Below are 144179 nucleotides of genomic sequence, written 5' to 3'. Positions count from 1 at the left end.
ATTCAATTGTATGAATTTGACACTTTAAGGTTTATGGCCAATAAACCCTAGGAGGCAAGGTTTTCGAAATTAGGGTTCTTGAACCCTAGTTTCGAATTTTTTGATAAGGGTTTTCAAACCCTTTCCTTTTTGCCCAAGATTTCGAAATCTAGGGTTTGCAAACCCTAGGATTTTCGAAATATGCCTCCTCCCCAAGATAAGATCCTAAATTTTAGGGATTTGGATAATCTCATATATTGTAATTATCTTTTAATGGTTAAATATGGTAATTAAAAATTTTAAATTATCCCATCCCATGATTGTCGAGATCTAGAGGGATTTAAGGGATTAGAATAAAATTAATTGTTTAATTTAAGATAATCCTTTATGATTTAGTAATTCAAATTAATTATTTAATTTAGATAATTATTAAATCAAGAGTTTTAATATTTAAAATTTTAATTTAAAGGTTATAAATTTCGAAAATTTTAAATTGAAATTAAAACCCTAGTATTTTAAAATGTTTAAAATACACCCTATACTATTATATTATTACAAGATTAATAAATATATATATATATATATATATATATATATATATAACTAAAATGCTAGTCTTACCGTTAGTAGGCTTCATTCACAAAGTCAGTCTATAAGGGGGGTATAAGGTTATGGCCTATAAAATGGTCATTTAATGGGTATCCACTCTTACTCACTGCTTCCTTGATTGGTGGAGGGTCGTTAGCCGAACGGGTAGGATAGGGAAATCCTCTCTTCATTAATAAGTATAATTAATCTATATAAAGTAACTAAATGTTTTTATAAAATTCTCAATCCTAGTTACTTTAGGCAAAAGTGAATTGATGCAATCCCATGAAATTACACTTTGCACCCTTGCTAAGAAGTTAGTGGAGCGTGTGTGGTTAACCGGCACACTAATTGGTTCTAAGCAAAGGTGGAAAAGGGTGACTCATTTCTTGTCATAGTTTGATGGAGCGTGTGTGGTTAACCGGCATATCGAATAGGTGACTGTAACAATGAGGGCACCATGTACATTTGCATGGTTATTCACACCCACTTTGTGATCCTCAGCATCCCAGTCACAAACGAGAGGGGCATATCAAGATTTAAACATGTCATTGAAAATTTCAATGAATCTCAAAAGGAATCTAGGAATTCTCAATACATTTAAAACCTAACCCTTTTATGTTTTTCATGGTGAAGAATTAGTGAATCGTCATTCACTTACCTTCAAATTATTTGCATGTTGGATTACGTCATCCCTTTTCTAATATGTAAATAATGTTGTTGGATCCTAGCCCTAATTTCTCATTTTGGGTGTTTTATTAGGGATTAAGTTCTAATCAAACGTTGCTCCTTTCTATTTACAGATGTCTAACGCAAATACCAACAAAGTTGTTGCCGGTTCATTCTCGCTAATGAGCCTATGTCAAAAGGTGACATTTGACGGATCGAATTTCAATGAATGGATAAGATACATTCGCATGATTGCTCACTACGAGGACAAAGAATATGTCCTCGACGAGAAGCTTTAAAAGATCAATCTGGAAATCGCTACTCCCGAAGAAATGGTCGTCTTTGAGACCCATGAGCGTGATGCAACGAAAGTTCATTGCATTATGCTAGCCACAATGAACCTTGAACTCCAAAAGTTTTATGAGGACATGTATCCGTACGAATGCACCAAGATTTGCTGGAGAGGTACCACCAAAGCGCAAGGCAAGAGCGCTATGAGATTATCACCAACATGATCACCGCTAAGATGGGAAGTGGAGAATCCCTAACCTCGCATCTGCAAAAGATATAGAGGTATGTTGATCGTCTTCGCAAGTTAAATGTTAACTTTGGGGAAGATTTGGCAATCGACATCATTCTTCACTCCTTGCCCTCGTGCTACAACCAATTTAGGATGACCTACCACATGAACAAAGAAGAGGTCACCCTAAGCAAACTCCAAGGGCTCCTAAGGACTGCTGAGAGCAACCTCAAGGACAAGTCTGTTGCATTAACTCCCACTCCACCCGCTACTCCTGTTTTGGCCATTAGGCAAGGGAAGGGCAAGAAGAGGAAGGCTCCTTCAAAGAGTCACCACAAGGGAAAGCCCCAAGATGGTACCTCTTCTAGTGGAACCAAAGTTGGTTCTACCAAGCCCAACTCAAATCCAAAGGAGGCAGAGTGCCACCACTACCACAAAATAGGGCATTGGAAGAAAATCTACCCGGAATATCTACAAGCCATCAAGGATGGGAAGATCAAGTCATCCTTCACAGGTATTTACACAATTAAATCTAATGATTCATCACATGCTATTTCTTGGATTCTTGATACAGGATGTGGTTTTCACATATGTTCTGATTTGCAGGGACTAAAAAGAGATAGGGATGTGGAGCGTGGAAGAATAAATCTAATCATGGGGAACAGAAGATCGTCGCCTGTCACCAAGATTGGAGTGTATTCTCTAGCGCTTAGTAATGGATTAGGTTTAGATTTAAATAATTGTTTCTATTCGCCAGATATGGCAATAAACATCATTTCATTTCATGGTTTGTTTAGAAAAGGATTTAGATATTCGTTTGATAATGAGAAAGGTTCGATTTATGCTTATCTAAATGGTGTTTTATATTTTGAAGCATTGTCTTGTAATGGAATTTATGAAACTGTTATGGTTGTAGATAACCTAGGAAATGATGTATTGTGTGTGGATTCTTCCAATAGTATGGATAAAGCATGCTTGTAGCATTGTCGTCTTGGACATGTCAACAAGAAACGCATAGCCCAACTCCAAAAGGATGGAGTGTTGGAGTTGTTCGACCTTAGGGACGATGACGTGTGCGAGTCTTGTTTACTTGGAAAGATGACCAAATCACCCTTCACTGGCACTTGTGAGAGGGGTAAGGGTTTATTGGATCTCATACACACCGATGTGTGTGGGCCCTTTAGATCCACCACAAGGGACGTGAACCGCTTCTATGTGACTTTCACCGATGATTATAGTAGATATGGATATATTTACTTAATCAAGCACAAGTCAGAAACCTTTGAAAAATTCAAAGAGTTTAAACAAGAAGTGGAGAATCAATTGGGCAGGAAAATCAAGATGCTTCGATCCGATCGAGGAGGGGAGTACCTAAGTCTTGAATTCCACGACTATCTCAAGGAATGCGGAATAGTTTCGCAGTTGACGCCGCCTAGGAAACCACAGTTGAATGGTGTGGCTGAGAGGCGTAATCGAAACCTGTTGGACATGGTTCCTTCCATGATGATTCGTGCTTGACTACCTATCTCATTCTAGGGGTATGCCTTAGAGACTTCCGCCCATATCCTTAACTTAGTCCCTACAAAGAAGGTTGCCAAAACACCTCACGAGATGTGGACAGGGAAATCTCCCTCGTTGGCACATATCAAGGTTTGGGGTTGCGAGGCTTTCGTAAGACGAGAGACTCACGACAAGCTCGAACCTCGTAGTGAGCGGTGTATTTTCATCGGCTACCCGCAGAAATCCTTTGGATATCTCTTCTATAGACCGAGTGACAATGTTGTCTTCGTTACGAGGAGAGGGGTTTTACGAGAGCGAGAACTCATAAGCCAAGATGACTGTGGGAGGCAAATTGATCTTGAATAGATTCAAGAGTCGAGTGATGAAGGAACCTCTAACGCTGGCACTCAACCCGAGGAGGAAACTCCGGTTGAACTGATTGATGAGTCCTTACCTCTTAGACGTTCCGAAAGAGTTAGAGTTCAACCCCAGTTGTATGGTTTTCATATTACTACCGAAGGGGACACGTATATTAGTGATAGTACACTAGTAAATCTAGATGAACCTAACAACTATAAGGAAGCCATGGCAGGCCCAGAGTCTGCAAAATGGAAAGAGGCGATGGACAGCGAGATTCAGTCCATGTATGACAACCAAGTTTGGAATTTGGTTGACCATGTGCCCGGACGTAAGACGGTTGGGTGCAAGTGGATCTTCAAGAAGAAGACTGACATGGATGGGAAGGTACACACATATAAGGCGTGATTGGTTGCGAAGGGCTTTACTCAAACTCCCGGAGTTGACTATGATGAGACCTTTTCACCAGTTGCTAAAATAAAGTCTATGAGGGTGATGCTAGCCATTGCTGCATTTCATGATTATGAAATATGGCAAATGGATGTCGAAACCGCTTTCCTTAATGGGAAGTTGGCTGAGGATGTTTACATGGCTCAGCCAGAGGGTTTTGTCGATACGAAGCATCCCAATAGAATGTGCAAGCTTGAGAAGTCCATTTATGGACTTAAGCAAGCTTCTCGCAGATGGAATCTTTGCTTCGATGAGAAAGTTAAAGAGTTTGGATTTGTACAAAGCGACGATGAATCTTGTGTGTATGTCAAGGCCAGTGGGAGTATAGTTAGTTTTCTCGTTTTGTATGTCGATGACATACTACTCATAGGAAACGACATCCCGGCTCTGCAGGAGGTTAATTCCTGGCTCAGGAAGTATTTCGCTATGAAGGACCTCGGAGAGGCTTCCTATATTTTGGGAATAAGGATAGTGAGAGAGCGAAGTAAGAGGCTAATAGGACTTAGTCAGAATACTTACTTGGACAAGGTGCTAAAACGTTTTAGTATGGAAAACTCGAAGAAGGGAGAATTACCGATACAAAGTAATGCCAAGTTGAGTAAGACTCAAAGTCTGAGTACCGAAGCCGAGATAGCAGAGATGAGTCGAGTACCTTACGCTTCCGCAATTGGCTCAATCATGTATGTTATGACTTGTACTCGCCCTGATGTGGCCTTCGCTTTGAGCATGGTCAGTAGATATCAAGGGAACCCTGGCAGAGCACATTGGACCGCAGTCAAGAATATCCTTAAGTACCTTCGGAGGACCAAGGAATGGTTTCTAGTCCTCGAAGGGAGTGATGACTTAAAGGTGCGAGGGTATAGTGACGCCAGTTTCCAGACCGACATGGACAACTACCGTTCACAGTCGGGCTAGGTCTTTACCCTTAATGGAGGAGCAATGACTTGGAAAAGTTCCAAGAAAGAAACCGTAGCTGATTCAACGTGCGAATCAGAGTACATTGCAGCAAGCGAAGCGTCAAAGGAGGCAATATGGTTGAAGAACTTCATTGGAGACCTTGGAGTTGTACCTGCCATAAAGGAGCCTATGGAAATTTTCTGTGATAATGAAGGAGCGGTTGCCTTGACCAAGGAACCGAGGGATCATGGTAGATCTCGACATATCGACAAAAAATATCACTTTACTAGACATCAGGTAGAAGAAGGACTCTTCTTAGTTAAGAGGATATCGTCAGAGGATAACCCAACAGATCCGCTTACGAAGGGACTGAGTAGGGTTAAGCACTTGCAGCACGCTAGGAGCATTGGGCTGAAGGACGATGTTAGTTTGGATTAGATAGTTTAAAAACGTGTAATAGATAAATGTAATTGACATTTGATGATTAAATAAAGGAGTATTATTTATTAGTACAGTCACTGTCTTATGTTGATTGTTTAAATATTATTTTGATTTGCATGTTTTGACTTCCTGAATAATTGAGTTAATTAAGAATAATCGAATTATTCAAACGATCCACAGTCATTCATAAGTTGGAAGTAGGTATGAATGAAGACTGTCATGAATTGGTGTGTAGATTGTCTGAAAGGTATTAGACATAACAAAGGTTTGTTACAACGTTCATGAGTGCTTATAAATGAGTTTTGAGCATTGGAATAAACCCGCACTTGCTGGAATCACTTCATAGAATTTACCACGAGTGATCGCAAGACGATAATATCATATGGTCTTAAAACCAAAGATATATGGTTTATTGTTTGCTAACTGATTGTACATTGATAATGCGAAACCGCATCAATAAATTGATGTCATAAAACGCATTGTTGTGTATAATTTGATTAGTGAGTAGTAAATGCATATAAGTCGAAGTTTATCTGTTTCTTTTATCCTAAGAGGGTAAAAGTGATATCAGGGCCCCTCGATGATTTGATTTGACTTATGTGTCGGGCCCGGTCAGGACTGAATTGATGTGTTCAATTAAGTTCTATGTAAAATGAATCTGAGATCGACAAATAAACTGATGGACAATAGGTATGACTATGTTCCATGAGATTGTCTGCACGATATCTAAAACAGAGGACTGTACGATCCCTTATCTAAAGGATAGGTTACTGATAAGATCAGAGTTTGACAGCGTCTTTGAGAGCTACGATTGCTAATCGAGTTATACTTGTATTTGTGGTTACTAGACTTATCCAAGTGGGAGACTGTTGGATTAGTGTCTAAGCCCGTAACCATATTTGGTAAGTACTTGACCCGGTTGTGCATGGTCCTTTTAGGTTGCCTTCACCAAAGCAACTTGACTGGAGAAATAATTGAGAAAGAGGTTATTATGATTTATTAATATATTATAAGAATAATATATTAAAGGATAAATTATATTTGTTTAATTAATATTGGTCAATAATTAATTAAGAATTAATTTTGTGATCAAATGTAATTAATTAAACTAAAGGGACTAAATTGTAATTATGTGATAGTTGCAAATTAGGGCAATGGATGCCCTATGGATAGGGTGGACGAATTCAAGGTGATAGGGCCTTAGAATTCGTCCAAGGATAAGGCTTCTAGGCTTATCTTATGGGTTGCTTGGTGGGCAAGCAACCAGATGAGGATAAGGACTGAAACCCTAATCTATACCCTATATAAAGACCCCTTAGGCCTTAGGAAATCAGCCACTTGATCCCTAAAAGACTTAGAGCTGATTTCCTGTCTCTCCCCTCTCTCTCTCTCTCTCTCTCTTGCCTCTCCAATTGCTTGAGGTGTTTGTGAGCCATAAGAGGTACTACACTTGTGGTACTTACTTTCCAAGACAAGGAGATTGAAGATTTGTGTTGTTATTACAATATAACAACTAGAGGTATGTAATCCCTTCTACTAAATAGATTTCGAAATCCCTAGGTATATGCTAGGGTTCTTCTTGTGTTCATAAAGTTGTGTATCTATTAGAGAAAACATAGATCCAAATCTAGGGTTGCATGCACACATAGGATTGTTTGTATAAAACCCATCAATATGTTATTATCAATGTTGTAAAAAAAACGTTCGTCGTTAGCTAGCCGGTGGATTGGAATTAAGAGATTAATCGGTTAGGTGGAGATTAATCGGGGACCGTAAATTGCTAATTTGTTGATTTTTAAAAAATTAAATGTGACTAATATCATAACAAAGTTCGTAAATATCATTAATATTATAACAAAGTAGATTAATATAAAATTAAGAAATATGTCATCCCTTATGAGGAACTTAAAAAGTGTTTAATTAATATTATGCATGGATAATAAAGGATATAACAGTATGGGATGCTAGATTCGATACAATACTAAATTGTTATAATTCTTACAAATCTAGTATGTTGGATTTTAGATCTATAACCCTTTCGATTAGAAAACCCTAATTATGATTAAAATTTATTTAAACTCAACTGAATGTATGGTTCGCAATCCTAGTAATGGGTATTGATCCAAATACATTAGGTGAATATAAAAAATCAAGAAACCTCAATCTAAATTATAAATTTGAATTTCACCATTGATAGTTACGAAAACACATCAAGCACATCCAAACTTCCAAAACTCACAATTATTAGCTAATTGGAGCTTGGAGATGGACCTAGGAATGGAATCATAACTACAATATCATAAGAACACCACAATTCAAGTATGAAACTTGGATTTAAAATCCTATAAAGTCCTAATATGAATTTGGGAGAAAATGGGAAGAAAACTGCCTCTAAATGCAAGATGATGAGAGGATTTGAGCAAGGTTTCATCTAAGGACTTCAAGCTTCAAGTTTCCATGATATAGATGGGAAGATCAAATTTAAGTGGATAAAGAACTATGTAACTGATTGGGAAAGAAAAATGATGAAGAATGAGAATAAAGCTGGAAAAAATGTTGTTATATTATGCCTAGCGTCGAAGATGTGACACATCCCTACAAGTTTAGGAAAAATATATTTTTTGTCCTTCTTCTTATAATATTTTCATAAATGGTCCTTAGCTTTGTTGAAGACCAAGAATAACTTATTTTTAATCCTTCTACATCCCAACATATACAAAATTGGTCCTAGATTGTAACGTCCTAATTCTCATTAGTAATTTAGAAAATGAACATTAATTAATATGAATAACTTTATAATTAAGGATAAAAATATATCGGTGAATAGAACGAATAAAAGGCATTTGATAAATTATAAATGACTAAATAACAAATAAAGATAATAAAGAATAAAAATAAATAACAATAATAGTAACAATAATAAAAATAATAAAAGATATTATTTAGACAAGGGTTGGAAGTGGCAAAACTTAAAACTGCCATTTGGAAATAAATTTTATTTTTAGGGTGGAAAGTGTCAGTATGGAAAGTTGGGGGCTGAAAATGTAAAATCTAAAATTAAGGATCTTTGGATCGAGGTTAAAGCTTTGGCTCATTTTTATTTATTTACTTATTTATTTATTTATTTTTTGCAGCCTATCCCATCTAATGCATGCGTATTTGAATCAAGTCTAGCCCTAAACGACTCGTACCCCTTGTTTTTTTTTGGCGGCCAAAAGAAGGAATAAGAAAAGAAGAGGGAACGAAGGGGGCTGTGATCGGAAAAAGGAGTGCTCAGGTGGGAGGTCATTTGTGAGGGAGGGAGAAGTAATCATTGGTGTCGAATTGGTCCAACTGTCCAAGCAAGTCGTTTGATCCATCAATTTCTTCATTTGTTCTTCCTTTGGTCCGATTTTCATCATCACCACCATAAAACCACCATGGCCGCCGGCCATGGCTACCCTAGCCAACCACCATTGGCCACCGTGCTAGGGTGGCAGTGGGTGGTGTCTCATGGTGCTTCTTTTGATCATTGGTGTAACACAAACTTTTCTCGCTAGACATTAATAAAATGATATAATTTTAATGGTCAACAATTGTAACATTTTATCAAGTTAATAAAGATAATTACCTGAGTATTACGTGATTTACATAGTTATGTGTAGTATACGTGCTTAAAACAAGATAATAAAATAAGAATAAAATATACTTCTAAAATAAAATAATAATTAGGATGAATAGTCTTGATGAAAGAGGAAGTACTCATGATGAGGATTCCAAAGATATAAAGAACACTCCAACGATTTATAACTAAGAATTTATGATGCGTGGAAGTTTCACGTTCGAACTAATACGGCTACAAATATCGTAAATAGTGAAGCGGAGATAGATCGCTTGTTAGCATAATTAGTCTAAACGAAGGTCATAGTAATCGTAAAAATGACACTGTGCATGTAGATAACATCTAAATCTGAATTTATATGAGGAAGTTCTGATTTTTTGAAGTTTCAACGCAGTAGTGTAGACACATAAATCGAATTTTAGATCAGTTGATTTTTAGCCGAAACAGTCTAAATGAGAACTGAAGATCTCGTCAATACCTATATGTCGATATAAAGACAATCGGAAATGGACATCAGATGAGAGAGTTATGAATTTTTAACGGGTATTAATAGTCTAAGTCTATTAAAAATAAAACCTTGGAAATAAGTCAAAATTAGTCGATGGAGTCTAAATTAAAGTTGCAATCTCACCGATAGCTACGCGTGGATATAAAACCTGTTGAAAACGGAGCTTATCTAAAGAAGATATGGATTTTTGAAGAAAATACTATTTTTTGCATGTAGTCGCACGCATAGACAAGATGCGTGGTGTGTACCTGATAACGACCCAAAAGCTGACACGTGTCACCACTAGATGAACGCCATGTCACCCCCAACATAGTGTGTGACGTGCCTAGCTTTTTGCGCCTATAAATATCTGCCTCCGTATAAGCTTCACATATCTCACCCTACAAGCTTTCTCTATCGATATTCTTCGACTTATAGCCATTTTACCTTTGTACTTAGTATTCCGGCTAAGATCTGTGACCCTATAGTGCTCGGCAAGTAGTAGCCATCAAGTAGAAGCTTTTCCAGTATAATTTCCAGGCTATTGTTGTAACACTTAAATCCGATATGTTTCTTTATTGCCTTTGTTATTTCAAAAGTTGTATTTTGGTCCTTGGGCAGTACGCAGGTCATACGACATGGTACGCTTAGCGTATAAGCCGTAAAGCGAGTACACGGGGTGTACCACTTGGTACGATTAGTGTACTGATGCGAGGTTGATACGGGACTCTGGATACGTACGTTGGGCATACATTTATGTACGCGGGGCGTACGTGAGATATGTTGATACCCTAATTTTTGGTGTTGTGCCCTATATAAAGGCCTTAAGTCCTCATGGCTGACCTCTTTACCAACTTCCATTGCCATAAAACCATAAATCGACCCTTAAGCCTCTTTATGGTGTTCTTGAGCCATTAAAAAGACTTTGGTGCCCATTTTTGCCTTTGTGAAGGAAGTAGAGAAGCTTAAAGTTGCCTTGTTTGGTGAGAAGGTTTTGGATCCAGAATGATCATCTTTTATGCAAGCTTTCTCAGGTATCAAGTTTAAATCTTGGCTTGTAAATGTTTAGATCTCTTTATGGTTTGTTTTTCTATGCTTGTGGTCCCTTTTGGGGTTGATAGAAGAGTTTAGACGTTTTAAGGGTTTGTTGTTTTAGATCTGAGCTTATTATGGACTCCTTAAGCATATAAGTGCAAGCTTTATGGGATTTTTGGTCACATGCATGCATTAAGTCACTTGTTAAGTCCTTTCTAAGCGTAAGATCTTCATTTCGCCATGCATGCACGTAAAGTTAGCAACTTTACATGATATTCCAGCTCAAAGAAGTCATATCTATGTTTTGGGGCTATGTCTTAATGGATTAAGGACTGAAATGGAATTTTGGCTGAATGGGTGAGTATGTTGGGCATACAAGCAGGCAAGGTTGCAGAAACCGCTAGACAGGCGGTGGACTGGGGTTTAGGGATTAATCGGTTAGATGGGGATTAATCGGGGGATTAATCAGGGGCCATTAATTATTAAAAAATAATTCAATAATTTATAAATCTAACTTTAATACTAATAATATAAGTAAATAAGCATAAATTTTAATAATAACTTAATAAGTTTAACAAGCACAACCATTTATCATCTAAAATAAGCATAAAAGTTTAATAATAAGTTTAACAAGCACAAAAAATCATCATCCAACAAGTCCATAAAAGTTTAATAGTGAGTTTAACAAGCACAACAATTTTCTTCTAATATTCTCCACATACTTCCATTATTTGAACCCCATCTGACTCATATTCATCTTCTTCTAACACTTGCTCCTCACTCTCGGACTCAAAATCTTCATTGAAAAGTTCCCTTGTTTTTGGACTTTCTCGGGGTGCTTGACTAACATCGGTTGCAAGAGCTTCATCAATTGTTATAAAAAAAACTCACATTAACACATTAAAATTGCTCACTCAAATCAACATGCTCTGTATCATATCAGTTTATCATCACTTCATCTAATATATCATCACATTAACACCATATTCATATCAGTTTAACACAATAAAAAATCACATTAACACATTAAATATACTCACTCACATATCATTTTAACAGAAAAATTAAGTATATCATCACATTAACAACATATTCATATCAATTTATCATCACTTAATCTAATATCATCACAAATCAGCAGGCTCTGTATATACTTCATATTAATTTAACAGAAATTAGCAGAACCAAAAACAATCAAAAACTGTAAAATTCAAAGAAGCTTTCACACTTTAATAACAAGAATCATCAACGATGATAAAATTCAAATAAGCTTTCACTTTATTCATTTCTATAACCAAGAACAATAAAAAAGAAACTAATATATGAACAAATATTGACTATAAGAAGCAAAATTAGCATAACCCAAGTTAAAAGCGAAGCTTAATTCAAGATCTAATTAGGGAATTTCAACATTTGGATGATTACCTTCGAGGTTTCGGTATCATCGGGAACTTTTTATAGGTCGGCGGTATCATCAGGAACAGAGGAGCTGAAGGCATCAGAGGGATTTTGGAGGAGAAGAGGATGTCGGAGGGGAAGGAATGACGACAGAGGATGTCGAAGGATAACGAGCGACAACGCAATCTTGTAGATGACTGGAATGCGATGACGATCTTGGAAGGCAACAACGATCTTGGGAGGCAATGACGATCTTGGAACAGACGGAATGCTTAGAAGAAGAAGAAATCGCCGTTTTTGATGTGTGAGATAGAGATAGTAGTGAAACTGATAACGCGATTGAGATGGAATGAGTAAGAAGAAACGAACCCTAACAATGGCTTGGCAATTTTGCCCTTGAAAATTTTGAACTTTGTTGACTGTATTCTGACCGATCAGGGTGCCTAACTCCGCCTAGCTTCGATTAGGTCCGACTTTGACCCAAAACGATTACATAGGTCGATTAGGTATAAACGTAATCGGTTGGCGACCACCTAGCGCCTAGGCGCCGATTAATCGGCCGCCTAGGTCGATTTTTACAACGATGAAAGCAGGTACACTTAGCGTACAAGCCCTCAAGCGAGTACGTTGCACATACGTGCTGGGTACGCCCCACGTACTTAGTCTGGTGAACTTCGCAAATTTGGGCTTTGGGTTTAGGCTATCTTTTGGGCTTAGTTTCTTAGGGCATTGTTGGGCCACCTGAATGCAAGTATTTCGACTAGGAAAAATTGTTGGACCTTAGGGTAAGGCCCATGTATGGATTTGGGCCGAATTTGGAAAATTGGTCCATATGTAGGCCTTAGATGGATAATTGGTTTTTGGGCCTTTTAGATTGAAAGTTTGGGCTTTAGTCTTGGACGAAACTAGGTAAAGGATAAAATGGTCTTTTTACTCTTAGTATGGATTAAAGGATATAGATTTGATTCCTATTGTTAATTGGGTGTTATTTGACATTGATAGCTCGGGGATTTGTCGGACTAGCAGCCAAGGATTATCAGTGTGATTTAGCAATTCGAGGTGAGTTTCCTTATCATGTGTAGCGGGTTGAAGGCACCAATGCCGATCCATGATCTGTTATGTTAGAATACTCGTTGTTTATGTGATACTAGTATTTTGCATGTGCTTGTATGCTTACTGGGTGGGCCCGATGATTATTATGTATGCTATTATTTGTTATGTAGTATGATATGTATGTGGGCGGGGTCTGTTATGCAAGTTAGGACGGGGCCCTTTATACTCATTGGGCGGCCCGTTATGCGAGTTAGGGCGGGGCCCGTTATGTGTTATATCTTTTGGTATACGGTATCTTGGGGAACTCACTAAGCTTTGTGCTTACGGTTTTCATTTTATGTTTCAAGTACTTCCATTTCCAAAGGGAAGGGATCAGGATGATTGTAGTGCAAACACCACCTCATTTTACTTTTTATGATTCACTCTGATTGATATGTTGTATGACACGTTTATTTTATTTGGTTTGTGTCGATGATGTTTTGAAAATACTGATTTTACTAAATTAAAAATGAAATATTCGGGTCTTATATCTGGGAATTTTCAAGTTGTTATCAGAGCCTTAGTTTGAGGGATTCGGAGTTTATGATTTGGTAAGGTTTTTCTAAAAGAAAATATAGTTTTTAGAAAAGAGGTTTTCTAAGATAAGAAAGGGCGTGGTGCATGCAATCGGCCGAGCTCAAGTAGGTTTTCCCAAAATACCCTTACATGTTATCTAATATGATTTGATTTGTGAATATGTGAATCGCATGTTAGTTAGGGCTAACGATCTGCTCAGTTTTGCATGATAGAATTCTAGGAGATATGCCTTTGTATGCCTAATGTATGAGCTTGTAGACTTACATGTTAGTACTGTTCAATCAGTGATATGGTGGCCTGATTAGGTGATACTTAATTTTGGTTACTTGATGCCCGAATGTTGCTTGCTTTGTGCTTTATAGGAGTTCTAAATAGCTTTAGCTAACTAGTAATCGAATATACTAAGTTACATATTATGAGAACTAAATATTTTTATAAGGTTAGGTTTTAACTCTATTGTGCAACTCTTGTCTGAGTCCAACCATTGTAGTGTGAGACCTCTCATTCGAAGAATTATCTGGTTTTAGTGATATGTAGTTTTATTCGTGAGCTAGTTAGAGGAAGTTAGCGGGAATTCCTTCTGCAATTGATGGCAGAGAGTGGTTTGGATTTTGCCCTAGGAAAACCTAGGATGAGATCTGTGCTAGGAGCCTTATCTGAGAGGGGTAATTGTATGGATATGAGTGACTTGGTGGAGTCAAGGAAATCCTTGGGAAAAGTATGGATAGATGTGGAAGGTACTATAGGCCCGTAATACTAGAAGCAGAGGATCCGTACTTGATTCAAGGAGGGTTGCGATGAAACCAGGGAGCTTGAGGAGTTTGTCATTCCCGATATATGTAGATATTATGATGCATGTTCTGATGGTTTGTATGGTCTATTTTCAGTATGGTGACATTGTGAGGCATACCTGTTGGTAGTTTTGGTGCTGGAGAGGGCTCGAGCTCAGGATCTGGAGTCGGGCAGCTAGATGACCAGACGAGGGAGTTCATCTTGTCTGAGATTGTGTGCAGTATCCTTGATTAGACTCATGTGATCTTTAGCATGGTCAAGGAGGGGTATTCTGGAGATTTCAGGATGAGCAGTTGAGCGCCTTTCGCACAGAGAATGTAGCCTTGGGTGGGGCGCATTCTTTGACCTTTAGGGAGTTTTGGGCATGTAGAGCTCCAGATTATCATGGGGTGAAGAACGCGATAGCGAGCAGGAGGTGGTTAGCGGATGTTGCTAATACATTCTACACTAGCCGTTGCCCCGAGGGGGACAGGGTCAAACTAGCTTCCTACATTTGAATGATAGGGAATGAGACTGGTGGGTGGAGGTAGGATGTGCAGTGGGTGATGATGTTGTTGATGTGATGACATGGGATGATTTCTCGACCAGGTTTCGAGCTGAGTTTGCACCGGTGATTGAGGTGCAACAGTTGGCGCGAGAGTTTCAGGATCTCCGCTAGACTACGGAGACGGTGGTTGAGATCATTGCGATGTTGCGGGAGAGGGAACTTCTGGTTCCTTAGTATGTAGCGGACTAGGATATGAAGAAGGTCCGATATCATGGATATTGAGGAGTAACATTTGGCAGTTTGTGATCTGATCCAGCTGCAAAACGTTGGAGGATATGATAGCGAGAGCTAGAGAGAGGGAGATTGATATTGAGATGGAGAGGAAGAGGAAGTCGGATGAGGTTCAGGTATCAGGGGGTTCGGGAAAGAGGCCCAAGGTTGTTGATTCGAGAGGGAAGGGCCAGCAGGGCCGAGGCCGATGCGGCAAGTGCGGCAGGTCGCACGAGGGGACGTGCAGGGTTGGTGGTCTGGTTGCTTCAAGTGCAGCCAGACTGGTCATATTAGCAAGGATTCCATTGTTACCACCATCACCACCCCGGTATCCAATCTGATATGCTTTCATTGCAATCAGATGGGCCACAAGAAAGCCAATTGTCCGAGTTTAGCTGCAGCAGGACCGGTGCCAGCACCCGCTCCTGCAACTCTTCGGACTACTGATGACCGCTAGGGCAGGCAGACGCAACTGTGTTGAAGAGTAGGGCTTTCCAGTTGATGGCTGAGGAGGCGCGTGCAGCTCCCGGCGTGGTGACGGGTATGTATCTTCTCTTTATCTCTTTATTTTATTGAATTGCTTGCTTATGTTTAGGTGTTTTATTTTAGGATCGTTCCTTGTGAACGGTATTTATGTATTGGTTTTGTTTGATTCGAGGTCTACCCGATCATTTGTATCGCTTGCGCTGAGAAAGAGATTTGCTAGAGCTCTCGGGGAGCTAGATTGTCCTCTAGATGTCAAGATTATTGATGATAGGTATGTTCGGGTTGCGAGGGTTCATCGGGGTTGTACTCTCCAGTGATTCAGCGAGTAGTATCCGGTTGATTTGGTTACCATTCCTCTGCGTGGGAACAAGGTTATCGTGAGCATGGATTGGTTGAGCCCTAATGGGGCAGTGATTGATTGTGAGCAACAGTTGGTTCGGGTTTGGACCCCTAGTGAGGGAGAGATAGTAGTTCACGGGAGAGATCTCAGAGTGGTCCGATTTTGTGTTTAGTAGCGAGGGCCAGATGCTATCTCCAGCAGGGTTGTTCCCATTATGTCGCCTATGTTATGGATACCCGAGATAAGGGTAAGGCGACCGTGGAGGATGTGCCGACTGTGTGGGATTACCCGGATGTATTCTTGGAGGATTTGCCTAGTGTGCCTCCGGAGAGGCATGTTGAGTTTAGGATTGATCTGGTTCCAAGTGCGGCTCCAATAGCCAAAGTACCATATCGGTTGGCTCCTCCCGAGATGCAGGAGTTGTCTACACAGCTACAGGAGTTGTTAGACAAGAGGTTTATTTAACCGAGTAGTTCGCCTTGGGGAGCCCCGATCCTATTTGTGCAGAAAAATAATGGGTCGCACCGTATGTGTATCGACTATGGGGAGCTGAATAAGGTAACGGTGAAGAACCGTTATCCACTCCCGAGGATTGATGATCTTTTTTACCAGCTTCAGGGTGCATCTTGGTTCTCCAAGATTGATTTGCAATAGGGTTATCATCAGATGCGGTTCGGGGATGAGGATGTGCAGAAGACTTCTTTCCGGACTCATTATGGTCATTACGAGTTTAGGGTGATGCCTTATGGGCTTACCAATGGCCCAACCGCATTCATGGACCTCATGAACCGCGTCTGCAGAAGAATGTTGGATCGGTCTGCGATAGTGTTCATTGATGATATCTTGGTTTATTCCAAGACTCAGGAGCAGCACGAGGAGAACTTGAGGGAAGTGCTAGAGTCGTTAAGGAGGGAGACACTTTTCGCAAAGTTCTCCAACTATGAGGTCTAGTTGTGAGGTGCAGTTTATGGGGAACATTGTCAACCAGAATGGTATTTTGGTCGATCCGACCAAGGTCGAGGTCGTGATGCAGTGGGAGGTTCTGAGGTCTCCATATGAGATTTAGAGTTTTCTTGGTTTAGCGGGTTATTATCGGAGATTCATCTAGGATTTCTCCAAGATAGTTGTTCCTTTGACCCGACTGACAAAGAAAATGGTTACATTTCGTTGGGGGCCTGAGCAACAGACAACTTTTGAGATTCTTACATAGTGGTTATGTGAGGCGCTGATTCTGGCCCTGCCAGAGGGTGTTGATGACTTTGTGGTTTATTGTGATACTTCGATCACAAGTTTGGGGGCAATGCTGACGCCGAGGGGTCGTGTGATCTCTTACGCTTCAAGTGAGCTGAAGCCTCATGAGGCGAATTATCCGACACATGATTTGGAGTTGGGGGTCGTGGTTTTCACCCTCAGGATTTAGCGGCACTGCCTCTATGGGGTTTGTTGTACTATTTACACGGATCACAAGAGCCTAAGGTGTTTGATGGATCAGTCAAATCTGAATATGCGGCAACGCCGGTGGTTAGATGTGGTGAAGGATTATGATTGTGAAATCCTTTATCACCCGGGGAAGGCCAATCTGGTGGTCGTTGCTCTTATCCGCAAGGCCGTCGTGGATCCGATCAGAGACATATGTTTGAGGACAACCGTGATTACTCCATTGTTGGAGCAGATTTGTGAGGCACATGTTGAGGCTATGAAGGAAGATCACCGAAAGAGCGAGCGTATTTTGGGTCAGGTGGCTTCCTTCGATTATGATAGTCATGGATTGTTAACAAGGCATCGACGAGTTTAGGTTCCGTATTGGGGTGTTGTGCGTCAGATTCTAATGGAGGGGGCTCACAAGTTGAGGTTCTCCATTCATCCTAGGCCAACAAAGATGTATAGGGATCTCTGTCCTTATTATTGGTGGCCCTGCATGAATCGGGATGTGGCTTGGTACGTGGAGTGATGCTTGACTTGCAGGAAAGTCAAGGCCGGGCATCAGCGTTCTCCAGAAAGATGCACCCGTTGGAGATTCTCGTATGGAAATAAGAGGATATCACTATTGATTTTATCATGAAGCTTCCCAGGACTATGCACGGATTAGATTCGATTTGGGTTATCGTGGATCGTTTGAAAAAGAGCACATATTTCATTCCGATTCAGGAGAGTATTTCCGCTGAGAAGTTGGTTGAGAATTATATCCGGGAGGTTTTGGCACGTCATGGGGTTTCGGTATCAGTTGTTTCTGACAGAGATGTCCGGTTTACTTCCAGGTTTTGGAAGAGGTTCCATGACGAGTTGGGTACTTGTCTCCATTTCAGCACAATTTTTCATCCGTAGACCGTTGGTCAGAGTGAGAGGACTATTTAGACCCTCGAGGATATGTTGCGGGCGTGGGTTCTAGATTTTGGTGGGAGTTGTGATATGTATCTTTTGTTAGTGGAATTTTCGTATAATAACAGTTATCACACGAGTATCGATCGACCTCCTTTCGAGATGCTCTATGGGAGGAAGTGTAGGATCCCGATTAGTGGGGCCAAGTCAGTCAGGGGGTTACCGGGAGTACCGAGGTGGTACTCAAGACCACTAAGCTGATTCAGCAGGTTCGGAGCAGGCTCCTGACAACTCAGATTCGGCAGAAGAGTTATGCCGACAAACGTCGGTCAGATTTAGAGTTTCAGGTGGGAGATATGGTTCTCCTGAAGGTGCCACCAAGGAAAGGTGTCATCCGGTTCAGGAAGTGGGGCAAGATGGGCCCCAGGTATATTGGACCTTTCATGGTTTTGGCTCGGGTGGGCCGGGTCGCGTATCGTTTAGATCTTCCAGCCGAGCTCACTCAAATTCGTTGCACGTTCCACTTCTCTCAGCTGTGGAAATGCTTAGTGGATGATTCTGTAATGGTACCTTTGGAGGATATTCAGGTGGATGACCGCCTGAAATATTTTGAGAGACCGATGGGGATTCTGGATCAGAAGACGAAAAACTTGACAAACAAGTTTGTCGAGTTGGTGAAGGTGCAATTGCAGCACCGCAAGGGTTCAGAGTGGACTTAGGAGCCCGGGGAGAAGATGAGGGAGCATTATCCGGACTTATTTGCGGCAGCGGACTTCGAGGACGAAGTCTGATTCAAGTGGGGGAGAACTGTAACACTTAAATTCGATATGTTTCTTTATTGCCCTTGTTATTTCAAAAGTTGCATTTTGGTCCTTCGACAGTACGAGAGGAACACCACATGGTACGCTTAGCATACAAGTGTTGGATTAATGTCTAAGTCCATAACTATAATTGGTAAGACTTGACCCGACCCGACATGGTCTATTTGGGTTGCATGGCATCATGCATTTGGATAGACTATAATGAGAGAAATAACACTTAAGGTTTGTTAATATATTATAAGTTCTAATATATTAATAAGATTATTTAATTAGTATTGATCAAGAATTAATCTAGAATTAATTAAGTGATCAAAAGAAGACTAATTAAATATATGGGTTGATTGTGTAAATCATCCATACTTGTATAGTGGGCTAATGCTCTATGGATTGTTATGTGACATCCCCAAAATCTCGGCCAGAAAAGACCGATTTTCATTTATGCTTTTAAAATATTTTCAGAGTAAATCCTTTTGATTTGAAAGAGTTGCGGAATTTTTTCCCAAAAACAAAACATGATAAAACAATGTTTACCAAAACATTTCATAAAAGAAATGTATTTTTATATAATCAAAACTCGGGGTGTCATGTTCCGATACAGACCAATAAGCATAAACGATAACATTACAAGTCATTCAACAAATATATACATATACAGACTTGTAAACAAAAAAACTGATGGTTCATCCATCTCATGCCCTCGCGCCACTTCCTGTAATACAAATAAAACTGAGTGGGTCAGGCTTGGGAGCCTGGTGAGCATATAGGGTTTTCAACCCACAATAAATAATCATATTTAATTTCCACCAACCAACAATAACCCAATTACCCATTCCCGTTATTCTCACTTTATGTCCCTAAAACAACTAACATAAGGGACCTAGTCTAAGAATATTTCATCGGGGCGACAACACATGTTTCGGGGGTACCTCAGCAATATAAGTCAAATAAGGCAACCATGAGGGGGATGGAGTACAACGAATGAACACCCAAGTTCATTAACACCTACATGTGGCGAACCTGCTAATGTTTCCTCAAGACTGTCTAGAATAGCCCGTGGTCGTCATCTAAACTCCGCTAGATGACTAAATCAAACAACAACGAGGCCTCTCATTTGTTTATTACACACCAACTATCTACCCATGTTCTACCCAACATATTAGTAGATAAAATATACATTTTTATACATAGTTTTGAAAACCTGTATAGCATGCTTTAATCAACACATAATTCACATAACAGATGAGGCACACTCACACATAACACATATCTCATAGAGAATAAATCATATCTATGAGATAGAAGAGAGTGAATATACATTCACACATAGCACATATTTTATAGAAAATACTTAATATTTATGTGTTAGAAGAAGGTAACTACACACTCACACTTATAAACAACAATATACTTAATACACTCGAACCAAACTTGTATTATTATCGTGTTTATGAAAGGTAGTATACACTCACTTGATCAGAAGATGATCGGACAGCACTACGACTTGCAGAAGTAGTAATCCTCAGCAGATCTGAAAGATCTTCACAAAAATCGACTTCTCGCGGGCAGAGCTTCGGCTCGGGAACCGCACTTCTCGGGATCTTCGGGATCTCGGGACTTGCCTCGGGGCTTGAGTATGATACCGGGGCTTCGGGATATTTCTGGCACGCAAAACGATGCAAAACGGGAGAGAGAAGAGAGAAAATGAACAAAAGACTCGGCTGCCTTCGGATCCTATTTATAGGAGGCTGGAGCCTCAGAGTACGCGGGACGTACTGCTTCCGAAATCGTTATTGCATGCGTCATCCGAGCCACTTGCTGCGAGTGTCGACACCTTCGAAGTACGCGGGGCGTACCTCAGATCAGACCGGTGACTCCTTCGGATAATGCTTCCGAATTAAAGATTAAAAATAAATACAAATTATTTAATAAACTTCGGAAATTCATATCTTCTTCATACGAACTCCGTTTTCGACGTTCTTTATATCCACGCGAAGGTGAGACTACGCTCTACAACTTTCGTTTAGACTCCATCGGCTAATTTCGAATTTATTTTTATTATTTATTTTTAATAGGCCATGACAGAAAAACTTCGTTATAAATTCATAACTTCTTCGTTTGACGTCCGTTCTCGCCTAACTTTTTATCGCTTCGATACCAACAACGAGACCTTCGATCCTCGTTTAGATTTCTTCGGCTAAAAACCGCTCGATCTCAAATCTAGTATTTCGGGCTGCACACCGCTAAGTCGAAACTTCGATAAATCATAACTTCCTCATACGAAGTCAGATTTGGGCGTTCTATATATTCGGAAACCTTGTTTCAACTACTACAACATTAACCAAATATATCCAGTTTATTTTACACTTAAATTTTGACGCTTATTTTTATTCTTAATTAATCAAACCACATAATTAAGCAATTAAGCACAAAACACATAATACTCAAATAACACAATCTTATTATTTCAAAACGGGTTACAGAGGTTAACCTAAACTATTACATTGCTAAAAATGGCAAGCCCGGAAACACAGGCGTTACAATTCTCTCCACCTTAGAATGATTCCGTCCCCGGAATCACACATCAACAAACAAATGCGGATAGCAACTCAACATGTCACTCTCCGTCTCCCAGGTGAGATTCGGCCCATTCGTGTGTTTCCATCGGACAAGCACTAACCCAACCATTTTGCGTCGCAACTTCTTAGTCTTTCGGTCAACAATTGCCCCTGGTTCTTCAATCAACCTTTTGTTCTCATCAATTCTCAATTCAGAAATTGGAATTATGTCGGGAACTTCTCCCGTGAACTTCCTCAAATAACACACATGAAAAGTGTTGTGAATTCCATTCAGTTCCTCTGGTAGTTCAAGCTTGTAAGCTTGGTTCCCAATCCTCTGAAGAACTTTAAACGGTCCAATAAACCTTGGACTCAACTTTCCCCTTTTACCAAATCTTATAAGTCCCTTCCACGGCGAGACTTTAAGCAAAACCGAATCTCCAACCTCAAAAGTCATCGGTCTTCGCTTTTTGTCAGCATAGCTCTTTTGACGATCTTGAGCTGCTAACATTCTTTCCCTAATTATTTTCAACTTTTCAGCAGTTTGATGAACAATCTCTGGTCCTTTAAACTGCTTTTCCCCAGCCTCAAGCCAACAAGACGGCGTACGACACTTCTGTCCATACAAAGCTTGATAAGGTGCCATCTTAATGCTCGAGTGGAAACTATTATTATAGGAAAGTTCTACCAAAGGTAAATGTTCATCCCAATTACCTAGGAATTCCAAAGTACATGCTCTCAGCATATCTTCAAGTGTTTGTATCGTTCTTTCACTCTGACCATCAGTCTGCGGATGGTAAGCTGTGCTTAAACATAACTTGGTACCCAATTCCTCTTGTAGACTTTTCCAAAACCTTGAGGTGAAACGGCTATCACGATCCGATACAATCGTTAACGGAACACCGTGAAGCCTCACAATTTCCTTCACGTAAGAATTTGCAAGCTTCTCAATAGACCATTTCTCCTTGGCCGCTATGAAATGCGCACTCTTATCGATCAACGACCACCCAAATCATGTCGTGACCATTCTTTGTTCTGGGCAGTTTAGTGACAAAGTCCATAGCAATGTCTTCCCACTTACCCATAGGCACAGGCAATGGTTCTAAACTCCCGTAAGGTTTCTGATGTTGTGTCTTGACTCTCGCACAAGTCACACACTCAGCCACATACTTTGCAACATCAAGCTTCATCGTCGGCCACCAGTAGTAGGGTTTCAGGTCCCTATACATTTTAGTGCTACCAGGATGAATTGAGTACATGGTTTTGTGAGCTTCTTCCATCAAAAGATCCCTAATTCCTCCTGACTTAGGTACCCAAATACGATCTTGGAATACCTTCAGTCCATGACCGTTAGTACCAAACACCAACGTTTTACCCAAACGTTCCTCCTTTCGGTCATTTTTCTCAGAAGCTTCCTCTTGAGCTTTCTTTATACTTTCCACAATGGTCGAGACAACTTCAATTCTCAACGCTCTTGGCCTTCTCCTTTCAAGATTGACTTTCCGACAGAGAGCATCAGCAACAACATTAGCTTTACCGGGATGGTAAAGTATCTCGCAGTCGTAGTCTTTAAGTAATTATAGCCAGCGTTGTTGCCTCATATTCAATTCCTTCTGATTAAAGAGATATTGGAGACTCTTATGATCAGTGAAAAGTTTGCACTTCGTGCCATAGAGGTAATGCCTCCATATTTTCAGAGCGAAAACTACCGTTGCCAACTCCAAATCATGAGTCGGGTAATTCTTTTCATGCTCTTTTAGCTGTCGAGACGCATATGCTATCACCTTTTCTCTTTGGGTCAAAACACAACCCAATCCAACCCCAGGCGCATCGCTATAAACAACGAAGTCTTCAACTCCATCGGGTAGAGAAAGTATCGGTGCCTCGCATAGCTTCTTCTTTAACTTCTCGAATGCTTCTTTATGCTTATCATTCCAAGCATAAGTAGCTCCTTTGTAGGTCAAAGTTGTCAATGGAGTAGCAATTGAAGAAAAGCCTTGGATAAACCTTCGGTAATATCCGGCTAATCCTAAAAAGCTTCGAATCTCCGTGGGACTTTTCGGTTGTTCCCACTTCATCACAGCTTCGATCTTCGCTGGATCAACCATTATCCCTTCTTAGTTGACCACGTGACCCAAGAATTGCACTTCACGAATCCAAAAATTACATTTGGAGAACTTTGCATACAGTTTCTCCTGCTTCAAAACTTCTAACACTTCTCGCAAGTGTCTGCCATGCTCTTCCTGGCTTTTCAAGTAAATCAGAATGTCGTCTATGAATACTATCACGGATTTATGAAGGAACGGGTTACAAACCTTATTCATCAAATCCATGAACGCTGCCGGAGCATTGGTTAGTCCAAACGACATAACCAAGAACTTGTAGTGTCCATATCTAGTTCTGAATGCAGTCTTCTCGATATCTTGCTCTCTTACTTTCAGCTGATGATATCCTGACCTTAGATCGATCTTCGAGAAATAGCTCGAACCTTGCAATTGATCAAATAGGTCATCAATCCTTGGCAACGGATATCTATTTTTTATTGTTGCCTTGTTCAGCTCTCTGTAATCGATGCACATTCTCATACTTCCATCTTTCTTCTTCACAAATAACACCGGAGCTCCCCAGGGCGATGAACTAGGTCTAATGAAACCTTTGTCCAATAACTCCTGAAGTTGCATCATCAGCTCCTTCATCTCCGTCAGTGCTAATCGATAAGGTGCTTTTGCTATTGGCGTGGTCCCTGGTAACAAGTCTATTCTGAACTCTACTTGTCTATCAGGTGGCAATCCAGGAAGATCTTCGGGAAATACTTTCGGATAATCACACACCACTGTAATACTCTGCATCACCTTCTTTTCTTTCTTAGCATCAATCACGAATGCTAAATATGATATACATCCCTTGGTCAAACACTTTCTGGCTTTCATTAGAGAAATGATTCCAGAATTTACTCTGCGTTTGTCCCCATACACCATAAACAAATCTTTCCCAGGCGGGTTTACTTTAACTATCTTCTTCTTGCATAAAATTTCGGCATCATTGGCGCTAAGCCAATCCATTCCCAACACAATGTCGAAACCATTAAGTTCGATAGGCAATAATTCCTCGTGAAACTTATTCCCATTAAGGTCGATTAAGATGTTTTTCATACGATGGCTAACAGGTACAAACTTGCCACTAGCTACTTCGACTAATAAAGCATTATCTAGTCTATCAATAGGCAAAGCTAGCTTTCTACTAAACTCGTGCGAAATAAAGGAGTAGTTGGCTCCAGAATCAAACAAAATTTGAGCAGGTAAATCATTTACGAGAAAGGTACCTGAAGCGACATCAGCTTCATCTTTCGCAGCCTCAAGTGTCATCTGGAAGGCTCTCACCTTCGGCTTTGGTGGAATGTTGGGCCTAGCTGCCTCCTTCTTCTTCGGACAGTCTTTCAAAATATGCCCCTCTTCATTACAACCAAAACACATCCTTTTGTTGTTTGGACATTCATTGGCAAAATGTCCAACCTTTCCACACTTGTAGCAGGTTACATCCTCGCTACATTTCCCAAAGTGCTTTTTCTTACACTTATCACACCACTTCGCTTCGCGTCCTTTTCCTCCAAACATTTTCGAATCAGATTTCGAAAATTTGCTTTTCTTACCAGAACCAGATGTTCCCTCAAACTTCCTTTTCTCACCAACCTCAACCTTGCCGGTGGTTCTTCCCTTTATCATGTTCTCAACAGACTTGGCAGCCCAAATAGCTACCTCTAGAGTATGTGCCTGACGTACTGGCACCTCGTACTCCCATGGGAGTCCCTTCGCATACCGGTCCACCTTTGTCAACTCGTCTGGGACGATGCGCAAGGCAAACTCCATCTTATCGGTGAAGCTATTGGTGTATTCATCAACTGACATGCTGCCTTTCATCAATGTCAGGAACTTGTTCTCCAACTCCAACAAATTTTGAGCCGAGCAGAATCTGCGCTTGAACTGCACCAAGAACTCTGCCCATGACAATTGCAGTGGCTCATTAGGGCTCAACGTCTTCCCTAGAGTGTTCCACCAACGAACGGCTCCACCTCGGAACTGACGCACGGCATAGATAGTCTGCAACTTGCCTCTGCAGCCACAAGTCATAAAGGCCAATTCCATTTCGGAGATCCAATCCATAACCCCAATCGGATCCTCCTTTCCATTGAAGGTTGATGGTTTGCAAGTTAGAAAGTCCTTGTACTTGCATCCCATTCCATCATTCCTTCCATCATGGTTATCTTGCCTAACTATCGGTGGGTTGGCTTGACCAATAGACCCACTGAAGTTTCCCCCTTCCGAGTGCCCTTCATTTAATTCAGGCTCTTCCACACGAATTGACAGTTCTTCACGATTCTGTTGAAGCAACCGTCTAGTTTCATCCATCTGACGATCCAACATCGTCTGAATCATCATTTGCACACCAGCCATGGTTATTGGCTCAGGTGCTGCTGCTACGACAGGTACTTGTTCAATCACTGGTGGTTGATTCCTGTTTTCATCAGCATTTCCAACTCCACTTCTTGTTCTCACCATTTTGATCTACACACCGAATAAGGTGAAATTAGATCCTCAATCATGATAGATATTCAAATCTTCCTTACCACTCCGAAACGTTTACATGCTAGTTCTAATATCGTAGACGTACGCTTAGAATCCTACACACATAAGGTTTCTAGATCCGGTCGGCAACAGACCATAGATCCGAACAAATAATATCATATATGGCAACATATAACATTTAGCACATAAAGCATTTTAGGCAACTTTCCTAAAATAAGCCAGTGCTCATGTCTAAAACACAACAGACACACATCTCAAAATTCCACTTAGCATTCTAAGTTTAAGTCTAGAAATCCTACAAATTCCTAGTTCGCTTAAACTAATGCTCTGATACCAACTGTGACATCCCTAAAATCTCGGCCAGAAAAGACCGATTTTCATTTATGCTTTTAAAATATTTTCAGAGTAAATCCTTTTGATTTGAAAGAGTTGCGGAATTTGTTCCCAAAAACAAAACATGATAAAACAATGTTTACCAAAGCATTTCATAAAAGAAATGTATTTTTTATATAATCAAAACTCGGGGTGTCATGTTCCGATACAGACCAATAAGCATAAACGATAACATTACAAGTCATTCAACAAATATATACATATACAGACTTGTAAACAAAACAACTGATGGTTCATCCATCTCATGCCCTCGCGCCACTTCCTGTAATACAAATAAAACTGAGTGGGTCAGGCTTGGGAGCCTGGTGAGCATATAGGGTTTTCAACCCACAATAAATAATCATATTTAATTTCCACCAACCAACAATAACCCAATTACCCATTCCCGTTATTCTCACTTTATGTCCCTAAAACAACTAACATAAGGGACCTAGTCTAAGAATATTTCATCGGGGCGACAACACATGTTTCGGGGGTACCTCAGCATTATAAGTCAAATAAGGCAACCATGAGGGGGATGGAGTACAGCGAATGAACACCCAAGTTCATTAACACCTACAGGTGGCGAACCTGCTAATGTTTCCACAAGACTGTCTAGAATAGCCCGTGATCGTCATCTAAACTCCGCTAGATGACTAAATCAAACACCAACGAGGCCTCTCATCTGTTTATTACACACCAACTATCTACCCATGTTCTACCCAACATATTAGTAGATAAAATATACATTTTTATACATAGTTTTGAAAACATGTATAGCATGCTTTAATCAACACATAATTCACATAACATATGAGACACACTCACACATAACACATATCTCATAGAGAATAAATCATATCTATGAGATAGAAGAGAGTGAATATACATTCACACATATAACAACAAAATATATACACATAGCACGTATTTTATAGAAAATACTTAATATTTATGTGTTAGAAGAAGGTAACTACACACTCACACTTATAAACAACAATATACTTAATACACTCGAACCAAACTTGTATTATTATCGTGTTTATGAAAGGTAGTATACACTCACTTGATCAGAAGATGATCGGACAACACTACGACTTGCAGAAGTAGTAATCCTCAGCAGATCTGAAAGATCTTCACAAAAATCGACTTCTCGCGGGCAGAACTTCGGCTCGGGAACCGCACTTCTCGGGATCTTCGGGATCTCGGGACTTGCCTCGAGGCTTGAGTATGGTACCGGGGTTTCGGGATATTTCTGGCACGCAAAACGATGCAAAACGGGAGAGAGAAGAGAGAAAATGAACAAAAGACTCGGCTGCCTTCGGATCCTATTTATAGGAGGCTGGAGCCTCGGAGTACGCGGGGCGTACTGCAGTACGCGACGCGTACTGCTTCCGAAATCGTCATTGCATGCGTCATCCGAGCCACTTGTTGCGAGTGTCGACACCTTCGGAGTACGCGGGGCATACCTCGGATCAGACCGGTGACTCCTTCGGATAATGCTTCCGAATTAAAGATTAAAAATAAATACAAATTATTTAATAAACTTCGGAAATTCATATCTTCTTCATACGAACTCCGTTTTCGACGTTCTTTATATCCACGCGAAGGTGAGACTATGATCTACAACTTTCGTTTAGACTCTGTCGGCTAATTTCGACTTTATTTTTATTATTTATTTTTAATAGGCCGCGACAGAAAAACTTCGTTATAAATTCATAACTTCTTCGTTTGACGTCCGTTCTCGCCTAACTTTTTATCGTTTCGATACCAACAACGAGACCTTCGATCCTCATTTAGATTTCTTCGGCTAAAAACAGCTCGATCTCAAATCGAGTATTTCGGGCTGCACACCGCTAAGTCGAAACTTCGATAAATCATAACTTCCTCATACGAAGTCAGATTTGGGCGTTCTATATATATTCGGAAACCTCGTTTCAACTACTACAACATTAACCAAAGATATCAAGTTTATTTTACACTTAAATTTTGACGCTTATTTTTATTCTTAATTAATCAAACCACATAATTAAGCAATTAAGCACAAAACACATAATACTCAAATAACACAATCTTATTATTTCAAAACGGGTTACAGAGGTTAACCTAAACTATTACATTGCTAAAAATGGCAAGCCCGGAAACACAAGCGTTACATGTTAAGTTGGGCTAAAACCCATAAGATGCTCCATGGATGCTCCATGGTGTATTTGAACCCATGGATCCAAGGAAATGGAAAGCCATGACAATTAGGGTTTACCCTAATTGTGACATTATATAAAGATCTTATCGGTGACAAAATCGACACTAGAGTATATGTGAAAGGGCTAGCCGATTTTATGAAGTATGGATTTCTCTCTAATCTATTCCAAGTGTATTTGGTGTTGTGTGAACCATTTGAGGTGTCACACTTGGGGCACTAGGCACTCAAGCTTCAAGAAGACATTCTACTTCAAAGAGGTATGTAATTCTAACTTCATATATTCATATGAATCAATGTTATTATGCTAGTTAGGATGAATACCTTGGAAAGTTCATATTTTCATGTATAATAAAAAAACATAGATCCAAGGTATTTAGAGTTGCATGTACACTTAGGAGTGTTAGAATGCTAAAAACCCAACAGTGGTATCAGAGCCTAGGCTTGCTTTCTCGTATACTTGATGCAAATGTGTTTTTTCAAAGTTGAATCTGTCCAGACCATAAAACTCGACGAGTTCTGGTAGAAAACTCGACGAGTTCATGTATTAGAGCATGAAATCGACGAGTTCCATGAAGAACTCGATGAGTTTGGCCTCCAGACAACATATCTTCATGTTTCTTGGCTGGAATTGGACTACGAACATTACCCTAAGCTGTTTTTGAACTTGTAAACTTGTTTTTGATGTGGTAATGTTCATGCTAATCCAATTTCAAAGATAATTCTCAATAGATTCATGTTTTGTATTAGTTTAAAAGTTATGCTAATTACATGAAAAAGTTTGATGTGAATTATCTTTGTTCATATGAGTTGTGTTTTCAATCCATTTTAATCTAAGAGATGATTCTAAAATGTGTTTGTGTAACTTGTCCTCAAGTTACATGAAAGGTCACATTTAAGTTTCATAAAACTCATAAAAGTCTGCAATGGTTACAAAAAATGAAGAGTCTTGTCCTCAAGTTATGGAGGTTCAAGAGTCACTTCATTAAGTAATAAAATGTGTAACCTTAATTAATTCCATAAGTTAAAAAATAATGAAAGTTACACTCTTTTATTAGTTTAAAGTCTTCCATAACTTGTCCTCAAGTTATGGAACTTGAAGAGTTTTTGGATTAAAACTACTTTAAACACATAAGTTATGGAAATTGAATAGTTTTGAATAGTTTCAAAACTTTCCCTCAAGTTTTGGAATTTGAAAAGTTTTCACTTATGAATACTTTAATTCCAAGTTAGACCTTAGAATTTTAAAAGTAAAATTTCAACCCTTATACTTTATAATATTATAAGTTAATACTATTTATATATATGTATAAGAGTAAAGTCAGTCTTAGCGTTAGTAGGCCCCATTCACGAAGCCAGTCTATAAGGGGGGGGGGGTATAAGGTTACTGTTTATAAAATGGCAGTTTAATGGGTGTCCACTCTCACCCACCGCTTCCTTGACTGGTGGAGGGTCGTTAGCCGAACGGGTGGGACAAGGATTAGAATTCTCCCTTCATTAAAAGTATTAATGATAAATACTAAGTAACTAAACCTTTTATAAATACCCAATCTTAGTTACTTAGGAAAATATGAATAAGGTGCTAATCCATGAAATTACACTTTGCACTTTGTTTATGTCGGTTAGTGGAGCGTGTGTGGTTAACCGGCACACTAACCTGGACTTAACAAGGTAGGCAAAGGGTAACTTAATATTTATCATAGTATCAGTGGAGCGTGTGTGGTTAACCAACACATCGATTAAGGGGTAAATATTAAGGGTACCAAGTATATTTGCATGGTTACTTCACACCTTGTTTTGTGATCCTCGGCATCCCAGTCACAAAACCTGAAGGGCACACTCGAGATTGAAACATGCCATTGAAAAGTTCAATGAATCTCAAAAGATCTAGGAGTTTCAAATCCAATTAAAACCTAATAATACATTTCGTTTATCTTGGTGGAAATTGGTGAATCGCCATTCACCTACCTTCAAATATTTTATAACTTGGATTACGTCATCCCTCTTCCAAGTTATAAAAGCATTGTGTTGGGTCCTAGCCTTAATATTTCATATTGGGTGTTATATTAAGGACTTTAAATCAACTATCTTGAATATCTCCCAAAAGATGTTTGGTTTAGACATTGATGATCTTCCCAAATCTCTTGAAACAAGCTTTCCTAAATGAAGATGATGTCCCATGGAAATCATACTTCTTTCACCCCCTCCAATTATTCTCCCTAACCCACAAGTTCTTGAAAAGTTTAAGGTCACTCAAGCCCTATTGGCAAGCAAAGGTCTGTGTGTGGTCACATCTTGGAGATGTAGTCACATATTGACAAGCCGGGATAGTTGGGTGTCAAAGTCTTGAGAAAGTTGGTGGTTCAATCACTTTCTAAGTCACATAGTGAGTTACTTTGGGACTCCTATGAAACAGACTATGACAAGACCCTTAATGATCTTATCTATTTGCTAAGATCAACTTCCTAAAACTTGTGGACATTGACAATAATGACATTGGATATCCAGTAAAGATCTCTCTTCCCAATGGAAAGGGATCGGTCATAGTCAACTCGGTTGACCAAATGGTAAAGAGAAAGGCTAAGTCTGTGATAGTTCTATGTTCCATTACCAAAGCGTCCATATGTTAAATTGCCAAAGGAAGGGGCATTGGTTGCAAAGCTGCCAATTTACCGAAGGGCATTAAAGTCAATAAGTTTGACTCTACTTCAGGTAAAGTCCACTATCTAACTCTGCTAAGTTTATATTATGAGATTCTTGATACATGATGTGATTGGGTCACATGATGATGTTTTAAGAATCAAAGAAAAGTGAATGAACTGAAAGAAAGAATATGTTGAATCTGATCGCGTAGATGGATTTCTACCGCATAGTTTGAAGATCGGATTCTTGAGCTACTTCTTAGGAGTTATGAGATATTGCTTAGGAATATATAACAACAAGTTTTCATATGGATTGTAAGGATAAGTTTTTTCGCAAAGTTTTAAAATAAAAGGAAATTTTGATTTTATTTATTTTATGTATCCTTACAATGGCGTTTGTGGAAAATTATTGCTTATAAGATTCCACCGATAGCAATATTGGAAAGTAAATTTGATTCTCTCATTTGTGGTAATGTCTAAATTTACCAAATAAGGAAATATTCTCGTCATCCAAGTTTTAGTTGGATAGAAATTGGAATCATGCAAGTTGTGTAGCATGATGGATGAGAACTTTCAAGCATTGGAAAAAATTAAGACTAACTACTTGTTCACATGGATGTGTGAGTCAAGTAAAGGACTACGGGATCGAGTACACATTCTTGTGCACTGGCTAAGTCCACCACAAAAGATCGATAAGACTATTCGTCATAATTTACTATAGCTCAGTAAATATGGTTATACTTACACGTTTAAGTATAATTCTGAAACATTGGAAAAGTTTCAATGTAAGGCAGAACGAATAAGAAGAGTCAAATTAGATAGAAAGATAAAAGTTTCTCAAATCTGAAAAGATGGGAGAGTACTTTAGTATCATGTTTTGTGATCATCTTGATGATTAAGAAACCATATGACAATTGGTCTTCTAAGGAAATCTTAGTGCATTCTTATGGCTAAGAAGAGGAGTTATGAATTGTTGAATTGGTTAAATCAAGAAGATGATTCATACTTCGTTCCAAAAACAATTCTTAGAGTTATACTCTATGATTGTAACTTGAGTGACATGTCTTAAAGAAGGTTTAAAACACTTGTCAAATGTAAGAGTAAAATTTTTCTACTCTTGTACATTATTTGAAATTGGTAAGTTATGATGTTTTGGATAAAACAAAGACCAACTAAAGCCAATTATGTGAAGTGTTTGTCTTGATTAGAATCCAAACTATCTCTTGAATATCTGACAAGAAAGTCTTATATGTCAAGAGGACAGTGGGGGTCTTAAAGGTCTTGAAAGTCTCAAGAACTAATCAAGAATAAAACCTGAAGTTCTTCACTAGCACAAAACTTGAGGTTTATAACCTATCGTGTTGACATATTATGTGCCCATTCCAGTTAAAGTTGCCTCTGCATATGAGTTCTCAGAGTTCTCAATTGGTTGCATAACAACTTGGAAGCAATGGCAGACCCTTGAGCTGCCAGGTGGCAAGAAATTAAGATTGAGTTCAGTCCATATGAGTTTGGATTTGTCATTATCCTTGTCTTGTGACTATGGTTTTGACAATTCACATGGATAAGAACACATACACCATTAAATCTAAGTGTCATAAGGTTTCTCTCTGATTCATGAAAATGATGGAGAGGAAACACTTTCACTAAGTAGATTTTAGCTAGATAGCAATTGTGATATTTGCATTCTCAAAGTCGTTAGTGGAGCTTGTGTGGTTAACCGGCACACTAACATGGAATTGTGAGAAGTGGCAAAGGTCTAAACAATCGAGACTATGATTACGACATCCTTTTTCATAGTTCTTAAAAATTGTTTAGACACACCTATGAGCTATCTAAGATAAGGTGTATGATATTGATAAAGTTTTATCAAAGCAATCTAGTATCAGAAATCTAAATTTTGGTAAGAAAGTCAATAAAGTATTGATTTCTAGAAGTCCAACTAATTTCTGAGTACATGTCAAAGCTAGTAGGAGCATAAGTGTTATGCTAATAATCATCATGTTAGTGGGAGCATGATAATCATGATAAAAGTTGCAAGTTAGCAATGTTAATTATAGAAAACAAAAGTTTTAATTGGGAAAGAGTTGTTTTGCTATAATTAAGGGAGAGGAAATTATACTTCATCTCAAATCTATAAGCTTAGATCGTGAGATTTTAATCATTTTAGTCAAGTATATATATATGAATGTTATGTTGGAATAGCTCAACATAAGGAAATTCTATATATGGGTCCATTATTTGCATTCTAAATTTCGATTATGATTACGACATCCCTTTTCATAATCTGAATTATGAGAACTTGGCAAATAGAAATGGAAATATTATAGCAAAATACTGGTTTAGTCTTTATGTGAGACATCATGAATCGTGTCCCATATGCTTCGGATATAGGATCGATTACATGTGCTATATTCATCCTTTCTAAAATTTTCCAAATGCCTTGGGCATTAAGAAGGGAAAAGGTCTAGAATTGGATATGACTAAAAGGATTAAACAATTGTCGAGGACAATCTAAGGTTTACCAAAGATTGGTTGCTCAAGGACAGTTGGAAGTATAATGATAATTCTGGAAGGACCATATTGACATAATCTGTAAGGAGGCAACACTTGTTCAGAAGTGATAGTCAAAATGGAATATGGATAGAAATTATTCAATCTATGTAAGATTAGGAAACTTAATGCAAGAAGGATGTTTCCAAGGAGCTGATCTCCTTTGGAATGCCCTGTAATGGTTGTTGTCAAGTCTTTCTGACTTTGTGCATAATCATTACAAGAGGATCAATGCATATAAGTTTAGAATCTAACAAATTTCAGTAAATGGCATGAATTTGGAATTCTTGCATTTGGAGTAAGGATTTGGGACTGTGAAAAGAGGATCATTGGAGTTATGTTCAATTGATCTATTTCACAAAGTTAAGATCATAGACAAACATAGTATGCATACTTGGTGTGTGGCATGACTAGTGTTTAGAAAACATAGTGTACATGCTTGGAGCATGGGACAACTATTGTTTTAAATTCAAGAATAAAGTTGATATTTGAAACAGTATACAATGAATAATGTGTAATCATATTGTGATAAATAAAAGGTGTTTTATTTATGTTCACAGGTTTTGATACCATATTGGATTCAATTATTATTGTGTTTCACTTTGCATGTTTTAACTTCCAGAATAACTAGGTCATTGTTCTGGATGACTAAGTTATTCAAACCATCCACAGTCGGTCATATGTTGGAAGTAGATATGAATCAAGATTGTCATGGGTTGGCTTGTAGAGGTCTAAGATGTTGGACAAAGGGCTACAACACTCATGAGTGCTCATAAGTTCTGAGTATTGGATTCAACCCGCGCTCATTGGAATCACTTCATGGATTTTATCACGAGTGATCATGAGACGATAATATCTTATATTCTTCAAACCTATAGATATGAGTTGTTACTATGAGTTGGTTGTACATTGATTGCACGAAAACACATTCGGTAACTCGATGTTATAAAACGTGCCTTTGTCTATGATTCAACAAGTAGTAGAACAAGCCATATGAGTCGAAGTTTATCCATTCCTTTTACCTTCGGGATAAAAGCGATATCTGTGGGCCCCTTGATGATTTGGTGATGACAAATGTAAGTGCTCGGCCGGGCCAGGACTGATTTGATTTGTTCAATTAGTTAGTCGTCATAAATCGGAAATCGGGAAACAACAAATGGACAGAGAGAATGATTATAATCCATGTCTCAGTCCATATGATATCTAGAATGGAGGATATATGATCCCTTATCTAATGGACAAGTCATTGACAAAGGTCAGAGATCATCGGCAAGGTCAGAGTTCGACAGAAGCTTTTGAGAGCTACGATTGTCAGTCGGTTCTTGAAGTCATACTTGCAATAATAGTTTTAGACTTATCCAAGTGGGAGACTTTTGGATTAATGTTTAAGTCCATAACTATAATTGGTAAGACTTGACCCGACCCGACATGGTCCATTTGGGTTGCATGACATCATGCATTTGGATAGACTATAATGAGAGAAATAACACTTAAGGTTTGTTAATATATTATAAGTTCTAATATATTAATAAGATTATTTAATTAGTATTGATCAAGAATTAATCTAGAATTAATTAAGTGATCAAAAGAAGACTAATTAAATATATGGGTTGATTGTGTAAATCATCCATACTTGTATAGTGGGCTAATGCTCCATGGATTGTCAAGTTGGGCTAAAACCCATAAGATGCTCCATGGATGCTCCATGGTGTATTTGAAACCATGGATCCAAGGAAATGGAAATCCATGACAATTAGGGTTTACCCTAATTGTGACACTATATAAAGATCTTATTGGTGACAAAATCGGCACTAGAGTATATGTGAAAGGGCTAGCCGATTTTATGTAGTGTGGATTTCTCTCTAATCTATTCTAAGTGTATTTGGTGTTGTATGAACCATTTGAGGTGTCACACTTGGGCACTAGGCACTCAAGCTTCATGAAGACATTCTACATCAAAGAGGTATGTAATTCTAGTTAGGATGTTATTATGCTAGTTAGGATGAATACCTTGGAAAGTTCATATTTGCATGTATAATAGAGAAAACATAGATACAAGGTATTTAGAGTTTCATGTACACTTAGGAGTGTTAGAATGCTCAAAACCCAACAACAAGCCCTAAAGCGAGTACGTGGGGACTACCACTTCGCACACTTAGTGTACTGATGTGAGGTTGGGACGGGACTCCGGATACGTACGTTGGGCATACATTTATGTACGTAGGGTGTACGTGAGATATGTTGAAACCCTAATTTTGGGTGTTGTGCCCTATATAAAGGCCATAAGTCCACATTGATGACCTATTTACTAGCTTCCATTGCCATAAATACCATAAATCGGCCCTTAAGCCTCTTTGTGGTGTTCATGAGCTATTAAGAAGACTTTGGTGCCCATTTTTGGCTTTGTGAAGGAAGTAGAGAAGCTTAAAGTTGCCTTTTTTAGTGAGAAGGTTTTGGATTCATAATGATCATCTTTTGTGCAAGCTTTCTGAGGTATCAAGTCTAAATCTTGGCTTGTAAATGTTTAGATCTCTTTATTGTTTGTTTTGCTATGTTTGTGGTCCCTTTTAGGGTTGATAGAAGCGTTTAGACATTTTAAGGGTTTGTTGTTATAGATTTGAGCTTATTATGGACTCCTTAAGCATATAAGTGCAAGCTTTATGGGATTTTTGGTCACATGCATGCATTAAGTCACTTGTTAAGTTCTTTCTAAGCTTAAGAGCTTCATTTAGCCATGCATGAACATAAAGTTAGCAACTTTACATGATATTCCAGCTCAAGGAAGTCATATCTATGTTTTGGGGCTATGTCTTAATGGATTAAGGATTGAAATCGAATTTTGGCTGAATAGGTGAGTACGTTGGGCATACAAGCAGGTACGCTTGGTGTATAAGCTCTCAAGCGAGTACGTTGCACGTACGTGCTGGGTACGCCCCGTGTACTTAGTCTGGTGGACTTCACATATTTGGACTTCGGGTCTAGGCTATCTTTCGGGCTTAGTTTCTTGGGGCATTGTTGGGCCACCTGACTGTAAGTATTTGGACTAGGAAATTTTTTTGGACCTTAGGGTAAGGCCCATGTATGGATTTGGGCCTAATTTGGAAAATTGGGCCATATGTAGGCCTTGGATGGATAATTGGTTTTTGGGCCTTTTAGATTGAAAGTTTGGGCTTTAGTCTTGGACCAAACTAGGTAAGGGGTAAATGGTCTTTTTACCCTTAGTATGGATTGAAGGATATAGATTTGATTCTAATTGTTAATTGGGTGTTATTTGACATTGATAACTCGGGGATTTGTCGGACCAGCAACCAATGATTATCAGTCTGATTCAGTAGTCTGAGGTGAATTTCCTCACCATGTGTAGCGAGTTGAAGGCCCCAATGCCAACCCATGATCTGTTATGTTAGAATACTCGTTGTCTGTGTGATACTAGTATTGTGCATGTGCTTGTATGCTTACTAGGTAGGGCCCGATGATTATTCTGTATGTTATTACTTGTTATGTAATATGATTTCTACGTGGGCGGAGCCCGTTATGCGAGTTAGGGTGGGGCCCGCTATACTCATTGGGCAGGGCCCGTTATGCAAGTTAGGGCGGGGCCCATTATACTCTTTGGACGGGGCCCGTTATGTGTTATATGTTTTGATATGCGGTATCTTGGGGAACTCAATAAGGTTTGTGCTTACAGTTTTCAGTTTATGTTTCAGGTAGTTGCAATTCCAAGGGGAATGGCTCGGGATGATTGTAGAGCACACACCACCTCGTTCCGTTTTTTGTGATTCACTCTGATTGATATGTTGTTTGACACATTTATTTTATTTTGTTTGTACTGGTGATGTTTTAGAAATACCGATTTTTCTAAATTAAAAATGAAATTTTCGGGTCTTATTTTTGGGATGTTTCATTTGTCTAGGGAATCTCAGTAAGTTAAAGTAAACTATTTTGTTTTAGTGTAACTTATATTTAAATTCATATTCGTTGTTATGAATTTATAAATAAGATTTTTCAGTGATTCCAATGCCATATTACTGGTTGATCTACTTACGGGGATGATGTCTATAATAGATTTATGGAGGTGGTTAAAGTGGTATTTCCAAACAATATACTCTATACACCAAACAGACCCTACCTCCGATATGATCCTACCTGGTTATCCTTTATCTACTTACGAGGATGATGTCTATGATAAATTTATGGAGGTGTTTAAAGTAGTTTTTTAGTTACGTTCTCTCGGTGATTCAGAGTACACAAGTCGTCCAGACACCCTAGTAGTTTGAAGATCTATAACATGTTTTTTTCATCGATCAATCTTTAAAATCCTAGACTTTATGGAAAAAAACCTGCAATGTCAAGAAATCTTTTCACTTAAACACCCTATTACATGATTTTGGCATTGTTTATAATGAGCCTACACTTGTGTTTTGTGATATTACCTCGGCCATTCGGCACATCCAATCCTAAATTTCACAACAAGAAGGAGAAACATATTGAAATAGACTATTATTTTATTCGAGACAACATTTTGGATCGAACAATCAACTTGATACCAATACACACTCAACATTAATTAACAGATCTTTTCACTAAACCATTGCCAAAATAAAAGTGTTACCACGTATTTCCAAAATGGCTCTTCAAACTATTTTTCATAGTCTATTTGGTAGTTAGGCCTATGTTAGCTTCTTAATGATTAGGTTAACATGAAGTATATAGGGGTGGTTTGTGATTGAGTTTGGAAACAAAGTGTTTATTGGTAAATGTGTTTATTGGCTTATATAATAGCAAAATGATTTAAAAAATGTTTGGATTAGCTTATACGATGTCAAAATATAACCATTTTTTTGTATTTGACAAAACTATTTATATTTGTAAAACGACTAAAAAAGGGTTGGAAAAGATAGAAAGGAAAGAAAACACTTTGAGGTTGAGAGAGCTCGAGGTGGCCCATGGCATGTTTAGAGGGTACATCTGAACGGGGCCTAAAAAATCAGAGGGCCCATAATTTTGTAGCATTTTTTTAGCTTATGTTCAGTTTGTTCAAAACTTGCAAAACACATTAGGTCAATTCATCAAATTGCACGCATACCGTAGAGGAGCGGGAAAAAGATTAATTTTCGAGAAAATAGAACAAAAAACTCTTCGATTTCTTCTTACGCATGGGTCAGGAGCTAGAATTAAATCTGCAATGGTTCTTCACTTATTTCTTGAACCGTCCCAAAAATAAGACCCAAAAATTTTATTTTGATTTAATCAAAACATTAATCCAAAAGATTGTCATACAATCCCAAAAGATCAAAGTACGTCACTACATCAAAACATAACAAAGTAAATCTCAAAATGCAGAAAAGGATGGCGTGTGCTCTACAATCATCCCGGGCTCTTCCCTTTCGATCCTGAAGTACCTGAAATATAAACTGAAAACCATAAGCACAAAGCTTAGTGAGTTCCCCAAAATACCACATACCATACATAAATAAACACATATTGGGCCCTACCCACACTCGTATAACGGGCCCCGCCCAAACTCGTTTAACGAGCCCCGCCCATTGAGTATATCGTTCCCCGCCCAAACTCGCATAACAGGGCCCGCCCAACATACAAATCATGTAAGAATATACACATACAAGAGTGTCACAAGCATCTAGTATCCTAGCATAACTGATCATGGGCCAACATTGGTGCCTTAGACCCGCTAAACATGGTTAGGAAACTCACCTTGCACTTTTGAATCTCATAGATAAATCTTTGACTGCTTGCTCGCTCAAATATTTGCGCTATCAATCAGAAAATAACATCCAATTAATAATTGGATCCCGACTCACACTAAGAGTCCAAACTAGGGTAAAAGATCTTTTTACCCTTTCCCTAACTTGGCCAAAGGCCAAGGCCCAGTCCAATTGTCTAAAAGCCTAAATTCCAAAATAATCATCTAAGCCCAAATATGGCCCAATTTTCCAAATTGGGCCCAAACCCCTTTCATGGGCCTTCAACCAAAAGAGTCCAATAAAATATCAACAACCCAACAAGAGAATTCTGATGGCCCAACAAAGCCCAAGAAAACAAAAGTCCAATATGGACCAATACTGAGAAACCTACATATCCGAAGCCCACTACTGAGTACGCAGGGCGTACTCAGCTCGTACGCTTAGCATACTCGCTTTAGGGCTTATACGCGCAACATACTTGCTTGTACGTCTAGTGTACTCCACAACCTTGGCCAACTTTTTCATTCAGCTCTTAAACGGTTAAGACTTCACTCCAACACTTAGACTTGACTTCCTTAAGGTGATTTATCACGTAAAGTTGCCAACTTTACGTGCATGCATAGCTTGATGAGGCTCTTAGAGCTCAAGAGAGCTTAATATATGACTTAACACATCCATGAGACCATAAATACCATAAAGCTTGCATTTTTATGGACAAAGGGACCTAAAGGACCCTAGATCTACCATCAATCACTTCTGGAGTGAATTAAGAGGTTCAACAACCAAACCATGGACTCAAAAGCACAAAATGGTACCAAACTAGATATAGCATCATGGATTAGCAAGGTGGAAGCATTTTACTTCACAAGGAAAGAAAATGAAGAACAAATCTCAGATCTTCAAGCGCCAAGCACTACTCCAAATGGTTCACTTCTTCTTCTCCTTCACAAAGCACCAACAATCACACTTTAGGGCTCAATATCTCAAGATCTCACTTAGGGTTCGATTTTCTGGACAGGAGGGGATGGAGGCTGTCTAAACATGACCTAGTGAGGCTATCACAAGGTTTAAATATGGTGTAACACCCTAAAATTAGGGTTTCATCTTGGCTCACATATGCCCAACGTACTCCACGTATGCCCAACATACGTGGATGAGCTCTACGACCAAACATCAACTAGTACGCCAAGCGTACATTATGGTACGCCCCGCGTACTAACCAAAGGGACCAAAATGCCATGCTTTTTAATACGAAGGGCTAAACATGAAACTTACAAATCCAAGTGTTACATTTCTGCTTTCTCAAAATTCTGAAACAAAGTTACAAACATCCTTTAATCTTTCTCAAAAATCAGAAAACACGTTCTTCATTTCTTTCTTCTCGAAAATTAGATTTTAGAAGCTTCGGATTTCATGTTGTGGACTTATAATTTCAAAACCAGAAGAGGGAGGTAGTGATAAAAGTATTTTTGGAACAACCCAATTTTTAAGTCCAAAAATTTCATTTTTAATTAAACACTTTGCAAAACATTTGAAAATAAACAACATTCGATCATATCATTTCTTAAAACATATTACGTGTCTGAAAGCCAAAACATGAAATCAACCATAGTGTCAGAGTACAAATCCCAGAACAATCTCATACTGCGGAAATCAATATGTGTGTATGATGTGCCGCTACCGCACCAGCTCCTTCCCCTTCGCCGAAGAGGTACCTGAAACCAAAACTATAAACTGTAAGCACGAAGCTTAGTGAGTTCCCCCCAACGTACCACATACCATACAATCACATGACATACATACTGCCAGGCAATTCTGGGGTGTCAGACCTACCCGGTACGGCCATTCTGGGGCGCCGACATACCCATGCGACCATTCTGGGGTGCCGTCCTACCCGTGTCAAGCCATTATGGGGTGCTGACCTACCCATGTCAAGCCATTCTCGGGTGCTGACCTACCCGTCGGTCCTAACAACCGAACTTGGGGACTATTCCCCTCCTACTACCGCTATCTCATATATCACATCAAGCCAGCATATAAACATATAATCACGTACTGTCAGACAAATCTGGGGTGCCTGACCTACCCTTCGGTCCTAACAACCGATCTCTACTACTATCGCATATCATGCCAACATACAACATATCAGGTAGTAGCAAACCTAGATGATATCAGAAAGACAATCATCCAACATACAACTCCTACTGGTGGGCCGACATTGTGGCCGAAGACCCAACGCTACTGGAAGGTAACTCACCTCGAAAGAAGCTGCTGAAAGTCCGCTTGCTAGGTGTCTGAATGCTGCACCGGTAATCCTCCGGCTGAATGAAATCTTCTCACAATGTAGATTCCGGATCTACCTCCCCTCCTTGCACACTTCAACCTCTTCCTTCTTCTTCTAAGCTCCAAGCCTCCTTCACAAGGCCAAAAATCACTCACAAGAACAATATGGGGGCTAGGGTTTCGCTCTACAGCTCTCTGGAAGTGTTAGAGACAAAGGAGGCCAAGTTAGAGCGTTTAAATAGGGTGCAAACACCCGGATTAGTGTTTTTGCCCAAACAGGATCTACTCGCCGAGTCCAAAGCTCAGAACCAGCATCTTATCCCGCTCCTACTCGGCGAGTTGGTCCTTCAACTCGCCGAGTCCAAGGCAAAAATGCATTATTTTAAAATAATAATTACAAGGAGTACGTACCAGGAACCAGGCACTACAAATCTCCCCCACTTATTTTAGACTTCGTCCTTGAAGTTTGCTGCTCGATCCTGAAACAGCTTGGGGTAGTGCTCCATCATCTCTTCCACCGGCTCCCAAGTCCACTCTGATCCCTTCCGGTGCTGCCATTACACCTTCACGAGTTCCACTCTCTTGTTCCTCAAATCCTTCGACTTCTGGTCGAGGATTGCTACTGGCCTCTTAATGTAATTCAAGCTGTCGTCGACCTAAATATCCTCCAAAGGCACAACGGCCGAGTCATCCACCAGACACTTCCGCAACTGAGAGATGTGGAAAGTGTTGTGGATCTGGCTGAGTTCGGCTGGCAGATCCAACCTATACGCCACCTTGCCCACCCGGGCTACAACCCTGAATGGCCCAATGTACCTTGGGCCCAAATTGCCTCGCTTTCTGAATTGGATGACGCCTTTCCATGGCGACACCTTTAGAAGAACCATATCCCCGACTTGGAATTCCAAGTTTGAACGACGCTTGTCGGCATAACTTTTCTGCCGACTCTGAGCAATCTGAAGCCTGCTCTGAACCTGCTGAATTCTCTCGGTCGTGTTGAGAACCACTTCGGTGCTCCCCATGACCCTCTGGCCAACTTCACCCCAACATATTGGGGTCCTGCACCTCCACCCATACAACATCTCGAAGGGAGGACGGTCAATACTTGCGTGGTAGCTGTTGTTGTATGAGAACTCAGTTGGAGGAAGATAGGTATCCCAACAACCACTGAAGTCTAGCACGCATGCCCGCAACATATCCTCAAGAGTTTGGATGGTCCGCTCACTCTGACCATCTGTCTGCGGGTGAAAGGCGGTGTTAAAGTGCAGACGAGTGCCCAACTCATCATGAAACTTCTTCCAAAACCTGGAAGTAAAACGCACATCCCTATCTGAAATCACTGATACTGGCACCCCGTGCCGTGCCACTATCTCCCTGATATAGATTTCGTCCAACTTTTCGGCCAAGATGCTCTCCTGAATCGGAATAAAATGGGCGCTCTTGGTCAATCGATCCACGATGACCCATATCGAATCCACCCCTCGCGCGGTCCTGGGAAGCTTTGTGATAAAATCCATCGTAATATCTTTCCATTTCCATAACAGGATATCCAACGGCTGCATCTTACCGTGTGGCCTTTGGTGCTCAACCTTGACCTTCCTGCAGGTCAAGCAACGCTCCACGTACCAGGCTATATCCCGCTTCATGCAAAGCCACCAATAGTCTAGACGAAGATCCCTATACATCTTCGTTGCCCCAGGATGAATGTAGAATCGGGATTTGTGCGCCTCCTCCATCAAGACCTAGCACACACCTCTGTGATACGGCACCCACATCCTACGGTGTAGTGTCAATAATCCTCGGCTATCATAATCGATGTTCCTCCTTCATGGCCTCCTGCTGGGCCTCCTGAATCCGGTCTAAAAGCGGAGTCACCACTGTCATCTGCATGCAAATATCCCTGATCGCCGCCGCCTTGCGGCTAAGCACATCCGCCACCACATTGGCCTTCCCCGGGTGGTAAAGGATCTCACAATCATATCCTTCACCACATCAAGCCACCGACGCTGCCTCATGTTCAGATTTGGCTGGTCCATAAGGTACCTCAAGCTCTTGTGGTCCACGTAAATGGTACACCGAACCCCATAGAGGTAATGTCGCTAAATCTTGAGGGCGAAGACCACCGCCCCCAACTCTAAATCTTACGTCGGGTGGTTCGCCTCGTGAAGCTTCAGTTGCCTCGAAGCGTAGGCAATGACATGCCCCCTCTGCATTAGTACCGCACCCAACCCCGAAATGGACGCGTCACAATATACCACAAAATCCTCTACGCCCTCTGGCAGGGCTAAGATCGGCGCCTCGCACAATCTCTGTCTCAGAACCTCAAATGCTGCTTGCTGCTCAGGCCCCCATCGAAAAACCACGGCTTTCTTGGTCAACCGTGTCAGGGGTACGACTATCTTGGAGAAGTCCTGAATGAATCTCCGATAGTATTCCGCTAATCCCAAGAAACTCCGAATCTCGGATGGAGACTTCGGAACCTACCACCTCATCACGGCCTCCACCTTGGCCGGATCCACCGAAATCTCGTCCTGGTTGACAAGGTGCCCGAGAACCTGCACCTCGCGCAACCAGAACTCAGACGTCTGAATAACCAAGGCAGGGGCAGTACAATCCCTGCTAAAATGCCCCGCCTTGTCGCACTTATAGTAGCCGAAGATCCCAATCTGCATGCCCCCTCATGTGGCCTGCCGCATTTCCTGCAGCGGCCCGGTCCCGACTGGCCTTTCGGCCTACCATCTGATCCCGAAGTCTTATCCCGCTCCTACTCGGCGAGTTGGTCCTTCAACTCGCCGAGTCCAAGGAAAAAAATGCATTATTTTAAGATATTAATTACAAGGAGTACGTACCAAGAACCAGGTGCTATAATTTTAGATTTTTTTATTGTTGTTTCCTTGTTCCTTACTTCTTTTTCTTCTCCTTAATTGTTTATTTCTAAACCTGAAGGAACAAGATAACAAGAATTGAGTTTTGAAAATCATATTTAGAGGAACAAGAATTGAAGCACATAAGCATGCCGGTTTTGAAAATCAGAATACAAAAGGAACGGACAAGGCATTGAGGAAATCAATTTTGAGTTTGAAGGTACAAGCAAATCAAGTTCTATTTTTTTCGTTTCTGATAAGTTTTGATTTTGAACAAGCACGTCAGTTTCTTTTCTGTTTTTTATAATCAGTTTTTTTTTTCTTTCATTCTTTATGACTATGTGACTATAAGCCATTTTGATAAATTCTTGATTTGATTTCTGATAAGTTTCTGATTTTCCTCAACAACATCAAGTCGAATTCATTTTTGATTCTTCAACTTTCCAGGTTATTATCTTTTATTTTTACTCTTTTTTTCATCCCGATTTTGTTGCTAAATATTAGAGATTTTATATTTTTAAGTTTGCGTTCGACTGTTCCACTTATAGTGATGTTGGAGAGTTAAGTGTTGCTCAAGAGATGCCTTTGTGTTCATCGACAAATTTTTTTTGGTTGTTGCTCATAAATTTTTAAGAGGTAGATAAATAAATTTTATTTAACAAGTTGAACCTAAAGGGTTATATTTGTCAATTCTTTATTAAGGGTGCATTTGTCTTTTCACTCTTTTGTATTTATCAATTGCAAGATTATAAGAGTTAGATGGTTAGCTAGTTGTCTCGGTATATAATGCAACAACTTGTACTCTCTTTTTGGTTAATCAAAACAATTCATTTAAGATGCAAGATAAATTTTAGATTTTTATATTTGTCATTTATACATTTTTAATTTTGATTTACATTTCATTAATTTCAAATTTTTATATTTTTTTCTTTCTTATTTTGATTATGGTTTATAAAAAGTTTGACTTGGTTGATAAAGAGAAGTAAATATATTCCTTATGAAGAGTTCATTGAAAAGTTTGTCTAGGATGATATTTTTAAGAAGCAAAATTATTTTGTGTATATTTTTCTGAATGAAATTCTGGTTTTGAAGTATATTTAGAGTTCAAATGAAAAACTAAAATTTGACTCTTTATATTTTATTATTTATAAGTTTTAAATCATATTTTTACTAAATTGCAAAGGCTTCTGAAATCTTGGAGCGTCCCTAAGAGAGCTCATAAAGAGTATTATAGTCTTTTATATCAAAAAATCAGAGTTTCAAGAAAAGAGGAGTTGACTTCTTCAAAACTCTTATTTTTCTAGTGTGAAAAAGTCATTTTAAATTGTCAAATACATTTTTAGTTTATTAAATTTTTGAGAAACTAATAAACACCATCCCATATATTTTCATAGCATTCTTGTTTCTAACAACACTGAACGTGAAGAACACTTTACACATGTTCTGATCTTTCTTTCCAAATCACAATACAACTAACCACGAACTGGTATGTGATGTATGAATAATCAATTAAATGAGTTAAAAAAAACCTTTACTTCTTTTTGTTTCACAAAAAAAAAAAAAAAAAAAGTTACAAAGTTTTCAATCAAAAGGTATATGATAATTATGCAGTCTATAACATCAATAGTTCAGATTAATCTCCATGGTTCACACCCTAAAGTTTTAATGATTTTGATATATACTAACTTTGTCATCTACGGTATTTTGTTAATAAGAATAATATGATATTCACTCTATATTAAATTGTAAAATTACTTTACAAAATCCATTAAACTATTCTTAACTTTATCAATATAATCTAATCAAATTTCAAATCAACCTTTGGTACTTGTAATGTTTTAATGAATCTGATCATATATACGAAGATAAGTAAACGAGAAATTAAATATCCTCCTCCTATTTTTATCTTTCTATCAAATTAAATGATTATACGTGTCATTTTATTATATATAAATATCATTAAATGAACATTAAATATAACACATGTCGTAGGAAGATTTTTAGCAATAAAAAATAAAAGATATTTAATTTCTTTCATAAAGTTCTAATACAGTAATACGTGCGTTACATATTGTTTGATCTTCATTCCCAAACGTTTCCTTTTCCTTCTGCGTTGTAATATTTTCTTACCAAAAAAAGGAAACGCAAAAGATATTAGTTTGACTTTTTATAGTAGTAATAATAACTATACCACAAATATGATATCTTAAACTTGTTACCAAGTTAGTATTGGTATATATAATTAGTTTTTTGTATTTATGACATTACTCAAAAATTGATTTGTTTCATTTTTTGTTTTCTAGTGTACTGTAAATATTTTCTTGCCAAAAATATAATATCAAAAGATGGTCCTACTTTAATAGTCAAACTTATTATTAATATTATGATTTATTGTAAAGTTAATAGAAATTCAATACCAGCATATAATCATTAGCTGTTTATATTATTATATTCTCACATTATTTTTTTTTAAATTACTTAAAAGTCAATCTATTAATTACACCATGTTCAATATTTTACCTTTTTCTCAAATTATTATAGAGGTTCAAAACGTTATTATTGAGTCAAGGCCAAAACCATCGGTAAACCTGTTTAACCATGGAGTGAGCAATCAATGGCATCTTAAATGCAGACATCAAGAAATCAACCAACCACATATTTCATCTCCTTGCTTTAATTTACTATACTACCCATCCCTTCCTCTTTCTTTTTTCGCTATATATACGACTTGAATCATAACCCTTTCTCCACACCATGCTGAAGCTAAAGAAAATGGAGACAAACAAAACCCTAACAACATGGTTGCTGTTATGGGCATTTGCTGCTGGTTTGTCTGCTGCTTCTTCAAACTTTCAAGATGAAAAAAACTTCTACTTCTACTACACTCCATACCCAAATACAGTCTCCCCTCCACCCGCAGGTAATTAAAACCTTACAAGTTCAGAGTGATGAATCATATACATTCATTTCTGTGTGTTTAATTTATGGAATCTGATCTACCCTTTTGCTGATTCTTGATTTAATTTCTTGTGGTTTGTTTGCAGTTTCCTACCAAAATCCACCCCCTGCTCATGCAAGTGATCCTCCCGTAGGTAAAAGTTTACCACTTTTGAGCAATGGGCTTGTAAATTTTGTGCATATCGACGGAGAATCTGATGTATTTATGGTGTTCTTTTTGCAGTGTATTACCAAAATCCACCACCTGCTTATGTAGATAATCCACCCCCAGGTAAAAGTTTTGATCTTTTGAGCAATGGGTGATCTTGTTATTTGTGTATATTTGAGGTACCCATTTGCTGATTATTGATTTACGTTTTTTTTGGCAGTTTCGTTACCATCTCCACCGCCGGCTCATGCAAATGAACCACCTGCAGGTAAAAGTTTAGCAGTAAAATTTGTGTATATTTTGATGGAATCCGATGTACGTGTTGTTGATTCTTGATTTATGATGGTTTGTTTGCAGTTTCCTACCAAAATCCACCTCCTACTCCTCCGTCAGGCGGCAGCACACCGCCTGCTCATGCAGAGACCCCCCCATCATCAGGTAGCAACACACCGCCGGATCATCCTACGCCTTCTCATGGACACAGGCATGGTCACCATCATCACCATGGACAAAAACCACCTACGAACTGCGACATTCCACCAACTAGTGGCGTTCACAACCCCACTCCTCCACCTCCTACCGGATATTCTTACAACCCTCCAAGCAGCGGTGGCAGTGGCAGTACTGGGAGTTCTCCTAGTGTCACACCGACTACCCCTTCTCAGCCACCTGTAGTCAATCCTCCCTCTCCCACCCCGCATCACAACCCTTCTCCACCAAGTGGTTGCAGTTGCGGAGCTCCGTCAAGTTCCACTCCAACCGGACCCATCGTAGCTCCCTCCCCCACGGATTCTCACAGCCCTCCCCCCACACCGGCCTCCGGATACTACTACTCACCTCCAGCAACTCCTTACTCCAACCCGCCGTCGAAAACTCCCTCCACCACCCCACGATCAAAAACTCCGTCTACTACTCCACCTGTTACTGGTAACACGGTCCCTTCTCCTCCACTTTTCCCAAACATACCCTTCATTGGAGGCACATGCGAGTAAGTAACTACAAACTGACCGGATTTGAAAGAACAAAATTTTATTTTCTTGTACTATAAAATTTTGATCATGCATGTAGGTCCGCTTGTGCATATATGTTCGTTTTGGAAGATTTATTCTTTATAGGTTATATACCACTTTAAGAAGACAAAATCTTTTACAAAGGAATTGATTTCCATTTTTTCAATGCAGTTTCTGGAGAACACACCCACGGTTGCTCTCGGACCTATTCGGGTGGTGGCGTACGACAATAGGCCGAGTCATGGGACTTGACCACCTTCCTGGATTCGGGTCAATCATGAACTTACAGGAAGCACTTTCAAACACCAGAACCGATGGCATTGGTGAACTCTACCGGGAAGGAACAGCTTCTTTGCTCAACTCCATGGTCAACAAGAACTTCCCCTTCACAACCACCCACGTTCGAGACAGTTTCATGGCATCACTCGGTTCAAACAAGGCGGCAGAGGCTCAAGCGAAGGTTTTCAAGCTGGCGAACGAGGGTCATTTGATGCCGAGAGTTTAATTAATCGATAGTTGTATCTGTTTTTACTTTATCAAGCTTTCTTGTTGTTTGCATTTAGTGGGATTTCTTGCTAATTAACAGCTACTGTGATGTTCTATTCTATACCATGTTTACATGGATTATATATATATCGGAATTAGTTTGCTAGTTACTTCATGAATGAGATTACATTGTTGTTCGCCATGGTCAAAGCATTTATTTAAGAACATAATGGTAAGTAACAGACGTGTAGTTTAAAGGCATTGCAAAAGGGTTGGTGAAATTGCAGTTAAAAGGTGATGTACGAGTACTCGTGAAGTAGAGTGATGCCAGGAGGATACATACCAGTACTGTAGTAAACGACAAGGCTTTGGTCCTTGTTTTTGAAACAATGAATTGACTACCATACTCATCGATAATATGAAAATGAATGTGATTTATACACAATACAATATATTTAGTCATAATTTATATTTTAGATGATTACTATATAAAACAAAATTTATTATATATATGACTAAAATATTATATACGGATGATCACCCATATGAAAAGGATGGGGTATAGACTTAAGTAAGTTCTTTTAAAGTTTGAAAAAATGTGAATTCCATTATACATAAATTAAATAATTAAGTGGATTTTGTTTATATTTTTGTCATGTGTTAAATGATCAAATGTTCGCTTAAAAACGTCCCCAAAAATCATCTAAATTCTAAGACTATTGGGTATGTGTAATGTCCTACCTCGTTTTTCTGAGTTGGAACCTAAAAATGTCGGTATAATGGCTACAACACCCCTCCCCCCTCTGTCTTCGCTTTTGTGGACATTATGTTATCGCTTGTTATGTTGGCAATGGGAGGACACGGCTCCTTTTGCTCGCAATTGGTGACAATTTGACCGTTGTGGAACGGTCACAAAGTAAAAAAAAACAAAAGTTCTTTTTCTTTTTCATTTTAAATCACATATAAATACATAAAAACAACACTAGTTTTTACCACTTCATTTTATTTCTTTCTGTTTCATATAAACTTTCATTGTTTCAAAACAAAAAATGGATCTGCTTGATCCTTTTCAAATGTTCAACAATGATAAACACAACGATGATTTCTTTGTGACTATGATGTATTGGTATTCTACACACATGCTACTACAACTAGATACTGTTCAACTACTCACACGACATACGACGTTAAACAAAGATCGCGAAGAATGACATAGACGTCTGGTTAACGATTATTTTGCGGATAATTGTGTCTACCAACTTAGTGATTTCAAAAGAAGGTTTCGCTTGCGAAAAAAAATGTTTGGATGGATAGTCAACGCATTGGAAAGAAAGTATTGTTTCTTTCAAGTTTTGTAAATTATAATGTAGGTTTTAGATAAAATAAATACACATTTTTACCTATTAAATATATGTTTTTGTATGAATTTTTCAAAATGAGGTATGATGGTAAAGGTAAGCGAGGTTTCATAGGGTTACAGAAATATGTTGCGCCAATTAAGTTTATGGTTATGTGGGAGTCACCCGATTCTATTGACGATTATATAAGAATGTCCGAAAGAACTGCACGAGAAAATGCGTGTAGTAAACGACAAGGCTTTGGTCCTTGTTTTTGAAACAATGAATTGACTACCATACTCATCGATAACATGAAAATGAATGTGATTTATACACAATACAATATATTTAGTCATAATTTATATTTTAGATGATTACTATATAAAACAAAATTTATTATATATAAAGGATGGGGTATAGACTTAAGTAAGTTCTTTTAAAGTTTGAAAAAATTGAAATTCAATTCTATTATACATAAATTAAATAATTAAGTGGATTTCGTTTATATTTTTGTCATGTGTTAAATGATCAAATGTTCGCTTAAAAACGTCCCCAAAAATCATCTAAATTCTAAGACTATTGGGTATGTGTAATGTCCTACCTCGTTTTTCTGAGTTTGAACCTAAAAATGTCGGTATAACGGCTACAACACCCCTCCCCCCTCTGTCTTCGCTTTTGTGGACGTTATGTTATCGCTTGTTATGTTGGCAATGGGAGGACACGGCTCCTTTTGCTCGCAATTGGTGACAATTTGACCGTTGTGGAACGGTCACAAAGTAAAAAAAAAACAAAAGTTCTTTTTCTTTTTCATTTTAAATCACATATAAATACATAAAAACAACACTAGTTTTTACCACTTCATTTTATTTCTTTCTGTTTCATATAAACTTTCATTGTTTCAAAACAAAAAATGGATCTGCTTGATCCTTTTCAAACGTTCAACAATGATAAACACAACGATGATTTCTTTGTGACTATGATGTATTGGTATTCTACACACATGCTACTACAACTAGATACTGTTCAACTACTCACACGACATACGACGTTAAACAAAGATCACGAAGAATGACATAGACGTCTGGTTAACGATTATTTTGCGGATAATTATGTCTACCAACTTAGTGATTTCAAAAGAAGGTTTCGCTTGCGAAAAAAAATGTTTGGACGGATAGTCAACGCATTGGAAAGAAAGTATCGTTTCTTTCAAGTTTTGTAAATTATAATGTAGGTTTTAGATAAAATAAATACACATTTTTACCTATTAAATATATGTTTTTGTATGAATTTTTCAAAATGAGGTATGATGGTAAAGGTAAGCGAGGTTTCATAGGGTTACAGAAATATGTTGCGGCAATTAAGTTTATGGTTATGTGGGAGTCACCCGATTCTATTGACGATTATATAAGAATGTCCGAAAGAACTGCACGAGAAAGTGCGTATAGATTGTCAAGAGGTGTTGCCGAAACTTTCGATGATAAATACTTGCGTAAACCTTCATTGAATGATATGCAATAACTATATGTGGCGCATGAATAAAGACATGGTTTTCCACGTATGCTTAGTAGCATTGATTGCACAAAGTGGACATGGAGAAATTGTCTTGTGGCGTGGAAAGACCAATACACAAGTGATCATCATGGAGCGCCTTCGTTGGTATTAGAGGTTGTTGCTTCCCAAGACTTATGGATTTGGCATGCTTTTTTCGGGGTTGCGGGTTCCAACAACGACGTAAACATTCTTGATTAGTCATCAATATTCGAGATCTCTTATCAGGAAAGGCACCAAATGCTCATTTTACAATGAATAGACATTAGTATAAGTTTGGGTATTACCATATAGATAGAATATATCCACCATATTCCACGTTTGTGAAAGCGTTTCGACACCCGGTAGACCCAATAGACAATTTTTTAAGAGAAGACAAGGAGGAGCACGTAAGGATGTTGAACGTACTTTTGGAGTTCTAAAATCAAAATGACACATAGTTCAACATGCGACACGGCCATATGAGTTAGCAACTCTACGAGATATTATGTATGCATGTATCATAATGCATAACATGGTGATTGAAGATAAATGACGAAATATTGTAAAGTATTCGCCTACGGAACCTAGACATGTGCAATTTCAACCAGAGACAACTGAATATTTACATAGATTCGTTGATATTCAAGACCAACGAAAACACAAGCAACTTCGAGAAGACTTGACAGACTATATATATATATATATATATATATATATATATATATATATATATATATATATATATATATATATATATATATATATGATGTAAGTGAAGATGAATAATTTAGGGGAAATTTTGTAATTTTTTTTTGTCTTTTAATGTTTTTTTTTTAATTTTTAAATGTTTTTGTCCTTTGTTGTATTTTTTTAAAAAAATATTATGTGTAATTTAGGATTTATTAAAATATCATGTTTTATTAATTTATTTGTTTTTATAATTATTCACAAAAAACGAAAAAAAAAACAATAAAAATGATGACATGGAAATTAGATGGTGTTATAACATGTTACTTGGTTTTGCCCATTTCCATACATGGTGTTATAACACCATATATGATTAGGATGATGAGGTGACAAGTTTTGGATGTGATAACATGTTGCACACACCCACTAGTTTAACGCATGCAACTGTAATGTTTATAGAATTTAACGACTTATGCTGTTACACGCCATCCTCCTATTTTTATAGAGTTTAACAATTTATGTTGTTACACATAATCCTTCTATTTTTTTTGTTAAAATCTATAATTTTTTTTTTCTATTGAGTACTAAAATTTATTATAAAACATAATTCATGACATTTATTAAAGATAAATTTTTTTTCCAATGACCATTAAATTTTATGTCCATTGTGACATGTTATGAGGCTAATTAATCCGTTAAATATCAAACTAATATTCCATTAAATATCAAACTAATATTCCATATTGTTGAGCTATTCCATTAAACTATGTTTTCTAGATTCTCATAAGACGGTTTATTAAAAAAAATCACATGTATTATATTATGATAATAAGATAGTTTTATAATCGGCTTTAAAGACTAATTGTTTGTAGCAAATATTTGGATAAAAAATGTTTGGGACAAAACTAACCCGACCAAATTAATTTAATCACCATAGTCTTTTTGACCGATTATCGAATTCTTCTAAATGGTTTATGATTAGGACAACAATCATACGATCAGGAGGTTACTCGTTACTTCGAAGGAGGGGTTTGTTGTGTAACGCCTGTGTTTCCGGGCTTGCCATTTTTTTTTAGCAATGTAATAGTCTAGGTTAACCTTTGTAACCCGTTTTGAAATAATAAGAATGTATTATTTGAGTATTATGTGTTTTGTGCTTAATTGTTTAATTATGTGGTCTGATTAATTAAGAATAAAAATAAGCGTCAAAATTTAAGTGTAAAATAAACTTAATATCTTTGGTTAATGTTGTAGTAGTTGAAACGAGGTTTTCGAATATATATAGAACGCCCAAATCTGACTTCGTATGAGGAAGTTATGATTTATCGAAGTTTCGACTTAGCGGTATGCAGCCTGAAATACTCGATTTGAGATCGAGCGGTTTTTAGCCGAAGCAATCTAAACGAGGATCGAAGGTCTCGTTGTTGGTATCGAAGCGATAAAAACTTAGGCATAAGAAGAAGTATGGATGTGGAGCATGGGAAGATGAACTTGATCATGGCGAATAGGAAAGTGTCACATGTCACCAAGAATATTATTTCATTTCATGGTTTGTATAAACAAGGTTTTAGATTTTCATTTAATAATGAAATTGGTTCTATTAATGATTTTCATAATGGTACTTTATATTTTGAAGCATTGCCTTGTAATGGTATATATGAAACTGTGATGGTTGTAGACAACTTAGGAAATAATGTGTTGCATACTGATTCGTCCAATGGTTTGGACAAGGCATGCTTGTGGCATTGTTGTCTTGGACATGTCAACAAGAAGCATATAGCCCAACTCCAAAAGGATGGAGTGTTGGAGTCATTTGACCTAAAGTCGGATAACACGTGTGAATCTTGTCTGCTTGGAAAGATGACTAAGTCACCCTTCACTGGTACTTGTGAAAGAGATGAGGGATTCTTACATCTCATACACACCGATGTGTGTGGGCCCTTTAGATCCATCAAAAGGGATGCAAACCGCTTCTACGTGACTTTTACCGACAATTATAGCAGATATGGGTATATCTACTTAATCAAGCACAGTTCATAAACCTTTGAAAAGTTCAAATATGCTCCGATCCGATTGAGGTGGTGAGTATCCTAGTATCGAGCTCCACGACTATCTTAAGGAATGTGGAATTGTTTTATAATTAACGCCACCTAGGACACTGCAGCTCAATGATGTAGCTGAGAGGCGCAATCGAACCTTGTTGGACATGGTTCGTTCCATGATGAGTCGAGCTTCATTACCTATCTCGTTTTAGGGGCATGCTTTAGAGACTGTCGCCCATATCCTTAATCTAGTCCCAACTAAGAAGGTTGCCAAACAACTCACAAGATGTGGACAGGGAAGGTTCCCTCGTTGGTACATGTCAAGGTTTGCCTTCACCAGGTTGTCTTTTGAGAGCTACGATTGCTAATCGGATTTTAAAGTCATAGTTGCAGTTATAGTTATTAGACTTATCCAAGTGGGATACTGTTAGATTAGGTGTCTAAGCCCATAACTATAATTGGTAAGTACTTGACCCGATAGTGGCATGGTCCTTTTGAGTTGCCTTCACCATAACAACTTGACTGGATGAATTATGGAGAAAGAGGTTAATTGTGATTTATTAATATGTTATAATAATAATATATTAATTGAGAAATCATATTATTTAATTAGTATTGATCAGAAATTAATTTTGATTTAATTTGGTGATCAAAAGAGACTAATTGAATTAAGGGGATTGGTATTGCAATTATATGATAGTTGCAAAGTTGGGCTTATGGCTCCCTAAGAAGGGATGGACGAAATCTATGTGTAGTCCACATAGAATTTGTCCATAAGAGGCCTTCTAGAAGGATCTATTGGATTGCTTAAGCCCTAAGCAGAGAATCAGGGTTTCAGTCAAATACCTAATTGCTCAGCTATATAAGGAACCCCTAGGGCTCCCAAAATTGGCCACTTGCTTTCCAAGAGAATACCTTAGCCGATTTTGAGCCTCCAAACTCTCTCATATTCTTCCAACTTGCTATTTGGTGTTTTTGACTCACTAGATGTGCAACATTTGAGGCACTAAGCTCTTGAAGGTCAAGATCTACGAACTACAAGCTAAAAGGTATTCTTCTATCCCTGTTTATGTTATGATTTCCGAAAATTGCATGCTAGTTAGGTTTCATGCTTAGGAGAATTTGATTTACATGTATAACTTGAGAAAAACATAGATCCGAAGCATTAGGGTTGCATGTACACCATAGGAATGTTGTAGTGCTCAAAAGCCATAAGTCGTATCAAAGCTTAGAATGTTTTTCTGTTGTATTTGATGCAATGGTTGATTAATCAAAGATGAAAGAAATCGTTTTTCGACCCTGACAGATGAACTCGACGAGTCCAAAGCCTGATTCGACGAGTTGACTCGTCTGAATGCAGAATTTTTGGATTTTAAGCCTAAATTAGATTTGGATAATTACCACAAACTATTTTTTTTTTGTCAAAATCCGATTTTTCAATTATGGTAATGGATATCCTAATCTAAATGGAAGATAATGGTAAAAAATTTAAGATAATTATTAGATTATATGATAAACTAATTATTTGTAAATTTTGAATTGTAATTATCTTGCAAAATAAAATTGGATTATGTCAAATTCAGATAATGGTAAAAGCAATGTTGACTACATCGTATCTGAGAGTTTACATAAAACTAAATGTCAATAATCAAAATAATTGTTATAAATATGTAACTAATGAAATTTTCTATTTAATTACATGCTATCGTTTACATATCAAATTTAGCTTCATAAGCAAATAATTGATGCATCGGATGAAAGAAAATGAAGGTTCGTTATTTTTTCTGGTCTATTCATTTGACTTATTACTTTATATGAAGTAAACACAATATATATGAACACATCTCCATATTTTAATAAAAGAATAAGTTTGAACACAATATATATGAACACATCTCCATATTCTAATAAAAGAATAAAGTTGATATTCTTCTATCATGTGTCAAAGTATTACAACTCCATATTAATTTTATATGCTACGTGTCACTTTTGTGGTTCTCCCTTTTGAATTACATTTTCCCATATTAAATAAGTTTCCATAAAAAGTTATAATTCATTTCATTTTCCCTCCTATGACAGGCTATAGCTCATTATATATTTAAATTTAATTTAATTACTTAAATCAAAACATTACAATTAAAATATAAATTTAAAATTAAACAAATTACAAGGTGATATATTTACAAATTTTCCAAAACAAATATTTTTTCTAAAAAACATGACAATTAACATGTAAATTTAAAATTAAACAAACTACAATGTTATATATTTACATATTTTACAAAACAATTAAAATGTATGCTTAAGATTAAACAAATTACAAGATGATATATTTACAGATTTTACAACACAAATAGCCCATTACGTATAATAAATATCCGGTGTGTACATACTTCAATTTCAATAAAAAATGTAACATATAGCAAATTAAAAAACATCATTAACCAAATCCAAACAATATAACCGGGTAATTTATTTCATATCAGAAAATCGGAAAATATAAAGATAATACATTCAAATGGTTTTGACATATATATATATATATATATATATATATATATATATATATATATATATATATATATATTACGATTGATGATATAATTGATTATTAAAGACGTTATATTACAAAATATTAATTTTAATATGATTTGAATATGAATTGAATACCTTTCATATCAACATTACCTTATATTACGAATATTATATATATATATATATATATATATATATATATATATATATATATATATATATATATTAAATCGAATGAAAAATTGAAAGAATTCCATGTCACTAATGTTATATAAATTACAACACCCATAACCACATTGATATCTTTGGTTTTTTCTCTCTGCATTCTTTTTCTCTTCTAACAATTCATACTACAAGGTATTACAAATCCATGACTTTTCCTGTTTCACAACAGTTCATACTCATCAATAATGAATGTTTTCGTTTCCTGTATAAAAAAATAATTTCAATTTATGTTTTTCGTTTTATTTATATATTAACTATTTTTGTTTTCTGTATAATATGACCTCTAACCATCCACGTTGCGATTATTGAAAAACTCCATATACAAGTAATATAATTTTATACCACATTTTCAAACTAAATTTACCATGACAATATATCTTTTCTAAAGCCTTCAACAGTATCAATAATAGCTTTTTTGCTTTTCAGTATACAAATTTATTTTTTTGTTTGCCGTTTTTTTTTGCAATGACAATTAATACTGAAAAAAATCTCATTCAAATTCTGAAGAAGACAATTTCTATTAGCCGTTTGTTTTGCAATGACAATTAACAAGAGTCAATGACAATCCTTATCGAAAGTTGGTTTGTTTCTCAAATAACCTATTTTTAGACTTGATCAGTTGTATGTTGTTCTATCTATAGTTCAAATTAGAAAATGATTAAAATTATTAATTTTAGATAAGGATAATAGATTTACAAATAAAACTTTTAATATTGTTTATAAAGAAGTTTTTAAAAATTTGTAAATAGTTTGTAGATTATTATTTCGCATAACATATTTTATTATTATTGTTAATACCACTTTAAATTTTAATTTGTAATTTTTGATTTTTTTAATAAATGTTTATTTGATTAAATTAATTATCTGATTTATATAACAGTTTTGATTTACTTCACTAATTGTGGTTGTTTTATTTTTATAATAAATTTAACATTTCATTGTATTATATCATTATTTTTTTTTCTTTTATTCACAAACAAGAATAGTTGAATACACGTTGAAAATTAATTTCACATTTTTATTTTAATCAACGATTATAATTTTACATAATTAAATAAAATATTTCTTAATTAATAATTTATTTAAATTAATTAATTAATAATTATGAGTTTCTACTATGAAAGTGTAATTAATTTTGTTCTCATGGTTTTTATGGGTTATAAAATACTTAGAAATATAATTATAGGAGGTTTGAGTCAATCTAAATAAATATTTTTAAAAATATAATAATAATAATAATAATAATAATAATAATTGGTTTCTTAAATCTTATATATATATATATATATATATATATATATATATATATATATATATATATATATATATATATTCATAAATTGCAAAAGATATTATTTTTGATGTTATCCATGTTATTTTTCTATCAGAAATATTATTATAAATAACAAAAAGATAAACTATATTAAAAAAGAAAAAAATATAAAAAATATATAAATTGTCGTTTTTTGTCAGTTACATAAACTAAATATAATTTACCACTCGATTACAATTTGATACCAAATATACGTCTTTATAAATAAACATAAACTATAAACTATTTAAAAAAACAAATCCCAAACGCCCTTAAAACGAATGGGCTTGTAAGAAAAGTAAACATTTAATTGTACGCACGTCCGAATAATACCTGAAGCAAGACAAAAAAAAAAAAAAAAAAAAAAAAAAAAAAAAAAAAAAAAAGTTATAAAATATTCTGTGAAAAATAAGAAAATTCAAAGAGACGATAAACTAAAAAAAATAAAGAAAAGGTCAGACGCTATATTTACGCATCCCAATGTCGGCACCTATTTCATCACCAACATCAACATTAACTTCACCATCAACAAAACCAAGCACCTAGCAAGCTGCCCGGACTTCAGCTCCGGCAATCGCAACCCACACACACCGAGAGCGACACCTTCAATATCCGATCGATGGCGCTCCGGACAGCAATTACCAGACGAATCCTGACCTCCAGCTCGGTGGTACATGGCTCTCGATCCATGTCTTCGTGGTGGAAAAATGTTGAGCCTGCGCCCAAAGATCCCATTCTTGGCGTGACTGAAGCGTTTCTTGCAGATCCTAGTCCTGATAAAGTTAATGTTGGCGTTGTAAGTTTCTCTTTTCATTTTCACTTTCACGAGGATTCAGATTTTTGCCGATATTCAAACCCCAAGGTTTTATGGTCGAGATTACTTTAGATTATATTGTTTCTAATCAACGGATTACCAGGGAGCTTATCGTGATGATAACGGGAAGCCGGTAGTCCTCGATTGTGTCAGAGAAGCAGAGAGACGGATTGCTGGAAGCATGAACATGTGAGTGACGAGATATACACTCCTTTTTTTAATTCGAGTTTCTTGTTTCATTCGTCAAATTGTTTATTGAGAAATTCAGGTAAGCAATAAACAATCGAGGTAAATCACAAATGAATAGCTATAGTGATTTGTTCCCCATGCAGATATTGTTGTAAAGTGCACAGTGCACTTCTCCTCTACAGTTGTTAATTTCCAGCTTTTGACGCCTAAAAACTTATCGGCAACATCGAAATCGCTAGATCTTGCATAGAAACGACGCTAACATTGGGTTACATGAAACCTCATGATCAAATCCACTTATCATCGATGTTATGGTGGTCCTGTGGTTGTTATATTTACAAATCCCACCAACCATTTTTATCCTTCCGGCTTTATTCTTACCTTTTTCCTTGCTTTTCTCAACATGATAAAAATTCCTTTATTATCTTTGAATTTCATACTACGCTTGTTAGTTCTTATTATCTTAGTGATTGAAAACGAGGGTTAGATTTCCAAGTGGATATCCGTTTCTACACTCGTATTTCGTTATCATTGACTCGAATCACATGAATTTTATGATTTGTTAAATCAAGAAAACAGCTGATGTCCTCTATCTTTTCTAATTTTATAATAATTTGCATAGTATCTTGTAACAAATCATACTTTCCTTCAGGGAATATCTTCCAATGGGAGGAAGCAATAAGATGGTTGAGGAAACCCTAAAGTTAGCCTATGGGGAAGATTCTGACTTGATCAAAGATAAAAGAATTGCAGCTATACAAGCTTTATCTGGCACTGGTGCATGCAGAATTTTTGCAGACTTCCAGAAACGCTTTTCCCCTGATTCTCATATCTATATCCCAGTCCCTACTTGGTCCAAGTAAGTACACAATAAAGATTTGGTCAAAAGTTTGAATCTTGATTTTGTATTCATCTTATTTTGTTTTTGCTCATGATGTGAATGTTAGCCACCATAACATTTGGAGGGATGCAAATGTACCACAAAGAACATTTCATTATTATCATCCAGAATCAAAAGGTCTTGATTTCGCCTCACTGATGGATGATGTTAAGGTAATCAAGAATGACATATGAAATTTCTTCTTGGAAACAGTTGTTGACATTGTTTTCTTGGATGTTTCTCAGAATGCACCAAAGGGGTCATTCTTTTTGCTGCATGCTTGTGCTCATAATCCTACAGGAGTTGATCCTACAGTAGAACAATGGAAAGAAATGTCTTACCAGTTTAAGGTTTGTGTACATGTACCCTATTTAATATATAGTATATATCTCTCTTCTCTTTTAAGTTATTAGTCTTTAATGTTTTAATGTTTACAGGTGAAAGGTCATTTTGCTTTCTTTGACATGGCATATCAAGGTTTTGCAAGTGGTGATCCAGAAAGAGATGTGAAATCCATTAGGATTTTCCTTGAAGATGGGCATTTGATTGGATGCTCTCAATCATATGCTAAAAATATGGGTCTTTATGGCCAGAGAGTTGGATGCCTCAGGTGAGATTCTCTATTACTTGTTGTTTATAAGTTGATGTTTTTAATGTAATTGTAATGTTTCTGTTTTTTTTTTTTTTTCTTGTAGCTTGGTATGTGAAGATGAAAAGCAAGCAATAGCTGTGAAAAGTCAACTGCAGCAACTTGCAAGACCCATGTACAGCAATCCACCACTTCATGGTGCACTTGTTGTTTCAACTGTTCTTGGTGATCCAGATCTAAAGCAATTGTGGCTCAAGGAAGTCAAGGTAGAAGGGCAAATTGGTCATTTACCCTCACGTTTAATCAAATCCAAAATGGTGATCACTTTTTATTTTTTATTTTTCAGGGTATGGCTGACCGAATCATTGGGATGAGAAGTGCTCTTAGGGAAAACATTGAAAAATTGGGTTCCCCTTTATCATGGGAACACATAACCAATCAGGTAATTACATTTGTATTTTGTAGCAGATTAAGTTGCATAATTATATTGTTTATTTTTATATTATTGTTCAACAAACAGATTGGGATGTTCTGCTATAGTGGGATGACTCCTGAACAAGTTGATCGCTTGACAAATGAATTTCATATTTATATGACCCGAAATGGGCGAATTAGGTAATATGCTCTAAAACCCTTAATTTTATCAATTTCAACTTTTTTTTTTGAGGTTGAAATATGATGTAAAGATATTATGTACAAAATTACAGTATGGCGGGGGTTACAACTGGCAATGTTGAGTACTTGGCGAAAGCTATCCATGAAGTTACAAAGACTGCTTAAAGGACATTTTTGTAATTCCTTATGAGGTTTTGATTTAAAAAAAAAAAAAAAGAACTAGTATTTTTGGGTATTATCCTTGAAAATTATCATCCATTGGTTTCTAAATTAAAATAAAAAAAGGGCCAAAGTACTTGATTTAGTTATGAGTTTTGATTGGTTGTAGTGGATAGTGATAATTGTGTTGTTGTGGAAGAGGATTTGGACAAGTTATAATTTCTTGAGTTGTATATTGGTGGCTTTAAAGCCGCCTACGTGTTGAATAATAAAACATATTTGTATTGTAGCGCATTAATACGAAAGAACCACTCTTTTAACATTGTCTTTGTGAGGCAGATAAGCTTTTTTTTTTTTTTTTAAATTGTCTTGTAAGATTTGGTGTCATGTTTTTTGTTTCCTTTGTAGAAGGCTATGTAAGCTATGCTTTTTCTTTCTTGAATGAAATCCATTATCAGCATGTTTGGGAGCTGATAGCAAAATTGGTCTTGTGCATGAACAAAATGTGAGAAGTAAGGGAGTTGAAGAACAAGCGTTAGAAGTTGAGTACGATTCTAATTTTTGAAGTGGTCGAGGAAGGGTTGACTTTGCAAGAGTAGTAGTAATCAAAGGGGAGGTGGAAGGCTTTGACTTTAAGTTTAACATTGACATTTACATCAACATTAACAATTCCAACCATTTTTATAAAACTAAAGACTTTGACGTGTATAATAAAAAAATACAAAGTAGTTCAAGAAAAATAAAATTTTCCAACAAATAATTACAAAAATTACAAACAATATGCAAGAAATGGAATATGTAGAAGTTTCAGAAAGAATAAGTTTGACTAAATTCTACACACTAGATAAAAAAAAAGTTAGTAAAATAATAAGATTAGGGTATCAAGTTATCATCAAAACAAGCTAGACCGACATAGAATACAATATGATGTTTTCTTGTAGAGAAGGGAATCCCATAGATCTTTTGGCATGAGGATGTGAGACATGTATCACGTAATAATTAATGAAGCTCATAATAAACATTGGAGTTTAATTAAACCCAATACCGATTACTTCAAGGTGCATGGGCTCTAGGTAAGCAACCAATTGTTTGGTATCCATGATGATTTTAGGAAACTGATGAAGAAGAAATATATAAAGCCCACTACAAGATATTAAAAACATAAAATTTGGGTGCTTGTAAATCCACCAGAAAAAGCAAAAAAGTAGGGCTAAATGGGTATTCGAGACCAAGTTAAATGATGGGAAGGTTGATATATAAAGACAATGCACGACTAGTCGTAAAATGATACGCCCAAAATATGTGAGAGTTAAAACTTGACAATTTTCAATTACTAACTCGTCCAAAATTCACATTAATATTCTGTAGTTTACCCAAAAAGATACACTTGTCACGTGTAATGCTGGTGTTTTACAAACCACAAAACTCTATTGAATTTCAAAATTGGTAGGCCAAAACATGTAAAAATGATGACAATATGTATGGTTTTGTTTCTCCCTGAATACAACATACAAGGGTGATTGTATATTAGTGTACACTAACAAGTTACAATTCATCAGATAACTTCACTTCCCCCTTTCCTTAATCTTCATCAAGATTATCAGGAATCATAGTGGAACTTTGTACACTCACTTACTCAACGTTAATTACTTATCTAGACCTACTTTTTCTGATTCCACACATCAACCTCTTCCTTATGATGGACCAGCGATCACGGGATCATTTCCTCCTCATCATTAATCTCCTCAAGGATAACGTATTTTGCAGGGACTGCAGTTTCAGACCCGGGCGACTCACCTATATCCGATTTATCTTTGTGTAACTTCTGATACCTGATAATATCATTATCATATATATGAAAAAATAAATTAAATACATAAATACTCATTAAAGGGTTTACATATTATAGAAGAATTTAGATTTTTTGAGATCACGTACTTGTACCAATTGAATAGACTCACACCAAACATTATGGTCACCAGACCAGCTCCTTTCAGCCATGTAAATTCATCATGAAAGTAAAACACTGCCACCTGAAAACAAACAAAAAAATTTATTAGCAAAAGATTAAATTACAAAAATGGTCCCTGTGGTATTGTGGAAATTACAAGTTTGGTCCAACTTCCGATTTTGTTACATGCAACTTTGGTCCCACTGACTCGCACCGTTACAAATGAGGTGGGTGTTAACTCCCCTTGTAAAATAACCAATTTACCCTCATTTTGTCTTTTTGTTATTCTACAATACCACAGGGACTGTTTTTGTAAATAACAACATAAATAAAGATTGCATTGCAATTTGCAGCATACCAGTATAGTGACAGCTTCCTTTACAACCCCAGCTATTGTCACTGTTACTGCACTTGTTACTGAAACAAGGATGTACTCTGTTAATACCTGCACAATTAATAAATAGTTAGACATCAGATGTTCCGGATTTTTTTTTCTTTAAGAATAAAGGAAATTAATATATTACCATAAAAAAGGCAAGCATCCCCCCAAAAAGCATGAGGAAGCAACTCCTGATGATATGCCCTGAGGTGTCAAAATAGCTGCTACTTCTAAATTCATCCCAAGGATCCAAAATAAGAGATAGCAAAGCTGTTAATAGGGCCATTACAGGAGTTACATAGCTCATTAAGGTCAACGGATTCTTCAAACCTGTTCAAAAAACAATGAAATAAATCTAATAAGATAATTTCAATTTGCATGCCTGAATTCAAATTAAAAACATAAAGATGAGTAAGTGCTTTCCTTACCATAGGCCTCTTTCTTTAGGTTTGATAGGAATCAAAGTAATCCAGCAAGGAGAGAAACAAGATTAAGTTAAAAAAAAAAAAAAAAAAAATCATTTTGTATAATTGTTATAAGTAAAAAAAAAAGGAAATAATGAGTTGTACCTGAAGAAGGATTTGAGTCATGCTCCAACGAAAACCAGACATAACAGCAGCAAGCATCACAAAAATGAAACCCCATAAATCAAATTCGGTCTCTCTTGCAACTATAATCATGATGATATATATCAGGACCAAAAACTAGCATATAAATAGTATGTAAATTACCGTTACCTATCAAACTTTGATTATATTAAAATAAATAAACGGAATTATTTTCTAAAGTCCAAAGTTATATGCCTGAAAAAACATCATACCTGTTAATAAAATTCCAGATGATATCACCAACATGATGCCTAAAAGTTTAAAGCTTGGAGACTCCAGCCTACAAAACAAATTGATATATATTGTCAAATATCAGGTTAGAGTAATCAAGATTTGCAAAATAAAGCACATGCAAAGGTCCTTTAGAAAAGTAGAAAACATCATAGATTATACTAAACAATCATATCAACTTAAAAAAGGTTTAAGCTTTATAACTCTGCAGAAAACCCAAAATCCATCACATTGGCTAGAATTAACAACAAATAGTAAACTTATCAACAGTTATAAATAATATTACCTGAATGCAAAAGCAAATATCAGGAGAAATATAGGAGCAGCAGATTTACACTGCAAAACAAAAAAGGAACTTATAATTAACTAAAGCAACCCAGACATTCCAAAATGTAGTCAAAACAGAAAGATCACTAACCATGGTAGCAAATGTAACAGAGATGAAAACAAGTGATGCATTGCTCAAATTGATATCAAGTGCTGTTCCAAGAGCTGTTGGTACAACTGTGAAATGGAAATTGGATCTGTAGCATTAATGTTGAAACATATCACAAGCTTTAATTTCTTTAAAAAATAAGAAACAAGAAAAATGGCACAAAAAGCTTTACCTCTCATAAAATAGTCCTTCCATGACATAGTTACAGTTGGTTCGAATCTTTGTGACCAAAAGTATGTGATTGCCCTTGAGAAAACAGCTTGCATTGCAAAATGAATTGTGTTCATCAATAAAGGAGCAGGAAATCTCCCCATATCATCTCCCAATAGTGTTTTATTATACCTAAAAAGAACATTCTAAGTTCTAACACTGCATTATATCAAACTAGCTACTAAAATCAAATAATACCAAAAGACACTTACAATGTCAAGAATGTACTGAAGGTGTACCACACAAGTATGAGGAATAATGTCTTGAGTATATCAGCAATGACAATGGGGTTCTTGGAGCTTGAAAAGCTAGGTTTATGTTTATCAACATAATCAGTATTTGAGTTCTTCAATCCTCCATCAAAATCATCTTCGATATCAAAAGAAACACGTTTTTCGTTTATATTTGATCTCCTAGGGCTAAGAGTAGAAGCCAATTCAGCGTTGCTACCACCATTCATCTTTATGCTTTTAACAAAACCTTCTTGTTGAAAATTTGGATGCAAAGGGTTCTATTGGAAACCAGATTCTTAACTCTCTCCAATTTGGTTTCCGAATTACATATATATGGTCGGAGCTATCAAAGCGCCAACCACATAGTGCACATTATGAGAACTTAAATTCCGCACCTAAAGCATCAGATCAGTAGTCTAATTTCGTAATATATACTAGATAGAACCAACTCCTAAGATCTTAGCAAAATTCAAATCGAGCGCACGACTCAAAATAATCCAAGTCTTGTGAACATTACCTGTTTCGATCAAATGTTGAATTGAATTAAAGTCAAAGTAAATCGGGTGTCTTATCATTGGATTTAAGAAGATAAACAGCACGAAATCAAGTCGAATCGAATCAAGAAGTATGTACTGAAGCAACTAGAGTTGAATGAAAAACACACCTGGATATGGTATTTGGTGGTGATGCGCAGATGGGAAGCGGAGTTGGGACACCGACAGAATAGGTATGGTGATTAATGATTATACAGAAGAGATCTTGAGAAGGAGATGCAGGTAATAAGTGTTGGATATTATGGGGGTAAAAATTAGGTTTGTTGTCAACGTCTTTTCTGTTTCCCCGAGTGGTTCTTTACAACGTAAAGAGGATGTATGATACTTTTAGTAGATTTCAAGTCAAGATGATATAACCAAAGAGGCGAATGCGTCTTGCCGCAGAGGCATCTATATAGCTGAAATATTTATCAATATATGTTTTTTTAAATATAACAATAATGTGGTTATTAAATTTGATATAATAATTCATATATTAAGTTGATATAATATATTGATTAATTTGAATTATATGATAATATATACATCTATTAAAACTGCATAATCTCCATCTTTTGAATGACTTCTACCCGTGGGTTATTCATGAATAAAATTAAATATAATATATAGTTTAATGTTATTTATAGTTGTTGTTATTGTTAATTATTTTTTTTAAATTTATTTGCTTAAAGTATTAATTTCGATCATTATAATTATTTAAAACATTATTTTATTTTAAAGGTAACAGTATAATCATTTATACAAAGTTATTTTTAACTATTGTTATTGTAAGTTATTTTAAGCAACTTATTTGAAAACTTTTAATAATTATAAGAATATCTTTAGGAAATATTTTTGTTAAACTGATACTACAATTTAGTTTTTGCATTTAGCACTACACTTTTTCATTTTAAACTATTCACAAAAAATTCTTTGAGTTTTTAAGTGGAACTGAAATTTATATTGAAGTTGACTTTGTAATGTTATATTTAAATTAACAATTTAAGTATTTTGTCCAAACTGTTCAAAAGTTGTAGCTTTAAATTGAGAATGAGTTACATACAACAACATATTAAAACTAATAAATTAAGTATAATATGTTAAAAGTTAAAGACAAAACTTTCTAAGTAGAAGTAAAAATATTATTTTAATATTGAAATTTAATTTATTTATGATTACACTTTAGGTTTGATACTTATTTAACCTTATTAACCAACTTATAATCAGTATTAGAAAGACACTACAATTTATCATTTTTAACTATTTACAAAATATTCTTTAGGTTGTTTAAGTTGAACTAAAATTTATATTTAAGTTGATCTTGTTAGGTTGTATTTAAAATAACAATTTAAGTATTTTATACAAATTGTTCAAAAGTTATAGCTTTAAAATGATAATAGTTTACATACAACAACATATTAGACCTAATAAATTAAGTATAATATGTTAAATGTTAAAAACATAACTTTATAATAAGTACAACAACATATTAGACCTAATAAATTAAGTATAATATGTTAAATGTTAAAAACATAACTTTATAAGTAGAAAAAAATATATTATTTTAATATTGAAATTTAGTTTATATATGATTACACTTAAAGTTTTATATTTATTTAAGCTTATTAACCAACTTATAATCATTATTAGAAAGAAATTGAAAAGTCATGGGAGTTTCAAATGAATGTGGTTAAAGGAAAAATAAATGGGAGTTTCAAATGCATGAGATTAAAAAAAATGCTAGCTTTATAAGTATATAATGATTAAATTCTTTTTTATATTTTAGTATAAAATAAATTATTTTTTTTTAAATTTCTTTTCTTATATAAAATTTATTCCACTCAATCCAATCCGGTCCAAAATTAGCAGGGTTAAAAATTTTAACTTGTTTAATTATCATTTAACCTTTTTAAATAAATAATCAACCTTATTTCAACTCATCGGCTCTTTAATATAATATTTATATGTAATGATTTCAATTTTTATTTATCTTAAGAAGATATACATATACAATGTCATTTGAATAATTGATTTGTTTTTATATTCATAGCTTTTTAATTTGAACAATCATTTGAGATTGTAACTTATTTAATTAGATGTAATTTTTTTCTACTGTATTTATATTTTGAAATTCAAATCAGGAAACATAGGCTCAAGTTGTTTATGTTATATGTTGTGTAAAATTAAAATAAAAGGATCAATCTTATCGACATGTAAATTGTTTTAATGTGAGTTGTATTGAGAAAACTCAGCACCCTTATTTGAATAAATTAAATTCGCTTTAGTTGAAATTTTCAAATTTCTCTTAATCAAATATGTCCACTCCATCCTAACTCAAAGCCTCAAACCAACAAATTGTTTTATCTTGAAGTTGTTTATGTTTATGTTGTGATACTTTGGGGGAAACTCACTAAACGTTGGTTTACAATTTTAGTTTTGTTTCAGGTACTTCAGAGGACCGTGGCAAGCCGAAGGTATAACCATACACATTCTGAGTTTTATGTTGTTGATCTTGGGAGACTATGTTTTTGAATAATGCTTTGAAAACAATGATTATGTAAACATATCTTTTTAGTAAATATGTTGTTTTGAAAATTTTAAATTTGTTGTGATTTTTAAAGACGTTACATTCACCATCATATCCACAACGATGCATAGAAGGAGCGTAAAGAAGTTTAAGTGGTCAACAAGCAATAAATAAGTATTTAGTCCACCAGTATATTCCTAGAAATTAGCAGCAAATGTATTTCCTTTGTTTATAATAAATATATTTATTATGTTTATAAAAGATTTGTTAATAGTAATATCCATTGATTTCATAGTAATTTTCGGAAAAATCTCAATATTTTGGTTATCGGGTAATTGTCAGAAAAGTACTAAATTTTGACCAAACTAACGAAAAAGGACAGAATACCGGCTAAATCTATGAAACCTGCCGAAAAGGGGTTTTTGAAGTTTTAGTCGGTATTCTGTGTTTTTCTTTAAACAAAAATTAGTTCGAGATTTTTTTATAAACTGAATTGAAATATCATGACTTTTTCATAAGATTTTCCTAAAATAATATGATGATGGAGTTGCATAAGTTTAAAACAAAGATTAAAAACAAAACATGACCTTGCGAGTTTTTTATATCAACGTTCAATAAAAAAAATGTGAAGAAAAATTAGAAAGACATTCGGGAGTATTATGTCATGAAGGTAAAAAAGTAATTAGATATTTTATTCACATAAGGAGTTTCAAATAAGTAAGGATGAACCAACTTATTGAAAACTCCTTATTTAAGCTAATAAGTGCTTATGATTTTCATCTATCCAAACACTAAAATCTTTTTATTTCTGATGTCAAACCGCAATAAGCTTAATACATGAGATGCCCGTCTTGAAATCAGCACTGTGACTCTCATTTGTTGTCTTCGGTCTTGTTTTGTTTTGTTTTGCTTTTTTTTTAACGACAAATGATTCAACGAAAGCCTACACGTACTTTTAAACGTGCATCCCGAGTTTGAGCTCCGCAAAACGGACAAACCCAGCCCTCAACGGGATTTCCAAGGGAAAATACCTCCACAAGGGGCTATAGAGAGGATTTATGGAGTCCCCAAGGATCAAACATCTTACCTCACCACCCCACTGTCACTACCAGTTAGGTTGGAGATCATTTGTTCGTTCTTGTTTTGTTGATGCTAGTTCTCTTTTATTGTTCTTGTAAATTAAAAACTATTTTAATCTTATTAGATACTAGGTTATAACCCGTGGAAACCACAGTCGGTATATTTAAAATTTCTATATAAATAAAAAAAATAATAAATGTAAAAAAAAAAAACAAAGATATTGTCAATTGCAAGTAATTATGAATTAATTTGTTAAGCAAAATAAACATAATAATGTTATTAGGATAAGATTTTGTATTTTTTAAATTTGAATTGAATTTGATTTGTTACCAAAAAAAAGGAAATAATAAAAATCAAAGAAAAATTTCACATGTTAAAGAGACATTCTAAAAAAACTGACACGTGTCATTTTTAAGTTTCATTTATTTATTAGAAGAGGTAGATAATTAATTTATTTATTATAGCTTTTACCTTTTTATTATAATTAAGCGGTCTCACAGCCCCATTCCCCTCCCCATCCAAGTAGAAAGGCTAACATTCCACTTTGGACCAGAAAGCCTGAACCAATAGAAACCTAACATAAAGGAAGGGTTAGAAATTTACCGCCAACCAAGGTCTAGGTCTCCGTTAAACTGTGGTGTTTACTATGGACTTCCAAATGACCACCACTTTGGGAATGTATAAATGGAGTACATGTACACCCTGGCCTTTCATATATAGTTATCATGGTTGTTCTCTTTTCCATGAACAAAAATATGTGGCCTGCTTCCTCGAATGTTTCTTCTCTTATGCACCTTCTCAATATGCTTATGATACTCATATTAATGTTAACAAAAACGACTCCTAATAAGTTTGACGAATCTTTGGAAGCAAAATCATTGCTTGCAACTCATTGGTGGGGGTGATGAACATGCTTCAAATCATTGCACTTAATTGGTTTGGTGTAACATCCCGGAAATTCATAAGAAAGTTGAAGGGATAAAGGTGTAAATAAGAAGGTCGACTCGGCTAGTCGATGGATAGACTCGGCGAGTCGAGTCGCGTTCGGGTCGTGTGTTAAGTGACCAACTCGGCGAGTTGGTGCTGTGTGGAGAAAACCCTAATCCCAGGGGTTGAGCCCTATATAAAGAACATAATACCCTCTCCCCAGCCTCTTTGCTCTCCCTTGAAGTCCAGAAACCCTAATTTTCGTGTGTGAGAGAATTAGAGAGCATTTGGATCTTGAAGGAGTGTTTGTTGAAGAAATCTTTGAAGATTAAGAGGCATGGAGCAAGGGGCTTTGCAAGGTTTTGGCTTATTCTTCTGTTGGAGTCTTCTTTAGATGTAAGGATTCGTTGCTTGAGCTGTTATCCATCTAGATCTATTATTTGTGGGATTTTTGGGAATTTATCTAGTGCTATCTTGAGTTTGGAGGTTAGATCTGAGGTTGCTACCTCAGATCTAGGGTAGTGATGATCCAAAAGAGCGTAAAGTCCGTGTTCAAGAGCTGTTGATGAAGCCTTTTAGTCCCAAACCTTAGCCAAGAGTGTATTATGCTTAGATCTCCTTGGATTCACGTAAAGTTTGCCACTTTACGTGATGGATGGCTTGTATAAGAGTAGATTTATGGATTTGAGACCCTGCATGGCTTGGAAAGCCTCTGTATGGGTTAAGAGCTAGAGGTACTCGGCGAGTCACATGGGTGTACTTGGCGAGTTGCATGAAGATGGGAAGCAACTCGACGGGTTGGAAGAACAACTCGACGAGTTGGTTGAAGATAGCCTTGGACTCGACGAGTCTGGTCGTGAGGTCCTAACCTTTTCTGGTTAAGCTGTGAATCGATGAGTCAAGGGATGACTCGGTGAGTTGAGTACGGGTAGACTCAGAGTTTCGGAACTTGGCGAGTCTTGTGGCGACTCGGCGAGTTGAGTCGTGTTATGGGAGTTTCAGAGTATGGAGACTCGACGAGTTAATGGGTTGACTCGGCGAGTAGAGTCAGTCAGGAGGGTTGACTTTGACTGAGGACTTTGACTTTGACCAAGAATTGACCAGTTGACTTCCAGGGGTATTGTGGTAATTATGGGTATTTATTGAGTTCAGTCTTTTGGTATTGATCAGTGGTGGAGTTCATGTCGGAGGTTGGAGCAGCGTGATCTTATCCTTTCAGTCGGCAGTTGCGAGGTGAGTTATCCTCACTATATCAACAAGGTCTACGACACCAAGGTTGGCCCTTTATCGGATTGTAATCTGGGTATTGTTGTTATGTTGTTGCTTTGCTATGTTTACATCCTGGTAGTTAGGATGGTATATGTTAGAGATCTAGTTAAGGTCGGTATCCTGGTATATAGGACGATGCTATGCTAGTGACCGGTTAGGTCGGTATCCTTGTTAGGATGAGGTTATGTTATGTGATCTGCTAGATCGGTTTGATTGGATGTGGATATGATTATATGTTTATGTGCACATGGTTGTTGGATTGGGGTTGGGTTGAGGCGGGTCCTGCTTTGTGTTGTAGGCCAACATACCCAGGGCAGACCGATTATCCCGAAGGCCCAACGAGCGGTCCGGATAGGTTGTAGGCCCCACGAGGGCGGACCAGACGTGCCGAGGCTCGGAGAGTGGACCAAGCCGACTGAAGGCCCGGTGCGGGCGGACCAGTCATACTGTAGACTCAGAGAGTGGACCAGGTAGATTGAAGGCCCGGTGCAGGCGGACCAATCACACTGTAGACTCGATGTATATGGCTAGACTCGGAGGATGGACCAGGTGGACTGTAGGCCGGTGCGGCAGACCAGTCACACAGTAGACCCAAAGTGCATGGCTGTTCTGTATCGGTTATATGATATGGTTATGTTTGTATAGCGTTGGTATTTTGGGGGTATCTCACTAAGCTTTCAGGCTTACAGTTGTGGTTTAATGTTTTTTAGGTACTTCAGGAGACCGTGGCAAGGCGAAGGCGTGATCGTACCGTTCCTCATGTCTATGTTTCACGATATGGTTCTGGGAATACTCTGATAATAAATGTATTGAAAACCTTTTTGTAATAACTTGATGAAATTGGGTTGTTTTTAAAAAGTTTAAATTGGATTGAATTTTTAGAGTGTTACAAGTTGGTATCAGAGCCTTGGTTTGAGTGAATTGGAGGAACATTCGTGTGAATCCAGTCTCAAATCAAGGAGAGTTTTCAAAAGAGAATTTAAAATGGTTTTCAAAATGAGTAAAAGAGGACGAGGAGGTACAATCAGCCGGAGCCAGTAAGTAACCCCAAAATACCATACAAATTATTTTGTTTATGTGATATGATAGAACAGCATGCTAGTACTAGACTAGGGATCTTCAGGAATTGCATGATAGAGTTTCTTGATTTATGATGCCTGCTAGCCTAGGGTTTCTTTCTGTATGAGATTTCCAGTGTTCTTCTAGGAGTGAGGGTTGAGTGCTTGTTATGCATGTTCTTCACTAGGGTGTTGTGGTGATACTTGATATAAATATGGGTAGGTGTGGAAGGTAGTATGGGCCCGAACTACTGAAAGCACAGGACCCATACGCGTATCAAGAGAGTCACAACCCCTAGGGTTGGGTCGAGAGTCGGTTCTCGGGTTAGTGAGAAGCGTCTGATGTTTTGCGATAATTTTAGTATGGTGGCTACGAGGCATGCTGGGAGTGGATCTGGGTCAGGATCGGGAGCAGGGGGAGGCGGTCAGGGTGGGTCAGCATCACCCGAGGTTATTGGTCAGATAAGCACAGACGAGTTGGATGCCAGAATTCGTGAGATCCTGCATGTCGAGGTTGCTGCCATGTTCCTGGCCGAGTTACCGGAACTGTTTGGGTCGATCAAGACCGCCATGGTCGAGTATTTTGATGAGCGCTATGCAACTCTTACAGAGATGGCTTCCGCGGCGGCTACATCGGCTGTAGCAGCGGCAGGGGGAGGAGCCGGTAGAGGTTTTCAGTATCGGGACTTCGATAATACGAAGCCCCTTACCTTCGATGGAGTTCAGAACCCGATTGTTGCTATGAGATGGTTGTCAGACGTGGAGGGGTGTTTCTTCACGTATTCATGTCCCGCTAATCAAAGGGTGAGGTGTGCTCTGAACCTTTTGAGGCTTGGGTCGAAGAATTGGTGGAGGTTGACCACGGGATCGTATTCTGATGCGCAGCGAGCTGCGGTTTCTTGGGATCAATTCAGGAGATGTTTAGTACTTGCTATGTTCCGCGAGTTGAGAGGGAGAGATTGGCTCAAGAGTTCCTGGAGCTGAAGCAGGATTCAGAGTCGGTGACGGAGATCACCAGGATGTTCACAGAGAGGGTGATGTTTTGCCCGAAGTTTGCTTCGGATCAGGCTCAGATGTCCCGATATCTGAGTATGCTCAAGAGGGATATCAGGCAGTTTGTGTCTACACAGAGGTGCGAGACCTTGCTGGAGTTGCAGGAGGCCGCTCGGCGGCGTGAGTTGGAGATTGAGTTACAGTTGAGAGAGCAGAGGCAGGCCCCGACACAGTCGCATCCGGCGCCGAAACGATCCAAGACCGTTGATTCAAGGTTGGGAGATTAGAGCAGCCGCACTTGTGGGAAGTGCGGGAAGGGTCACACTGGAGTTTGTAGGTCTGGTGGTGCATGCCGCAAGTGCGGAAGGGAGGGGCATTATACGAGGGATTGTCGGCAGACAACCCCGGTTCAGGATTTGAGGATTTGCTATCATTGCCATCAGGTTGGACACTTGAGGGTCAACTGTCCACAGCTTGCTGCAGGACCGGTGCAGGCTCCAACACCGGCCACTTTGAGGATTACGGGTGGAGGTCAAGGTGGAGCGAAGCCCCCGAGGGCTCAGGGTTGTGCTTTTCAGCTTACAATAGAGGAGGTCAGGGCGGTGCCGGATGCAGTTGCAGGTATGTTTCCTTCTTGATATTTGGTTATCTTGTGATTATTATGGAGTATTGTATATCTGCTAGTCTCGTTGTGTTATATTTGGGTATTCTATTCGTTTGTTCCTTGAGGGTTGTGGTATGGTTAAGGGTTTTGGTATTGGGAGTTTCGTTGGTTATCATCCATGGGGATTATTAGTGGGAAATCAGGCTTTTGGTCTGAATGTCGGGTAGCATCTGCAGTGTGAGGAGTGGTTAGTTGAAGTCGGGCTTGTTTCAAGTCCGAGATGATCAGTGTTGATATGTGATTTTGTGAAGGTTGCTCGTTCTAGTGGGAATCAGTTCGCGTGTAAGGGAATGTGTGGTGTAGGGAATGTGAATGGTGATCGTGGTTGATAGTGGGAATCAGTTCGCGTGTAAGGGAATGTGAATGGTGACCGGTGGTTGATAGTCAGTGCTCTAAGTGGGGAGAATTGGAAAATTCTCTAGAAGATCGACAAGCATGAGAGGTTGATTAGTTGTTTGGGATTCAACAGCGGTTCTGACAGCCAAGCGTAGGCTGGTATGAGTAAGGGGCAGACAGACGGGGCGGGATACAGACCAAGGGTTTCGTAAAAAGGGCGATTGATTATGGAAGGCCTAGGATCAGGTCGGGATTGAGTATGTAGGATGGAATTAGAGTTCGGAACCCCTAGAGGGCTAGAACAATATGCCTGGGAGGGTTTTCCAGGAGGGATAATTCGGGATGATGAATGCTAGTTGAGCGGTCCGGATAGACTGAAGGCCAGTGGGCGTACCAGTCAGGCCGAAGGCTCGGAGGACGGTCCAGACAGGCTGAAGGCCCTGGAGGGCGGTCCAGACATGCTGAAGGTTTTGAGAGTGGTCTAGATTGGCTGAAGTCCTGGTAAGGCGACCCAGTCATGCTGAAGACTCTGCATGTGTTGATAGATCTGTATGAGGAGATGGAATGACTATGTTGCGATGTGCTAGCATCAGAAGGTCTGGCCCCGGGTATTGATCATGATTAGTGGAAGGTAGTGCATGGAATCGAGAGTCCTTGCGAGCAAATTCAAAGCATGTGTGGTGCATGGGATAACAGTTATGCTATAAGGGAATGGTGTATCGTTGGGCGAGCACAGTGGCACTTGTTGCAGTGACAAGGCGACCAAATAGATTTCCTTGGATAAGGAAAGGGAAAGGTATGTAGCTCCGAGAGGGAGTGTAAGTTCACGAAAGTGAAAGCAGTAGCGCGGAGGTATGATTGAGGTGTTCCAATTATGGTTATTGAGCAGTGTGTTTGCGCCGGTTGTATGGAATCACATCCGGGTTGGATGTCTGCTGAGGTCACGGAAGGAGTTCCGAGGGTGTAGAGCCAAAGAGGCTCGGAAGGGATGCAAGGATGGAGCCTTGGATTCCCAGTTTGGTGTGAACAAGAAATTATGCTTGTAGTGGTAATTTATCTTGGGGGATGTTTGGAGGTGTCATCAGTGTGTCGGGTTTTCCAACCCGAGGATGCTAGAGCCAGATCAGCATGTGTATGTGATTGCGGAGAAGAACTCATGGGAGTTGCCCTGAAGCTGAAGGATGTGTCATCCTGTCAGCATGGAAGGGATAGAGTTGGACTCAAAAAGGGAGCAGTTTAAGTCTCAGCAGTGAATTCGGTGAAGGATATGTCTGACGAGGAAAATGATAGCAGTGTGGTACCGGGTCGGGATCCCGGTGGTTCAAAGTTATATCTAGCTCGTAAGAGTCAAGTGATTGTTGTGATCTGGAACGAGTGAAGTACCATGGAGTGGTAATCGTTTGATAAGTGTGGTTATCAGAGGATGAAGCCAATGGCCAGCTTGAGGCGGTGGTCAGGACACCGCAGGGGAAGAGTTGGGTTTCGGGTTTCGGTGGTAGTGTTATAAGGAACCTGGTTTGGTTAATGCCAGGTGGTGCATTGCGAGAGTAGTTTCTGGAGTTGTGTTCTCGCAGGCTTCGAGGACAAAGCCTAATTTAAGTGGGGGAGAATTGTAACATCCCGGAAATTCAGAAGAAAGTTGAAGGGCTAAAGGTGTAAATAAGAAGGTCGATTCGGCGAGTCGAGTCGCGTTCGAGTCGCGTGTTAAGTGATCAACTCGGCGAGTCACATGGGTGGACTTAGCGAGTTGGTGTTGTGTGGAGAAAACCCTAATCCCGGCGGTTGAGCCCTATATAAAGAACATAATACCCTCTCCCCAACCTCTTTGCTCTCCCTTGAAGTCCAAAAACCCTAATTTTCATGTGTGAGAGAATTAGAGAGCATTTGGATCTTGAAGGAGTGTTTGTTGAAGAAATATTTGAAGATTAAGAGGCTTGGAGCAAGGGGCTTTGCAAGGTTTTGGCTTATTCTTCTGTTGGAGTCTTCTTTAGATGTAAGGATTCGTTGCTTGAGCTGTTATCCATCTAGATCTATTATTTGTGGGATTTTTGGGAATTTATCTAGTGCTATCTTGAGTTTGGAGGTTAGATCTGAGGTTGCTACCTCAGATCTAGGGTAGTGATGATCCAAAAGAGCGTAAAGTCCGTGTTCAAGAGTTGTTGATGAAGCCTTTTAGTCCCAAACCTTAGCCAAGAGTGTATTATGCTTAGATCTCCTTGGATTCACGTAAAGTTTGCCACTTTACGTGATGGATGGCTTGTATAAGAGTAGATTTATGGATTTGAGACCCTGCATGGCTTGGAAAGCCTCTGTATGGGTTAAGAGCTAGAGGTACTCGGCGAGTCACATGGGTGTACTTGGCGAGTTGCATGAAGATGGGAAGCAACTCGACGGGTTGGAAGAACAACTCGATGAGTTGGTTGAAGATAGCCTTGGACTCGACGAGTCTGGTCGTGAGGTCCTAACCTTTTCTGGTTAAGCTGTGAATCGGTGAGTCAAGGGATGACTCAGTGAGTTGAGTACAGGTAGACTCAGAGTTTCGGAACTTGGCGAGTCTTGTGGCGACTCGGCGAGTTGAGTCGTGTTATGGGAGTTTCAGAGTATGGAGACTCGACGAGTTAATGGGTTGACTCGGCGAGTAGAGTCAGTCAGGAGGGTTGACTTTGACTGAGGACTTTGACTTTGACCAAGAATTGACCAGTTGACTTCCAGGGGTATTGTGGTAATTATGGGTATTTATTGAGTTCAGTCTTTTGGTATTGATCAGTGGTGGAGTTCATGTCGGAGGTTGGAGCAGCGTGATCTTATCCTTTCAGTCGGCAGTTGCGAGGTGAGTTATCCTCACTATATCAACAAGGTCTACGACACCAAGGTTGGCCCTTTATCGGATTGTAATCTGGGTATTGTTGTTATGTTGTTGCTTTGCTATGTTTACATCCTGGTAGTTAGGATGGTATATGTTAGAGATATAGTTAAGGTCGGTATCCTGGTATATAGGACGATGCTATGCTAGTGACCGGTTAGGTCGGTATCCTTGTTAGGATGAGGTTATGTTATGTGATCTGCTAGATCGGTTTGATTGGATGTGGATATGATTATATGTTTATGTGCACATGGTTGTTGGATTGGGGTTGGGTTGAGGCGGGTCCTGCTTTGTGTTGTAGGCCAACATACCCAGGGCAGACCGATTATCCCGAAGGCCCAACGAGCGGTCCGGATAGGTTGTAGGCCCCACGAGGGCGGACCAGACGTGCCGAGGCTCGGAGAGTGGACCAAGCCGACCGAAGGCCCGGTGCGGGCGGACCAATCATACTGTAGACTTAAAGAGTGGACCAGGTGGATTGAAGGCCCGGTGCGGGCGGACCAATCACACTGTAGACTCGATGTATATGGCTAAACTCGGAGGGTGGACCAGGTGGACTGTAGGCCGGTGCGGCGAACCAGTCACACAGTAGACCCGAAGTGCATGGCTATTCTGTATCGGTTATATGATATGGTTATGTTTGTATGGAGTTGGTATTTTGGGGGTATCTCACTAAGCTTTCAGGCTTACAGTTGTGGTTTAATGTTTTTCAGGTACTTCAGGAGACCGTGGCAAGGCGAAGGCGTGATCGTACCGCTCCTCATGTCTATGTTTCACGATATGGTTCTGGGAATACTCTGAGAATAAATGTATTGAAAACCTTTTTGTAATAACTTAATGAAATTGGGTTGTTTTTGAAAAGTTTAAATTGGCTTGAATTTTTAGAGTGTTACATCTGGAATCACTTGCAATGAAGCAGGAAGCGTCATTACCATAGAACTCCTTGATGTTTCTCGTAACTGGTTAACTGTTATTCTTCCATCTCTAGTATGGAGGAATTTGACGACTTTGGATCTTAGTCAAAACCATTTTACTGGTCCAATCCTTTCAGATTTAGGTTCCATTGTCAGTTTCCCACAATTACAACACCTTGATCTTTCAGATAACAATTTCAGTGGAATTCTACCATCTCAGATAGGGAGTTTGAAGAATTTGATTTTCATGGATCTTAGTCAAAACCAATTCTTGGGTCCAATTCATCCATCTTTTGGTTCCATGGTCAATCTCACTGTCCTAGACTTGAGCATCAATAAACTGAATGGATCCATCCTAAAGGAACTAAGTAAGTTGCAAAATCTAGAAACATTAAACCTAGGCAAACAACAATCTTGGTGGTCTAATTCCCACATCTTTTGGTCAATTGAGCAAACTCATAATTGTAAACATTTCCATGAATCACATCAATGGCATTATACCTCCGGAGATAGCAAATTTGACCTTAGAAAAACTCGATATTAATCATAACAATCTTGTGGGTCCGATTTATCTTGAATTTGGGATGATGTCAAGACTCTTTTATCTTGATTTTTCATCAAACCATTTGTCGGGAAATATATATTTTCAAAAGCCCTGTAATTTCCAGCATCTAGACCTGTCTACGAATCTTATGTCCGAAGATGTCACAGGACTAATAAGTGCTTGCAATTATTTGGAGTACTTGGACATTAGTGGTAATAACCTTTCGGGACAAATGCTAAACATATCAAACTTTCCAAATTTGGTGTTCTTAGATCAGTCTCATAATCATCTCATAGCAATTGTTCCTGACCATTCTCTGACAAAAACTAGTGCTCTATTTGGCCATTTTAATTCCTACCATTGTTGGAGGTGGCTTCTTAGTGCTAGTTAATTTGGGTAAATTGCGTATAGTATATCATACGGGTAAAGACACAAAGGAATATAAATAGAATTCATATTTACAGTTAGCCTCCTCTAACTATTCAAGTAATCTAATATAGACTAAATTACTTTGTCTAATATTCCCCCTCAAGCTAATTTCGGGTATCGACTTGTAGCTTGGATCTAAGATTCGTAAACCGTTGAGTAGGTAGCGGTTTGGTGAAGACATCCTCTATCTGATCTTTAGTAGAGATATGTTGAATGGATAGTTTCTTGTCCGCAACCTTTTCTCGAACAAAGTGAAAGTCAACCTCAACATGTTTTGTTCGTGCGTGGAAGACTGGACTTGCAGATAAATAAGTGGCTCCAAGATTATCACACCACAGAACCGGAGTTGTAGTAGTGGGAGCATGAAGTTCACGAATGAGAGATTCTAACCAGGTAACTTCAGCGACGGTATCGGCTAAGGCTTTGTATTCAGATTATGTGGAGGAATGAGAGACAGTCTTCTGCTTTTTGGCTGACCACGAGACAAGATTAGAACCAAGATATATAGCAAATCCCCCGGAGGATCGGCGGTCATCTGGACAACCAACCCAGTCTGCATCAGAGTACGCATGAAGAGAAGGATAATGTGCATCAGTATAAGCATGCAATGTGGAGTCTAGGTTGCGTCGGAAGCGAAGCCCGTGATTAACAGTGCCTTGTAAGTAACGAAGGATGCGCTTGACCGCTGACCAATGGTTCTCTGTTGGAGAATGCATGAATTAGCATACTTTGTTGACAACATAACTAATGTCTGGCCTAGATAAAGTTGCATATTGTAGAGCCCCAACGACCTGACGATATCGTATAGGGTTCTCAAACGACGGACTGTCCCCAAGAGCTAAATTGGCGGTTGTGGTAATGGGGGTGTCAACAGGTTTACCATGAGATAGTCCAGCTTTTTGAAGAATTTCCAAGATGTACTTTCTTTGGGATAGAATAAGATCAGGTCCTTGTTTAGTCACCTCTATCCCAAGAAAATAAGAGAGGGGACCATATCCTGAACTGCAAAGGTTGTACTCAATCGGTTGACAATGTTGTCAATGACAGTAGGATTGTTACCCGTAAGGATGATGTCATCCACATAAACAAGCATGTACAAAAGGGTGCCGCCAGAAAAGTATATGAACAAGGAAGGATCGGTTTTGGATCCCCGAAAACCAAGAGAGATCAGTGCTCGTGAGAGACGATGAAACTAGGCCCGTGGTGCTTGTTTGAGCCTGTAGAGGGATTTGTGAAGACGACATACATGATTTGGACGTTTCGGATCCGTAAAGCCAGGTGGTTGTCGAAGATAAATAGTCTCTGTAAGATCACCTTGAAGAAATGGATTTTGAACATCCAATTGACGAAGAGGCCAACATTGTGAGACTGCAAGAGAAAGAACAACTCTAACGGTTGTAAATTTGATGACCGGGCTAAACGTCTCATGGTAATCAATACCAGGTTGTTGATGAAAACCTTTGGCAACAAGTCTAGCTTTGTAACGTTTGACAACACCTGATTGATCTCTCTTAATTTTCTAGACCCACTTACAGTCAACAATATTGGCATGCTTAACATGAGGGATTAAGGACCAAGTGCCATTGCGCATAAGCGCATTATATTCTTCAACCATGGCTTTCCGCCATTGGGGAGACTGATTAGCAACAGAGAATAACGAAGGCTCAATTTCGTTGGGTGCTGAAGTGTGATATGCTGCTGGGTCATAAGGAACCCGTGGTTTTGGATTGGGACGCAGATTCGCGGGATGAGCCCGACTTGACGTGGCTTTCATGGTCGGTTCAGCAGCGACCGGTTGAGCAGTGACCGGTTTAGCAGTAGGCGGTGTAGTGGTGACGGGTTCAGCAGTGGGAGCTATTGGTTCGTCGACAGGTTCGTTGACAAAACCGGGTGTTGTAGATGGTATGGGGGTTTGTCGACGTTGGCGAACATAGGTACGAAGCTGTATGTTTGCTGATGGCGTATCGATGGGAGCTTGATCGGTAGGGTAGCTAGATACGTAAGCATCTGGTGGTGATGGTATAGGAATTTGGTGACCAGATGTGTCGGACTGAAAGGGGAAGTGTTGTTCGTTGAAACGAACATGTCGGACAATGTAAATTCGTCTGGTGGTGATATCTAGACACCGATAGCCATGATGTGATGGACTATAGCCGAGGAAAACACAGGATGTGGACCAAAAATCCATCTTGTGCTTGTTATAGGGTCTAATATGAGGAAAAAATTGTGAACCAAAGACCCGTAAGAATGAATAGTCAGGTTTCCGTGTGAACAGGTATTCAAAGGGAGATTTGTTAGCAAGGTTCTGTGAGGGCATCCTATTAATGAGATAAACAGCGGTGTCATAAGCAAAGTGTCAATACTTACATGGAACCCCGAATTGTGAAAGAAGGGTGAGGCCGGTTTCGACCACATGCCGGTGGCGGCGTTCAACAACGCCGTTTTGTTCACTTGTGTGGGGGCATGAAAGTCGGTGAATAATTCCAAGAGAGGTGAGAAATTATGATAGACTTCGAAATTCCCCACCCTAGTCGGTTTGGACAGATTTAAGTTTGGTACTAAATTGACGTTCGATCATGATGGTAAACTGTTTAAAAACGCCTAACACATCCGACTTCTGTTTCAATGGAAAGAACCACATATATTTAGAGTAATCATCAACGCACAATAAAAAATAGTGATGACCATGAATGGAAGGGATAGGGGCGGGGCCCCATACATCACACACAATTAAATCCAAAAAGTGATTACTCTTAAAATTTGAGGAAGACAAATGTAATTTGGACGATTTGCCAATATGACAAGAATTACAAAAAGAAACAAAAATTGTATTGCAAACTGGAAGACTAAATCTAGAGAGCATAGTATTTAAAAGCTGGGAGTGCAGATGTCCAAGTCTTTGGTGCCGAATGTCTGGAGAAACACGAACAGTTGTAAAAGCGACTTTCGGAAGACTGCAAAATTGTGGGAGACGCATGGAATAGAGTCCGTTGTTACTTGGACCCGGGAGGAGGGTGGTGCGTGTGAGCTTGTCCTTAACAGCAAAAAAAGAGGAGTGAAATTCAAAGAAAACATGATTATCTTGACAAAAACGTTGAACAGAAAGAAGATTTTTTTTTATTTCTGGAACATGAAGAATATTTGGGAGAGAGAAGGTTTTAGAGGGTGAGTAAAAACTAGTGGAACCGACATGAAGGATATGTAAGCCCTTACCATTGCCAACGTGGAGGAAATCATCACCGTAGTAAGGTTCATGGTGATCGAAGGTCGATGTGTCTTGTGTGACACGGCTGTTTGACCTAGTATCAGGAACCCAAGTATGCATTTGTTGAGATCTGAAGTCTGTGAAATTGGAAGATGGTTGCTGAGGTGGTCGTTTCATGATAGCAGGATCACGGTTAGGGCATTGGGAGGGTACATGACCAATGCCACACCTATTGCAGGTTCCATAAATAGTGTTCTAATTGGTTGCCCAGTTGAACTGTTGGTTTCTGTTTCCCCTGTTTGCTGATTGTACGAGCCTTTTCCACGACCGGGGCCACGTCCTCGAGAATTATGGGAACGAGATGAGTAGAATGCCTGAGCAGGTTGGTTAACTGGTTGTAGTTGTAAGCCAAGTTGAGATGCCAGTTATTATAGAGCTTGAATTGTATCAGCTTGAGGAGCAGATGTAGTAGAGGGTAGTCGATTGGTGGTAGCAGTAAAAGCTTGAACAGGAGAGATGGCAGGTGCAGATTTCCGAATCATATAGTCATGATCAGATAAGAGGCCCTATAGCTCGACAAAGGCGATGGGATGTTCTCGGGCGAGAAGGTTAGACTTAAGGCCATTGTATTCATCGCGGAGACCGGAAACAACAAACATGACGAGGTCCTTTTCTTTGACCGGTTCTCCAATGTTTGCGAGGGCTTCGGCGTATTCTTTGGCTCTGGAAAGAAAGGTAGAGATAGATTCTTCGGGTTACATCTCTATCTTGAGTAGTTGTGACTTGAGGGTGTAATCCCTAGAGATCGATTGAGGAGCATATGCAATTGCGAGGGAGAGCCATATATCTCTGGAGGTATCGCCTTGAACATGTGGGAAGGAGGCTTCGGAGATTGTAGAGGTGATCAACATGCGAACGTGTGCATCATTCAAGATCCAGATAACATAATTTAGATTCTGTTGAGTTTTGGGTTGTGCCTCGGTGGATACACCTGGTAGTGTTTGAGATGGACATGGAAGAGAGCCATCAACGTATTGGAAAAGATTGTTTGTGATAAGAAATGGCTGGATCATTGTTTTCCAGAAACCATAATTTGTTGGAGATAGGGTGAAAGCAAATTTGTGTGAGTTGTGCGAGTGTTTTTCTGCTGTTGTGAAGGCTTGAATTGCCATGGTGAGCTAACGAAAAAGACAGGAGAAAAAAGAAGATTTTGTTGCAGAGGGTAGGGCCGGCTAGCTTTGATACCAAGTTAATTTGGGTAAATTTTGTATTGTATATCATACGGGTAAAGATACAAAGGAATATAAATAGAATTCATATTTACAGTTAGCCTCCTATAACTATTCAAGTAATCTAATATAGACTAAACTACTTTGTCTAATAGTGCTTTTGTATGTGCATTACCATCACCACAAGGCTAGAACGAAGAAGTTCCAGCAGGCAGAAACAACAAGGCATGGAGATGTATGCTCAATATTGAATTATGATGGAACACTTGCATATGAAGACTTCATTAATGATACAGAGGACTTTGATCTCAAATATTGTATCAGAACATGTTGCTATGGTAGTGTTTATGAAGCAAAGCTACCAAACGGTGAGACCTTTGCTTTGAAAAAACTACATATGTTTGAAGCCGAGCAACCAACATTCAACCAAATTTCAAGAACGAGGTCCAAGTCCCTAAGGCACAAAAACTTAGTGAAACTCTATGGTTTTGTCTTGCATAAAAAATGCAACTTCCTTGTATATGAATACATGGAAAATGGGAGCCTATTTTGCGCACTGAGTGACAGTGAAATTGTTGTTGAATTTTGTTGGGTGAAGAGATTGAACATGATTAAAAAGATCGCCCATGCTTTGGCGTACATGCACCATGATTGTAGCCCACCTATTGTTCATGAGACATATCAAGCAACAACATTCTGTTGAACTCAGAAATGGAAGCATTTGTTGCCGATTTTGGAGCAGCTAGATTGCTTGACCCCGATTCTTCCAATCAAACTGCAATTGTAGGAACTTTGGGATATATTGCTCCAGGTACTTAATTATATGCTCGTCTTCCTTGTATTATGTGAATTTTGCTAACAGTAAACATTGGTATGATGATGTAGAGCTTGCGTATAACATGATTGTGACTGAAAAATGTGACGTGTATAGCTTTGGGGTGTTGGCACTTGAAATACTTGGAGGGAAGCATCCTAGAGAACTCCTGTCGTCCTTAAACTATTCTTCTAGACATGATACATCGCTGGAAAATATATTGGATGTGCGGCTTGCTTATCCAATAGACAACAAGCTGATTGAAAATGAAATCCTCCGTGTTTATCATGTAGCACTAGCTTGCACTCTCACAGATCCAAACACTCGGCCAACAATGAGAAAAGTGTCTCAGGAATTATCGCGTTGAGGGTATTTAGATGTATCTTTTTTCTATTTTATTTAAATTTTGAAATTTAAGTCGGTCAACATATATATGTTCAAGTTGTTTATATTATATGTTTTGTTGGAAAAAAATAAATGGATGAACGTAATGTTAACTTGTAAATTATTTAATATGGGTTGTGTTGAGAAAACTCAACTCGTTTATTTAAACAAATTAAATTGGATTTAGTTGAATAATTCAAATTTCTTAATCAAAATATGTCGAACTCCAGCCCCTCAAACCGACAAAGTGTCTTTCTAAAGAGGATATATAAAAGACGTGTTTGACAAAACTAGCTTGAAGTTGTAGTTTTTATATGTAGAAGTGTTTGGAAAAAATTACTTGTAGCTTTAAATGTGTAAATTATACAAAAATCAAAAGTTAAAAGTTCTGAAAAGCTAAAAGCCACTTTTTAGATATAAAATTTTTTTTGTTTAAAATACAAGCTAAAACATCATACACTTGAATAAAGTTTTTTTTATAAGCTAAAAGCTAAAAAAAAAAGGAGCTAAGTTTAATATTTTACTTTTATTCAAGGATAATTGTTTAGCAAATATTTAGCATTATTGGTTTTTTCTAGAAGTTAAGTAAGATTTTCTGGTTCTCAAACAATATGCTCTATTATTTATGTTCGTATATGATTATGTTCAAAAAGAAGATGATTGCAAATAACCAATCAAAACTTTAATTAAAAAGTGTTAGCATATTTTATACACTTTTGTATTTATTTTATATAGCACATTTAGTTTTTATATAGCTAGCCCATTCTTTGTATTCAACCCATGTAATATTGGTATGCATATGAATGGAAAGGCATGAGGCAATTCAGGGGAAATCAATATCGTATCATGGTATCAGACTTTTAACCCTAGTCGGTCCTTCAACAAATTTCTCCATCACGCTTCTTCTTTTTTTGGTATCGTCTATAGCCTCTGTCCCTCTTCCTCTTTTATCCTTTTCCATTCGTTTTTTACACATGGGTACTAACGATCATACTCCTCCAAAAACTACCCTCAACGATAACATCTATGGAATCACTAATATCAAGTCTTATGTACCTCTTATTTTGGATCTTGATAAGCTAAATTATAACTTTTGGAAGGAATTATTTAAAACCCACTGCATGGGATACAAGGTTTATCATCATCTCACAGGAGAAACATCTAGCACTCCCAATCTAGAATGGGAAACTATCGACAATATTGTCAAAAAAGTGGTTATATGGCTCCCTCACTCAGTCTGTTCTTCAAGCCATAATAACAAACGATGCCTCAGCCAAGGATGTGTGGGATGTTATTGAAACTTTATTCCATGAAAACAAAGAACAAAAAGCAATTGAACTTGATGATGAACTTAGAAACATCACCATTGGTGACTCCACTATGATGGATTATTGCAATCATATCAAATCCATATCTGATCTTCTAGTTAACATTGGTGTTCCTGTTCCACAACGAAACCTTGTCACGTATGCAATCAATGAATTATCTCAAAAATTTCCTCACATTAAACCGGTGCTATGGAACACAAAACCTTTCCCCACATTTCTTGAGATGAGGTCCATTCTCACACTCGAAGAAAGGGCTATGATTAAAGATCAAGCTCGCCCCATAACCATTGAGCCATCTCACCAAGACAACTCATCCTCACCAACTGTTCTCAACACCGAGCATTAAAATTGAAATCAGAATTACCAAAACAACAATTATGACAATCATGGGGGAGGTCGGAACAGTCGTGGTGGCGGACGGAGTATCTGCTCCGGTGGTCGCGGTGGTGGTCACCAAGGCAGAAATGGCGGCGGGTTTAATTCGAACTTCAACAGTGCATGGGGAAATGTTGTTCCTTGGACGATGATGGTTGTACCTCCTTATTTGCAGCAATGTGGGCTCTTTCCCTTGCCATCAACCCAATTCCCCTACTGGTCCGGTTATGCTTCAAGCTCTAGGCAACCTACTCCTCAATAGTGGCCCAATAACAACCAAGCCCAACAACAACAAGCCTATTTAACATATCCTGGACAACCCATGCAGTTTTTTAATTATCCACCAGACCAGCACACTGCCCTTCTACAAGAATTTAGCACCATAAATCTTCAAGACCCTGGAAACGCGAATTGGTACATGGACACTGGGGCGACCGCTCACCTTCATAATGATTCAGGTATACTCAAGTCTTTTAGTAATAAGTGTAATAATTCTCGCTTATCAGTTTTAGTCGGTGATGAATCTCGAATTCCAGTCACTAAAGTTGGTCATTCCACTCTTGGTTTCAATTCTTGTCGTACCCTTTATCTAAAAAACGTTCTTATTACTCCTCAAATCATTAAAAATCTCATATTTGTGCGTCAATTTACTCGTGATAATAAATGTTCCATTGAATTTGACAAGTTTGGTTTTTTCTGTAAAGGACTTCTTGACAAAACAAATCCTCATTAGATGTGATAGCACGGGTGACCTCTATCCCGTCACAAAGCCGATTCAAGCCCTCATCACTATCAACACCTTCTTATGGCACAAAAGACTTGTTCATCCCGGACAACCCATTCTCAATAATTTACTTTCTACAAATTCCATTTCATGTAATAAGAAGGATTCTCCTTCACTGTGCTATGCTTGTCAACTTGGCAAACATGTTCGTTTATCTTTTGATTTGTCTAAAACGATGATTTGTTTCCATCTCAAGTTATTCATTATGATGTTTGGACATTTCCTTTAATAAGTCATGGTTGTTTGAAATATTATGTGATTTTTCTTGATCAATTTACACACTTTGTTTGGGTGTATCCTATGCACAAGAAATCCGATGTCTTTTCCAAGTTTTTGCATTTTCGTGCCTATGTCAAAAATCAATTTCAAAAGGAAATTCAAATATTTCAATATGATAATGGCAATGAATATGACAATTCACACTTTCATAACCTTTGTGACACTCATGACATTCATATAAGATTTTCATGTCCTTACACCTTACAACAAAATGGTTAACCCAAGCATATGCTTTGAACCCTCAATAACATGATGAGAACCCTTCTCTTTCAAGCTCACATTCAACCCACCTATTGGGTTGAATCCCTTCAAAAGGCTACTCACCTCCTCAACATCTTACCCTCCACCACTCTAAAAAATGACACAACATTTTCAAGCTATTCAACAAACACCCATCATACTCTCACATTCATGTATTTTGTTGTCTTTGCTATCCACACCTCAACACCACTAATAAAAATCAACATCGCTCAGTTCTATGCATTTTTCTTGAATATCCTTCAAACCATAAAGGTTTTCGTCGCCTTAACCTTCACACCAAACAAAGCATCATTTCCCATCACGTCACTTTTGACGAAAACATGTTTCCTTTTGGTTCTATGATACCATATCAACCCTCTCGGAATATGTTTAACGATCTGACCACTCATTCTCACCCTCTCGGATCTGAAATGGTCACCGAACCTCATCTTTCCGGTAATGAAAACCCTCATCCGACAAGTACTCTCGACGATCCCATGTCGTCCGATGCTTCACTTTCGTCTGTCACTGATCACTCTTTCGCTCCAGCCCCTCAAGTGTCTCAACCTGCTCCTGCACCTCCCTCTGTGTCTACTCATTCCATGGCCACTCAATCTCGCCACGATATTACTAACTGATAGCTTCATTTTATTTACTTCTTTTTATAGTTTTTTAGCACATTTCATTCACATTTTAGTTAATTTCCATGCATATTTTCCTTTTTGTTATTTTATGACCATTTCGGGTACTTTCTAGTATCTTGAGCATTATTGCAGATTTTCTTGGAGACTAGCGGAGCGGGACTCTTGGGAGGCGATTGGGCTTGAAGGGAAATGGGGATTTAATGCTTGATGGCTATGGAGGTGATTCATGGAGTGGACTTGTCAATTGCTTGAAGGCGTGGAAGTGTTGAACTTTAAATTTGAAAGGCACAGGAGAATTCTTGAGTGTGCGAGATCGATGTTTAGGAGTTTGTGGAAGCCTTGAGTGATGTGGAGAGGCAAATTGGGCTCAAATTGAAGAAATATTGAAGAAAAATAGGCTAGAAGCTTATTAGACTCGAACTGGGCCAATGGTTAAGTTGTGGGGGGCCAAATCTTGAAGAAGCCTAAAAACTCCGTCATAGTCACGCGGCCCGCGTAAGATTCCCTGCGGCTCGCGTGGATTCCTGACAAGGGAAAATTCGGGATTTTGTCTAGAGCTCTATATTGGGAAGGTTGGTGTGCCTCTTCAGCCTTATCTTGGAGGTCCGAGTTTGACACTTTCTCTCGGGAGTTTGGAGCACTTTTGAAGGCCAAGAACACCTCAAGAACATCTTCTTTTCATCTCTTGATTCTTGTCAAATGTTTGGTAGAATCTTAACTAACTTTGCTTCTTTGAGTTAGCCATGCTTGACTAAACTAATCTTGGTTGACTTTTTGTTGAATCCTTTGAACTTTTGTTGAATGTTGAAGAATCCATGAATTTGTTCTTAAATCCTTATGGAAATGTTTTGTGTTTTAATATATTATCACTACTAGTATGTTGTTATTCATGAGTTTAAATGTGTTTGTGGTGATTAGTTGGCTAATTTCTTGATTAAGTAAAGGATCCTCAAATTAGCAAGTAACAAATGATTTTTGTGTTGTTTTTGCTTCACACAATCATAAAAACATTTTCTCCAACATGGTAGTGAAAGCAATTAACTCCTCTTGGATTTGGTGACTTTTTGGTTCTTAATGCTAGTTGACTTTCACTAATTACATGCTATTTGGAATTAGTGACTTTGACTAAGGAAATTGTTATGAGCTTCTCTAGCCATTTCAACAATTAAGAAAAGTCTAGGTAATCTTAAGCTCCTTGGATTACTATAGCTAAATTAAGGATTTAAATCAAAGTATTGCACCATTAGATTCTAATGATATGTTCATCAAAAGTCAAAGTGAGGAAACTTTAAGTCAACCATCTCTCCCTTATTGATTTTACATCAAACTCTTATTTTTGTTGAAATTGTCTATTTAAATCATAGTTAATTCTAGTTTGTTTCAAGTATTTCAAAACACCAAAACCCCCCATTTTATTTTTATTGTTATTTTACAAGTATTTTTACAAAGAGATTTTTCATAGAGTTATAAATTGAACCAATCTTTGTGGATTCGATCCCTTTACCACTATACGCTATTTTAGTGTGTAATAATTAGGGTTATTAATTTTGTAGGCCTCGACGACCATCACTAACTAATTCAAAAACTCAATCTTTATACATTCCTTGATTCTTCTTCTCTTGTTCGATGACATCCCCAATTTCACGGTCAGAAAACACTGATTTGTTTATGCTTTATTTGAAAATCGGAGTATCCTTCTGAAGAAATATGTTGTGAAATTTGTTCCAAAAAATATGATAAGTAAATTATCAAAGCATTTCGAAGAAATGTGTTTTCATTATATTAAAAACGTTGGGATGACATTGTCAATACAGTACATAAGCATAAACAGAAGTAGTACATGCCTTACAACATCTATTATTCTAATGACCTATAATCAATTGATCTCATATCAGATCATCACTCCTGTGCTCTATGGCCACTACATGTAATACAAGAAACTGAATGGGTCAGGCTTAGGAGCCTGGTGAGCATATAGGTTTTTCAACTCACGATAATTAAGTTTATTAATTTCATCAAATCAATCAACCCGATTACCCGTTCCCATTATCCTTACTTTCTGTCCTTAAAGCATCTAAATGAAGGGACCTAGCCTAAGGATTTTCATCGGGATGGACAACACTGCTTAGGGGATTCCTTAGGAATATATGTCAAAAAGGCATCCATGAGGGGGATGAAGTATACCTGATGAACACGTAGTTAAAAAACACCTATAGGTTGCGAGTCTGCCAACGTTCCACTAGACTGTCTAAAATAGTTTGTGGTCGTCATCTATACTCCGCTAGATGACTGAATCAGCTTAAACATTGAGGCCTCTCATCAATTATTTCATCATCTATATCATTTACCATCTTTACCCATCATAATTATAGGTATAAAATACATATACAATTCTAACTGAATAAAACATGTATATTTTCTTCATCCAACATAGATATCAAGAACACAGATAATATGCAAACATAACACGTAATTTATATTTGTACTTAATATCTATGTGTAAGATGAAAGTAACTATGCACTCACTTGTCAAAGTGATGACTCCGAATTCGGGCAGCGCTTCGTTTCTAACAATTTTCGTTTCCATCGACGAAACCTAACATCATTATTACTAGACTTTAATCTAATATTTATTGCGACCAATTATTAGTCTAGATTCATCATTAACTCAAGGTCTACGCCATGATCTACCAAGTAAGAAATGACCAAGTAGGAGCATATCGGAGGTAGGTCTATTTGGTATACGTAGTATATTGTTTGGAAAACCCACTTTAAATACCTCACTAAATCACAACCTAGACATCATCCCCGTAAGTAGATCAATCAGTATAAAGACTTTAAATTACTGATAAATCTTGTTTATATGTTCATAATAACGATAATGAACTTAAACGTAAGTCATACTTAAAGTAGGGTAAGCATAACTCACTTACAAGGGGGTTTAGCTAGGAGTCGAGCTCTGCACGGGCAGAAGTTCTGAGCTGAAAGCTCTTCTTCTCGGAGCCTTCTAGTGCTCCGGGACTCACCTATAACACTTAGAAAGTGCTATGGAAAAATTTAGAAGGGTTGGGGTGTTTGGGAGAGAAGGTTTGAAACAGTTGTGAGAAAATGAGGTGATTTACGCCTCTATTTATAAGCTAGAATAAGAGAGTATGCGGGGCGTAATTAACCTGTACATTGGGTGTACACAGTATGTGGCGCGTACCAAGCCTAGTATGTTGGGCGTACTAGATAGGGATGCAAACGGATCGGGGATTCCCCGCTACCCGCGGGGACCCGACCCGAACGGATCGGGGATTACCCGACTTAGCGGGTAACGAATCGGGGATTGGCATAGTACTATCTGCCCCGTTTAAAACCCGATATATATATATATATATATATATATATATATATATATATATATATATATATATATATATATATATATATATATATATATATATATATAATAGTAATTATACTCGAGCAACGATTCCAATTTCCATGGTTCCACTTTCCAGCGTTTTCATCTCTTCGAGACTCGGGAGTTGTACTCGACTCTTCGTTCTTCTCTCACGATTCAGCCTTTTAGGTCCACAATTCAAGATTCAATTAATGTCACTAGTCTTCAAGAATAAAACTCGTCATTCCTCCATTGTCGATTTCTCCCTCACCCTTAACCCTAGACATCGACACAAACTTACTAGAAATCAAGATTCAGGAATAAATTTGAACATCTCAAAGAACAATTTGAAGTCTTCAATGGATAATCTTCCGTTTCCACTCCAAAATCCGAACCCCATGTAAGTTTTATCATTGATTGTGTTGCACGTATACCTGTTCATCGTTCCTCTTACTGTAATCGATTTCTCAATCTAATCTCGTGTCTAGTTGGTAAAAATCGATATCGCATCAGTAGTCATATCATATACAACTCATTGATGCTATGTATTATCTATCCGATTTCTTATGAATGACTTGCTTCGATCGTTTTTTTTAATGTATTCTAATTGAAATATGATTTCTCATCATTGATTTTGTTCATTTCAATTCTATCAATAGATATCAGGTGTGTGTTGAATTTAGTTGCTTGTTTCTCGGTTTTAGTTTATGCATTTGACCTCAGTTGCTGAATTTTGATTTCCTTCTTTATTTCTCTAACCTGCTAAACAGGAATCGATTTTCTATACCTTTAATGTCTATGTGTGAGTTGTAAGTGCTCTTATGTTTGCAATGGAATTTCGTAGTTTACACTTTTCAGGGTCCCCATGGACTTCTATCTTATTAGTTTAATTTGAATCACTGTTTTTGATTATTGATATCTATATAAAGTTAGGAGGGTGGTATATAAGCTGGATTCATCTTCTACTATATGTGAACTATCATTCTATCAACTAATTGAACTGAAGGAACTAATAGTGTTAGTTTTAATGCTTGAAACTCAAGGAACTAATAGGTTTCAGTAGTGTTGGTTACACTATGGGTTGATATCTTAATGATGAGGTGGTTTAAAGATGATCTTCCTGAAAATTTTCTAAGGTCCGTGTAATCGATAATCATAAACTAAATTGTAATTCTTTTTAATGTTTTTATAATTTGGTATGGATGAATAAATTAATGCCAATAACATGATTTATGGCTATTTGTTGTACAATAGAAAAAAAATTGTAATTCTTTTTAAATTATTGTATAATTTAGTGTATAAATGAAGTTATGTCTTTGTAATTCTTATTATATGTAATGTGTAATTTTAGTGACAATCAAGATCAACAACCCGCACAATCAAAGAGAAGTTTGGCTTATGCAGTTTGGTGTCATTTTAAAAAGCAAAAGATTGATGGAGTTGATAAGGTCATATGAAACTATTATGGTAAAAAAATTAAGTGGAAAAAGCAAGAATGGAACAAGACACTTGCATAATCATTACAAGATTTCTGGATCAAAGTACTCTAGATTTTGATATGTATGAGTTAAATTTATAATTGTAGTTTTACTTTTAAATCCCCTGTAAAATTCATAAGTAGAAGCATGAATATTTTAACATTTTTTTTTCTATTATTGTTGCCATGTGTGTGTGTTTTTTTTTTTTTTTTTTTTTTACATTTACAAAAAGCAATATAATTTATTAACAACACGGGTATCCATCGGGTTCCTCGTATCCGACGGGGAATTTTTCGTCCGAACCCGTCGGGGATTTGGCGGGTCGGGGTGGGTATGGAGATTGGAGGTCGGGTAGGGGGACGGTAATTATAGTCCCCGCCAATATCAGCCCCCGTTTGCATCCCTAGTATTGGATATATTTCGTGATCCGGTGGCAAGGCGTGGGGAGGAAGCAACAGTCATGATTTAGCCACGTGTTACCTTCGAAGTTAATTAAGAAAATTAATTATTTTCTAAAATCCGTAACTTTCGCATACAAACTCCGTTCTTGACATTATTTATATCCACGCGTAGGTAGCGACATGATCTACAACTTTCGTTTAGACACCGTCGGCTAATTTGAGTTTATTTTTAAAGTAATATTTTAACAGGCTCAAGCAGTTAAAGTTCGTTAAAAATTCATAAATTTGTCATCCAACGTCCGTTTTCATCTGTCTTTATATCGTTGAGTTACTATTAACGAGATCTTCAATTCTTGTTTTAGGTTGTTTCGGCTATAAATCAATTGATCTAAAATTCGATTTTCGGGTTGCATACTGTTATGTCAAATTTTAGAAAAATCATAATTTCTTTTAACGAAGTCAGATTTGGACGTTCTCTATATGCATGCTCTCGGTTTAACGTATACTATGAATTTCGTTTAGATCTCTAAGGCTAAAAAGTATGTTATCGCAAACTCATTTTTACGATACACAACATCGTGTCGGTTTTGTTGTAAAACTTCGACGAGTCATAACTTCTTCGTTATAAGTCGGATTTCATCGTTCTTTATATATCCGGAATCTTTGTCATGACCATTACAACTTTCTTCATAGATATTGGGTCTACCTATTATTTTATTTTCGACGCATATTTTTATTATTATTTTATTACATTATTACAACGTTCTAAATAACGTAAGGCGTGGCTTGGCGGCAAGGTAAAAGTTAAGTGATGACAAGCCTTGGCGAGCCATGACGTTTTTCAAGGCTTGACTATATTATATACATTAAAAGATATAAATCATATAATTATTGAATTTTATCAAATATTTGAAGTTTTTAGAAGTGTTATATTAATATCTAATAGAAAAAAGTTAACAAAAACTTATTTATTGTAGACCCGATTAAAAAAACAAAAGAAAAAAAACAAAAAAATCCACGCCTTGAATAAAACTCGCGCCATAACGCGATAAAGCTCGCCTTGACACGTTATTTGGGCGCCACGCTTCACAAACCCGCCTTGGACGTTTTCGTAACGACTACACCACGCCTTGCGCCATGGCACGCCTTGAGGCGTGCCATGGCGCGCTTTTTAGAACCATGCATCATTATAAGCTCATATGTAGCATATAAATCACATAATATTCAAATAATTCCTCTTCATTACTTCAAAATAGGTTACAGTTGTTGACCTGAACTATTACATCATAATATTAATACTTAGCCAGAAACACGGACGTTACATGTTCCTCGTACGTACATTCAAGCGTTTCAAGATCCGAACTGGTTAAATGCTATGAAGGATGAATATAATGCACTTATTTCTAATGGGACTTGGGTACTTGTACCTTGGCCTTCAAATGCTAATGTAGTTAATTGTATTTGGTTGTTCAAAAAGAAACTTAATGCAGATGGATCTCTTGCCCAATACAAGGCGCGTTTGGTGGCTAATGTTCGCGGTCAGCGGCCCGGGATAGATTGTGATGAGACCTTTAGCCTGGTTGCTAAGCCGGCTACTATATGAACGGTTCAGAGTATAGTCATCTCTCACTCGTGGTCTGTCCATCAGTCAGACGTGAAGAATGTTTTTCTTCACGGTCACCTTCAGGAGACTGTTTATATGCACCAGCCCCCAGGCTTCCATAGCACCTCAACCTCTGATCATGTTTGTCTTCTTCAGAAATCTCTTTACGGTCTCAAACAAGCACCACGGCCTTGGTATCACAGATTTGCTCAGTTTATCACTCGGTTTGGGTTCATCAACAACAAATTTGACTCGTCTCTTTTCCATATACAAATAGGGTGACAGTCTTGCCTATCTTTTACTCTATGTAGATGATATTGTGTTAACTGCATCTTTAGACAAACTCCTTCGACATGCCATTTCCACTCTATGGGCTGAATTTTCCATGACTGATTTGGGTTCTTTGAACTACTTTCTTGGTGTTGAAGTCACTAGATATCATTATGGCATGTTTTTATCTCAACGGAAGTATGCTACTAAGATACTTGAACGCGCAAAGATGTCTAACTGCAAACCCGCACGCACACCGACTGATACCACAACCAAGATTGATGGCACAGGTCCTCCTGTTTCCGACACGACGCTTTACCGTAGTATTGCGAGTGCTCTTAAATACCTGACTTTTACCCGTCCCGACATCTCCTACTCGGTTCAATAGGTGTGTCTCTACATGCATGAACCTCGAGAGCAACATTTTTCCACGCTTAAGCGGATTCTTCGGTACGTTCGGGGCACTCTCGATCATGGACTTCAACTATATGTATCTCCCTCATGGGGGTTAGTTGCTTACTCTGATACCGATTGGGTTGGTTGTGCCACTACTCGTCGCTCCACCTCCGACTATTGTGTGTTTCTTGGTTAGAATCTCCTCTCTTTGTCTTCAAAGTGTCAAACTACCATTTCTCAGTCTAGTGCCGAAGCGAAGTATCGTGGTGTTGCGAATGTTGTTGCTGAGACAAGCTGACTACGTAATCTGCTTTGTGAGATACTTTATCCGCCTCTCACCGCCACTCTAGTCTACTGTGATCAGTGTCGTATACCTTTCTACTAATCCCGTATCGAGATTGACATCCACTTTGTCCGGGACAAAGTTGCCTTGGGAGTTGGGACACATTCAAGTTTTTCATGTTCCCTCGGCTTCGCAGTATGTAGATATCTTCACCAAATGGCTTCCATCATCTCTATTTCTTGATTTCAGATCCAGTCTAAACGTTCGTTCGCAATCTCCTAACTACGGGGATGTTAGCGTATTATTTACACTCTTTTATTTATTTTGTATAGCCCATTCTTTGTATTCAGCCCATGTAATATTTGTGTTTATATTAATGGAAAGGCGTGACGCGATTTTGTCGTATCAAAAAGTAATAAAGGCTAACTGATATTTCAATCAAAAAGTATCAAAAAGTAATAAAGGGTAACTGATAACCACGCTACACACGTGGATTATTTGATGCCACATCAAGCGTGGTTGGCGATATGGTGTCTCATCATTATAATTACATTGACAAGTGAGCCTAAAATGACCGGTTTGTATATCTCACACTTTGTTACAGAAGGATGTTAATATACGTAAAAATAATAGTAATAAGTATTTCTTAGAAAGGGAAAATGCAAGGAAATTATAATTCCTTGCATTTCTTTTACTTAAATTTTAGAAATAAAAGATGTTTAAAAAAAAAGCAAATAATGATATAACAGAAACACTATTATAAACAAACCGAAAACTGTAAACTACATACTGATACACATACACTCCCCTGAAATGTAAGATCTAAAACGGGCCAAGTTCATGATATTATACAACAAGAAAGTCAAAGTCAAAAACAAAAAACAAAATCATCGAACATCAAGCTTACCAGAAGGACTAAGATTCCCCATCTTTTCTGTAATTTTATCTAAATTATTATTCGTATTCCACAAAGATTTACGTTGACCCAATTCATCATGTTTGTTAATTACATCCCGCCTCGCTGACTGGACTTCCTGTGTGTCCCCACCGCCAGGTGTCTCCGTCAGAAACTGTTCCCAGAACACATCATTTGCTCCCGCTTGCACTGGCGGCACTGTGGCGGCACCACCATCACCATCCGTGGCGGCAGCAGGGGCGGCATTCACATCAATCCCTGAAGATTTCACCCGAGAAACCTCGTTGAAATCACCGGAAACCTGCTTTTCCGGCTGTGCAAGTATGCCAAAATCGTATGTTTCTTCGCCGGAAACTTTAACGATATCGTTCACAAAATCTGTCCAAAACTTCAAAGACGATTCCAACTTGTTCAACAACGGAATGGAATCAGGATTCCCGTTGTCGTCGGCATTGGCTTCACCGTGCAAGTAAGTTGTTATTAGCAACCGTCTTTTTCTGGTGTTGGATTCCAAAAACCCGGGTTTTTCAAGGATTTGAGCAAGGAATGACATTGTTTTCTTGTGTCTTAGTTGTATTTTCTGTACTCTTTCGCGTAAAGTAGCAAAATTTTGTTCGTATTCTTGATTTTCTTGTTTGTGTCTTTGTAGCACAAGGCGAAGGGAATTGGTTTCATGTTTTAATTTTTGAATATCATCCTCGTATTCTTGTCTCTCAGAAGGAGACAGGGTGGCCGGAGTACTTCCTTGTGGTGGTGTTGAGTGGCTGTGGATTGGCTTCCGGCGGTGGATCTTTTTCAGAAGGTGTCTTTGTCCTCTTAGGAATTCATCGTTTGCAAACTCCCATTGGTCGGGATCTATCTTTCTAAAACCCTGTATAAAAGTTTTCCATTAGATTTGGCTAAAATAAAAGATGAAATTTTGTCCCACATTGATAGCAAGATGAAATGTGGAGATATCTCCATGCCTATAAATCTATCGAGAGTTTAGGTGTATTGTAATAATTAATCATATCACGTGGTTTTGTAATAACAATATATAATCATTAATCATACAACATGGTTTTTCTTCGGTTTTCATCATTTAAAGCAGCAGAAAATTTGCCCTACACTACACCTTTTTAAAATTGGCAAAAAGAATGTAACTTCATTGCATAAATAAGTGTTTTACCCTTAACATAAAGCATTAGATATACAAGAGATAACAAGAAGATGCTTACATATGTATTGAGCTGTCGAACAAAACTTGAGAAATTGTTGTGCTTGAAGTATTTAGGAAGCAATTCACTGGCGAATTCAGGTGGATTCCAAACAACAAAACTACTCCCAGTATGACTCCAAGAAACAATATGATCTGTCAAAGGGTCATCTACCATTTCATATGTTTTAGTCAGGAAAGGGGGTGATGAATTTGAACCACCTTGAGAACCATCCATCACAATCCAAAAAACTTCAATCAATCGCTCAATCTCTATAATTCGTATCCACAGACACTAAAATCATCTTCTGCAATTCCTTTTGATTTCAATTAGCTCAAATCAAACCCACCTGCCCCAGTTAGATCAAATCCATAATCAGCACTAGAACCAATTGATAATCACGGATATTGTCAATAGGGTTGAAATGATATGGATAAGACATCCAGAACAACCTAGGGCATGTAACATAGAATACGGAAATGGCAATTGAAATTAAAACATTTCTTCAAAGATCCCGACTTTTTGATTTTAAAATAAATGTAAGGATAGGGGTTAGATCAAAGAAAGTATTCGTGATTTCGTATGGAAGAACTTACTCTGACTACAATAGAGGACGACGACGAGAAGTTGACTTTGAAGTTTGAAGTTGAATAGCTTCGGATTGATCGAGTTTAATCTGGAAACGTGTGTTTGATTTCAATACAAAGGGGGGAGGGAGAGAATGGCGTGTGATGGATAAATTAATCTGGGTTCGACCCGAAAAGAAGTGGAAACAGCCAACGACACGGTGGGTTTTTAAAGAGCCACCGCCGCCGCCATGTGTCTCATATAATGGTCATTAGCGGCCGTTGATGCACAAAATTAATTGAAGGAAAATAAGGGATTAAATCCGTGTAATATTTTAAGACACTTTTTAGCCCATAGAATTTTTGAGAAGTAAATAGATTATGAATTTATGATGATGGATTGTGTGTTATTTTAAGTTGAAATAAAATAAAATTCTAATTTTCATCGTTAAGATGATGTAAAGTTATTAATGGTGATTTATCCATGAATTATATTAATCAGTGTTGTAAATTCTCGATTAGGTTCCGATTAATTTTTTATTAATCCTAGGTGCTATCCGACCGATTAGAAGACGTCTAACGATTAATCCATTTTTATACAGCGAATGAAATAGTAGCAAATGATGAAATTCAATACTTTTAAAAAAATTTATCTCAATAAAAACTATTTAAGAAATGATTATTATTGTATAAATCATATTAACCTATTTTGTTATGATATTAATTGTATTTACGGACTTTGTTATGATATTAGCCATATTTACTTTTTTTAAAATTCAATGATTTAGCAATTTAGGGTTTCTGATTAATCATCGTCTACTTAATCTCTTAACCACAGTCAACCGACTAGTTAAAGTTGAACGTTTTTTACAACTTTGATATTAATAATTAAAATCTATAAATTCATATTAAATACGTAACATCATGTTTTTGGAAAGAAGACAAATACCACAAGTATGCATACATACAATTGCAATCTATGCACTGAACTTTAGTTCATTTTTTCACACCACCAAGTAAGATTAAAAGGTGTTTTAGAAGACTTTTTGAAATATTTGTTGATTTATTGTGGATTGGGACCAAAAGACAAGCTTCATTCTATTACTAGATTCAAATTCACTTAAAATAATTTTCTTTGTCTTCGATAATCTTTTTTTTTTCAAAAACGACGAATAAATAACATGGGGTTTTAGAGGGGGGCAAAATGGGCAGTTGCACATGGCCCAATTTTTTTATTATATATTTTTATTTAAAAATATAAAATTATAATGAAGATAAGAGCCTTTTTTTGTTCATCCTAGGCCTTTAAAAATATTTCATTTTTTAAGACCGGCCTGATAAATAATATAATAAAATAAAGGCCCACAACCAGCCTAAAGTTAGACGAAGGCGAAGAAATCAGGGAACAATACCAATCAATTCTATTGTTAACTTAACATTATAATATGCACCTAGCGGTGTGTAAAATTGTCACTTATAACCACCTAATCCAAATTACCAATTATAACCGATCAATCTAATTAAAACCCACAAATGGATATTTAGTTGTAATGAGATTTGATCGGTTAAAAAATCAATATATAAATTGAATTGGTCGATTCTTAGACAAATCCAAAAAAAAAATCGAATTGATCCAATACAATTAGATTTACCCAATTATCATTCGATTATCATCCAATGTTCTAATTATCATAAAGTGTTAAATTTATTAATATATAAATTAATATATATTAATTGTTTATAAAGATATTTCACAATTTTAAATATCAAGTAAGATTACTTTGATCGGCCTAATCGGATATATTAGATATCAATAATAAAAATTCAATGACTAAAATCGATTTAATACACATTTCAATTGGATCGGTTAGGTTCGATTGAATTGGATTGATTAGAAATATCTAATAATCAATAGATTATTGGATTTGAATAGTTTTACAGAAAAACATTAGATAACAAGTGACAAAAACAACTACATGCATATGAAGCTTACACATTTTCAATGAATGCAATCACAAAAATAAGGTTATAATGCTTCAAATTTAGGTCTATATAGTTACGACTTTCCGATGTGCATGAGGTATAACTGTGGAAAGTGATTTACACATTGCTTTTCCAATTATTCAAAACATTTTCAATATGCAAATAACACTTTTTTCCAACATATAAATAACATTGATTTCCAATATGCATATAACATTGCTCACTGTTAGAAAATATAATAGCAGTTAAAGTAAACCAAGCCCGAATGATACTACCCAAAACATGGAAAAACATAACCGAACAATACAATCTGAATCCAAGTCTTATGTTAAGGATATGTTGATAGAGACACGTGTACATGTGCTTTAATTAAAACATACAAGAGTGAGTATACAACCCCTACTCCAAAACATTATTCATACAACCCAATAAAATAAGTATGTCAAACATCATAAAAATCAGAGTGTGTCCCATAAACAGAATTCATAAGATGTGTGTGATGTAGTCAACTTGAGCTCTTCTCCTTGAACCAGAAGTACGTTAAGTGTACCAAGGTCTATGCAGCGCGTACTGCATGGAGATCGAGTACGCCGTGCGTATGCTCCTAGTGGGCTTTTGGACTTTTATTAGGCTCTTGGGTCATTGGGCCTTAGTCGGTTTTGGGCCTTGACATGTTTAGAGTAGGTAGACCTTTTGACTTCTGCTAACAGGTCTTATGTGGTGTAATTGGGCCTTTATGGGCCTTGGAGCCTGTTATTTCGTTTGGGCTAACAATGGTTAAGCCCATTATGGAAAGGGCAATTGGGCCCTTATCTTAGGAGTTTAGACTTAGGGTTTAGGCCCATGATTTGGGATTATGACCTAATGCTGATTGTGACAACCCGAAGTTTGTTCCGTCATTGTAACCCGTTCCGTCAATAAAATTTGTCGTTTTCGAATTGTTTCTGTTTCATTATTAAATTAAGTCATTAATTTTGAGACTTCTATTATGACTTAATGGGTGTCCAAACACATTAGAAACTCAAGATAACGCCCCAATTTAATAATTGGAAGATTTTTAGATTTGACCATATCGGGTTACGGCAACTTAATCGGGTGCGACCAAAAGCCTCGTCTAATGTCAGTATCGGGTAGAATTTCACCGTGTCCCAAACTTGAACCATATATAAAGTTCAAAAGACTTCATTTTGAAGCTTTTACACCCTCTCTCACTACTCTCTCTCTACAATTCAATCTTAAGTCCAAAATCATCCAATTTAAGCTCCAAATCAACAAGGTAACTATCCTAACTCATAGTATAACCTTTTCAGCTTTCAAATCCGTGTTCAATTTATGAAATAGGACCATAAACATGTGTTTACGGCCCTAGAACACCCATAGGCCGTAAACACACATATAAGGGTTTTTTGAGCCCCAAAACCCTCTCAAAACACTTTTAGAGCTTGGAATCGACTTAAGGACTTATTGGAATGGACTTGGAACACCTTGAACTCAACATTTAGGGAGTAAACATGAGTTTACGGCCCAAGAAAATTCTTGGACCGTAAACACCATTTCATGGGCAGTAAACTCATTTTAAGGTGTTAAGATGCCACTTAAACACCTCATAAGCCTGTAATTAAAGTCTAGAAGCAACCACAAACGAGTTAGGGGCCTTAAACTTGATAAAAACCACCCCCATAGGAGCTTACGGCCATAAACCCCCCAAGGATAGGTTCATGGGCCGTAAACTCCTATACCTTAGTCAAATGATGCCCTAAATCCATTCCATGGCTTGTAAATGACTTAGGATCATATATGATTATTCTAGGGCCACCAAATCATGAAAGGAAAGAGTATATAGGAGCTTACTACCGTAAACTCCTAGTTCACGGCCATAAACTCCATTTGATGGTCCCTTTGGTGGTTTAATCCATTTCTATGCCTTAGATTTAATCCTAGCAACATTCCCCTAGTGATGTTTGACCCTTGAACACCCTAGAATACATTACCCATGAGTGCATGGACGTGAACTCATGTGGGCATGGTCTTAGGGCTGAAAACTCCCTTAGGAGTTTACTCTTGAAGAGCAAACTCCATATATATGCTCTATACGTCCGTAGATGCCACCCGGGTCACTCCGAACACTTGATTTGAAGTGTTTTCGCGTCTTGGAGTGTATAACCGTATCTAATTAGTGATTTAAATTCTAATTAGATACATATGTGTATCTCTTCATATTACATAGGAACCTCGCGCATTCTCAAGCCCCAAACTGACGCCTAGCATCCAAACCGACACATTTCTCGACTGATGAGTTCATACTCCTACACCTTTTTCAGTGTTTTTCAATGTTTTCAGGGGGGAATACAAGCAAATTATAAATGTTTTCAAAACTTAAAACTGATGTAATTCTATAAATATCTGGCTAACTTTTAGATATCTTTACCCCTTATGTATTATGCGGAGCATAAGGGATGTTTTATTGAATATAATTACATGGATTTCAATTACGGTAAAGGAAACAAATCAAACCAATCAAATTATTATGGGAATAATTTGGGATCTTCAGTTCTCGTTTTATGAATATGTATTTCATGCAATGTTAATAGATAAACTATGTCTGATTCAGTTTATCTCTGTTTAAAGTAGAATAATATGCCAGATAGTTTCTTTGTATTCAATTGTTTATACTTTATTATGTTTCAAAACGATTATGATATTCGATAACGACCGAGTATACCGTGAATAATTTAATACTAGCTTGTGAGATTAGTCTTCGTTATGCCCTTCGGGTTATCAGTAAATCCTCCCCGGAAGTATAACCAGAGTCTCCTGGAGGGAGAGCGTGGAATTTGTGAATAGATCTATTCAGGACTGACAATCCCACACCTTAACTTCTAGGTACAGTTAGGCGGGCACGCCTGGGGTGACAAATTCTGGATATCGTCCGACACCTGAAGAACGTCAAGGAGGTCTCGGGTCTCATTAGCATGGTTATATGACTCACAATACGTATTAAAATATAGTTTATTCACGGATTTTATATCTAACTTTGATCTATAGATTTTATATCTACTGTAGTACGGGATGGTATTCCCATGGTTTTCAATCTATAGTTTTATGTATTAAAACTATCTACTGTAGTACGGGATGGTATTCCCATGGTTTTCAATCTATAGTTTTACATATTAGACTATACATTGTTGTACCGAACGGAATTCAGAAGTTTTAACTAAACTGTCTTTATAAGAAAATATGGGATTTTCTTGGATAACAACTTTTTCAGAAAACTAAAGGAAACATGTTCATTTTCAGAAAACAAAACACTTATGAACTCACCAGCTTTATGCTGATTTTCAAACTGCTTGTATTCTCAGGTCCGCATTAGACAGGTACCCAACAATCCTTTTGGCGAAGACGGAGTTCGTAGAAGACACGTCTTTACTTTTGTTCATATATACATATGTATAAGCTTGTAACACTTTACTTTCAAACAAATGTAAATTCTATTATGTGATGTAATGGTTATGTTTACTTCACTTACTATGCACATTGGTTATGATACTTAACATGAAGTCACCTCCGCCCCGGAACGTTTCCGCCCTGGGTTTCGAGGTGTGACACTGATTGTGCTACTTGTTTGTGCTAGTGTGAGACTTTTCTGTTCAACAGTCGAGCGTATTGTGTTTCCAACTGACTGAGGTGAGTTTTCTCACTGTATCAATGGGTCGAAGGTACCAAGGCTGACCCATTATTTGTATTATAGGATATGGATTACTTGTGTGATATGTGTATGAAAAGACCAGGGTTTGGCCCCTGGAACTTGCATGAAAGACCAAGATCTGGCCCTGATAGTTGCATGAAAGACCAGGATCTGGCCTGTAACGACCCAAAAATCACGACAAAAAAATTCTTTTAAAACATTACTAAAACTAGCTTTATAAAAACGTATCATAAGTCAAACATAACTTTCGAGTAGTAAATTCAAAACATAATATCATTATCAGAGTTAAACATTCCCATGCTAACTGACTATGGTGTGTGCTCTGCAATCTTCCCGAGCTCCTCTTTTGAAAACCGAGTACCTGAAACCAAAAATGAAAACCGTAAGCACGAAGCTTAGTGAGCTCCCCCAATCTACCACATACCACACAATAACATATAAAGCACATACTGGGCCTTGCCCACTGCATCGGACCGAAGTCCGGACTAACTGGGGCCTTGCCCCCTACATCGGGCCGAAGTCCGAAGCTGACTGGGACCTTGTCCCCTACATCGAACCGAAGTCTGAAGCTGACATCGGACCGAAGTCCGAAGCTGACTGGGACCTTGTCCCCTACATCGAACCGAAGTCCGAAGCTGACATCGGACCGAAGTCCGAAGCTGACTAGGACCTTGTCCCATACATTGGACCGAAGTCCGAAGCTGACTGAACATAGCATAAACATATCAACTAGCATAAACACATAAATCCTGTCTGAGCCACGAAGGCATTAAACATACTAACTACTACCTCGGACCGAATTCCAAAGCTGACTGGGACCTCTGTCCCCTACATCGGACTGAAGTCCGAAGCTAACTGAACATATCATAAACATATCAACTGGCATCAACACATAAACCCTATCTGAGCCACGAAGGCATCAAACATACTAACTACTACATCGGACCGAAATCCGAAGCTGACTGCTAGCTAAACGGGCCGGCATTGTGGCCTTAGACCCGTTCCTACTGAAGGGAAACTCACTTGAACTGCCGAGCTCTGCTGATAAACCTCTGGCTGCTACTCGACAATCCCCTGAACCGCTGCTCCTCTAGCTCTCCGAGCTATCAATATACATATAACACTGAGTCTGACAGTCAACTAAGTCAACTCTGGTCAAAGTCAACCCTACTCGCCGAGTCCTCCTAATGACTCGCCGAGTTCATAAGCTCAGGGTCTTTCTATTCGCGACTCGACTCGCCGAGTCATTCTATGACTCGCCGAGTCCAGCTAGTTCCAAGTCCTGTCCTGTCCAACTCGCTGAGTCACCACCCGACTCACTGATTCGAGTCTCAACTCGAAGGGTTTGAGGTTTCGCGACCTGACTCGCCGAGTCCACTAATAAACTCGCCGAGTCCTAGGCAATCTTCAACCAACTCGTCGAGTTGTTCTTCCAACTCGTCGAGTTCATGCTTAACTTCATCCAACTCGACGAGCTGTTCATCCCACTCGTCGAGTTCCTCCTCATCTTCAAGATACTCGCCGAGTCCACTCGAAGGACTCGCCGAGTCTATTCAGTCCTTAATCCATGCAGTGGCTTTTCGAGCCAAGCAGGGCTTCCAACTCATAGATCCATACTTATAAGGCCTATCCCCCACGTAAAATGGCAAACTTTACGTGTAGATCAAGAGATCTAGGCTTAAAACACATTCAAACTAGGGTTTATGGCAACATACTTCTTCAACATACCAAGGGCTGATACTTTAGGGGATTCTAGACCAAAACAAACATGGATCTGAGGTAGCAACCTCAGATATGGACCTCTAACTTGAAATGGATACTTATCATGCCAAAATGTCTACAACTCACACATGAGAATAGATCTAGGTGCAAAGGAATTCCAAGCAACAGCTTATTACCTCCAATTGGTCTGAAATGTCTTCTCAATCCCGGATCTACAGTCCCTTCTTGCACCTCCAAAGCCTTTCTTCCTTTCCCAAGCTTTAGTGCACTCTTCAAGGCAAGATCTAGCTCAAAAACGGATATGGCGGCTAGGGTTTGGTATTCTGGGGTAGAGAGGCAGTAAAGGAACCCTAGGAAGGAGAATGAGACGCTTAAATAGGCTCCAAGTCCCAGATTTAGGGTTTTCCTCGTTCAGACCCAACTCGTCGAGTCTCCTTGGCTGACTCGCCGAGTCAGTCGTTCACACCTCGACCCGGATCCCGCTCGGACTCGCCGAGTCCCTCCACGGACTCGCCGAGTCTCCCTTAAAATTGAGGTCTTCTTTCCTTTCTTGACTTTCCAAACTTTGGGGTGTTAGAACTCTCCCCCACTTAAACTAAACTTCGTCCTCGAAGTTTGCTATGACCAACTGTCCTGCGAACTGCCTCCAACTCTCTATCTGGAAAACTAACACCCTTCTGTCCATTACTCCAGCCACTCACATTGTTGGTCACTACTGTTGGTACATACTGAATTCTTCTCCTTTCCCTAATTTCCTCAATGTTACTTCCTCCGACTGAGAATTCTGTACCCCTCATCCGCCTACTAGATGCACTGAGACCACTCTGGTCCGACTAATCTACCGATATCTGAGTTACCGGACTCCCACCGGTCACTACACTCCATCGCAATCTCCTAGTCGCTTCCAGCGACTCCTAAAGATACTTCGACTATCTATAACTGTCCTATCCATTCTGCCGCTCATACTGAAACGATGCTGTTGGAATTAGTTTGCTTATATCCCATCTGATTACTCAACTCCTACTAACTCGAGCCTTCCCTCCTGGAAGAAAAGCTACCTGCCTAGCTATCCTTACAGATCACTTACACTTGGCAGAAGGCTCAACTGATCCTGCTGAGAGAGACTTGCCATTTCCAAATCAACCAACTATACCGTCAGCACTTGCATTCCAACACAAGTACTAATACTGTCCCAAAACTCTGAAACCTTCCAAACACTGAACTGCCTGCAATACTGAACTGGCTGAAACACTGAGCTGCCTGAAACACTGAACTGGCTGAAACACTGAGCTGCCTGAAACACTGATCTGACTGAAACACTGAACTCCAACCCAACTGTGGAGTCAAGGGACTCCTCACTTAGTCGCTTCCACGACTTCTGAACGAAATCTTTCTCTGGAACTAGTTTCCACTAGTTATCCTGTCACTGTGGCTCGGCAACCTTCCGATCCAACCGATCGGGTCCATACGTCACACCCTGACATCATCAATTCCACGACTAACAACATGATGGCTCCCAGACTGACGGTAACCCTTAACATACCCGAACCCCAACGATCCACTGCTACCCTGATCTCATAATTGATGTGACGATCTATAGCCAAAATTGTTGACTTAGCCATCACTGAACCATTTGGGAAATCCGAAATCTAACCCGTGGATTCCCATATCCTCACTGCTGCACCCGAACTGGTGGGTACTACTGCTTTCCCGCGTCCAACACGCGCTCATGCTACATACCAATCTGATAAAGGCTGCGACTACGCTCGCGGACTTACAACTCTCTAATACTATCTGGCTGCTAGTGAATGCTACGGCTACCCCCGCAGACTTAGAACACCACTACTACTATCTGACTGCTAGTGAATGCTACGGCTACCCCCGCAGACTTACAACACTACTACTACTATCTGACTGCTAGTGAATGCTACGGCTACCCCCGCAGACTTATAACACTACTACTACTATCTGACTGTTAGTGAATGCTACGGCTACCCCCGCAGACTTACAACACTACTACTATCTCGAGAACATCCTGACTATCCTTAGTCCTGCTAGTGATTCCTCATCCCGATTTCCCAAAAACAACCCTTAGTCTTTGAATACTGCATCATTCTTGACATCTTGTATCCTTGATATACTTAGCGCTTTGTCGAGGAACTCTTCGGCTTGGTTCCCAAATCACCGCCTACTAATCCGGATACAAGAAGCTTTCGTTGGGAAGTTTCCAAACTCCTAACTCCTGAATCCACGCAATCCTGCATGCTGACGCTGACATTGGCTACTAATACGTAGACATCTCTTGCTAACCGATCTCCGGATCCTCATTCCGACTCACTTGAGCCTCTACGGGTGGTCCTCCAATCCTGGATTCTCAACCAGCTTCTAATCATCTCGATTACATGAACTAATTGCTGGGAAGGTCCTCGAACTCCCAAATCTAAACTCCTCAATCCATCGATCACTGTGCTACAATCACTTTAGAGGCCGCGCAATCATCCTGAGTCTACGTGGCTCTTATTCTTGTATACTTGGAAGGGTTCTCCCCCGCTTGGATTCGACTAGATCCTTACTGCTCACTGGTCGAAAGGATTTCCAACCTTCCTTTCATTAGAAGGGCGATATGCTGACCGCCGACGTTTACCCTTGCCAGCGCTCCAACTAACTCCTGCCAGGTCCGTACCCTTCCTGCTATCTGACTGAGCACCCTTCGATCCTTAACCGTAATTGCTTTAGGGACTACATCCCGAGAATCTGTGTTTGGGATGCGCATCCCGAACCACATCCTTACTGACCGCTAGCTACTCCACTAAAACTCTGGACTATCACTCCTGAGAATATAACTGATCATTCCCCAACTAACGCCCTTCACAAGTAGTAAAGCACTACTGCATCTTACACATACATGCTACAGATACTGAATCCGAAGTAACTTGATCTAGAGGGAACGACCTCCAATTCACTATTCGAATTCCAAGGTATGCAGATGGCATAAAACTCGACCACAAGCAGGTAATATAATACCTCCACACTCAAGCTTACTGATAACAATGCAGCAACGAAACAATAATATCACAATAATAGATGACAGAAAAGCAAAAGATACATACCTCCATCACTCATTGCTGCTCGAATCCCTGCTGAAATCTACCGGAAGACTCGGCTCTGAGCCGTAGGCGCCCTTGCCCGGCCCTGATGTCCACTGGTGACTCTCGAAGTCCCGGGGCAGAAGCTGACACCTGCCCTGCTGCATACAAAATCGGACAGTGGGCCTTCTTGTGGCCTCTCTGACCGCAATGGAAACATATCGGGTCAAGTCCCTGGGCAATGGTAGTAGTACAATCCCTGCTGATATGACCCATTCGACCGCATCTGAAACAGCCCAAATCATCACCATTTCTACGCCTGCACACACCCATGTGCATCCTTCCGCACTTCCCGCATCGACTGCGGTTCTGATAGTTCCTCGCCCTCAAATCCGAACCCTTGGGCCTCTTACCCGAACCTGAGGCTACCTGAGTCTCATCCGCTTTCCTCTTCCTTTCCGACTCCCTGCCCGCCGACTGAACAACAGCTGTCTGATCCTGGAGCCTTTCGATCAATCTATCAGTGATCCTCACGACCATGTCAGGCAGATCCTCGCGAACGGCTTGCGAAACTTCTTCAACTATCCAATCATACAGAGGTCTCTCTTGGAGACAAGGTGCCCCACTCACTCCTGTCCCCTGATGGAAAAAACTAGAAATGGGATCTCCTCTCCCGATGGATCCCTGAACTCCATAAGAATCGGGGTCTAGACGAGCCCCAATCTGTCCTGAAACTATCCCGGCCTTAAAGGCCTCAAGATGACTGTCCATGAGTTCCACAATGGCCTCTCTAACCGAACCGAAAATCACTGGAGTCTGATCAATGATGTTGCGCATAATCTCTGCGGAAATGAAATCCCTCATCTGCTCATCAAGCTGCCCGGATCTAGAGCCCGAGCCAGATCCCTCCTCGACGCCTGAACTGCTAACTGGTATCTCGCGCAATGTCACCATGCTGAAAAGATAACAATTCCTGATCAATTTACACACTACTACTGAGGGATCTCTCACACACTCTACTGGTTCCCTGGTTTTGCCTTGGCCCCTCTTGAATCGAGTACGGATCCTCTGCTTTCAGTAGTATGGGCCCCTACTACCTTCCACATATATTCGTACTTTCCTCAAGAACTGCCTCGACTCCACCAAGTCACTCTACTGCTGCTGATCTCTGCTACTACCTTCCTAGGCTTGCCCTAGGGAACTTCTGACTCCACCCAAACCAGTCCTCAGCTGCTGAAGGCCTCCTTATAATGCCAATTAACCACCACCTGAATACCATCACATGCCATGAGGCTCGGATAATCCTTCGAGTAAAAGACTCGTCCCTACAACGGTTGGACTCAGACAATAGCTGCGCAATAGGGCCAAATCCAGCACTCTGAGATTATTCAATCCTGATCACATGTGATGTGACGTATTCACCTAATGGCTAACTCCCATCACTCAGAGTCCCATTAAGCACAAAGCAAGCAGCATTCGGATAAAGGAAACATACTCAGGCAAAACTATTCTCATAACAAGAAACTGCACTAGCACACAATGCTAAGCTCACACTATCAGGCATCACCTACACAGGCGATCCTACTACTGTCTACTCAATACTAGCATGCAATTCTCATCAAGCTGGAACACATAAAGCAGGCACATAAGGCATCATCCTAGATCCTTAGTCCTATTCTAGCATGCTGTTCTACTGAAACTGAAACTGAAACTGAACTGAAACTGAAACTGATACTGATAATCATAACATAACTTGTATGAGTAAATTGGGAGTACTTACTTGAGCTCGGCTGATTACATGCACCACACCCTTTTCTCTTTTCAAAACTCTTTTTGCTTTTTCTAAAACTCTTTTCTGTACACTTTTCTAAAATTATTTTCTTTTCTCAAAAATTCTTTGGTAACTACGATTTTTCTTTTGAAAACTCTATACCACTTCCTTAGTTTGAGTTCAGGCACACTCGGAAGTGCGCCCGAATCCCTCAAACCAAGGCTCTAATACCAACTTGTAACGACCCAAAAATCACGACTAAAAATTTCTTTTAAAACATTACTAAAACTAGCTTTATAAAAACGTATCATAAGTCAAACATAACTTTCGAGTAGTAAATTCAAAACATAATATCATTATCAGAGTTAAACATTCCCAGGCTAACTGACTATGGTGTGTGCTCTGCAATCTTCCCGAGCTCCTCTTTTGAAAACCGAGTACCTGAAACCAAAACTGAAAACCGTAAGCACGAAGCTTAGTGAGCTCCCCCAATCTACCACATACCACACAATAACATATAAAGCACATACTGGGCCTTGCCCACTGCATCGGACCGAAGTCCGGACTAACTGGGGCCTTGCCCCTACATCGGGCCGAAGTCCGAAGCTGACTGGGACCTTGTCCCCTACATCGAACCGAAGTCCGAAGCTGACATCGGACCGAAGTCCGAAGCTGACTGGGACCTTGTCCCCTACATCGAACCGAAGTCCGAAGCTGACATCGGACCGAAGTCCGAAGCTGACTAGGACCTTGTCCCCTACATTGGACCGAAGTCCGAAGCTGACTGAACATAGCATAAACATATCAACTAGCATAAACACATAAATCCTGTCTGAGCCACGAAGGCATTAAACATACTAACTACTACCTCGGACCGAAGTCCAAAGCTGACTGGGACCTCTGTCCCCTACATCGGACTGAAGTCCGAAGCTAACTGAACATATCATAAACATATCAACTGGCATCAACACATAAACCCTATCTGAGCCACGAAGGCATCAAACATACTAACTACTACATCGGACCGAAATCCGAAGTTGACTGCTAGCTAAACGGGCCGGCATTGTGGCCTTAGACCCGTTCCTACTGAAGGGAAACTCACTTGAACTGCTGAGCTCTGCTGATAAACCTCTGGCTGCTACTCGACAATCCCCTGAACCGCTGCTCCTCTAGCTCTCCGAGCTATCAATATACATATAACACTGAGTCTGACAGTCAACTAAGTCAACTCTGGTCAAAGTCAACCCTACTCGCCGAGTTCATAAGCTCAGGGTCTTTCTATTCGCGACTCGACTCGCCGAGTCCAGCTAGTTCCAAGTCCTGTCCTGTCCAACTCGTTGAGTCACCACCCGACTCACTGATTCGAGTCTCAACTCGAAGGGTTTGAGGTTTCGCGACCTGACTCGCCGAGTCCACTAATAAACTTGCCGAGTCCTAGGCAATCTTCAACCAACTCGTCGAGTTGTTCTTCCAACTCGCCGAGTTCATGCTTAACTTCATCCAACTCGACGAGCTGTTCATCCCACTCGTCGAGTTCCTCCTCATCTTCAAGATACTCGCCGAGTCCACTCGAAGGACTCGCCGAGTCTATTCGGTCCTTAATCCATGCAGTGGCTTTTCGAGCCAAGCAGGGCTTCCAACTCATAGATCCATACTTCTAAGGCCTATCCCCCACGTAAAGTGGCAAACTTTACGTGTAGATCAAGAGATCTAGGCTTAAAACACATTCAAACTAGGGTTTATGGCAACATACTTCTTCAACATACCAAGGGCTAATACTTTAAGGGATTCTAGACCAAAACAAACATGGATCTGAGGTAGCAACCTCAGATCTGGACCTCTAACTTGAAATGGATACTTATCATGCCAAAATGTCTACAACTCACACATGAGAATAGATCTAGGTGCAAAGGAATTCCAAGCAACAACTTATTACCTCCAATTGGTCTGAAATGTCTTCTCAATCCCGGATCTACAGTCCCTTCTTGCACCTCCAAAGCCTTTCTTCCTTTCCCAAGCTTTAGTGCACTCTTCAAGGCAAGATCTAGCTCAAAAACGGATATGGTGGCTAGGGTTTGGTGTTCTGGGGTAGAGAGGCAGTAAAGGAACCCTAGGAAGGAGAATGAGACGCTTAAATAGGCTCCAAGTCCCGGATTTAGGGTTTTCCTCGTTCAGACCCAACTCGTCGAGTCTCCTTGGCCGACTCGCCGAGTCGGTCGTTCACACCTCGACCCGGATCCCGCTCGGACTCGCCGAGTCCCTCCATGGACTCGCCGAGTCTCCCCTTAAAATTGAGGTCTTCTTTCCTTTCTTGACTTTCCAAACTTTGGGGTGTTACATGGCCCCTGGGAGTTACATTAAAGACCAGGATTTGGCCTCTGATAACTATATGGAGGATCGGGATTTGGCCCTCGCCAAGAATTATATGTAGGACTATGACTTGGCCCCTAGCATTAATTTGTATGTTGGTATTGATGGGTTTTGGTCATAAGACATCCTATGTGCTCATACAAACCCTAATGCTTGGATCTAGGTTTCTCTATTGTACATGCAAGTTATCCAAGACTATAAACCCTAATTCTAGCATTCAAATAATCATATTAACATGAGAATAGGTTTATAATGTTACCTTGATTGTTATGTAGCAATAACAATCCCAATTCTTCCTTGAATTGACTTTGGAAGGCTTAGAGTCACAAGTGTCACTCCTCTAATGGCTTACAAACACCAAGAGAAAATGGAGAAGGTATAAAGAGAGAGGAGAGGTATAAGAATTCGTCTCTAGGACCTCTTGGGAAGGCATGGACGAATTCATGAGCCTTGGGGGTCTTTATATAGGTGTAGAGATAGGGTTTCAGTCCTTATCCTTATCTAGTTGCTTGCTTACCAAGCAACCCATAAGATAAGCCTTGAATCCTTATCATAGTCGAATTCTAAGGTCCTTATCACCTCAAATTCGTCCAACCTATCCTTAAGATAATCCTTACCTTATTTTGTAACTATCACATAATTACAATTCAGCCCCTCTAGTTTAATTAATTACACTTTATCACAAAATTAATTCTTAATTAATTATTGACCAATATTAATTAAACAAATATGATTTCTCCTTTAATATATTATTCTTATAACATATTAATAAATCATAATAACCTCTCTCTTTATTTATTTCTCCAATCAAGTTTCTTTGGTGAAGACAACTCAAAAGGACCATGCACCATCGGGTCAAGTACATACCAAAATAGTTATGGACTTAGACACTAATCCAACAGGTATGTGGTACTTTGGGGGAAAACTTACTAAGTGTTTGCTTATAGATTGTGTATATGGTTTCCGAGACTAAGGGAAGGGCCCGACGTGGTGGAACAACACTATCTCTTGTTATTTTTGTATTTTGATATTGTACTCTGATGATGTGATATATATAAATTGTGATGGTTTTGGAAAAAAAATTATACTTGTAGTACTTGTTTTAAAGATGACATATTTTATCCTGTTTTGGACTGTTACAGATGACTTCTACGACCATCTTAGAAGTTGTGGGTAGTCTCACAACTAACTCCAGCAAGAACACCACAACATAATGGTGTGTTTGAAATGAGAAATCGAACCTTGCTTGGCATGGTTCTTTCTATAATGATTCGTGATGTACTTCTAATTAGTTTATGGGGTTATGCTCTAGAAACATCCACTTATACTCTAAACCTTATACCAACTAAGAAGGTTGAGAAAACACCATCTGAAATGTAGAAAGGGACTTGTCCCTCTTTTACACGAATAAAGTTTTGGGGTTGTGAGACTTTCATCCATCAAGAAGCACTTTAGAAAATTGAACCCATATCAAAAAGGTGTTGCTTCATTGGTTATCCCAAAGATTCCTTTGGATAATTATTCTACAAGAGTACTGAGAACAAGATTTTTGTTGCTCGTTGGGAAGTCTTTTGTGAGAGAGCTGATATCTTAGGAGACTAGTGAGACCCCAATTGATCTTGATGAGATTCAAGAAACAACCAATGAAGAACCTGAAGTTGACACATAACCCCAACAAGAGGTTGAACAACCTGTTGAGGAATCTGATGTACTTCCACCACCACTTAGTATATCTGATAGAGAACGTTGTCCACTAGAGTTTTATGGATTCTATATAACTCAAGAGGACGACAACATGTTAGGCGATGATGAGTCGTGCAACAATCAGGAAGCCATGGTGAGCCCAGAGGCCACAAAATGGAAAGATGTGATGGACAGTGAGATTCAGTACATACACGATAACCAAGTGTGGAACATGTTTGATCCTACATTTGGTCTTAAAACCATTGGGTGTAGATGGGTCTTCAAAAAGAATACTGACATAGATGGAAACGTACATACCTATAAAGCTCGGCTGTTTATGAAAGTTTATACTCAAACTCAAGGAATTAATTATGAGGAAACATTCTCACCAGTTTTTGTGATTAAGTCTATTAGGATACTACTTGCCATAGTTTCATTTCATGACTTTGAAATATGTCAAATGGATGTAAAAATTGATTTCCTTAACATGAAACTAACTGAGGATGTTTACATGGCTCAACCATAAGGTTTTGTACATTCCAAGTCTCTTAATATGGTATGCAAGCTTGAAAAGTCAATTTATGGATTCAAACAAGCACCTCTCATGTGGATCATCTGTTTCGATGAGTAGATCAAGGAGTTTGGTTTCTTAAGAAATGAAGATGAACAATGTGTGTATGTTAGATCTAGTGGGAGGGTAGTTGGCTTTCTTGTCTTATATGTCGATGACAATCTTCTAATATGAAATGACATCCAAACCATGAATAATGTAAAATCATGTCTTGGGAAAAGTTTCGCTATGAAGGACTTGGGAGAAGCTGCTTACATACTTGGTATCAAGATCTATATGGATAGATCTAGGCGTCTAATAGTACTTTGCCAAAACACTTAGATAAAATCTTGAATAATTTCAAGATGGAAGAATCTAAGAAAGGATTTGTACCTATGCAACGTGACATGGTTTTGAGTAAAACCGAATGTCCTAGTACTAGTAAAGAATTGGACATATTGAGTTGAGTCCCATATTCTTCTGCTATAAGATCGATCATGTACACCATGATATGTAAAAAGCTAGACGTCTCATATGTCATTAGTATGATGAGTCTTTATCAGGCCAATTATGGTGAAAGTCATTGGACTGTAGTCAAGAACATTCTGAAGTATCTTAATAGGAATAAAGACATGTTCCTAATTTATGGTGGTAAAGATGAGCTAAGCGTCAAAGGATATGTGGATGCAAGTTTCCAAACTGACAGAGATAATTCAAGATCTCATTCTGTTTTTTTTTTTTTCACACTGATTCACTAAATGGTGGAGCAGTAACTTGGAGAAGTTCCAAGCAAGATACTATTATTGATTCAACTACAAAGTCAGAGTGTATTGCAACCAATTAAGTAGCTAAAGAAGTAGTGTGGCTCAAGAACTTCATTAGTGATTTAGGTGTTGTTCCAAACATAGCTGAACCAGTTGAGATCTTCTGTGATAATGAGAGTGGATTTGCCTTAACTAAATAACCCCAGGATCACAAGCACACAAGTTATATTAAGAGAAAGTTCCATCTTATAAAGAAGCTAGTTGAAGATGGAGACATTATTGTGAGTCGGGTTCCGTCTGAAGACAATACTGTAGATCCACTCAACAAACCATTGTCACAGGTTAAGCATGATGCTCATATTATGTTTACTGGCATTAGATTTACTAATGAATTGGTTTGATAACACAATTTTTAGTTTGATCTCTTTTGGAATGTAAGATACTTTTGATTTGGTAAATATTAATAATAAGTTACTATGTTTGTTCATAATATATGTGTTCCTACTTTTTCATGTTTAGAACCCCTTCCAGAATAATTTATTATTCGAACATTCCACAATCAATCCTACTCATGGAAGACAGTAGTGAATTAAGATTGTCATCGTATTGGTAGATTGTTCATGGAGATGAACATTGCAAAGCCCTACCCTGATGAGTACTTGAAAATGAAGATTTTAAGTATTGGAGTAACCACACTTCAAGATTACTCCATGGATTATGTCATGAGTAAATTAAGACTATTTTTCATATTCTTCAAATGGAGATACATGAGGCTTTGTTCTACAATCAGTCGTATCTTGGTTTTTCCCCAATGTTGTCTGTAACTGGCATTTATATAGGGTTTGACTAGACTAGGTATTGCATGCGGAATAGCACTAGCTTATGTGGTCAAAGTTTATTTGATCCTTCTACTAGAAATGAAGAAGTAGATATCTCTAAGCCCCTCGTTGATTTGATGTTGACAACAACTGCTTGGCCAATATGAGACTAAGTTGAATAAACTCGACAATCAGTCTGGAAGCTCAACACAAGTCAATATTGGGAAACATAAGCTTGAACCATGATGTTGGCCTTTAATCCATGTCTTTAGTGCATAATAAGATATTATGAAGATCAAAGGAATTTCAAGTTATTATTCTTAGGGGTTGTTTATAGCAAAGTTGCGCTATAAAAATAGTAGTTGAATTGTATTACTACTCATTGTTATTCATTGTAAGTATTATACAGGTCTATTGTTGATGCCAAAGTGCAAGTGGGAGCTGATGAAGATTAGTATCGTTAGCCCTAACAAGCCTGGTAATATTACTATAAACAATAGTGTCATTTTGGGTTACACACAAAAACAAAAATGAAGCAGATATGAAAATATATTTATTTAAGGGACTTGTTTTGTTAATTAGTTAATAGTAAATAAATGGAATATGGAATATTCTATAATGATTTAAATTCATTAGATAGTTATTATTATTTTTGATAGTTGTCTCTAGGATTTCAAATCACTTCCCTATAAATAATGGGCTCTAAATCCGGTTTTGATACTTGTGAAATATACCTCTTAGCTGTCAAAGTTTGGAATCCTCAAAACCCTAAATAATCTCGAAGTGTCATTCCCACGCCTTAGTCAGTTGATCTCCACGCCGTGGCCGATGAACAGAATCGGAATTTCGATTATGTTAAAGCTCATAGTCTGAGGATTGCTTAGATATTTTTCTTGTTTGTTTCTTAGGTGCGATTTCAGAAGATGAACTCTCCTTTAGGTTCTTTAGTCCAATCAACTTGCTCGTCCAAAGTAAACCACAAAGAAGTCTAATGTATGTTTTCTATCCATTGAGTTCTGTAAGTTGCGTATATTTGTTGAGTTTAGATCCATATGTTTCGAGTTTAGACTGGGTTTATTTTTGTTTCAACTGCCATTTGTTTGATATAACAAGGCTCGAAACCCATCAGGAATCAATGTTAGTTCTTAAAAAACCTTTTTAGAACGGCTTACACACACTAACCCTACTAATGTACTCCTAAATCTACACCTTTTATCCAATCGCTTTGACTAATTCTCAAATTCTTTAAGAAGACACCCTTACATTTCCATATATATATATATATATATATATATATATATATATATATATATATATATATATATATATATATATATATATATATGTGGATGTTTCAACATTTTTCGAAATCAAAATGTGTCTTAAGTGAATGTATTATCATTTTCCGAAATGAAAACATGTCTTGTATTCTATATTCTAGGAGTCATTCTGCAAAGATCATGAACCATACATTTACTTTAATAAGACACGACCATCTTCCAATAGTTTTAAGAACTTTATTCATTTAGCACGAGGTATACTATTAAAGATAATTAGCCACTAAAATGGGTTCATTATAATTTATTCCTATAATTTCTTAGCAAAAATATAACTAGCCATTGATAATAAACCTATACGATATCGGATTGATTCGATTCAAGTTGTTATGGAAAGAAAACACACACACGCACATACACATACATACACACACACACACACATATATATATATATATATATATATATATATATATATATATATATATATATATATATATATATATATAATTTACATTTTTTGTATCTTCCAATATACATAACCATTATGTTTCAAAATTTATGTGATATATATTTTATTTTTCGAACAAAAAAAACACACTATTTTAGGACAATCATACAAAATCCATACTTTATCAAAATAAAATTGGCGAAATCTTCGATAAAGTCCTAATGATTTGGGCAAATTTACGGTTTAATCCAAATTTTATTTTTTGAACAGAAAATCTCGATTATTTATATTTTGCCCAAATTAACGAAAATTTCTTATTTTTTTTTCAACAGAAAATAACAGATTATCGTATAAAATTAAATGATCGGGGTTTTTCTATTCAAAAAATAAATGTTGGGATTAAATCGTAAACTGACCCAAAATATTGAGATTTTATTGGCAATTTCCCAAATAAATTGATTCAAACTTATTTAGATACCCGACATATGAGTTCTATAACTTTCATGTTTTATATTTTTTAATATTCAAAATCAATATCCGTCGAAATTAGGTTATAACAAGAGATTGTTTGTTTTTTGAATAACTAAACAACATTTTACTAGAAAATTATATAAAATCCATACATTACCATAATTAATGGTCTCAAATTTTTGTAGAGACCTACCACACGGGTATACATTTTTCAGTTTTTGAGCTTTCTAATATTTAGATGTTTACTGGGTTGAATTTATGGGTGTATAAGAACAATTGTTTATGGAAAGAAAAACAATTGTCAAAAAAGATACAAAAAATATGTTTTAAGTTTGTTAGAAGAAATATATTAACGGTCGAAGTAAATCAAACCCGAACGATACAATATGCAACATTAAAAAACATAACCGTACGATACGAACCGAATCTGAGTCTATGTCAATGACATGCGCTAACTAAGGCACATTTAAGACAATATCCATAAAACATATTTTACACACACTATTGGACACTTATTTCTAGGATACAACAGTCGAAGCTATCCTTTACGACCGCAAACATAACTAGATCTAAACTTTACTTTGGGGGAAAACTTAAATTTTCCATAACAACTTTATGATGCTCATAGCAGGAAAAAGCAAAATCGTGTTTGTTGGTTCGTGTGTCTAAAATTTTCATCTATTATACGATTGAATTTATATATGAAACTAAACTCGTATTAGTCACCATTTTGGTGAATAAGTGACTTTAAGTACAAAAATCATTTCAATCACCATTTTGATAATTTTCTCAGCCTTAATGGTGTAATTTCTAACTGGAAAAAGTATTTAATATGTTATTTAATATAAAAATGAAACTGAAAAAACTTTTATTTATTATAAAACAACAATTTCATTTTCAGCACCACTATACTCAATACCAACATTTTTAGCACTACTCTATGGTGATTAATTTCTCATTCATTCGATCCCGTTTTATACATTCGATTTACCAAAACAAAAGTATTTTGGAGGAAAACATAAACGTGTAATATTTTTCCATTTTGAGTTCCAACAAGACATGATATTTATGTTCCAAAACGATTTGAAACCCCACTTTTTCCAACGCTAACATGTGTAATGTATGTACAACTTTATGGAAACCAAAAGATAACGCAATAACTTTTTGTCAATGTTTATTACTTATGATATAAGTTATTTACATGTTCGAAAGTATTCTCAACACCAACATTTTTAGTACTACTCTTTGGTGATTAATTTATCATTCATTCAATCTTCGTTTTAGACATCCAATGTACCAAAACAAAGGTATTCGTAGGAAAATGTAAACCCGTTAATATCTTTCCGTTTTGAGTTCACACAACACATGGTATTTAAGTTCCAAAATAGTTAAAACCCCATTTTTCCAACACTAACATGTGTAATGTATGAAAAAATTTATGAAAACTAAATGATAATGCAATAACTTTTTGTTAATGTTTATTACTTATGATAATTTTGTTGGGCTCTTTAATTTTTCTATATGTAAATAACACTACTTTCAAACATGTAAATAACTTGTATTTTTCTTTTACACCCCATCTTTTTTCCTTGAATATGTTGATGCTCACTACGCGTTTCTATTTGAATGCCAAAACAAAATTATTTTAGAGTTCTATTTTAAGAATGTTCGGCATGTCACATCTAGTTTTTTTTTTTTTTTTTTTTTTTTTTATTTTTTTTTTATTTTTTATATATATAATAGTTTTTTGGTTGTCATTTTTGGTAAACCAAATACTAGGTTATAAGCTAGTTTTTTAATAAATTACTCATATTAGAATTTCAACCAACTTGTTGAGCTTTTTTAAAATTCTCCAAAAAATACTCTTATAAATTATTAAAAAAAAAAAAAAAAAAAACTCAATCACCTACATGCCTTTTTATATCATTTTATATATTTCAGTTAACTTATCAATTAGTTTTTATCAAATATTATTTTTTATCAGCTAAGCAACTAGCTTTTCAACTAATAACTACCAAGTAGTTCGTGAAACATAACCTTTATAATACCCATTTATCCTTTAAAACACATTGCAAAATTGGTGCAAACATGCCAAGCATGTTATATATGCTTAACATGTGGCATGACCTGACTTCAAAAACTACATGCAAGTAAATTTACATAAATTGCAAGTAGAATGACTTAAATTAGGTAATTTTGAAAGATAATGTGTTTAAATAAACTATTTTGAAAAAACTTAATTTTAAAATGCGTTATTTTGAAATAAATTGTTTTTAAAAGGACTTAAATGACAAAAACTAACTATAAGTACATTGGCTTAAGAGGGATTTTGTGAGAGAAAATATATGTTAATCATTTATCTTTTGTTAGTCTCATATCTAGGGTGAGCATTTGGACCAGAGCGGATCGAACCGACTCTTGAACCATACTATTTTTACAGAAATTAGTGGACCTTGGACCAAACTTGTGGAGGCTTACAGGTTCAGGTTCAGGTCCAGGTCCAGGTTCAGGTCCAGGTCCAATTCCCAGTTTTTGGACGTAGAGGTGAGCATTTAGATCGTACTAGACTGGTTTTGCAGAACTTGGTGGACCTTAGACCGAAGCTATTGAGGTTTACCAAGTCCAAAGGTCCGGTCCGAAGGTCTAAATGCTCACCCCTACTCATATATTCAACTGAAATATTTCACATATGGATTGACATCAACTCCAACTTGAACAATGTTTATTGTGTTTGATCTTAATATTTCATTGGTATAATCTAATATCCATACATAATGATTAGACAATTTCACATCAATTAATGCAAATGAAAAATGCTTTTTCCCTTCACATTGACCCATACTAACCTTTCAATAAAAGTTCTTTATAAAATCACTTTAACTTTCGTTTCAAGTTTGCTAATTATCTCTTGCAGGTAATGATTAGCAATCAAATATGGAGTTATTACGGACCTAAAGTTGCAATTTTGTGCATAAACATGCCTCTCTTCCAATGATTTCAGTTACCAAGTTCATTCATCTTCTATCCATGATGCCTTATACATACACAAACATTTAATATCATTACTTTTCCCACAACGAACTGATATTTTAGAACGATCACTCTTTGCAAAACTCAATTGGTACCCACTAGCTACTACATAGTTTGTTAAACATAACTTACACAATTAGGGGCATTTGTACTTTCCCCTAAGTGTGATGTCATTCTATCATACAATATATTAGGGTTGTGTATAGTAATTAGAACCTTATCCTCTATTTTTCATCTTTCCGTTTTGTTCGTTGTGTCAAAACTATCATCTGAAGAGTCCATTCATCTTCATCAAATGAGATGATATTTTCAGGCAATACCATTTTTCCCTACTAACTCGATTAAAATAGGATCCACATTTTGTGTCCACAGAAGAAGGAACATATTAATTATTATAAAAATCTAAAAACAACCTAGAAATATCTCTACGAAAATTATCACCAAACGGTTCGTATGAGTTTCCATCAATTTTATTAAAACCCTCCATACTAACTTCAACATTTGAAGTTGAAGCCATACGTGTTTATTAAAACATCATTAGATGGTAAAGTAACTAAAAACAAATAACGAATCAAATAACATTTTGGTTAAATAATTGCTTCAACAATGATAAATGCAATGGAATTTTACGAATAAAAACCAGTTTCATACATTATTTGTATGATTTGAATCCACAATTAAATAATTTTTTCTTGTAAAAAATATGTATGCAATTTGTAGATAACATCCATAAACATTGAACTTTTGCCCACACTTTTATCGATGGCATCAAACAACTAGTAACATCATGTCATCATCGATACTTAAAATCGAAATGTTTATATTTGGGTAAAACAACTAAAAGTCCAACTAACTAACTCAAATAGTTGAATATTAGAAGATAATTATTAGAAATAATGCAACACACTAATCTTATTTGGCAATAACCTTTGAGTTGTGGTTGTGTTCGCGAAAGACTTTAACCACTTACCGCGAGGAGACAAAGGATTTTCGTTGGTGAAAAAAATAAAATGATTTAAATGAACAAAAAATAAATATAATAATTAATTCGCTCATTTAGTCGAAAAAATTGAGGTTTTCATTTAAAATATGACCAAAATTGATTTTCTCATAAATTAATAAAGTCAAAATTATCACATTGCATTTGCATCTAATCCAACAAAGAAATATAATTATTCAAAATTTGATTGACCCGTGACAAAAATGGATAACAATATCCTTGCTAGTCTCACCTCACCCGAACCCAACCAAGCACCCGGTGAACCTGAGAGTGAGACGTAGGACACGTTATTGTATATCACCCATACAAACTACAAACCCCATTTATTCCCTTATTTCTATACAACCAAAATCATCACAACCGGCGACCTTCAGTGAAGTAGTGAACCAGAAGCACGGAGATGGAGACTGAAACGGCGATACGAAGAGTTGAGATGATCGCTGCTCACTTCTCTGCCGCCGATAATATCTCTTCCACCGGAGTTGCAACTCATGTCTTCCCTCTGGTAATCCTCGAATGGATTTTATATCGTTTTCAGGCCTAAATGATTTCAGATTACTACTATTTTATTCGTTTTTTTTGGCATAAATCGTCACAGTAACTGTTATTACGTTCATTCTTTTCCAAAGCAACCGAGCAAACCGAAATGTTTGAGGAGATTGATGTGTTATTTTATGTATTTCACCTGTTCGTTCAACCAACAGATTAAGTATTGGATTACAGTTGAAGTATACGCATTCTCTGTATTCGAGTTTCCTTTTTACCTTTGAATAAAATTGAAACGTTTATGGAGATTTATGGTTTTGAACTTTTGATGCGTTGATTTCTTTGAATTCATAATTGAATCAGTGTTTGTAGATTAGATGAACACTATGACCTATGTTGATGTATTTCATTCAACAGACTGTTTTATCTTTCGAGGTTGAATAGTTATACATGGAATTCATTGTTTGCACTAAGTAGGTGATCTCATTACCATGACTTCATCACTTATAGCCTTCTTTTCTTTCTAGGAGATTATCATTGTTGCCTAGATCTTTTTCTTCATCAATTGATCTTCATTCACTATCTCTTTGAAGATTTTTTTGTTTTGAATTTCTGTATGTTGTATAAACCTCAGTACTTCTTTGGTTACTTTTATTGCCTCAGAATTGCAGCAGTGGATTAACCTCTATCAACAGGAGATTAGATAATCGCATGAATTTTGCCAGACAAGATTCAAGGTCCCAAGCTAATTACATGAGGCAGGCTTCAAAACAACAGGTCTTGAGTTTTCCCTTCACTACCCTCATGCTTCTACTGATAAATAATATATGTTAAACATAAATACTACCTTCCAACTTTAAAATTTATCATTTCTAACTTATAGAAACTAATAAACAGGGGAACTCTGAACTTGTGCCACCCATGTTTTCTCAGCCATCTAGTATTAATTCCAATGTCCCTAAAGTTCGAGAAATTCAATATGTTGATGAAGATTACATGCTACCTTCTTCTCAACCACCTAAATTTGCAAGAACAACAGTGGAAAGTGATTTGCCAATGAAATTCATCCCATATAACAGCACACATGCTACTAAAAGTCTCGGTATTCAAAATTTCCATATGACATTTCAACTCTTTTAGACTGCATTCGTTACACAAGACACTGTACAAACTTTCTAGGACTTCTTTTAAATAATAAGCACGAGAGGGGCATTCACGTCTTTTGCACCGACAAAAGATTGACAGTGTGACTCGCATGACACAAAAAAAAATTGCAATTTTTGTTCCAATGACATCAATCCCAGTTTCAGCCCAGCAAACACAGTATGTTCTATCATGTATCATGTCATGTCATGTCATGTCCATGATGACTATTGATATGATACAGGAGTTGAGAGAAAACAATCTCCAAGGATGGATGTGGCAGAATCTGGAGGCAAATATGTTCTGGTGATAGAACTGCCAGGTGTCGGTATAGATGATATAAGAGTTGAAGTTAATAATACAACGTAAGGTTAATAAACTTTTCCCATGTTTTTTTATTCCTAATGATTGCTGATATTTTTTTTGATAGTCTGACTGTACAAACAACCAAGAGGAAGACCATTGCGTGTTCAAGTGATCGTAAAAAGTCAGCGTTTCACAAAAGGGAGATTCTAGAAGGACCCTTTGAAATCATGTGGCCACTACCCTTTGATGTGAACCCAGATTCCGTTTCAGCTGAGTTTTTGTAAGTCGCTACTTTGGAATCGTGGATTCCGACGGAATTGAAATTCGAGATTCCATTCCACGGCGTGTTTGTTTGCCAGATGGATAGAATTCAATTCCGTCAGATTCCTTCAAACTTTATGTTTGATGGAATTTGTCATTCCTTCAAATGCGAGGCGTATTAAAATTACTTTATTCTAATTCCGTCAGATTCCAATTTCTTTAGCATATTTCATTCATTAAAAAAAAATATTACTTATGCAGGAACGGACTGTTACGTATTACCATTCATAAACTTCGAGTCCCAGTTTGGTGATGCAGCTTCATGGGTAATTCGTATATATATACTTGTATATTGTAGTATAAATATGAAGTTATATATGGTATAATTCATATATATGTATATACATACCGACCATGTAAAAAATAAATACTTAAGTGATAATACTTTGTAATAAGATTTATTAAAAAAGTTATACCTTTTTAGCATCTAAAAGGCGAAACAGAAATATTTTAAATTTTTTGGCATAAAAGCAGAAGGAAATTCTTAATTGAAAGCTATATAGGGGCTATGGTGGTCAACCACAAACGTGAATGAAAAGTCAAAGGTGGCCAGGCATTTATAGGCTATAGACATTTTTTTGTGTCTATACCACTTTGGAGATAGGAAATTTTTGCTCGCTTTGATTTAGATTATTATTATTATTATTATTATTATTATTATTATTTTAATGTCAAACGTATATTAATTTAAAAAGAAAATCGAAAAAGAGAACAAGTAATCGGGTGAGAATATTGTCAAAGTGGTATTCATATTCATATAGTTTTATAAAGCTCTTTATTACTATAAAAGATAGATTATTATAATAGAAAGAAAAAAAACATGACATAATTTTGTTTATTATGATATTTGTCTATAAAATTTTAAAAAATACCTATCATGACTAAAATCTATTTCAAGATCTTACTTGTTACGTTAAAACCATTAATTTTACCGCATAAAGACAAAGGGCATAGAAGTTGTATGCTTGTGGCATGGTGAGATGGTGACGAGGTATCAGTAAGAATACCGCCAAAATACACATCGATATGGTGTCTGTATAACGAAACGTCCATATAAAGTTATAAACATTTGAGCCTATAACAACTATTTTTTTATTATTAAAAATAACTAGAAATAACCTTCATCTTTTCTTATGTCTTGCACCATTTTTTCACAAAACATTATTGTTTCAAATTATTCTATAATTCTCAAATGGATTCATCAATTAGTTTTGAAATTAGACAATATGTTTTTAAAAGACGGATGTAAATCAAGATAGTTTTCGAGAATTGCATCGCTAAGAAGCCTACTACAACCTACCTTCAAATCTTGTGGAACATGATATTACACAGACCTACATATCCAACCTCGACGACTACTTTTTTTAAGAAAAAAAACAAAATTGTCTCAGTGGTTAGCTGAAAATTGCTCGTTTGGTCCCTAAGTTTTTTTTTTTCTCACTCAAACCGTCCTTGAGTTATGAGTTTATTGCGTTTTTCGTCCTTTGTCGAGATGAAAAGACTGTATTGTCCTTTGTAACTTATTTATTAATTATAGAAAATAATTTAAACAATTAATAGATTTGTGGGCCCCACCACAACCACAACCATATCACATCCCTCTCATTTCTCACCTTATCTCTCACTTTCTCATATCAATTGATCGTTGAAGAAGATAGAACCCTAAGCCTTTAGACTCAACTCACCATCGTCGGACTTCCATCAAAACCACTAGATCAATGACGGGACCCATTGAAAACCTATAGACCACCATATACTTTACCTCTCTCGCCTTTCTCTTCCCACGACTTCTCTTTACCATGTTTATCTCGTCGGAAACCATCGTCATGGCTGTTGGTTTTGTAAAGGATTCAGGACGGCAACGGTTCTCTTTAATTGATATTCCTCCCCTCTTGGCCATATTTGCTTGTTGATGGCATTGGTGGTGGCTTTAGGGCATTGTGGCAGTGGTCTATAACAATGTCGGTGGCTTTAGGGCACTATGTTAATGGTAGCTTTAGGGCGAAGGTAATGGCAACAGATCTAGATCCGATGGTGGTGGCTTCATGGTACCGTAGTGGTGGTGGCTTCAGGGTGATAGTGGTGTTGGATCCAATGGCGGTGGTTTTAGGGAGATGGTGGCAAAAAATTGGTTTTGGATTCAAGGAGGAGATGGGGGTGGTGACTCAAAGTTGGCGATGGTGTTGGTGACTTCAAGAAGACGATGATAGTGGCGTGTGGTGTCTGTTGGTGATCAGGTCTTGTCGAAATTATGGGTTCCCCGGAGCTGTTAATAGTGTAGGAAGAAAAAAGAGAGGTGAGAGCTTGGGTTTGATTTGCAGGTTAGGTTCACCCATAGAAATCCTTTGAATATCTCTTCTACAGACCGAGTGACAATGTTGTCTTCGTTGCGAGAAGAGGAGTCTTTCGCGAGAGAGAACTCATAGGCCAAGGAAACAGTGGGAGACAAATTGACCTTGAAGAGATTCAAGAGTCAAGCGATGAAAGAACCTCAACCACTTGCAGTCAACCTGAGGAGGAAACTCCTGTTGAGCCGATTGACGAGTACGTACCTCTGAGGCGTTCTAGTAGAGTTAGTGTTCCACCTGTGTCATATGGTTTCCATATAACATCTAAGGGTGATACACTTATCAGTGATAGCACACTGATAAATTTGGATGAACCTAACAACTACAAGGAAACCATGGCAGGCCCCGAGTCTACTAAATGGAAAGAGGCTATGGACAGCGAGGCTTAATCCATGTATGACAATCAAGTTTGGAACTTGGTTGACAATGTACCGGGTCGCAAGACAGTCGGGTGCAAATGGATCTTCAAAAGAAGACCGACATGGATGGGAAAGTACACACATATAAGTCGCGACTGGTTCCGAAGGGCTTTACTCAAACTCCGGGATTTGACTATGATGAGACCTTCTCGCCAGTTGCGAAGATTAAGTCTATTAGTGCTATGCTAGCCATAGTTGCATTTCATGATTATGAAATATGACAAATGGATGTCAAAATTGCTTTCCTTAATGGAAAGTTGGCTGAGGACGTTTACATGAGTCAAACAGAGGGTTTTGTCAATGCAAAGTATCCTTATAGAGTGTGCAAGCTTGAGAAATCCATTTATGGATTGAAACAAGCATTATTTGTTTCGATGAGAAAGTCAAAGAATTTGGTTTTTCGAGAAGCGAGGATGAGTCTTGTGTGTATGTCAAGGCTAGTGGGAGTATAGTTAGCTTCCTGGTGTTGTATTTGGATGACATACTTCTCATAGGAAATGACATCCCAACCTTGCAGGATGTTAAGTCTTGGCTTAGGAAGTGTTTCGCTATGAAGGACCTCGAAGAAACTGCCTATATTCTGGGGATAAGGATATTGAGAGACAGGAGTAAAAGACTAATTAGACTTATTTAAAGTACCTACTTGGATAAGGAGTTGAAAAGGTTCAACATGATGGATTCCAAGAAATGTGACTTACCCATCCAAGGTAATACCAAGCTGAGTAAAACTCAGAGTCTGAGTACAGAGGCTGAGATAGCTGAGATGGGTCGAGTACGATATGCTTATGCAGTTGGTTCGATCATGTATGTTATGACTTGTACTCGTCCTGATGTGGCCTTTGCTTTGAGCATGGTCACAGATATCAAGGGAATCCTGGTAAGGCTCACTGGACTGCGGTAAAGAACATTCTCAAGTACTTGCGGAGGACTAAGGACTAGGTCCTTACCCTCAGTGGGAGTGATAACTTGAGAGTAACGGGGTATAGTGACGCCAAATTTCAGACCGACAGAGATAATTTCCGCTCTCAGTTGGGCTGGGTATTTACCCTGAATGGAGGAGTAATAACTTGGAAAAGTTCAAAGCAGGAGACTGTAGTTGATTCAACGTGCGAATCAGAGTACATAGCAGCAAGCAAAGCGGCGAAGGAGGCAATATGGCTGAAGAACTTTATCGGAGACCTTGGAGTTGTACCAGCTATAAAGGAGCCTATGGAGATTTTTTGTGACAACGAGAGTGTGGTTGCCTTAGCCAAGGAACCAAGGGATCATGGCAGATCCAGGCACATCGACAGAAAATATCACTTCATAAGACATCGAATAGAAGAAGGACTCCTCGTAGAAAAGAGGGTGTCGTCAAAGGAGAACCCAGCAGACCCCCTCACGAAGGGATTGAGTAGGGTTAAGCACTTACAGCATGCGAGATGCATTAGGATGAAGGACAACATTAGTTTTAACGATTAGATAGCTATTTCGAAACTTGTAATATATAAAATGTAATTGACATTTGATTATTAAATAAAAAGTGTTTTTTATTTATGAGTAAAGTTACTATCTTGTGTCAATTGTTTACTATTGTTTCATTTTACATGTTTTGACTTCCAGAATAATTATATTATTCAAACCGTCCACAGTCGATCATACTTTGGAAGTAGGTATTGAGGCAAGACTGTTATGAATTTGGCTTGTAGATTGTCTAAAACATATTAGACATAGCAAGATTTTGCTACAACATTCATGAGTGCTCATAAGGTCTGAGTATTGGATTAAACCCACTCTCACTTGAATCACTTCATGGAATTTATCTTGAGTGATCATGAGACGATAATATCATATAATCTTCAAACCAAGATATATGAGTTGTTGACTATGAGTTGCTTGTACATTGATAGTGCGAAACCGCATTAGTAACTTGATGTTATAAAACGCAGATTTAACAAGTTGTTAGTACAAGCATATATTGTCGAAGTTTATCTAATTCTTTTAGTCCTTGGAGGATTAAAAGCGATATCTTGGGCCCCTCGATGATTTTGTTTTGACTTATGTGTCGGGCCCGGTCGAGACTAAATTGATGTGTTCAATTATGTTCTTTGTCAAACAAATCGGAAATCGAGAAACAAACTGTTGGACAATAAATATGACATTGTTCCATGTATTTGTCCGACTGATATCTTAAAGAACAGAGGATTCTATAATTCCTTATCTAAATGGCATGTCAGAGTTTTACAGAGGCTTTTAAGAGCTGCGATTGCTAGTCGAGTCCTGAAGTCGTACTTGCGGCTATAGTTATTAGACTTATCCAAGTGGGAGACTGTTGGATAAGGTGTCTAAGTCCATAACTATAATTTGTATGTACTTGACTCGAAAATAGCATGGTCCATTTGGGTTGCATTTCACATGAACAATTTGACAGGATGGACTTTTGAGAAGAGATTATTTACGATTTATTAATATTTTATAAGTTATAATATATATTAATGTGAAATCATATTATTTAATTATATTGATCAAGAATTAATTTGGAATTAATTCAGTGATCAAAAGAGACTAATTAAATATACGGGGACTGACTTAGTAAATCTATGATTCTTATAGTGTGGTCCAATGGTTATTTAGGATGGGCTAAACAAATAAGTTAGCCCATGGATAGTCCATAGAGGTTTAACCCATGGAGCCTAAATAATATGATGGGTCATGTCCATTAGGGTTTACATGGATGTAACCCTAGACTTTGCCACACTATAAAAGAAGCCCCTTAGCTCCTAAAATCGGCCTAAGTGGTTCTAAGAGATCATAGGAGCCGATTTTTGTGCAAGTCACTCTCTCTTAAGTCCTCCATTGTTGGTGGTGTTTTTTGAAGCATTTGAGACATCACACTTGAGGTGCTAGGCTCTTAAAGGTCCAAGTTAACAAGCTACAACAATAGGTAAGTCATCTAACTAGTTTTGTTGTTCAAGTACCCATGCTTTGTATGCTAGTTAGGATAATGCTTTGGAAAATCAAATTGCATGTATAATTAGATAAAACATAGATCCAAAGCATTTAGGGTTGCATGTGCACCATAAGGTTGTTAGAGTGCTCAAAACCCATCAGGAACAACATCCTCCATCATGATTTCCACATTTGAAATAATTTGTCCTCTGATGATTTAGTATTATGACTTGTTAAGGGTTCTGAACACTTAATGAATGATTTGAATGACTTTTTAATGAAAAATATATTACTATTTTGGGACGTTACAAGTTTGTATCAGAGCCTTGGTTTGAGGGATTTGAGCACACTTTCGAGTATGTCAGGACTCAATCTGAGGAAATGATAATTTTCTTAAGAAAATAAAATTAAACTCCTAAAAATATTTTACTAAAAAGAAGGGGTATAATGTGTGCGATCAGTCGACCTCAAGTAAGTGGTTCCCAAATTACCCATACCTATGGGTTATGATTAGTATGCTTGATATGAGAATTGCATGCTAGACTAGGGATAAGGATACCTTCAGGAATCATATGATAGAGTTGCATGATTTTGTGTGATGCCTTATTGCCTAGTATAACTTGATGTTATGTATTACTTGGAATCGATATTAGTTCAGTTATTCGCTAAGTGTATGCTTTCAAAGTTGTATACAATTAGGATTGTATAGCCATAGAATGACCGATTTAGCCTCATTTCTTGTTCCTTGTTTGGTTGTGGATTTAGGGTAGAATCTTCATTTGACAGTCTATGTGATCCTATTTTGTGTACAATTTGCATGCATAAGGCAACCAATGGTGTTGATTGAGATTCTTGGTATGGCGAGTGGTGAGGTTTGAGATTCTCTAGGAGAGTCTAGGATATGTATGTTGGATGGCATTGGATTGATATATGGTTGTTGTGTGGTGACTTAAAGGAATCGGGTTTGACCTTGAGGAAGGTACCGGTAGGTATGGAAGGTAGTATTGGTCATGTACTACTGGAAGCACATGACCTGTACCTGAGACAAGAGCAGACTTGACAACTCTAAGGAGGCCTTTATGATGGGAAATTTCTCTCGAGTCATAAAATGATTGTGTATATGTTGTGTTTCAGTGAGGATGGTGATGAATACTCGAGGACGTTCGGGTTCAGGTTCCAGTTCAGGCCTGGTTCAAGTGTTGAACCAATTGATGAGAAATTATGTGAGTTCATTTCAGCTGAGGTTACTTGCGGTGTCTTGGATGCTAACCCTGTGTTGTTCAGTACCATCAAAGAGGGGGTTATGGTGTTGATGGACAAGAGTCTCAGGACTTTTCGAGGCGAGGTTGTTGTGGGTCAGATTGGAGCTCGAGCTCCCTCATTCTGGGAGTTCAAATCCAGTGGAGCTCCCGAGTTCTTTGGGGCTAAGGACCCCATTGATAGCCGTCGTTGGATCACTGACAAGGAGAATGCTCAACGGACGAGCTTTTTACATGAGGGGCAAAGGTGGGATTCGCGTCCTGTCTACTGAAGGACAGAGCACGGGACTGGTAGGAGGAGGTTACCCGAGCTGTAAGGACGACAACAGTGACAATGATGACCTGAGAGGATTTTTTCATAGGTTTCAAAGGGAGTTTGCACCAGCTATCGAGGGGAAGCAGCTTGCGAGGGAGTTCCAGGACCTTCACCAAACTACAGAGACGGTGGTGGAGATTACCGCCAAATTCAGGGAGAGAGCATTGTTGGTCCCGCAGTATGCTACAGATGAGGAGATGAGGAAGACGAGATATCATGATATGTTGAGGTAGGATATATAGGAGTTCGTGAGCTTTTCCGGGTGCAAGACCCTGTACATGATCGAGAAGGCCTGTGAACGAGAGATTGAGTTGGAGCTCCGGTCAAAGCGGAATTCGGAGCAGGTACAGAGAGCAGTGGGCCAGGCTAAGAGGCCCAAGACTTCTGATGTTCTCACCAGAGGCTAGTAAGGCCAGAGCCATTGCGGTAAGTGCAGTAAGCCGCACAGTGGGGCTTGCCGAGCGGTGGGTACATTATGTTTTAGTTGTGGCCAATCGAGCCACGTGAGCAGAGATTGAACCAGGAGGGCTCTTATTTACTTCCATTGCAATCAAACCAGCCATAAAAAGGCCAATTGTCTAAGATTGTTCGAGGGAGCAGTGGAGGCGCCTATGTCATCCACCTTGAGGATTACCGATGGTTGCCAGGGCAAGGCGGAGGCTCCTGTGGTGAAGAGCAGGGCTTTTCAGCTGACCACCGATGAGGCTCGTGCAATGTCGGATGTGGTTATTGATATGTGTTTATATCTATCTTTTATTTCTTTCTTTTTTTATGCTTATGCTTATTTTGATCTTGTATAGGGACCTTTTTGGTCAATGGTTTCTCTGCTCATGTTCTGTTTGATTCGGGAGCTACCCGATCCTTTGTATCTTTTACGCTCAGCAAGAAGTTTTGAGATGCTCCAAGAACTTTGGATTTCCCTCTAGAGGTGGAGATTGTGTATGATCGTAGCGTGAGTGCTTTGAGCATTTTTCGTGGGTGTATCGTGAACATGTTTAGTGAGAGGTTCTCTATTGATTTGGTGCTGATCCCATTGAGAGTATCAAAGGTTATCATAGGGATGGATTGGTTAGGACCCAATGGGGTTGTGATTGATTATGAGCGACACCTGGTGAGAGTTATAACCCTAAGTGTGGGAGAACTGGTAATTCCTCATGAGAGAGCATCACATGGGCCAACTCTTTGTTCAGCTACGAGGGTCAGGAGATATCTGCAACAAGGTTGTTATGGGTTCCTGGCTTATATGATAGACACATAGGTTGAGGGCGCGACGAAGTTGAGTAAGGTGCCCATTGTGTGGGATTTCCCTGATGTATTCCCTAAGGATTTACCAGGATTGCCTCCTGAGAGGCAGGTTGAGTTTTTGATTGATTTTATACCCGGTGCGGCTCCGATAGCCAAGGCGTCGTAACGCGTGGTGCCACCTGAGATACAGGAGTTGTCTATGCAGCTTCAGAAGCTGCTGGACAAGGGTTTTATTAGTTCGAGTAGTTCTCCGTGGAGAGATCCGATTCTATTGGTGAAGAAGAAAGACGTTTCATATAAAATTTTCATTGACTATAGAGAGTGGAATAAGCTAACAGTGAAGAACTGTTACCCACTTCCGAGGATTTACGATTTGTTTGATCAACTTTAGGGTGCCTCTTGGTTTTCCAAGATTGATTTGTGATCAGGGTACCATCAAATGAGGCTCAGGGATGAGGATGTGCAAAAGACCGCCTTCAAGACTCGTTATGGACATTACGAGTTCATGCTGATGATATTCAGGCTCACCAATGCACCAGCATCGTTCACGGATCTCATGAACCAGTTCTACAGGCCGATGTTCGATCGGTCTATGATTGTATTTATTGATGATATCATGGTCTACCCAAGACCAAAGAGCAACAGTATCAGCATTTGCGAGAGGTGTTGGAGACCCTGAGGAGGGAGAGGCTTTATGCCAAGTTCTCTATGACATCCCCAATTTCATGGCCAGAAAAGACCGATTTTTTTCTTTACGCTTTTTTTTTAAAATCAGAATACTTCTTTTATTAAAAGTGTTGCGGAATTTGTTCCCAGAAAACATGATAAGTACTTTATCAAAGCATTTCCAAAGAAATGCATTTTATTCGTTTTAAAACATTTGGGATGTCATGGTCAATACAGACACATAAGCATAAACAAAACTTACATTCATTTACACTAATGATTTACATCTCCTTTAATCTCTCAGTGAAATATGTCTTCGTATTGATACATGTGATACAAAGAAACTGAGTGGGTCAGGCTTGGGAGCCTGGTGAGCACATAGGGTTTTCAACCCACAATAATACAATTATTATATTCAATCATCCAACAATAAACCCAATTATCTATCCCCATTATCTCCTTTATTTCTTAAGGATTTACCCTAATTGTAACAACCCAATTTTCACGTCCAAAAATTTCATTTTTAAATCAATACTTTGGAAAACATTTGTAAATAAAACATTGTCTGATCAAATCATTCCACAATCATATATCGTGTTTGAAAAACCAAAATACGAAATCAACTGAATATCAGAGTACAAATCCCAGAACAATCTCATAAGACGGAAAATAGTGTATGTGTATGATGTATCGCTACCGCGCCAGCTCCTTCCCCTTTGATGAAGAGGTACCTGAAACCAAAACTGAAAACTGTAAGCACAAAGCTTAGTGAGTTCCCCCAACGTACCACATACCATACAATCATATAACATACAATACAATCATATAACATACCATACTTTTCAGGCATTTATGGGGTGCCCGACCTACCCGGTACGACCATTATAGGGTGCCAACCTACCCGTGCGGCCATTCTGGGGTGCCGACCACCCTTCGGTCCTAACAACCGTACCTCGGGGACTGTTTCACCCCGTACCACTACTACTATCACATATCATAACATAACATAATATTAGACATATTTGGGGTGTCTGACTACCCTTCGGTCCTAACAACCGAACTTGGGGACTATTCCCCTCCTACTACCACTATCACATATAACATATCGTGCCAGCATATAAACATATCATCACATACTGTCAGACATATCTGGGGTGTCTGACCTACCCTTCGGTCCTAACAACCGAACTCTACTACTATCACATATAACATATCATGCCATCATATAACATATCAGGTAGTAGCAAACCTAGATGATATCACAAACACAATCATCTAACACACAACTCCTACTGGTGGGCCGGCATTGTGGCCGTAGACCCACCGCTACTGGAAGGTAACTCACCTCGAAGTAGCTGCTGATCTGTGCGGGAACTGTTTGTCTGTCTGCTGCTGCTCCGGAAATCCTCTGGCTGTAATTCCCACGTAACACTTAATCAAACATTGCTAACTGTCCTTAGGGTAAAATGACCATTTTACCCCTGACCAAGTCAAAAGTCAAAGTCAAAGTCAACTTCCAATTAACCCGACTTGCCGAGTTGGCTCGCTAACTCGTCGAGTCCCTATCCAGTCGATTGTCCTCACTCCCGTCCCTCCTCGTCAAGTTAGGCATTGACTCGACGAGTTCTCCTTCGATACAGATATCCAATAGTCCTTCATTCGACTCGCCGAGTTGTATGAACAACTCGTTGAGTTCATCTTCATCCAATGAACACTCTGGTCTGTGACTCGCCGAAGTGTATAACAACTCGTCGAGTCTGTTCTTGAGGCAAGAAGATTGCCTTGGACTTGCCGAGTCAGGGCATTGACTCGCCGAGTCCCTCCATTACTGAGTCTGGCTTCCGACTCACTGAGTCCATTTAAAGCTCACTAATCCCACTCAGCGTAACTCAAAAGGGGAAAATCGGGAACTCGTGACTCGACTCGCTGAGTCCGAAGAACGACTCGCCGAGTTGCATGCATGCAATTACTATATACTCGATTCTGCTTGAATCCAATGCATTTCATTCATAGATCTGGGTTCTTAGGATAGGTTTTACACGTAAAGTTTCCAACTTTACGTGTATTCATGCATCAAAAGGGAAATAAGAGGCTTAACAAGGACTAGGAGAGTAGATCTAGGACTTATACACAAGTTAGGCTCATAAAGGCAATAGATCCGAGCTCCTAGAGCTCAATCATGCCTAGATCTGAAGTCCCTTAACACTATAAGCTCATTACTCAAAGATCAAGACTAGAAGAGGCCTTAAAATGACTATCTTAAGCTCTTAAGGAGATAATAATGAAGGAACATAGAGGGTTTCGAGTCTAATACCTCTAGAAGCTCTGAAATGGCACTAAGATTTTGGATCTTCTTCCTCTCCTCTTGATCTACCTTCTTCTTTTCTCCAAAACTTCAAGGAATTGCGCCAAAAGCACTCAAATTACTAAAAGAAGGGTTAGGGCTTCGTGAGGGGTGTTCTGGACGTAATGGGGGCCGTTATGAGGCACAAAAAGATGTTTAAATAGGGTGCAAAGTTTTGAAATTAGGGTTTCATCCAGACTGGCGGACTCGCCGAGTCCAGGATATGGACTCGTCGAGTCGCCAACTTAAACGTGCTCGATATCTCGTCTCTACTCGGCGAGTCGGGCCTACAACTCGCCGAGTTCCAGCTAAAAATGCAAAATTACTTAGATTAAAATACATACTAGGAACCAGGTGCTACACTAATAATCAACTATCCTTCATTCATTCATTCCTAAGGATTGACCTAAGGAATTTATCAAAAATTCCATGGCTACCAAGGTTCATACAACAGGCACTACGTCACATAGTCTCCATAGTTTATACAATAGGCACTACGTCTCATAGTCACCAGGGTTTGTACAATAGGCATTACGTCTCATAGTCACCAGGGTTTATACAATAGGCACTACGTCTCATAGTCACCAGGGTTTATACAATAAGCACTACGTCGCATAGTCGCCAGGGTTTATACAATAGGCACTACGTCGCATAGTCGCCAAGGTTTATACAATAGGCACTACGTCTCATAGTCACCAAAGTTTATACAATAGGCACTACGTCTCATAGTCACCAGGGTTTATATAATAGGCACTATCTCGCATAGTCGCCAGGGTTTATACGATAGGCACTACGTAGCATAGTCGCCAAGGTTTATACAATAGGCACTACCTCTCATAGTCGCCAGGGTTCACTCATAACATCTTACATCTCACACCAACTATTTCATCTACCCATGTTCTACCCAACATATTTGTATATATAAATTACATATATAGTTTAAATCATATACAAACCTGTATAAAACATTCATCCAACATCCATCTCAAATAAACAAACAATATATAAACATATAACATGTATTTCATAGCAAACACTTCATATCTATGTGTTAAAAGAAAGTAACTACACACTCACTTGGTTAGACGATGCTCGAACAACACTACGGCTCTTCAAGTAAAAGTTCTTTTATGAAACCGGGATATCTTCACACATCGGGCTTCTCGTGGGCAGAGCTTTGGCTTGAAACTATTTTCTCCTCGGGATCTTCGGGGTTTTGGGACTCGCTTCAAGTGTTGGGGTGATACCAGGGCTTCGGGGGTACTTTAAGAGCTAGATAGGGTATCGAGAGTGAGAGAGTGAAGGAATTAGCAGCTAAACCCGACTGCCTTCGGTTTCTATTTATAGGGCTGGTTTTTTGATTTTCATGTCGTGAACCATCATTTCACGTCGTGACCTTGGACTTCATCAGCGTAGTTTCAGAAGGGTCTCATCACTGAGTTCACGTCATGAACCCTGACATAGGGTTGGGGTTCGTGCCCCGAACTTCAGAAATTCATATATTTCGCATACGAGCTCCGTTTTCGACGTTCTTTATATGCACGCGTAAGTGAGATTATGCTCTACATCTCTCGTTTGGACTCCGTCGACTAATTTTTACTTTAATTTTTATTATATTATTTTTAGTAGGCCGGGACAAGAAAACTCTGTTAAAAATTCATAACTTCTTCATCTGACGTCCGTTTTCGTCTGTCTTTTTACCGTTGGACTACTATCGACGAGATCTTCAATTCTCGTTTAGATTGTTTCGGCTAGAAATCACTCGATCTCATATTCGAACTTTGGGTTGCATACCGCTAAGTCGAAACTTCGAAAAATCATAACTTCCTCATACGAAGTCAGATTTAGATGTTCTTCTTATGCACGCTCTTGGTTTAACGTATTCTACGACTTTCGTTTAGATCATTAAGACTAAATATTGCTCTATCGTAAACTCACTATTTACGTCATGCAGTGTCGTACCGATTTTGTCGCGAAACTTCGACATGTCATAACTCCTTCGTTATAAATCGGATTTCGGCATTCTTTATATGTACGGAAACCTTGTGACATATAATACAACTTGGTCAAATATTATTTATTCTAAACAGTCTTCTATCAAAAAGTCATTTTTGACGCTTATCGTCTCTAAATTGACTAGCCCGGATCTACGGGCGTTACATTCTCCAAATGTGATTTCTAGTTGTGTAAGGTGCGGTTTCTGGGGCACATCGTCAACCAGAAGGGTATCTTGGTTGACCTGGCCAAGATCAAGGATGTGATGCGATGGGAGGTTACGAGGACCGCATCAGAGATTTGGAGTTTTTTAGGTCTCGCAGGGTATTATCAAAGATTTATCCAAGATTTCTCCAAGGTTGTTGTGCCTTTGACCCGTTTGACAAAGAAGAGTGTGATCTTTTGATGGGGGCCTAATCAGTAGTTGGCTTTTGAGACTCCAAGGCAGAGATTGTGTGAGGCCCAGATTCTCGCACTCCCTAAGGGTTTGGATGATTTTGTGGTTTACTGCGACATCTTTGTTTCGGGTTTGGGAGTTATTCTTATGCAGAGGGGTCACATGATTGCTTACACTTCGAGGCAGCTGAAGCCTCATGAGACGAACTACTGCGCGCATGATTTGGATTTGGGGCCATGGTGTTTTCCTTCAAGATCTGGATACATTATATGTATGGGGTTTGGTGTACGGCCTACACTGTCCACAAGAGTTTTGAGGTATTTTACGAATCAATCGAACCAGAATATGCGGAAGCGGAGATGGTTGGATGTGGTAAAGGATTACGATTGTGAGATCATGTACCACCCTGGGAAGGCCAATGTGGCGTTCGATGCCTTGAGCTGCAAGGTTGTGTGTCCGTCTATCTAGGATGTGTGTTTGAGGATGACTGTCATTGCGCCTTTGATGGATTTGATAAAGAAGTCTCAAATGGAGGGGTTGAAAAAGAGAAATTAGAAGACCGAGCGGATTAGAGGATAGATTCCCTTATTTGTCAGAGACAGTCAAGGGTTGTTGACTCAGTGTGGTAGGTTTTGGGTTCCGACATCGGGTGGGGTGAGGCAGACGGTTCTTAAGGTGGCGCAAAAGTCAATGTTTTCTATTCATCCAGGGGCCATAAAGATGTACATGGATTTGAGGTTAGGATATTGGTGACCCTGTATGAAGACGGAGATAGCTTTGTTCGTTAAGCAGTTCTTGACCTGCTGAAAGGTCAAGGTAGAGCATCAGAGACCCCACGACAGGTTGCAGCCTTTACCCATTCTAATGTGGAAGTAGGAGAATATCACTATGGATTTCATCACAAAATTAACAAGGACGTCACGTGATGTTGATTCTATCTGGGTCATTGTAGACAGACTGACCAAGAGTGCGTATTTCATCCCGATTGCCGAGAGCATATCCGTAGAGAAGTTAGCTGATATTTATGTCCGGAAGGTGATAATTCGACACGAGGTGCCAGTGTTGGTGGTCTCGGACCGGGGTGTTCGCTTCACCTCCAGATTTTGGAGGAAGTTCCATGATGAATTGGGTACTCAGTTGCATTTTAGCATAGCATACCACACTCATAACGATAGCCAGAGCGAGCAGACGAGTTAGACACTTGAAGATATGCTTTAGGTGTAACATCCCAAAATACAATCCAAAATTTTCATTTTTAATTTAAATAAAACGGTATTCCAAAACCATTATCCATACAACCCAAGTGAAAATAAGTATATCAAACATCATAATAATCAGATTGATATCTCAAAAGCGGAATCCATGTGGTTTGTGTGATGCAGTCAACCCGAGCAATTCCTCTTGGAACCAGAAATACCTAAAACATAAACTGAAAACCGTAAGTACAAAGCTTAGTGAGCTCCCCAAACTACTCCATACTATACATAATAAATCACATTCTCGTCCCCAACCCAACATCAGGCCTTACCTGGTATATAGATTAGTTATTCTTAAGCCCCGCCTGACATCGGGCCCCGCCCACTATACACATATAAAACATTTCACATAATCATGCTAACACATACAATTATTATAAACAATAGCATACGTTTCAATCATCGGGCCTCGCCCGACATTGATCCTCGCATGCTATACATAGAAGCACATAACACATGCAAGGGTCACGCAAACTCCTAGCATCCTAACATAAACAATAAGGGCCAACATTGGTGCCTTAGACCCGCTAAACCGAGTGAGGAAACTCACCTCAAGTGTTGAATCTAACTAAAAAAATCCATGTCTGCTAGTCCAACGAATCCTCGAGCTAATCAATACTAAAACAACACCCATTTAACATTTAGGCTTCAAATCCATAACCATAAGTACAACAATCCATACTTGGGGTAAAAAGACCATTTTACCCCACACCTAGTTTGGCCCAAGGCTAAGGCCCAAACTCAAAATCTAAAAGGCCCAAAACCAAATAATCATTCAAGGCCTACTTATGGCATAATTTTCCAAATTTGGCCCAAACCCCTTCATCAGCCTTACCCTAAAGCCTAAAAACTTTTCCTAATAAAAAATACTTGTACTCAGATGGCCCAACAAGAACCCAAGCACCGATGCCTAATAAAATGGTCTAAACTCAAAGCCCATAACGCTAAGCCCAATAGACTGAGTACACGGGGCGTAATCAGTTGTACACTAAGCGTACTTGCTAAATGGCTTGTACTGTTGGATTAGTGTCTAAGTCCATAACTATTTTGGTATGTACTTGACCCGATGGTGCATGGTCCTTTTGGGTTGCCTTCACCAAAGCAACTTGATAGGATGAATTATGGAGAGAAAGGATTAATTATGATTTATTGATATATTATGAGAATAATATATTAAAGGAGAAATCATATTGTTTAATTAATATTAGTCAAGAATTAATTGATAATTGATTTTGTGGCTAAAAGAGATTAATTAAACTTAAGGGACTGGAACTGTAATTATAAGATAATTGCATTTGGGCTATGGATTACCTTGGAATAATAGGTTGGACAAATTCTATGGGGAAACCCATTAGAAATCGTCCAAGGGATATTCTAAAAGGGTCCATGGGCTGCTTAGGGCTTAAGCAGTCAAATTAGGGTTTCCTAGTTGAAAACCCTAATAGCCTACATGTATATATAGTACCCTTAAGCCCCCAAAAACATGAAGAAGAGTTTCACTAGGGTTTATGGACGTTTTGGGCATCCACATCTCTCCTTATTCTTCATCCTCTTGCTCTTGGTGTTTGTGAACCATTAGAGGAGTGACACTTGTGACTCTAAGCTTTCTAAAGTCATTACAAGGAGGATTTGAGATTGTTATTGCTACATAACAATCAAGGTAAGATCTAAAAACCCTTTCACATGTTAATATGATTAATTGTATGCTAGAACTTGGGTTTAAAGTCTTGGATGAATTGCATGTACAATAGAGAAACCTAGATCCAAG

General features: G+C 38.0%; 6 protein-coding genes, 1 long non-coding RNA gene and 1 pseudogene across 7 annotated transcripts; 6 read left to right on the top strand and 2 right to left on the bottom strand.

Annotated features, from left to right (window-relative positions):
• The first annotated feature begins 47560 nt into the window (after positions 1-47560).
• LOC145101389 (uncharacterized) lies at positions 47561-49595 on the top strand. The gene is made up of 6 exons (XM_079038579.1): positions 47561-47743; positions 47868-47915; positions 48005-48052; positions 48150-48197; positions 48287-48917; positions 49111-49595. Exons 1-6 carry the CDS (start codon positions 47578-47580, stop codon positions 49442-49444), a joined length of 1275 nt encoding a protein of 424 aa, XP_078894705.1. The 5' UTR covers positions 47561-47577; the 3' UTR covers positions 49445-49595.
• A 9970-nt stretch (positions 49596-59565) lies between these two features.
• ASP1 (aspartate aminotransferase 1) lies at positions 59566-62661 on the top strand. The gene is made up of 10 exons (XM_079038578.1): positions 59566-59889; positions 60011-60096; positions 60749-60955; positions 61044-61149; positions 61222-61326; positions 61414-61586; positions 61672-61831; positions 61912-62007; positions 62086-62180; positions 62273-62661. Exons 1-10 carry the CDS (start codon positions 59713-59715, stop codon positions 62343-62345), a joined length of 1278 nt encoding a protein of 425 aa, XP_078894704.1. The 5' UTR covers positions 59566-59712; the 3' UTR covers positions 62346-62661.
• Positions 62662-63747: 1086 nt separating this feature from the next.
• Positions 63748-67260, bottom strand: LOC145101387 (Nucleotide/sugar transporter family protein). The gene is made up of 12 exons (XM_079038576.1): positions 67052-67260; positions 66367-66904; positions 66117-66286; positions 65927-66012; positions 65795-65844; positions 65490-65557; positions 65239-65339; positions 65098-65110; positions 64815-64999; positions 64649-64735; positions 64278-64372; positions 63748-64171 (listed from the first exon to the last, which is right to left on the bottom strand). Exons 2-12 carry the CDS (start codon positions 66612-66614, stop codon positions 64051-64053), a joined length of 1224 nt encoding a protein of 407 aa, XP_078894702.1. The 5' UTR covers positions 66615-66904; positions 67052-67260; the 3' UTR covers positions 63748-64050.
• Positions 67261-85669: 18409 nt separating this feature from the next.
• Positions 85670-86139, top strand: LOC145098281 (MDIS1-interacting receptor like kinase 2 pseudogene; annotated as a pseudogene).
• A 991-nt stretch (positions 86140-87130) lies between these two features.
• On the top strand, positions 87131-87830 carry LOC145098280 (uncharacterized). The gene is made up of 2 exons (XM_079035928.1): positions 87131-87289; positions 87393-87830. The coding sequence occupies exons 1-2, from the start codon at positions 87131-87133 to the stop codon at positions 87828-87830; spliced, it is 597 nt and encodes a 198-aa protein (XP_078892054.1).
• Positions 87831-93270: 5440 nt separating this feature from the next.
• LOC145101386 (uncharacterized) lies at positions 93271-94843 on the top strand. Its single transcript, XR_013705643.1, has 2 exons — positions 93271-93591; positions 94543-94843. It is a non-coding gene; the product is annotated as an uncharacterized LOC145101386 (long non-coding RNA).
• A 3517-nt stretch (positions 94844-98360) lies between these two features.
• On the bottom strand, positions 98361-100556 carry LOC145101384 (heat stress transcription factor A-4c-like). Its single transcript, XM_079038574.1, has 3 exons — positions 100331-100556; positions 99756-100083; positions 98361-99409 (listed from the first exon to the last, which is right to left on the bottom strand). The coding sequence occupies exons 2-3, from the start codon at positions 99969-99971 to the stop codon at positions 98510-98512; spliced, it is 1116 nt and encodes a 371-aa protein (XP_078894700.1). The 5' UTR covers positions 99972-100083; positions 100331-100556; the 3' UTR covers positions 98361-98509.
• Positions 100557-125288: 24732 nt separating this feature from the next.
• ACD32.1 (alpha-crystallin domain 32.1) lies at positions 125289-127651 on the top strand. Its single transcript, XM_079038575.1, has 6 exons — positions 125289-125487; positions 126132-126245; positions 126366-126570; positions 126856-126976; positions 127042-127197; positions 127440-127651. Exons 1-6 carry the CDS (start codon positions 125383-125385, stop codon positions 127489-127491), a joined length of 753 nt encoding a protein of 250 aa, XP_078894701.1. The 5' UTR covers positions 125289-125382; the 3' UTR covers positions 127492-127651.
• Positions 127652-144179: the final 16528 nt, after the last annotated feature.

Source organism: Lactuca serriola, chromosome 4 (genome assembly GCF_051521515.1).
Source record: "Lactuca serriola cultivar US96UC23 chromosome 4, Lser_US96UC23_V15, whole genome shotgun sequence".
Classification (NCBI taxonomy): domain Eukaryota; kingdom Viridiplantae; phylum Streptophyta; class Magnoliopsida; order Asterales; family Asteraceae; genus Lactuca; species Lactuca serriola.
Note: the sequence above shows the minus strand (reverse complement) of the source record. Positions and strands in the feature narration are given on the sequence as shown.

Bases quoted from the DNA above. Each gene is read 5' to 3' on its own strand.
- ASP1 (XM_079038578.1), top strand. From the start codon at position 59,713: ATGGCGCTCCGGACAGCAATTACCAGACGAATCCTGACCTCCAGCTCG. The intron at 59,890-60,010 runs GTAAGTTTCTCT...ACGGATTACCAG, and splicing joins ATAAAGTTAATGTTGGCGTT to GGAGCTTATCGTGATGATAA. The intron at 60,097-60,748 runs GTGAGTGACGAG...ACTTTCCTTCAG, and splicing joins ATTGCTGGAAGCATGAACAT to GGAATATCTTCCAATGGGAG.
- LOC145101389 (XM_079038579.1), top strand. From the start codon at position 47,578: ATGCTGAAGCTAAAGAAAATGGAGACAAACAAAACCCTAACAACATGG. The intron at 47,744-47,867 runs GTAATTAAAACC...GTTTGTTTGCAG, and splicing joins AGTCTCCCCTCCACCCGCAG to TTTCCTACCAAAATCCACCC. The intron at 48,053-48,149 runs GTAAAAGTTTTG...TTTTTTTGGCAG, and splicing joins TGTAGATAATCCACCCCCAG to TTTCGTTACCATCTCCACCG.
- ACD32.1 (XM_079038575.1), top strand. From the start codon at position 125,383: ATGGAGACTGAAACGGCGATACGAAGAGTTGAGATGATCGCTGCTCAC. The intron at 125,488-126,131 runs GTAATCCTCGAA...TTATTGCCTCAG, and splicing joins CAACTCATGTCTTCCCTCTG to AATTGCAGCAGTGGATTAAC. The intron at 126,977-127,041 runs GTAAGGTTAATA...TTTTTTTGATAG, and splicing joins GTTGAAGTTAATAATACAAC to TCTGACTGTACAAACAACCA.
- LOC145101384 (XM_079038574.1), bottom strand. From the start codon at position 99,971: ATGGATGGTTCTCAAGGTGGTTCAAATTCATCACCCCCTTTCCTGACT. The intron at 99,410-99,755 runs GTAAGCATCTTC...ACTTTTATACAG, and splicing joins TTCGACAGCTCAATACATAT to GGTTTTAGAAAGATAGATCC.
- LOC145101387 (XM_079038576.1), bottom strand. From the start codon at position 66,614: ATGAATGGTGGTAGCAACGCTGAATTGGCTTCTACTCTTAGCCCTAGG. The intron at 66,287-66,366 runs GTAAGTGTCTTT...TGTTCTTTTTAG, and splicing joins TTCAGTACATTCTTGACATT to GTATAATAAAACACTATTGG. The intron at 64,736-64,814 runs GTAATATATTAA...TTAATTGTGCAG, and splicing joins GGATGCTTGCCTTTTTTATG to GTATTAACAGAGTACATCCT.
- LOC145098280 (XM_079035928.1), top strand. From the start codon at position 87,131: ATGGGTACTAACGATCATACTCCTCCAAAAACTACCCTCAACGATAAC. The intron at 87,290-87,392 runs GTTTATCATCAT...TCCCTCACTCAG, and splicing joins CCCACTGCATGGGATACAAG to TCTGTTCTTCAAGCCATAAT.